Source organism: Dasypus novemcinctus, chromosome 21, assembly GCF_030445035.2.
Source record: "Dasypus novemcinctus isolate mDasNov1 chromosome 21, mDasNov1.1.hap2, whole genome shotgun sequence".
Classification (NCBI taxonomy): domain Eukaryota; kingdom Metazoa; phylum Chordata; class Mammalia; order Cingulata; family Dasypodidae; genus Dasypus; species Dasypus novemcinctus.
This window is the reverse complement of record NC_080693.1, coordinates 63009339-63147576: the sequence shown is the minus strand read 5'-3', so window position 1 is coordinate 63147576 and position 138238 is coordinate 63009339. Positions and strand designations below refer to the sequence as shown.

General features: G+C 50.1%; 6 protein-coding genes across 21 annotated transcripts in view; 3 read left to right on the top strand and 3 right to left on the bottom strand.

The window, feature by feature from the left end:
• HROB (homologous recombination factor with OB-fold) overlaps window positions 1-7633 on the bottom strand; it is a 24037-nt gene extending 16404 nt beyond the window's left edge. For 3 of the 4 annotated variants that reach the window (XM_004451577.3, XM_004451578.2, XM_023586872.3), the window contains exons 1-4: window positions 7385-7633; window positions 6548-6598; window positions 3026-4174; window positions 1780-1863 (exon numbers count right to left, since the gene is read on the bottom strand). In XM_004451577.3, the coding sequence (XP_004451634.1) occupies window positions 1780-1863; window positions 3026-4174; window positions 6548-6598; window positions 7385-7414 (1314 nt within the window). In that variant the 5' untranslated portion in view covers window positions 7415-7633. Of the gene's footprint in view, window positions 1-1779; window positions 1864-3025; window positions 4175-6547; window positions 6599-7292 lie in introns of all 4 variants that reach the window. The other variant, XM_071210703.1, reaches the window with a different exon arrangement.
• Window positions 7634-23110: 15477 nt separating this feature from the next.
• HDAC5 (histone deacetylase 5) lies at window positions 23111-58014 on the top strand. 11 transcript variants are annotated; one of them, XM_071210701.1, is made up of 28 exons: window positions 23638-23817; window positions 29168-29381; window positions 36557-36625; window positions 42134-42285; window positions 46978-47237; window positions 47331-47475; window positions 47578-47692; window positions 47961-48091; window positions 48229-48375; window positions 48474-48586; window positions 48929-49060; window positions 49258-49480; window positions 50424-50635; window positions 50887-51183; window positions 51904-52069; window positions 52842-52975; window positions 53318-53438; window positions 53879-53928; window positions 54039-54146; window positions 54536-54591; window positions 54735-54822; window positions 55799-55918; window positions 56152-56249; window positions 56420-56538; window positions 57031-57164; window positions 57453-57537; window positions 57642-57807; window positions 57893-58014. In XM_071210701.1, the coding sequence occupies exons 5-28, from the start codon at window positions 47007-47009 to the stop codon at window positions 57930-57932; spliced, it is 3231 nt and encodes a 1076-aa protein (XP_071066802.1). In that variant the 5' UTR covers window positions 23638-23817; window positions 29168-29381; window positions 36557-36625; window positions 42134-42285; window positions 46978-47006; the 3' UTR covers window positions 57933-58014. The 11 variants fall into 11 exon arrangements, with proteins under 11 accessions (XP_004451637.1, XP_004451638.1, XP_071066802.1 ...); XM_071210700.1 differs by having other exon boundaries at window positions 23658-23817; window positions 36554-36625; XM_071210699.1 differs by lacking the exon at window positions 42134-42285 and adding an exon at window positions 32938-33049 and having other exon boundaries at window positions 23680-23817.
• A 1918-nt stretch (window positions 58015-59932) lies between these two features.
• On the bottom strand, window positions 59933-64153 carry G6PC3 (glucose-6-phosphatase catalytic subunit 3). Its single transcript, XM_004451588.5, has 6 exons — window positions 63761-64153; window positions 61909-62015; window positions 61481-61571; window positions 61167-61285; window positions 60827-60968; window positions 59933-60596 (listed from the first exon to the last, which is right to left on the bottom strand). Exons 1-6 carry the CDS (start codon window positions 63976-63978, stop codon window positions 60233-60235), a joined length of 1041 nt encoding a protein of 346 aa, XP_004451645.1. The 5' UTR covers window positions 63979-64153; the 3' UTR covers window positions 59933-60232.
• A 2677-nt stretch (window positions 64154-66830) lies between these two features.
• Window positions 66831-89003, top strand: LSM12 (LSM12 homolog). The gene is made up of 5 exons (XM_004451590.4): window positions 66831-67051; window positions 68899-69032; window positions 84899-85008; window positions 86338-86464; window positions 87311-89003. Exons 1-5 carry the CDS (start codon window positions 66928-66930, stop codon window positions 87401-87403), a joined length of 588 nt encoding a protein of 195 aa, XP_004451647.1. The 5' UTR covers window positions 66831-66927; the 3' UTR covers window positions 87404-89003.
• Window positions 89004-97307: 8304 nt separating this feature from the next.
• Window positions 97308-102579, top strand: TMEM101 (transmembrane protein 101). Of its 2 annotated transcripts, XR_009182481.2 has the most exons (5): window positions 97308-97517; window positions 97842-98022; window positions 98927-99073; window positions 99834-101677; window positions 102195-102579. XR_009182481.2 is itself a non-coding variant. In XM_023586875.3 (4 exons), the coding sequence occupies exons 1-4, from the start codon at window positions 97381-97383 to the stop codon at window positions 100140-100142; spliced, it is 774 nt and encodes a 257-aa protein (XP_023442643.1). In that variant the 5' UTR covers window positions 97308-97380; the 3' UTR covers window positions 100143-102579. The 2 variants fall into 2 exon arrangements, 1 of the variants encoding a protein (XP_023442643.1); XM_023586875.3 differs by having other exon boundaries at window positions 99834-102579.
• Window positions 102569-107003, bottom strand: NAGS (N-acetylglutamate synthase). Of its 2 annotated transcripts, none has more exons than XM_058284343.2 (7): window positions 106455-107003; window positions 105701-105975; window positions 105377-105590; window positions 104873-105053; window positions 104201-104468; window positions 103921-104103; window positions 102569-103195 (listed from the first exon to the last, which is right to left on the bottom strand). In XM_058284343.2, exons 1-7 carry the CDS (start codon window positions 106875-106877, stop codon window positions 103042-103044), a joined length of 1698 nt encoding a protein of 565 aa, XP_058140326.1. In that variant the 5' UTR covers window positions 106878-107003; the 3' UTR covers window positions 102569-103041. The 2 variants fall into 2 exon arrangements, with proteins under 2 accessions (XP_058140326.1, XP_004451649.1); XM_004451592.5 differs by having other exon boundaries at window positions 104201-104372.
• Window positions 107004-138238: the final 31235 nt, after the last annotated feature.

Below are 138238 nucleotides of genomic sequence, written 5' to 3'. Positions count from 1 at the left end.
ACATGTAATTTGTGATAAGAAGTACATAAAGCTTGGGGGATTGAGGGGTATAGCAACATATTTTGTGTTTGTGTGTACTATTGAAGTTGGTACCAAAGTAAACGAGACTGCTGTTGATTTAGGATGTTAAATTTAAGCCCCATGGTAACTACAAAGAAACTAATGGAGAAGATATAAGCTCATAGAGACAGACATTAGAATACAGGCTTCCGGGGTGGGAGGCTTGCTAAATGACAAGTTTATGCCTAACAGGTATAGGGTTTCTGTTTGGGGAGATTGGGAGTTTCAGTAAGGGAAAGTGGTGGGGGTTCCGCAATAGCATGAATGTGATTAATCCCACTGAATGGTACGCTTGGGAGTGGCTGAGATAGCGAAGTTTATATTGTATATATGTTCCCACAATTAAAAAAAAAAAAGGAAATAGCAACTAAAGAGACATGACAACTAAATGCAATACACGATCTTGGATAGGCTCTAACAAGTAAGAAGAAAAGGCTCAAACAGACAAAATTGGGATATATGAAAAAAGTGGAATATAGACTATCAGCTTTATATCAATTTTAATTTTCTTGGACTTGATAACTGCACTTAAGGTGATTACATGAGTAAACATCCTTGTTCTTAGGAAATGTAATGATAGTATTAGGTGTTCAAGGAACATGATACATATAACCTGCATTCAGGTATTCAGAAAATGGGTTGATAGATAAATGAATGGATAGATACAATGACACAGCAAATATGGAAAACGTTAAAATTGATGGAACTAGATATCTGGGGAGGTAGGGGTATGTTAAGAGATCTTGGTAAGTAGTTGGTCTTACTTTTGTAACTGTCTTATAAATTTCAAAGTATTTCAAAATAAAAAGTTAGAACAAAACAAACAGGGAAGCAAATTTGGCTCAACTGATAAAGTGTCTACCTATCATATGGGAGGCCCAGAGTGCAAACCCAGGGCCTCCTGACCTGTGTGGTGAGCTGGCCCACCTGCAGTGCTGATGCGCACAAGGAGTGCCATGCCATGCAGGGGTGTCCCCACATAGGGGAGCCCCACATGCAAGGAGTGCACCCCCGCAAGGAGAGCCGCCCCACATGAAAAAAGTGAAGCCTGCCCAGGAGTGGCGCCGCACATACAGAGAGGTGAAGCAACAAAATGACATAACAAAAAGAGATACAGATTCCCGGTGCCGCTGACAAAAATGCAAGCAGGCACAGAAGAACACACAGAGAATGGACACAGAGAGCAGACAATGGGGGGGGGGGGGAGGAGGGGAGAGAAAGAAATAAAATAAAAAATAAAATCTTATAAAAAAAAAAAAAACCAGGGCTGAGTGGGCCGGCCAGAATCCCAGGGAAGGAGGCTGGGTCCCACCCACCAAAGGGAACCTGCTAGAAGTGGAGGCAAGATGAAGGAAGGCAGATCCTTCCCACTCAGTGCCCAGAAACCAGAGTGGCAGGGTCCCCAAGACAGAATTTCATAATACTTAAGTCACTCTCCTCCTCCATGGGAAGATGACGTTAGCTGGACCTTTATTTCTTAGGTGGGAAAGAAGGCTGGACCCATGGCATTGGTTAAGGCCTGGCCGGCATCAGGATCTAGACTTCATTTTTTGCCAGTGAACACTGCTGCCTCTCCCAACCACTTTCCCCAAGTGCCCTTTGGTATGTGACATCAGGGAACAGGCCTAGCAGCATCAACTCTGTCAACTCCTGAAGCATGCTGGGACGCCCCTCGCTCTCAAATGCCCAGGAAGTTCATGTTTGCAACAAGTTAGTTACCTCTGTCCGGAATTTAGCCAGAGCACCATGAGTCGGAGTCTGGGGAGTGGAAACCATGATCTCCTCCAGATTTTTCCCACTATGCTAAAAGGAGGGAGAGAAGAAGGCGAGAGCAAACTCAGCAGATGTTATTTACAAGTACAGCTTCTCGTCTGGGTTACATAATGCGTTCAGGAAACTATCAGGGACAATTAACACATATTACAGCTCTCCTAACGAAGTCTCAGGAGCCTCGTTGGCAGCTCAAAAAAAGACACTTTGGGGATCATTTTGGGAATGTGAGGAAGCAGAGCAGGTTCAGGAGCAAAACTCAGGGCTGCCTGAAGGGGGCAATGACCCAAACAGAAAGGATGGGCAAGGGGTGGTTCCCCCAAGTCTCTTCTCAGAGATCTTGCCTTTTCCTACAGGGAGATCCTGCCCAGGAAGAAAATCACGGTCTCCTTGGATTTCTCTTTAAATGCTAGGGAAGAGCAGGTCCAGACAGAAATTGTTCCAGACACCCTTAAAATGGGGAGAAAGGAGGTGTACCTATCACCATCAGACTAGACTCTCAGAGCCCAATTATCCAGAATACAATCCCCGGATGACTGATGGATCCTGTCCTTCGACCACTGCTCTAATCCAAACTCTCAGCAGGGCCTGTCTCCTTTTCAGCCCCAACTTCCCCATGCTGACCCCACCGGGAAGCCACAAGCAATGTTCCGACTTACTCTTATACCTCTGTGCCTTTGCATACACTCTTTCCTGTCTTCCCAGTGCTGGAATGTCTTCTACACACCTGTTACCCTCCTACTCATCCATCCAAATCCCACTCAGCAGGCCCCAGGTAATGGCATCCCCTCACACCGGGCACTTCAGGGATAATCGTTTGTTCGTCAGCTTCTTTCACCACACCATCAGCTCCTTAGGGCTTACCATTGAGAATGTCTGTATTCTCAGTTCCAAGCAAAATTCCCAACCCGCATAGATCCTTAGCAAATAGCAGTGAATGATCCTTCCTGCTCCCATGCCCAGCACACAGTAGGTATGCAATAGATGCATGAAAAGGCCTTAAGCTCTTCTCTCACATGTGGTTTCTCCAGCATTTACTTCCCCCTCTCCACTTCTTTTGAATTCTCCCCCAGCTCAACAAACCCTCCCTCTCTTCACTTCTTTTCTTCACTCCAGGAGTGAACTCTACTTCTTTCCCTCGCCTACCGCTGCCCTGGGCGTCTCTGGCTCCTGTCAGAGAGAAGATATCACTCACCTGGTGAGGCAGGACCCCTGCTGGGCCAGGGAAGCGGCGTGTTTTGGCCTGGGCAGAGGGGCGGGTGGGTTGCTGGGGTGGCCGGCTGGCAGCAGTGACCAGCTGCACCAGATGATTGGTGACTATGGGTGTCTGCAGAGCTGCTGGGGGAACGAGGGAGGAAGGGGGGCCCTTTGGGGTGCTGGCAGGTGACTCGACAGAAGCCACTGGAGCTCGGGGTTCTATCAGCCCCCGAGAAAACAATCCAGAGCTAGGCCTTGAGGGAGTAGAAGAGTGTGAGTAGAGAGCTTGTGGCCCAGGATGGTGAAGTTTGCTGCTTAAGCAGGCACCTGGAGATCGAAATGGCTGACTGGGGAAACGGTTTTGAGGGCTGCTTTCAATAGTTTGAGGTACTAGAAGAGGAGAGCCTCTGGGACAGACTTCCCAGTGGGATTCCTGAGTGAGACCTGCTGAAGCCGCTGAGATGGGAAGACCCAGGGCACCAAGTCTCAATGGGCGCTGTGGCGTCCTACAGTGGGCAAAAGGATGTCGAGGCTGGTCCTGGGCTGACCTGATATCTGTTACGTGGGAAGCAAGCATAGGCCCCTTTTGGCAAGATCCAATCAGCTCAGCTACTCGGGCCTTTTTAGCCAATAGTGGGTCCTCCCCCTGCCAGGTGGGCAGGACTCCTCTGGCCTCACTGCCAATCCCAAGGTCCCGTTCCATGCCAGGCCCCTCCAGTTCCATGCTTGCCAGGACCTTATCAAATTCATCTTGCTCAGCTCCCTCAAGGCCACCAAGCACCTGCTGTTGGCTCTCAAAGGTGAGCAGGGGGTGGGGGGCTGAGGACAGGGGTCTTGCTGGTTCTCTGAGCACCTCTGTCAGTGTCACTTCTCTCTGATTGCCAGTCCAGCTGCTGGAAGTCAGGGCAGGCCTTACAGGGGCTGTTCCCATGGAAAGGGGTCCCTGGATGGCCCTGGGCATGCTGGAGGTAGGAAGGCAGAGTCCCAGGGCTGGCAGGCCTGAAGCCTCTGAAGGAGAAGTACATCCGGAGGACTGCACCTGCACAGTCACTTGTGGCCTGGAAGAGATAGGTCTCAGGCACCCAGCATTCACAGGCAGTGAGCCGGCAAACTGGTTCTCTGCATCCTCCACAGCGGACAAGAAATCCTACAGAGAAACAGTAACAGTGGGTTTTGGTATCTAGAAATCAAGAAGCGCTCTGCCTTTCCTGGTTCAGGCCTGTGATATGTATGTGCACACAAGCAAGCGAGAAACCAGGGCACAAAGAATGATGGTGTGTTTCTCATCACCTTTGACCATGCCTATGAGCCCACCACCAGGCTTCTATCAGAAGCTTTCCCAGGCTAAGTCTTCAGGTAGCTTCTCCCTTTCTTTACTCTCTGGGGGGGCAGTTATGGAAGCAGAAGCAAATGTACCAGGGGACCAAGGAGTCAACTGAACCACCCAAGGTCACACACCCATTCCAGCTTTCTGATGTCCAGCTGGTCAGGCTGCCTGTCCTCAGCCCAGTCTTCACCCCCGACACCACCCCACACACAGCCTTTGGTAGCCAGAGAGGCCTTGGACCCAGCAAAATAGGCAGAAGTTAAATATAGCTTTCCAGGCAAGTTAAATTAAGTCTAGGTTCCAGTTGGGAAGCAAGGTGAGATTGACACCTTCAAGAGCAACAGACCTGTTCTGAGGGTGTTTTGAGTCAGAACTGCTGATTTAACTGACAGGAAGGTCCCCTCCACCCCCACCCCCTGCTACCACACTGGACTGTTGGGCCTAAGAAAAGGTTTTTTCCTGATTTGTATATTTTCAGGAGTTGCACTCTGACAGGGCCACCTTAGAATTAGCAGTAATGATAATTAAGTATTACAGCAGCAATAAAATCCTGATGCCCCTGGGGGTTCACAGATTCCCGTTCTCCCTAAGTGCTCACTCTCGGACCTGTCCTTTGCCTTGGGAAGGGGTAAAGGATTGATTTGCCATTTTCATGAATTGAGAACTTGAGCTCTCTGAGCCCTTCACTCAAATTCCTTTACTAGCTTAGCAGTCCTACCATCACCTGGGAAGACCCAAAAGGATCACTTCAACAGTCAGTTTTTCAGCCTGAAAGACAAAGACAAGGGTATGTCTCCCGGCCAAAACTGGCCATTTTGGATTATTTGTTGTAAAAACAAAAATCAAGTCCCCAAGTAATTAAAATAACTACCATGTGAACCCTCCCTGGATGCCAAGTACAATGTAATCATTTTACTTGAATTCTTTCAATTAATTCTCATGATGGCCCAATAAATAGGCACTATTATTACTCCCATTTTATAGATGACAGAAGCAAGGCTCTGAGAGGTGAAGTAAGTTCATGAACCAAGGCTTGAACCCATGGATGCCCTTGTCACTATGTCTGAGGGCCTCAAAGAATGAGACCAGTCAGAGATCGCATTTTTTTAAGGAAAAGGCCTAAGGAAAGTCTGTTCTTCCCTTTAAACCTTGGCTTTCTAAAGCCTCAAAGAAAGGCAGAGGTGGGGCTTGGGCTGCCAGAAGGAACCCCAGTGCAGTAACCACTATAACAGGCACACATTAGGCATCTGAATGAATTTTAAGTAGGATTTTTTATGCAAAGTGCTGGGAAACAAAAAGTCAATTTGAACTACTCATCCCTGGTAAAACAAAACAATTCTTTGACAATAAATGTAGATTAATAGTTTCCATATACATTAAACTGGAGGCAGGAGTCTTGTCCTGGCTGATTGTGCAGTATTCTTAGGCAGGTTAATTTACCTCTTTGGACTTTACTCATTTAAATCTTGCCTCCTTCTGAAAAGGATTTGAGGTAGCAATTCCAGGCTGCATGGCTATATCCATGATGGGAAGGGAGCTGTGGAGATTGCTAGTTCAGTGGTCTCTGCCTGCATATTAGAAACACCCATCTGTGCTCATGCCTGGGACTTCTGACTTAATTGGTGTGTGGTAGGATCTAGACGGAGCTGCCTGGAAGGTGGTGGCATGCTGGCTTTAGATCTGCTCTAACCCCTAGTCTACTGAGCAGACAGACAGAGGGAAAGGAATCACAGAAGCCACCCGTCCCCACACCCCTCACATTGCAGAAGAGAAAACTGTAGGCCAGAGAATGAAGTAATTTTCCCTGGCTCCCATGGCCAGTGGGTGACCCTAGGACACCTGCTGTCCAATAACTGTGCTGTCGCCTCAAGTGACTCTCCATAAACTTTTTTTCACCTCAGGTATGTCATCATGAGGATGGATTAAGTCACCTACATGACACAGCTTCCAGACAGAGGCCCTTATAATTTAAAGGTATGACAATAAGGCAACTCATTTCCAGTCTTCTGTTTGTTTCTAAGACAGTTAAATAGGTTGTTTACATGCCTCCTCGTTTCTCAGCTTCTTACAGATGAGAAAGCTATAGATGTCAACTAAAAGGGGACTGGGGCAAGCTGTTCCAAACTCCTCTGGGCCTGGGTGTTTACATCTTGAGACCTGCTCTGCCGTCTCTGATCACCAACACTTCCTTACCTCATCTTCAAACTCCTCTTCCACAGCAAACAGCTTCTGCAAACTGCATGCCTGAAAGGAAAACAAAGCAATTGAGGTTGGGAGAGAAATACCATTTGCAAGTACACTCTGTCCTCACTGTGCTTCTACCCACTTCTAAAAGCAGGTGTACTGTACTTTGTTTGTTTGCTAGTGCTGGGGGAGGGATAAGGGATGGGGAGAGAGAAGATAGGATTAATTTAAAGGCTTAGATGGTTTAGAATCCGTTCTTGTAAAATAATCCGCTCAGATTAATCCGCATTAATCCTGGAAGGGGGGAGGGAGCAAAGGGAAGGCAGCTAAGGGGAACGAGGGTTGTTCTTTTCACTCAGCCCTGTGTACATGGACCTAAGGATTTTGCAACACCTGAGAGGTTTGGCCTGAGAAACCTATCAATCATAAAAGAGAAACTACCATAAATCAAAGCATGCCCAGTACAGTGGACTTGTCTCTGAATGCCGAGCAAGTGGCTTCCTTCTACCTAACCTAAAAGCTAACTCTCGAGTCCCAGGAGAGGAAACTGCCCCAAGCCACCGTTCCTTCTTTCTGATCAGTTCCCTGAGGGACGAGGAAGGAGAGAAGGAAGGCAGCTAGAAGGAAACTGGAGCTGGCGAGGGTGGGGGGTGCCTTCCCAAGGTCTCCCGGCCTATACATGCCAAACTCCAGCTAAGGCCCAAGTCCCCCGACGCCACCCTAACTCTCGCCCAGACCCGGCCCTGCGGCTCACCCCGGCGGGGACGAGGGGCTAGAACCGCGGGAACAGTTCCCCAGCTTTGGGGCCAGGCGGCCCGGGATCCCCGGGCTCGGGCGCAGCATTACCATGGTGACGGCGGGTGGGCTGAGGCCCATGAGTCGGCGGAGCGGGCCCCAGCACGACGGGGTGCCGGGGCCTCGGACCCCGCCCGGCGGGAGGGTCAGGGTCTAGGTGACGGTGCCGTCGCACTGGAATGTGGGGCAGCGTCGCTGCGACCCCGAGCCTGGCAGAGCGAGGGTCTCCGCGAAGCCAGAGGTTGCGCCAGGCCGCATTCGAAGCCGCCGCCACTCTGGGGTCCCCGCCCTCTTAAAGGGGCAGACCTATTTCTTTTCGGCCGACAAAAGGCTCTGCACCCGCCCGCCTTCCGCCTTGACCTTAAAGGGGAAATGACTGAGCTCTCGATCGCCCTCTGGCGGTTCCTTGGGCTCAGGCGGTTCGTGCAACTCGTGTGCCCATGAGAACAGGTTGGGGAATCTTGGGTCCCTTAGGCCCATCTCAGCTCCACCCTCCACTCATGTTAAGCCTTGTGTTAAGTACTAGCGCGTGACTCTCGTTCACACCCGAACCCACTGGTTGGTTGTCTGTCCGTTCTTCTATCCATCCATCTATAAGTCCATCCATCCAACTATCCTTTCTATTTATTCTTGCAACATGTCTTGCTCAGATCTCAGACCTTCTCTGCCATTTTCTCTCTCAAGTAATACCGCCCCCCATCAGCTCCCTCGCAGCAAGCACTAGTCATAATTTGTAATTGTCATGGTTTATGTCTTTATTGCGTGACATCCTGGCTAGACCGTAAGTTCCATGAGGGCAGGAAATTTACGTGTTGTTCAACTTTGTATCCCCAGCACCAGCCCAGCTCAGTAAACAGATTTTGAATGAATGAATGACTATTACATATCCTAACTGTGCTTGACACTAAGTATAGAGAAATGAATAAGACTCCTTGTGTCCTCAAGGAGCTCACCAGCAAATCAGGGAGGCACAGGTCAAAAGAGAGTCTAGGAACGCTGTGCAGAGAGATGGGCAGCACCGTGAACTGGGAGGGCCAACTTTCTCTTCATTAAAACCTGCTGTGGTTAGTGAGCCTCAGTCCTGCCTCAGTTTCCCTTCTTGTTTCTTCACTAGCTAGCTAGTTTGAGTGGCAACTTGGGCTGCACAGTTTTGAGGCCTCCAAAGTCAGGACTCTGGTTTTTAATGATCTGATCTGAACCAGCCCTGGATCTTCAACTCGGGGGAGCCCCTTACCTCCATTGGAGCTGCACACATGGACCAGTTTACCTGTCATGTGTCAGAATGGAGGTCATCACAGAGTCAGGAGAGAGAACCCTGGACCCCCAACTCCCATTCAAGTTAGAGATTTCCTCAAGGCCTTCGTGTGTCCCAGCCAGGAACAAAACCCCAATCCTCCCATGGACAGGCCTCCTCTCCTCCGTGTGCAAGGAATCCCAGGTGCAGTTCTCTTTCCCCCCTCCCCCCACCGTGGATAGTCCTAGGGACCCGGGCACAGGGACCCCTGCAGATTTGGATTCTGTCAGCTCCAGCTGAAGGGACCTCACAGAGCCCAAAAGGCCAAGAGGAATAACAATTCCCAACCTCACTGTAGTTCACAGCTTCCAATTTTAACCATTAGCTCATTTCATCCTCACAAAGATTTTTATTAGTTTTGAGGAGGCCCAGATGGGGAAGGGACCCCCTCAGGGTCACAGAGTCACTTAGGGGTAAATCTCCTGACTGTGGAAATCATGCTTTCTCCTCCATCACACAGTTAGATGAGCTTGGCATCTGCTTCTCCCACTTGCTGCCCATGCTGAAGGGTCCCCCAGAATCAAATGTCTCCTCCTTCCTAGCACTGTCTTCTCAGGCAAAGGAAAAGCCTGGGTCCCCATGGTGATGGGTGAGGTCCTCTTCTTCCTCCTCTCAGAGGTGGGCTTAGCCTGCTTAACTCTTTTTTTTTAATCAAATCAACTTTATTGGTACATATTAGTAAAGTGTACAATCCATCCAAGGTGTACACTCAATGGTATTTGGCATAATCACATAGGTGCGTATTCATCTCTTCAGTCATTATTACAGCATTTTCATTATTTCAATAATAAAAAATAATAATAAACAAAAACCAGACAAATTCATCACCTCTCAATCTCTCTCTGCTTTCCCTGCTGTACATATGTGCTCTTTTTGGCCATTCTTGCATATTTATTTATTATTGCATATTTTATTGAGATATATTCACATACCATACAATTTATCCTAAGTGTATAATTGATGGGTCTTAGTATAATCACAATGCTGTGCCTTCATCACCAAGAAAGTTTTAGAACAATATCTTCACTCCAAAAAGAAAAACTCCACACCCCTTAGCAGTCACCTTGCAATCCCTCTACCCTTCCACAGCCCTACAGAACCACTGATGTAATTTTATCTTTATAAATTGCTTTATATTTACATATTAAATAAATGGAATCGTACAATATGTAGTACTTTGTCCCTGGTTTCTGCTTAACTCTTAAATAACCAGATTTGAAGATAGTGGAGACTCAAACCCAAAAGGCAGGGGTGGATTCAGAGAAAGGGAAAAGTGGGTTCTGGGGCTTGGGCAGGAGGGCCCACACCAGAGGATACAGACCTCTGTTGTCAAGTGGGATATTTAGGGGAGCAGGGGTAGTGAGGGGGTTTCCATAGCCCTTAGATTGATTTTAGCCCCATAATAATAACAGCCAATACTTCCTGAGCACTTTGTGGATGCCAGGCCCTGTTAGAGGCACTCTACATATGTTAACTCTCTTGATCATCATGGCAACCCGTGACTTAGGGGCTAGGATCACTTCTTGACAGGGGAGGAAAGAATCAATGTCTTGCCCAAGGTCACATCGCTGGTAGGTGGTGGAGCTGAGATTGTGCACCAGCTGTCTGGCTCCAGCACCCACAGGCTTACTCACTGTGCCTTTCTGCTTGGTAGAATTCCAGTGAACTGGGTCTTTAACCCAGGGCTTCAGGGAGTATAAATCCCTTGTAATTACGTGCGGAATGTCCTAAGCCTTTGCACACGGGCCTTGTTCTGAGAAAGGATTCCCAGCTTTCATCAGATCCTCATGGCTCAGAAGTCAGTTGCCTTTCTCTCTTCTCTCTCAGGGCCTGGCTCCACTCTCCTGCCGCCCTCGCCCATCCTGTCCAGACGCCTTGCACTGCTAGGTCAATCCTTACCATGCCCTGCCTGGACTACTGGAGCCTCTTGCACAACCTCTTTGGTCCAGGCTCTCCTCCCTCCTGTCCATTCCTTCTAATATGCAAACAGGATCCTATTTTTTCCATGGTAAAAATCCTTCAATCCCTCTCAGTCACTAGAGGATGACATAAAAAGTTCCCAGGGCCTACAGTCTCATCTCTGGGAACACCAAGCCTGCTCTACCCCACTCATTCTTCAAGCCCCAGCTCACATGCTGCCTCCTCCAAGAAGCCTTCCTTCACTGCCCCAGGCAGACCCAGCTCTTGTTCTCCATGATTTCTTGCATTTTGGGCCTACTTCTCTTATAGTGCATATCTACTGTTGGCCCTGTGTTATCTGTAGTTCTCCCTTACACCACCCTACTGGGCTCTGAACCCTTTCAGGGCAACTCTGGCTTTTTTTCATCTTTGGGGTCCAGCATCTGGCACAGGGCCTGGTCTATAGAAGACGTTTAGAAAGTGTTTGTTGAATGACAGAGTCATTTGTCAGAAGATAGCGTGAATGTGTCTGGGCCATGCCAGGCTCACTTCTACAAATACCTGCAGTAGCTGGGGGAGGAACCTCGCCTTCTTGGGTAAAAAGGAGAGCACATCACCTCACCTGGAATATAGTGTGTGTGTGTGAGTGTTACAGTGTTTGTGTTTGGAGTCAGCATGCCGTGGTAGACAGTGCATTGGCTTTCTAGTTAGACAAATCTTGGTTCATATCTGACTCTCCTGCTAATTGGCTGCGTGACCTTGAGTAAGTTACTTTACTTCTCTGAACCTTAGTTGCCTCATCAATGAAAACAGAATATATCTTCCTCGTAGGGTTGCTGTGAGAGTAAATGAATTAATGCATTATAATGGTTAACTCCATGCCTGGCACACTGGCAGAGGCTCAACAAATGTGGGTTCCCTTCCCCCGACTTGAGTTTGCAAACATGTGCTGGGATTTGTTATGGGAACCACATGGCTTGGATTTGTATCTATTTCAGAATATTTGCAAATGCCTTTTGCCCAATTGGTACTTTCATCCTATGAACGAATATTTATGAATTGGTGTGACTATGATTGTGTCCTGTGTTTTTATTTGGTATGGATGGTGGCATTTTGGATAGCAAGTGTGTACACACGCTGAGAGTCTCGGGTGACTGTGTGGGTGGGTGGGCGTTGAGTGTTGAATGTGTGTTGAGTGCTGCATGCAGGGGTGGGGTGAGCGGGGTCTGTGGTGGCGGGGGTGGGGCCCAACTGCTTGTGTGGCTTTGTGTGTGTGTACTTAAGCCTGTGGATTTTGAGTTAGTGTGTAGCCAGCAAATGTGTAGACCAGTGTCGTCCAATAAAACTTTCTGTGTTGTTGGAAACCGTCTATGTTTGTGCCACCCAACTGAGTAGCCTCTAGCCACATGCGGCTATTGAGCACTTGAGATGTGGCTGGAGCAACTGCGGACGGGAAGTTTTCCATTTTATTTAAACTTAATTAATTCAAATGCAAATAGCCACAGGTCCGCTATAGAGGCACTTGAAGCTTGCAGTCCACACACCAGGTGGCGTGAATCCCCCTCCCTCTTCCATCCATCACGTCCCGACCTCGGGACGTAAATAGACTCGCTCGAGGCCCGCGTGCGGGTGACTGCGTGTGTGTGCGCGTGTGAGACGTACTTAGGGGGCTGCTGCCGTCGCCCCCTTCCCCTCCCCAGGTCCCCAGCGGAGCAGTGAATCAGCCTGACAATGAGGTGAGTCATTCAGGAACGGCTCCGGGCCGGCCCAGCAGGCGGGAAGCAAACGTCAGCTCCCAGCCCCCCAGCCCCCGAAGTGGGATCGCTCGGCCCCCCGCGCTGCAGCTGTGGAAGAAACTGACAGCGGCGAATCCCGGCGCCGGCGCCCCCCTCCTCAGCCCCTCCCTCCCTCGCGTTTGCAATCCATTCATCCCCTAGCCCCTCTCTTCCCCTCGGTGCCCTGTGAGTCACACTCCGATTTCCCTGAGGACCGAGACTGCCAGCTCCTCAATTCTCTACGCCCCCAGTTCAACACCCTCCTTCCCAAGCCTATCCCAGGTGGTCCCCCTCCAGTCCTGGGGCTGGGGGTAGGGAGGCTGGATCCCTGGTGGGGTGCCACAGTCTAGCTTTTGGAAGCACGGCTGACCCACTTGGGGCTGCCAGGGGTGGGGCAGGGGCAAGGCAGGTTGCTTCTTGCTGGATCCCAGAGAGCTGCTATCCAGCTTCCCTGGAGAAGCCTGAGACAAACGCGGGGGCAGCAGGGAAGGAGTGACTGAGGGTGCGACCTGGAGAACCTGGAGCTGGAGGTGAGGCGTCATGGGGAGAGGGCAAAAGGATTCCTTTGTCTTCCAGGGAAGTCCCACAAAGATTGTCAATGCTGAAAATCTTAGGACCTGGTAACTTCTCCTTCCCCCGCCCCCCACTTTGGCATCAGTTAGCCTTCAGGCTTTTCCCTTGGACAACTGGGTCTGAGAGTGGTGTCCTTTACTGTATCAGAAAAAATAATCAAAGCCTTAAAAAAAGGTGTAGAGCCTTTGACAAGGTAGCTCCTTGTCTAAGAATTCAACTTGGGAAAATAACAATTGATGCATGCAAAGATCTAGCTGTATAAAAATGTGCATCACAGGACCACAGTTAGTGGTAACAGTCTGATGATGTTCTTTCATAATCTTCACGGAGAAGCCACACAACTTCTCTAATGAAAATATTTTTTAAGATGTGCACCACAGCATTTTTTAAAACAGCAAAACACTGGAAACAACCCAAATGTCCATCAAAAGGGGATTAAAATTTTTTTTCTAGGAGGTACCAGGGATTGAAGCAGGCACCCAACCACTGAACTACGCACACTTCCCTGGGGATCAAATTTTTAATAGGTGATTTGAATAATAATAATTTTAAAAACCTGTGGTAAAACAACACAATGGAATACTATGCAACCACTAAAAATGTGTGGAAGATCTGATACCATGTAAAGTTTTCACAACATATTACATCAAAAATTAAATTTTAAAATATTATGTACAATGTGATACTACATTTGTAAAAAACATGATTATAGAGAAAAGATTAGTATTTTCCAATTACTAACAATTGTTCTCACCAGATTATGGATTTAGGAGTGATTTAATTTTCTTCTTCGTGCTTTCTTTTGTTTTCCCCCCAGAATTTCTACAATAAGATCCCATGACTTTTTCTAGCAGAAAACAGTAATTAATTTTATTATGTGTTTTAAAAAACCATTTGTGGGGATGGTAACGGGGATTAATTGTAGATGGGCATTTTATTGCAATAATGAAAATTTTCCAAAACTGGTTTATAGTGAGTTTTCTAACTTGGCAAATTTACTAATAATCATTGGATTGTACACTAAAATGTGTAAATTTTAGTATGGAAATTATACCTTAACAAAGTTGTTTTAACAAACAAACAAACAATCCATTTGCTAGGCTTTGTGCCATCGAGGTCAGTCTGCCAAGCCCACATGCTTTTAGTCCTTAAACAAACCTAGGGTCTGAGGAAGGGTTTGCCAGATAAAATACAGGTCACCCAGTTAAATATGAATTTCAGATACACAGTGAATAAGTTTCTAATATGAGTATAAAAATAAGTAATATAGGAAAAAAGTCATGAGCTTAATATAAGTATAAAAAAGTATGGTTGTTTATCTGAAATTCAAATTGTATTTGCTAATCTGGCAACCATAGTCTGGGGTCCCAGCTCCTGCAGATCCCTGGAGCAGGGAAGCAGACTGGGGGTAGGCATCTGGGGTGGCACCCTTTATCCCCAAGGCAAGTCTATAAAGCCTGGGAGAGTGGGAAGGGGAAGGCCAGGTGCTGGAACTAGTAGGGGCCGAGCAGCAGACCATTTCCTGATGAAAGGTGATTGCAGAGCTCAGCGAGTGGGAGTGGCGAGTGGCGTTTCAGTGGGACTGAAGCAGACAGTGGCGTTTCCGGTTCTGCTTCGGCAGTGGTCCCGCTGAGGCCGGAGGTGGGGCTGGGCTTGCTCTTTGCCAGGCCCCTTGCTAGCCCTTCACACAGGCACTCTGTCATCCCCCAACAACCCAATGAGAGGATGTCATTTCACCTTCCCGAGCTCACCTGGCTGGGAAGTGGTGGAGCTGCAGTCCAGGTATAGCTTCTACCCACTCACTGGGGTCCTTTCCACAAAGGCAGTCTAGTCCGGTGGTTAAACTGACCAAGCTCTGGGCTCAGACAACCTGGGTTCACATCCCTGCGTCTTCACTTACTAGGTTTGTGGCTTTTGGAAAGTTTCTTAAGGTTTCTGAGCCTCAGGTGCTTAAAAGTCGGGGTAATAATAACAATAATAATAACACTTGTCTTGTAGAGTTGTTGGAAGGATTAAATAAGATGGTGCAGGTTGAGTCTGTTGTCTGCTGCTGGGCAGGATGTGTCCTCAGGCATGTGGCAGAGACTGCTGCTTGAGAATGATGGAATATGCCTTCCAGACTCTATGAATCAAGGACTTCCTGTCGGGGTGTCTTGGGTCCTCCAGGAGCTCCCAGGAGAAAGGGCACACAGCTGTCTCTGCTTGTTTGAGGGGAGGCACCCTCAATCCTGGGGAGACTGTCAACTGCTGCACCAAGAGAGCCTGAGTTCAGCCTCTTACTGACTGCTTAGCCTCTGTAGCACTTTGATACGGTTATGAATCCCAATAATAGATATCGGATTGTGTAATCTGTGTAATCTGGTCTATACCTGGGCATGATTCAGTTATGATTAGGGCTTTGATTGGGCCATATCATTAGGGTGTAGGTGGGGACTCACAGATACAAGGCATGACAAAGGATAGAGCTGAGGGGTTTTGATGTTGGAGTTTAGATGTTGGTGTTTGATGCTGAAACCTTAAGCTAGAGCCCTGGGAAGTAAGCTCACAGAGGAAAGAGAAGCAAGCCCCAAGAAGAGAGGAACTCTGAGCCCAGGAAGATGCAAGCCCTGGGAAGTGAGGAACCCTGAACCCAGAGAGAAGCAAGACCCTCACAGCCGTCGGCAGCCATCCCGCTCCAACACGTGAAAATAGACCTTGGTGAGGGAAGTAACTTATGCTTTATGGCCTGGTATCTGTAAGCTCCTACCCCAAATAAATACCCTTTATAAAAACCAACCAACTTCACTATTTTAGATCAGTACCCCTTTGGCTAATACAGCCTCCCTAAGCTTCCATCTCCTCTTCCGGAAGATGGAGTACATCATAGCCACCTTGTAGCATTGTAAGAATGATGGTATATGTGCCAGGTCCTTTCAAAAACAAGGAGCTGAAAAAATAAAGAAGGAGCTCAATAAATGTTTACCAAGAACAATTCTTCAACAAGTCAAATATGGAATTACCATGTAACTCAACAATTCCACTTCTAGGTATACATGTATAACCCAAAGAATTGAGAGCAGGGATTCAAACAGATACTTGCACACCAATGTTCATAGCAGCTTTATTCACAATAGCCAAAAAGTAGAAGCAACCCAAGTGTCCATTAATTGATGAGTAGATAAACAAAATGTGGTATAGACATACAATGGTATATTATTCAGCCATAAAAAGTAAGGAAGCTCTGATACATGAAACGACATGGATGAACCTTGAAAATATTATACTGAGTGAAATAACCCAGAAACAAAAGGACAAATATTGTATGATACCATTTTTTTTTTAAAGATTTATTTATTTCTCTCCCTTTCCCCCCACCCGCCCCAGTTGTCTATTCTGTGTGTCTATTTGCTGCGTGTTCTTCTTTGTCCACTTCTGTTGTTGTCAGTGGCATGGGAATTTGTGTTTCTTTTTGTGCGTCATCTTGCTGCATCAGCTCTCCTTGTGTGCGGCACCATTCCTGGGCAGGCTGCACATTTTTCACGCTGGGAAGCTCTCCTTATGGGGCGCACTTCTTGCGCGTGGGGCTCCCCTATGCAGGGGACACCCCTGCGTGGCAGGGCACTCCTTATGTGCATTAGCACTGCACATGGGCCAGCTCCACACGGGTCAAGGAGGCCCAGGGTTTGAACCGCGGACCTCCGAGATGGTAGATGGATGCCCTAACCACTGGGCCAAGTCTGCTTCCCTATATGATTCCATTTAGATGAAATATCTATAATTAGTAAATTTGTAGAGACAGAAAGTAAATTAGAGGTTAGGGGAGGGGAAGAGGGAATAGGGAGTTATTGTTTTTTGTTTTGTTTTGTTTGTTTGTTTTAGGTGGCTCCAGGAACCAATCCAGGGACCTTTTGAATGAGAGAGAGGCAATCATTCTCTCATGTTCACCTCACCTCCCTGGTCAGCTGCATCTCTCATTATTTCTCCTCTGTGTCTCTTTTTGTTGCATCATCTTGCTGTGCCAGCTCTCTGTGTGGGCCAGCACTCCTGTGTGGGGCAGCACTCCTGCACATACTCCATGCAGGCCAGCATTCAGCATGGGCCAGCTTACCACGTGGACCAGCTTGCCTTCAGGAGGCTCTGGGCATCAAACCCTGGACCTCCTATATGGTGGATGGGAGCCCAGTTGCTTGAACCACATCAGCTTCCCAGAGTTATTGTTGAAAGAGTACAGAGTTTGTTTGGGGTGATGAAAAATTTTGGCAATGGATGGTGGTGATGGTAGCACAACATTGTAAATGTAATTACTGCCACTGAATTGTACATGTAAAAATGGTTAAAATGGTAAATTTTATGTTATATATATGCTACCACAATGAAAAATATATAAAAATACCTTTATTTTACCCTGTCACTTGTGATGATAACTAAGTATAGAATCCTAGGTTAGAATTATTTTTTCCTCAGATTTTTAAAAACTACTTTTAAGTATTCAATTCAGTGATATTATGTCTTTAAGGTTCATCCGTGTTGTTGCATGTATCAGAGCTTCATTTCTTTTCATGGCTGAATTCTATTCCATCGTGTGGCTATACCACACTTCGTTTATACACTCATCAGTTGGTGGACACTTGGGTAGATTTTGGCTATTGTGAATAATGCTGCTATGAGCACTGGTGTACAGATACCTGTTCAAGTCCCTGTTTTCACTTATTCTGGGTATGTACATACACCTAGAAGTGGGATTGCCAGGCCAAAGGGCAATTCTATGTTTAACTTTCTCTGGAACCACCAAAACTGTTCCTAGTGGCTGCACCATGTTAAATTCCACTAATTACGTACAAGCATTCCTAGGTTTCTGCATCTTTGCCAACACTTGTTTTTGCCACAATAAAATTTAGAAGGAAGGGAGGGAGGGAGGAAGGAAGAAAGTGAAAGAAAGAAGGAAAGAAGGAAAGAAGAAAGAGAAAGGAAGGAAGGAAGAGAGAAAGGAGAGAGGGAGGGAGAGAGGGAGGAAGGAAGGAGGAAAGAGGAAAAAACAGTATGTTGTTAACCAGAGACTACTGACCAGAAGGAAGGTGCTTGGGCCAGTTTGTGTGCCGGTAGTGCATGCCCCTCCATGAAGCACGATAGTCCACTCTGTCTTGTTCCCTATTGTTTCATAGACCTCAGGACCAAGAGGACCAAGAGGGTCTTTCAGAATCACAGGGTCCACCCCTCCAATCCCCAGTGGGAATGGTTTGCCCGAGCTCCTACAGGCAGAGCTGCCCTGTGGCTCCCAGGCCCCTGTTTTCCCCACTGCACCCCATGGCCAACATGTGTGGCTGACCATATTTGTTTCCACAGGACAGCAAGCTCCCAGAGGGCAGTGCTTGCACCCTCTGTCCCCTCCCTAACATACATGCCCTCCCAGAGAAGACACTGGAGGTACCTACAGACCTATAGGACGTGACTGGCCATAGCTGTCACTGCACTGTTGTATTAACATGGCCTTGATCCTGAGCAGGCAGGCAGGAACTCCTGTACAGCCCAGGAAACCCTGGGCCTCAGGCCCAGGTCCTGGGAGGGAGGAGGGGGAGAACATAGGCTCCCTTTTAGGCCACCCCCCTCAGACCTTGCTGCTGAAGGAGTCAAAGGGCTAGGTGTGGATCACTCCAGAGCCATGGAGAGAGCCGGCCTGAGAAGCCTTGTGCTGGGGTCCCACCTATGTCCTTTGGCAAGTGACTGGTTGCTAAGAGAGGTTCTAGGTCGATGTGGGATCTGCAGACTAAAGGACTAGCAGCTCTTCTCTGCTCTCTTTCTCCCTCCTCCCATTCTATATATTATACATATACGTGACAAATATAATATATACATATATTATATATATATATACACATGCACATATATATAGTATAATCTTTGTTTATTTTTTGTGGTACCATGGCAAACGGTGGCAGCTGCGCCCAGAGTAGTCTTTATTTTTAAATAAATTCACAGCTCACCCCGAGAGTCATAATGCTGACTTTACCCAACCTTGGCCATTGCTGAGTGTAGAGACAGTGACCTACTCCTAAAACTCTAGGCCAGGAGGGCGGGAGAGGGGGAGACTGGGAGGGTACAGAGGGTGTCAAGGCCAAGTACGGTTCTCAGGTGAGGAATGACTGAGGCCCTTGCCTCCACACAGAGGCCTTCCTGTGTTGTGTTGTTTTATTTTAATTACAACTCAAGAATTGTTAGCTGGCAGAACTGGAAAAGTCCTCAGAAGTCATCCATCCAACAATGCCATTTTAAAGATGAGGAAACTGAGGACTGGAGGTTGCCTTGCCCAAGGCCCCTGTCTGGTGCTGTTTCCCGAAAACGTACACCATCAAGCATGACTTTGTGCAGGGTGCTGGTCTGAAACAGGTCTCCTTCTCCCCCAACCCCAGAGGAGAGGTCTCTGTGGGGAAGGGAGGAGGAAACTTTTCCCATGATCCTTCTCAACCTCACCTAGTTGGATCATCCAGAAATGGCTCCAACTAGAAGGAAGGAAATCCAGTCCAACCCTCTTATCCTAGAGATGGATCAACTGAGGCCCAGAGGGAGGGAGGGATTTGCCCAGGATCCCTCAGGGAGGCCTGGCCAGACGGATGTGTCCTGGGGGCAGCTTTCATTTCACTCTGCAGAACTCAAGCCCTCCAGGTCGCGGCCCTTGTTTCGTACCTCAGGGCACAGGGATGGTTTGCCCAGAAATAAATTCACTTCCATGCTCCTAATTTCCTCTGGCTCCTGAGCTCATTGTCAACAGCTCAAGGAATTAAAGCATCCTGAAGGAATGAAGGTCCAAGCTAAACTTTGAAACCAGGCACTATGCTGGATGCTGTCACAGCTGCAATCTCAACTAATTTGAGACTCAGAGTGTTGGAACTGAAAGTGACCTCAGAAAAGAGAAGTCCAAGTCCTGTTTCCCCCAGCGGTTCTTCCAACAGTGTCCCGGGATGAAGTTGTCCCAGGACCCAGATTTTCTGACCCCCTGATGTGTTTTCTTATTTTTGGGCAGTCCCCACAACACCTAGTATTGTGCTGGCCTCATAACATTTCAATATGCTCAGCAAATTCTTATTGAATGGAATACAAACAAGGTGTTCCTGTGTACAAGACACCCTGGGTAACAGATCAAAGCTTTAAAGATAATATTTTTGATAAATTGTTAAGACAATTGATAAATGTCTAATAAATGCTTATTGCTTGGGTTTATCAGCTCAGTTCTTCCTTGGTCTATATTATTTTCTCTCTGAGATTGGATTTAGGCAGAACTGGACTATTTCCACCCCAGACACTCTTTGGAGGCTGGTAGAACCACCTGAGTTGCTCAAACAAGGACCACACCTGTGAGCTAGACCACCCGGGCCACAGCCTCCCCAGAACCTCTGGAATCCTGCCCATGGATGTGAAAATTCCCAACCCAGGAGAAACACGGGCTGAGAGTTTGGAGGGGAAGACAAATCTGAACTGGGGTGCCCTGCCTCTTCCCTGGCAATGCTTAATCTTAGAGCACTCAGGTCCTGGGCGAGTGAAAGGGAATGTGAAGGAGGTGGACACTGGTGGTCAGTTCATCAGTGCCCACCAAGCAGGGAGGAAGGTTACTCCATCCCCTGTTCAGGTATTGGCCCGGACATTTCTGTCATTCCAGACAGGAGCAGCAACTCCCAGGGTCCCTAACAGTGTTGCTCCCCACTCCCCTTTCCCCTCCCCAGCCCTAATGCCTCCTTCTTAGAGTCCAGTGGTGCTGCCAACCCAGCAGGCTAGAGGTTAAATGCCTGGCTCTCCTCCAAGATTTATTTCCTTTTAACAAGAGGCTAAATTCACCACTGGTTCCCAGGGTCAGAAGTTCCCCAATCAGCTTCCAGATCCTATCTGCAGTCTCACTCTGCATTGGGGAAACTGAGGAAGTGGTTAACAAGACAGCCCCTCTACTCTTGTTTCCATGGTAATGACCTCAGCAGGGGTCTCTGCCTATTTTTAGGGCCCTAGAATGAAAGTTCTATTTTCTGTAAGGGCAGAATGGTCTCTATAGCCCCAGCACTCATATAGGTGCTCAAGAAGTGTGTGTAGAATGAATGCTGAATTTAGCCCTACTTCCCTGAGGGCTCATCAGGACTCTAGATGGTGAATTCTTGTAAACATCCAAGGCACTTGGCTGCTGAGGGATAGAGGTGATTACTGCAGAGACCTCCTGAGAAGAGGGCAACAGGGCTGGGCTTGGGACCTGGCCCCTCCAGGCACCTATTTCTTATGTTTGGGAGACAAACCTGAGTTTGAATCCTGGTTCTACTTCTATGAACTCTGTGTCTTAAAACAAGTCATTGAGCTCCTCTAACCTCCATTTCCCTCATCTGTGACATGGGAAGTGCCTCACCGAGGGGCTCCATACGCCGTCATCGACCATCATCGGTCATACTGGATGGGGAGATTCTTTCCCATGTTCCCAGATTCCTAGAGAGGGGATTCCAAAGTCTTCCAGGGTCCCCAAGCCTTTTCTGAGCAGCTGCTGTGTGTGAGGCGATGTGCTAAGTGCTGGAGAGGCCAAAGGAAATACGAACTTGTCTATTTTTTCAAATGGCTCATAACCTGTTTGGGGAGACAAAACATAAGCCTTTCAAAAGCAAAATCCCAACCCAACCCAACCCCCAAAGAGACATCACAAGGTTGCACAAGAGTAACAAATGGCTGGCAGCACCATTATGGGAAAGAGACAGGAGGGATCCCTGTTGCTTGAGCAATGTGGCCTGACTCCATGGGGGTGACCTTTCTGCTCAGAGATGGGTCCATGGTCCACTCAGAATGTTCTCACCTTGGTTTAATTTTATAACACTCATTCATTTTATTCAACACATATTCACTGAGTTTTTGTGGCAGGCACTGTGCTGAGTGCTAGGAAGGCAGCAGTAAACAAAAGAGATGTGTGGTTTCTGCATTCAAGAAGCTTATAGTTGAGGGGAAGAAACAGACACTGAACCTATAATGCCATAAATAGGTGCATATTTACAAATTGTGCTGAGGTCAAGAAGGGATATATAACAAAGGCACCTAAGCTTAATTAGAGGAGCAAGGAAGGCCTCTTTCCAGAAGTGATATTTGAGCTCTGACAGAATAGGAATTTGTAAGGTAAAGGAAAGGGGGCATTCCAGGCAGAAAGAACGGCTTGTGCAAAGGCCCTGAGGAACAAGGAACACAGAAGGATGTGAGCTGGCTGGAGTTCTGACCCCTAAGGGGAGAGAGGTGAGGTAGGCAGGGACCAGATCTTGTAGAACTTGTCGCCCACACCCCACCCCCACCCCCAAGTTTGAGGAGAGGACCAGCTGCAGCAGGGTCCCCTTCGACTTATTAGTAATGAAGATTTCTGGGCTGCTGCTTCTTGAAATACAAGCTTTGGGGGTGGGGTCCGGTGATCAGCATTTTTAACAAGCTCCTCAGGTGATTTCTTAAGTACTCCAAAGTTGGAAAATCACTTTTCTAGGCCAGTTAAGGAGTCCAGTCTTTATCCTAAGAGTGACTGAAAAAAAATGGGCAAGGTTTTAAGCCCTCACTTGATTAGACACATATTCTAAAAAGCTCACTCTGGCTCTGGGAGGAGGTCTGGATGGATGCAGGGAGGGAATCTGTTGTGGGCGGTGACTTTCTTAGGCCAGGGGGTGGGAATGGAGAGGGAACTGAGTGGGCAGACTCATGAGATGCTTTGTAGAATGGAAGTTTATCATTTATTACAGAAACATCTATGTCTTTTACTTTCTCTGATATGTAATGCATGATCATTGCAAATTTTCAGAAAAAAGAAGAAAGTCAAGATAAACATTTTGGTATACTGCCAGGCTTTAAAAAATATATACATACATACTCAGGCATATGAATGGAACAATTTCCTAATTCTTGTTTGAGTCCTGACTTTCAAGAAAACAAATCATGAGCATCTTTCAAGCTCAGTATAGACCTGTATTATTTTTAAGGCCTGGATGGCTTTCCACTGAATGGACAGTAACCTCGTTTATTTGCCAATCTCTTGCCGATGGGCATTTTTAGGTTATTTCCAACTTTTCGCGTCATTATAAACAATCTCTTTTTGCTTCTATGCTCATTTTTGAACAGCGTCCATTCCTTCAGCATACATTTTTGTTAGTGGAATTGCTGGGTCCTTGACAAACTGTCTAGGCTTAATCATAAATAACTCGTATCGTGTCCTACGGGGAGTTGTAGAGGAGGAGGATGGCACCAAAATCCGAGACCGGAAGTGTTTCCCGCGCCTGTTCTGCTACTTTGAAGGCCTATGGACTGTTAAAACCACACCCGGCCCTTCCCAGTGCGTTTCTTTCCTTGGCACGGACGCAGGGTCGGGTCAGAGCGGGCGGGTTCGAGACCTGTCCGACTCCCTCGGCGGCCCTCCCCGCCTAGGAACCCATCCCCAGGTCCCTTCCCCCACTGCGGGCAGGCGTGTCCGGGAGAAGCTCCGGCCGGCCGTGATTGCACCATCTCCAGTTTGAAAAGGAAGTCGAGGAAGCACGGGCAGGAAAGTTGTGCGTCTTAAAGGCCGAGCCCCGGCATCCAGCCCCCGGAGCCGGCCCCCTGCAGCTCCTTCCACTTGTACTCGCTGGGCTCGCAACCCTCCACGCCCACCCCCTCCCCAGCCCTCTGCTGGGCGCGGGCCCTTTAAGAAGCTGTCTCGGTGGCGCTGCCGGCCCCGCCCGGCGGGGAGGGCCGAGAAAGAGGGGAGGGGTTGGTGGCGGCAGAAACCCGGAGGGCGGGGGGGGGGGGGCGCTGGGTCTATTTTTAGCTCCGGGCCGGGTCACGTGACGGGAGTGACGTCTCCGAATGTTGTTGTTGGTGGCGGCGGCGAGCAGAGCCGGAGGAGCCGCCGCAAAGATGGAGGAGCCGTCGAGGAGGCGCTGCCGCTGCTGCCGCCGCCGCTGCTGCCGCCGCCGCCCGCGCACCCGGAGCTCGAGCCGCAGGGGGTGAGCGCGCGGGGCCGCCCCGGATTCCGGTCTCCCTCCTGCCTCCCGGGCGCGAGGCGGCGCCCCAGCCTCCCGCCGTCGCTGCCCGTGAGCTTTCCGCGCGCGAGCCGCGCTCCGCGCCCCCCTTCCTTCCTTCGGCGCCCGGGTGCCAGCCGGCGGCCCCTGGGAGCGTCGCGGGCCGGGAAGCGGGGCCTGGGCAGGGCGGCGCGCGCCGTCCCCGCCCCTCCCCTGCAGGGGCGCCTCCCCTGCAGGTAAGGGAGGGGCCTGCTTTCCCGGGACCCGCGCCCCTAAAAGGCTCGGGGACGAGTCGGGGCTGGCTGTCCCCACCCCGGCGGCACAGGCTGCGTGGCTGAACGCTTTGAGCCCTGCACCCGGATTCGGTGCAGACCCTCTTCGCTGGGCACCCCTTTCTTGGTAGTCTGAAGCCAGGGGCGCTGGCCGCCCCACTACGCTTCTAACCGCAGCTAAGAACGTATTTTTGATTTTCTGTCCTCGACTTCGGTGCATGAAGAGTGGGGACTGCGGAGCCCACCCTGCTTTCTCTTCTCCATATTCTCACCCCCCTCCCCCGTGAGGCATTCCAGCGTTAGTTCCCACCCTCTTCTCCGGTCTGACACCCTGTAGCCAAAGAGCGAGCGAGCGAGAGAGCGTTAAGGGGTGAAATGGAGCTCCCTCCCTTTCTTGTCTGGGGTGGCTGCCCCCCATCTTTCATCCTGGGTCTGTATCTCGTGGAGGCGGTGGGCACTTCCAGTGCCTTGTTAACTTGGGGGAGTCTGCTTTCCATCCCACCCTTCTCTGGGGCCCTGAAGAGGAGGAGAGCTGCCTGGGTGGGAAGTAATTAATCCTGGAGCCTGGGGACCCCGAAGAGAGGAGGTGGGGAGGGTCCCCATTGGGGGAGGAGGTGACCATCTCATACCCCGGGGTGGCCTTCTGAGATGAGGTATCCCTAAAGAGGAAGTGTGGCAACTGCAGTTCCTTTTGGGGGGGTGACGGGAGGGAGTGCTAAAGAGACCCTCCACTTTGACAGGAACCACTGTGCTCCTGGGACCTGGAATTAGCTCTGGAGGTTGGGGCTGGGAGGTGGTGGTGATGGGGTTCAGGGTCCGACTGGGAGTGGGGGGTTGGAGCCAGACCGTAGGAAAGCAAGTTCAGGGACCCTTGGCCAGACTGCCTTGGAGGGTTGCAGACGGGCTGCACCCTGCCCTGGGCCTCCTCTTACAGTTCAGAGGCTGTAGCCAGGCAGGGTCTTCTGTCTTCCAAGTTCTGGGTCCTGGAGCCCTGAGCCTGTGCTGGTTGAGGAGATGCTGGACTGGGCTGGGGATGGCAGGAGAGCTCTGCACCCATCTTCTCACCCACCTCTCCCTCCCTAAACTCAAGACTTGGGGAGAGCTCACTTGTTTTCTTGAACCATCTATTTGCCTACTGTCCCCTTGGACTTGGATCTGGGCTGTGTCTTGACAAAGCAGGTAAGGGTCTGAGTTAGAGGGATGCCCCCTCTCCCAGCATCGCCACTCCTCCAGGGGCCAGAGAGACAGGTACCAGGTGCAAGTTCCTGGGGGCAAGGATGGAGGAAGTGTTAGCTCTGTGCCTGCCACCCATTCTTCCCTACTATTTCCTCCTCCTTTGGCTGGTCTTGTAATTTAGGGGGCGGGGGAAGGCAGCAGTATCACATGCCCCACCCACCCTAAGTAGCTGCAGAGACAAAGGTTTGCTTTTCTTCCTTAGGGGTAGCATCTTAGCTGTGTGTGTTAGAAATGGGGCCTGGGAATGGGGGGGTGTCATTTGTGTTTCTGGATGCTGGGGGTGGGGGTGAGAAGGGTCGGCAAGAGGAGCTAGGGGGAGTGTAGTCAGTGCCAAAGTACCAGCTGCTCTTTAATAATTAATTCTTCCTACTCACACCCCTTTGAGGAGGGATGTCTAGAACACGGCATCAGGCTCAGCCAGCCTGCTAGAGGACGCACTCCTGTTGGTGGGGGGGGTGGGGTAGACAGCGAGGGGGGGCGGTTCTTGGCATTTTTGGAGCACTGTCGCTTGCTCATGAATGAAAACCTGATGCAGCCTGTGAGGGGGCCTATTGTAGCTGACTTTGGCTTAATTAAACTTTCTCTGCTTCTCTTTTCCCCCCACCCTGCCTCACCCCAGCCCTTTTCATCTGGATAGGGACCCTGCCTCGTAGTGCTGGGAGTGCTGGGAGGGGGTATCGTTCTGCTTGAGGTTTTAGGGCAAACAGGCCCAATCTTCCGCCCTCCGCCTCCTCCCTCCCCTCTCCCCCTCCCCCCCCCCCTTTTTTTCTAGAAATAGCAGCCTCCTCCATCTGGCTTGTGCAGATGCCTGGAGCTGCGTCTGAGCAGACAAACAGAAATGGGCCGATTGCAAAAATGAATTTGTCAGCCTGGTGCCTTTTTTCCTCCTCTGTTGCCCACCCTCCCCTATTGTGGGGCCTGTCCATCTAAGATAGCCACCCCGCATGACTCTCATCCTCCTAGGCTTCTGTTGGCTGTTTGGGCTAGGCAGAAGGTGAGAGAAGCTCTTGGGGGCTGGGGAAAGTGGTCTGCTGTGGTCAGGTGGGGTCAAGTTGAGAGGTCCTTAGTGCATTGGGAGGGGATGTCTGGGTTTGTAGCCTTTTGATGGAGCTGCTGGGGCAATCTCAGGCTCCCAGGACTTGGATCAGATTGCTCTTCTCCCAGGGCTGGTCCCTGGTCCCTGTGACCTGGATGGAGGGCCCTGGCCAGACGTGCTCAGGATGTGGGCCTCCCTCTAGCAGGGCCAGAGCTGGCCAGAAGGAGGCCGCATGGTGGTGCTGGCACCCAGGTCCCAGAAACCCTGCAGGAATTCAGAGGGACTAGATCTCTGCAGGGCCACACTGAACACGAGGTCTTTGGGGAATTATGTTGCTCCACGACTGCCTCGCTTGTCTGCCCTTCTCCCCCATCCTCTGCCACAGTCCTTAGTGCTCATGAGTGGGGTGTCTCCCTAGGGTTTCTGCTCCACCTCCCCCTGCTTAGCATGAAGTGGAGGGGAAGTGGTTTCTCTTGTTCTAACTTGACCTGCTGTCCTGGCTGGAAGTAGGAGGAGGACTCAGATCTGTGTGGAGAGTTGGCAGCAGGGGGCCAGGGCCCTGGGGTCTGCCTCCTTACTACAACGCCTTTGGTAGGTGGAAGCCCCACTTCTGCTGAGGGCTCACTGGTTTGACATCTGAGTATTGGGTCATCCAGGAGCCTCCTGGTCCTCAGCTGCCACCAAGTCCCTCATATAACAATAGTCAGTGTGTTTCTCTGGGAAAGGACGGGACACATATTTCGAGTTTTAACCATCAGGCTGCCCTTCTTGCCCTCCATGCCCTACCGCAGATGAGAATCTGTGCCTGTCTGGTCAGGTGAACTCTGCTTTATCCCCCAGGGAGGCCCTGGCCCGTGGCTCTCGGGGAGTTGACAGGCGCTCTCCAGGGGTTTGCAGGAGGACAAGGACCCACGGGTCCTGCTGAATCCTGCATGGTAGGAGAGAAGTGGAGGGTCACGGAGCCCTGAGCCCACTGTGGGTTCTGGGATCCCCTCCCTTCTTCTCCTTCCCAGTGGGTGAGGATCAGCATCTGTAATAGCCACAGATGGGGTGGGGGTAAGGGTGATGGGGGGCCTGATTGTGAGTTGGTTTTATATCCTTGAGGCTTATGCCCTTTCTGTGTGCCTTGCTGTGGAGGTGCCTTTCACTAAGGAGATGGGCTGGGCCATTTGGGTTGCTGGGAATCGTGGGAATTTCTGAACCTGTGTTCCCCAGCCCACGGGAAAGGGTGTGAGCAGGACGGGGCACCAGCCCTGGTGTGGGCACAGGCTGAGCTGCCTGTCCACGAGGGCCCTGCTAGGGCACCGACAGCCCCACCTGCAGCATTCCTGAGCTTGGCCCCAGCCCTGTGCTACCTCAGGTGTCCTTACAGGAAGCATTGTCTGCTGGGAGCAATCCCGCCCCTTTGGCCCTGCACCACCTCTCCCCAGACCATCTAGCTGCACCTTCCTCTAGCAGCAGAATCCCAGTTCCGGGGTCTTCCTAGCATGTGGTGTGTGTATGGGGTGGGGATGGGGGTGGTTCTTGTTTCTCTGCCTTGGGTGGCCTCTGGGCTCCAAATGAAGCCCACCCCTGGGAATCCTCGTTGAGAATTCAAAGCTTATTGAGAATTAATCCTGCTGGGAGACGCGGCTGTCTGGGGGCAGAGCTGGTTGCTTGTTTGAAGCTTGGGGAGCAGATTGGCTTAACCATCCAGCTTCTCTCAGCCTCATCTGATCACTTCTTCCTTCCTCGATTCCATTGAGTATTGGAAGGCCTGCCTTCATTTAGAAGAAAACGAATGAGATCATGTCTGCGGTGGATCGTGGGCGATTTAGGATGGGCCCAGGTGGACATGTGCATAGTGTCTAAGGCTTGAGGACTGGCTATGGGGCTGGAGGTGGGGATGAGGAGCTGGAGGAGTGGGGACAGGGTGGCAAACCCATAGTCCAGTTCTAGGCCTTTCTCCATTATTATATTGGACTGGGCAGGGCCATTGCTGGGTCTTCGGGTGCCTTTGTGCAGTCTGGGAAAAAAAGTGTCCCTTGTTCTGGGTGGACCCAGTCTGTGTCAGGCCCATGGCTTGGCAGGCAGAGCACGGGCTGGATTCCATGCCTCCCTGGGCCAGGCCTCCTTACTTGGGTCACAACCATATGATATGTACTACAGCCCTGGGCTTGGGCCCTGTATCCCCAAGTCCACGGGGTGCTGATCTGGGATGGCTGTCTGTGCCTTTCCAGATCCCTAGAAACAGCATGGATTATTGTAGAAGCGGGGTAGGTTACCCCCTTGCCCTGATCTGTTTTCAAATGGGGAGAGCAAGACAGAAGCATATACATGTTTCAGAGTTGGGGTGACGCAAGAATCAGAAAGTGGGGAGAAAATGACTCTCTCTCTGGGAGTCCCAGCTCAGACTGTTAGGGCTGAGATACCAGTTTCTCCCTTCCCTTCTGCTGTGGATCCCACTTTGGCCCTGTGTCCTGCCACAGCCGTGGCCTGAGTTCAGAACCCTCCCTGCGCTTTGCCCTTCTGTGCACGCCCAGCCCCACGTTGGGGCCTCTTAGGAGTCCACCAGCTCTCCCTACCTAGCAGTGGACATGCACCTGAAAAGGAGTTTGAGTGGGGCCAGGAGCCTCACCCCGAGGAAGAGCAGAGCCAGGGTCCTGGTGCAGTTCTGCTGACATCCTCTGTGCCCCTGGGCAGGTGGCCCTTCTTTTCCCTTCCCCTGGTCTAAACTGACGAGCTCCAAGGTCTCCTTCGATTCTCAGACTCCTGAGTTGGGGGCCTCTAACCCTGCTCCGTCTCTCCTCAGGGATGCCGTTCTGAGTGCCTGACTGCCTCGCCCCGAAGGATGGCCTCGGATGGGCACTAGAGGCACGGCGGCCCCGGGCTCCCGTCCCGTCGTCCGTCTGTCTGTTATCGTCTGTCTCTCTTGACATCACCGCAGCTCCACCCCCTCCCGTCCTAGCCCCCAACGCCAGCTTCCTGCGGGCCCAGAGCCGGCATGAACTCTCCCAACGAGTCGGGTAAGAGCTGGGAGGCTGGAGAAGAGCATCTGGGGTATATTTGGGTGTGATGGGCTCGTGGGTTTCTGGCTCTGGCCCGCTGACCTTCAGGGTCTCTGAGCTGTAAGGGAACCAAGGAGGGCAGAAGTGGAGAAGGGCTGCAAGAAAAGGAGAGGCAAAACTGAGGTTTCTGACCAGCAGATGGATCTGGGAATTGATGGGTACAGCCTAGCCTGGCCCTGGGACTCTGGGACTCTGCCCCCATGCCTACCCTCTCAACTCGGGACCCTTTAATTCTAGCTCTGCCCTGCTCTGTTTGTTGAGACAGATAGGCCTGAGGGGTGTGTGTGTCCCTGAATCTCTCTGGGCAGTCATGGATGATTTTGAAAGAATATGCTTACTATATTCTGAATACCCAGCTTCCTTTTTTGTGGTGGCGGCTTCTTTTCTTGGTGGAATGTTCCTCTGAGTTCTATATTTTTTTCTTAGTGGAGGTTTGCAGAGCCCTAGGCCTTAGCCTCTGTGTTGGGGGTGTGTGCGTGGTATTGGGTTGGGGTGGCATGTTTGTGGAGGGGTCTTGGCATTGTCTGAATCCAGGTAAACCACCTCTCTTCTTCTTGGGCCCAGGACATGATGGATTCCTGAGATTTCCTATTCCTCTCTATTCATAGGACCCTGCCCAGTATGACCAGAAATAGTCTATGGTGGGACTCCAAGCAGCTTTGTGTACGGATGGGTCTGGGTGTGTGCCCATGAGCATGTGTCCAAGTGACTGGAGCTGGACCCTCGGGAGTTTTCCAGGGGAGAGTCATGGGTCAGTGTGATTGGAGAAATAACTGCCCTCTCCTTGGCTGTCTCCTCTCCTTTTGCACAGTCTTAAAGGTTCACAGTTGGTCTTGCTCAACTTCAAATTCCCATGCCCTGTCATGGCCCTTACCCTTCTCTGAAGGGAAATTTTTCCTTCTTTCAGAGGTAGGAAAACCAGGGCCTAGAGATTAAAACCAACTTGCTGGATGGTAGAGAAAGAAGCAGCATCAGGGAGGCATGCAGGCCGCTGCCAACCCATTCTCCACCATCGGTTTGCTCTGCCTGATGCTGTCTGTTGCGGGAACCCAGCGCAAGTGATAGGCAGCAGCGGCTTTGACCCAGCAGATCCAGGGAAGCTGGAAGCTGGATGGATTGGTTTGATCAAGTCTGTGCCTTCTTTCTTTTCGCTCTCCAGCATGATGTAACACTAGGCCTGGGCCCTAGGCAGAGTAGAGCACTAGCTGGAGAGAAGGCTGGGCTCCTGAGACAGCACGTCAGCTTTGTAAAACGAGCCCTCTCTTGCAGGGTTCGTGGTCCCCCTCAGATTTTCTTGCCTCTGTCCTTGCTTTCCTTTGATCTATAGGGGCTGTGCCAGGTGTTCAGCATGGAAAGTTCCATGTGATTCTGGTGCTGAAAGGTGGGCTGTCGAAATCTAACTTCCTGTTTCCTCCTCTTGGGCTGGGTTGCACAAGGAAATGGAGAGGCCTGGTGGGTTCTCATCAGTTCCTTGCCCATCTCAATTGTACACTGCTTGTACCTAGCAGGATCAGTATGCCCTGTGGTAGTGCCAGCTGCTCCTCTCCTCTGAGCTATGCCAGAGGACCTCCTCCAGTCCCTGCTTCATCCTGGGGTGGGGTCTGACCCTTGGCCAAGGGGATGGAAGCTTAGTAGTCGGTGGCTTGGAAAGGGCATTTCCTAGCTTTGGGGTTTCCTTGCATTGTGGTGAAGGGCTGAAATAATCCACCCAGGATGGATGAGGCTATTGGGTTCCCTTTCCAGATGCTGGTGGTCTGAGTTCCCCTTGCAGCCATTTCTGCTGGGGCTGGCAGGAGTGTGGTGGTAGCTGGAGGTATCCACCAGCCCAGCAGGCAGGCAGCTTGGGAGCAGCCGAGGGGCCCTGGCCAGGGGTTCAGGCCTCCCTGGCTGGCTTTCCAGCTCCCCCCAGCAGGGGGAGATGCTGTCTACTCTGTGTTTGGGAGGGAGGGTGCCTGGGATTGGGAGCCTCAGTTCAGGACAGTTAAGAGGGGTTGGGACCAGGGCTTGGGGGCATCCTCCTGAGGCCCTTCCCACAGAGTTTCCCTGGCGTTCTGGGATTGCCTTTCCAAGTGGGGTTCCACTGCCCAGGACTGCCCAGGCAGCTAGCCTCTCCAGAGCTCTTCCTCTCCGAGAGGCCCAACATCTGCTACACCTGTAGCTCAGGGTGGCATCTGGGCTGGCGCTGTGGTTGCCTGGGGCCTGACAGAAGCCAAGAAACCATGTGCCTTAGGACTCCACGGAAGTAAAATGAAACCGTGAATTGTAGCTGGAGCACGTGGAAGTCTACTTCCTCTGTGCTCATCCCGCAGAGGTCTTTTGGAGCCCCAGAAAGGAAGGGTGTGGGGCCATAGAGCACGGGAGAGAGGCGGGGAATGATGGTAATGGGTTAGTCCCCAGGGCCTGGGTCCCCCAGCCCCTGCACACCTCCCACCCTCTCCCTGCACCCCTGAACTCTTAGTTCTCTTTCCCTAGAGCACAGAAAATGAGGGCTGGGTCAGAGGCAGGGAGTTTTCTGCTATTTCCTGCTGTTTACCCTCAATCTCTCTCCAAGTGCAGGAGCTTTTCTATTTGGCCAGTCCTCGCTGAGCATTACCAGCATCCAGAACTCTGGGCTTGGTCCTGGGGGGAACAGGTGAAAATGTAAGCTGGCCCTTTCCTGTCCTCATAGGAGGTAAATTAGTAAGGGACTGTTTCAGGTGAGGGGCAGCCAGGGGAGCTGAGCAGTTTACTTCTGGGTGCTGGGGAATAAGAGCTGATCTCCTTACCTCTGGGCTGGGTCGAATGCCAGCATTTGACCTTTCTTATCCCTTTTGCAGTTGTGGGGGGATGGGCAGAGGCCATAGACTTCCCCGAGGAGGCCATTCCCTGCTCTCTGGCAGCTCTTGAAGCACAAGGAGGCTGGAGGACCTAGGGCTTGCCTTCTGTTTCCAGAACTGAGGCTTTCTGCTTGTTCCCTGCGGTGGGGCCGAGGGACTAACAGAATCTGCCCCCTGCCTGGGCTCAGCCCAGCGGGTTGGGGGAATTCTCTGCGTCTCAGGGCCTTGGCTCACTCTGGTCATTTGGCTGAATTCTGTGCCCTCAGCCAGAGGTGAGGGTGAGCGTGAGGGCCTCCAGGTGAGCCCGTCTAGGCCGCGGGGCCTGGGAGGAGGCAGCTGGCTTCCTCATCCCCAGCGTGGGAGGAGACAGTCTTCATGACAACACCTGCCTGCCCAGCGCCTCCCAGCACCCTCCACACTTTCTCTCCTTCCCTTTCCCAGGAGGGAGGGCAGGCAGCTTGCCCCCTCCCTTCTGGGTGACCAGAGAAACTGGGGCATGGGTGTGGGGTGGAGCCAGGAACCTCGGCGTCCTGCCTCCCAGCCTCGGGCTGTGCCTCCCAGAGTCTGGGGAAGGCGCGCAGCCCGCCCTGAGGAGGAGAAAGTGGGTCAGCACTGGCGTGGGGCGGGGGTCTGGGAAGTGGGCTCCTGTTGTCCCTTCTCCACTTGAATGCCCTGGCATAACTCTTTACTCACCACAGATTGAGGTCTGCCCTCCACCCTCCTGCCCTGCACCATCATTCCAAAGAAATCGAAGGCTTAGAATGGGACTATGAGAGAAGGTCACTGTGAGTGGATATAGAAGATGCCAAAGTAGGTTTTGCATTTTTCCTGGACTTGGTTTCAAATGAGAGGTTCAGCCAGCACCTAGCATGGGGCCTGGCACTTGGCAGCTCTCAGATGATGCTGACGGGCCCTGGCACGACTGGGCTGGAAGGGCAGGAGAAAAATGGAGGGCAGGCAGGCATTCTGTGTCCAGAGCCCTGGGGCATCTGGCACCCCAGAGTCTGTCTGGGGTGCTTCTGGGCCAGCCCTTAGCTCTTTAGTACTTGCGGACAAAGCAGCTCTTGCTCTTCTTTCAGTCAGGGCCCCACCCCAGCCTTTTGGGCCCAGGAGATGAGAGCCTGGAAGAGTCCAAGAGTCAGCACTGGGCTCTTCCCCCTCCAGGTTCATAGGGTAGGAGGCCAGAGCCTAACCTCTGAGGGAGGGGACGGGGTCTTTGCGGTCTGGGGAGGACGGTGCTGACTCTGTGCCAGGCTCATGTACTCCATGCTTAGTGGGTACTCTGCAGGGTTTGCAGGATACTCTTGGGAGAGCTAGGTGGGGTGGGGTCGGGGTGGAGAAGAGAAAAGAGCCAAGAGGGAAAGTGCTAGAGCAGAAAGAGTTGAGGTTAGATGTTAGGAGGATCTTGTAGGTTCACCTGAATCTCAGGAGAAGACCCTTACCTCCACTCCAGGCCCCTCTTATTCCCCTGGAGGATTCTGGGAATTGCACTGAGAATTGTCTGACTGTGTCTGACACCTTCCTTTGTGTTTCACGCTGTTGCTGAGAGCTAGCCCTGAACCCCTGGCTCTGGTTACCTGTGGGTGCCTAGTCTCCTGGGTGCTCCTGTCTTCCCCAAGCAGGGAGCCCTCTTTCCTTAGGCTGCTGGCTGCTCCAGATTCTGAAGGCTCTGCTTTCATGTCATGGTAACTAATGGAGTCCCTTTCCAGAAGAGGGCTCCCCCACCTCACTCTCCTGTGCCTGAGGCAGGCACACAGGGCCAGGACAAGGCTAGCCAGCCCTTCTGGTTGCTGCTAGCGTGGGTAGGTGGAGTCCTGGGCTGGGAGGGGCTGCTGCCCCTGGCTTTCTGGGCTCCCTTGAGTCTGCTGCCCATCACCCTGCTGAGGGGACCTTGGCCTTCCCTGCCCTTCCTCCTGAGAGGACCTGCTTGACCAGGATGAGATTGAGGAAGGGCTAGGGCAGAGGGCAGGCAATGGGTTCCCCAGATGTACCCTGAGATGTCTGCCAACATCAAGCCCTGTGGGGAGCACTGCTCCATTGCCTTCTTTCTAGGGGCTGCCCTGGCTGAGAAACTGAGGCTCCAGACGGCTCTCCCCAGTCCTGCAACATCCACATTGCACCAGCCAGCCTAGGGCCTGGGAAAGCCTGCCTCTGTCACCTCCACTCTTGATGTACTCCCCCACCTATGGGCAGGAGGCCCCTTTCCTGGTGTGCAGAAGCCAGCTGGGAGATGGGCTGTGGGACCCACAGCCACCGTGTCCTTGGTTGGCCAGCTCCTCCTAGGCTCCCGACAGGAGAGTGAGGTCATCCAGTCCAGGGAGAGGACAGGTGTCCCTGGCTCCATGCCTGGAGTGGGGGGTAAGGAGGGGTAAAGAGGGGGCTCCAGAAATAGCAACTGTGACATCAGGAAGGGGGGAGGGGGCGCAGACCCAGGAATAACCAGGCTATTAAAAGGTTCCAGTGAGGTCAGGGGGCCAAGTGGGATTTCTGCACCAGTGGGAGTCACAATCTGAGGGGAGGGGGTGGCCAGCGGTGGGCAGGGAGGGCGGGTGGGTTCCAGTCCTCATGGGGCACCAGCCCTAGGTCCCAGCCGAGCCAAGAAGCAGGAGCAGCTCTGCTACACCTGAGACTGGTGACCTTTTGACTCTTCCTAGAGGGGCTCCAACCTCATCTGTTCTGTCTTGAGCATCAGGGGGTCACTGTGCCTGTCAAGGGAAACCCTGGGGCAGACATGTGTACTCCCTTGCACAGGAGGCAGTGGGTATGGTGACCAGAGCTCAGACTTGAGCCTCAGACTTCCTAGCCCTACCACGTAAGAAGCTGTGTGACCTAGGGTGACTGGCTTATTTCTCTGTGCCTCAGTTTCCTCATCTGTACCTGTCTCCTGAGATCATCACGCAGAATGAAAAATGAGATGGCATATATGATGCTCTTAGCATTGCACCTGGCATATTGCCAGGGAAGAGCTACCTGTGCTCTGAAGCTGGGCAGGTAGCATGTGGCCCCCTTCCTTGGGCTGGGACTGAGCCAAGGTTTGCCCGGGAAGACTCTCCCTGCCCCACCTGGAAGGAAGCAGTCTCAGGAAGTGACACCCCAGAATGGGTGGGAGGGACCTGCCTTTAGCTGCTTTGGGCAATGGGGAAGGTGGGGGGGAGTGTTCCAAACCATAAAAGGGGTAGCAGGAGGTTCATTGATGCTGTTGGGAGCCTGTTTTCCAGTCCCTTGTACAGTGTTTTTTGAAAAAAGAGTCTTATTAAGTTTTATGGAAAAAAAATGGTGCATGTGGTAATTTAGTGCTTTTACCCATTAAATTAAGTCTTCAGCTTAGGGGTGTCCCTGCTGGTTGAGGGGGGGGTGGGGAGGCTCCTCCCAGCTAGGGGTGGGGTGGGGAGGGGCAGAGGCTAAACTCCTATCTGACTGTTAGAAGGGTTCCAGGAAAGTGCATGGTTAGGCCAGGTGGCCCTGTCTGCAAACCTCTCCCAGACTCTTCCAGTTCCTTTACCTGCTCTGGGTGGCAAGAGGGAAAATAGAGGTTGAGTCTCACTTCTTGGTCTCCAGCACCTTGCCTGCCAAGAGTAGTAGCCGGCGCTGCTCCCAGACGTATGGGTACCCTGCGCTGTGCCCTTCTCCAGCCCAGTCTCTGGCCACCCAGCTCTGTGGCCTTGGCCCTGAGTGCAGGCCCTCCCCCGCTCCCATCCCCCTTGCCTGGCGCTTCCTCCTGGGGTGGAACGCGGCGCCTCCCCTCCATGGGGCCTCCGCCAGGCCCGGACTCCTGGCAGCCGGCCGGCGGCTCCCTGAGCATGCTCCACCTATTTATAGACAGGGCCCTCCCCCAACTGCTATTTCAGTCTCCTGCCAGCTGCCGGCGGCTCATTCGGGAAGGAGGAGCAGGGAGCCAGGCCCAGAGCTGTCACCCAGGGCTGGGAGGGAACACAGAGCCCGCCTGCCCACTGAGCTCCTCTTCCTGTCCCCTGGGTGTTCAGTGGTACCCCAGCTCCCAGGGTGCTGGGGAAAGGCAGGCGGTCCCTGCTCCTGTAGAGGAGAGCTGGGCCTGCAGCTCTGGGAGCCTCCTGGCTCCTCCCGCCCAGAAGCGCCCAGAAGCACCCAGGCCGGATGAGGCGCCTCCCCGCTGCGCGGGTCCCAGCAGCAGTGGCCTGAGGGAGCCCCTGAGCAGCAGGGGACTCGCCTGACCACCTTCCTGTTGGCCGGCTCCCGCCTCGGGCGGCCCCCTCCCTGGCATGCTGCTGGTGCCCAAGGCTCAGGGGCTCGTGGAGATGCTGCAGACCATCTATGAGACAGAATCCTGTTTCTCAGCAGATGGGATGTCAGGCCGGGAACCATCCTTGGAAATCCTGCCGCGGACTCTACACAGCATCCCTGTGGCAGGTAAGTATCTTGGTGTCCCCGCCTTCCCTCTGCTGGGCATCCCTGTCCTTGGGGCTGAGCGTCTGGCTCTGGGCCTTACCCAGAGGAGTTTCTGCTTAGATCTTTCTTGAGAGCTTTGTTGAAAATCTATTCGCTGTAGGGAGCCCTGCTCACAGAGGCGGTGTCAGTATGGGCTCGAGTGCCTGGCTTCCCTGCCTGATGCCTCTGCCTGCTCACAAGCCTGTCACCTGCACTCTGCTGCATCCCCTGCGAGCCCTTTGGCCTCCGGCAGGGTCGGCACCTGCTGGTGGGGGCTGTGGGTTACCAGAGGATCCTGGCCTAGTTGGCACCAGCCTCGGAGCAGAGGAAGTAGGTCGGTGACCTGCCTCCAGGCTGCCTGCTCCCCAGGTTTGGGCAGGAGAAAGCACCATAGCTGGGGTGTCCACAAGAATAAAGGGTGCCCCAGCCTCAGCATGGGGTTCGGGGAGGTGGGGGATCGAGTACAGTGATGCTTGTGAGTCCCCAGTCAGAGAAGTCCCCTGAGAATCAGACAAGCTTGGGGAGGAGGCTGGGTGCAGTTGGAGGGTTAGCAGTTGGGTGTTGGGGTCCTGGACTCCCCCTATAGCTCTTCTCTCTCTCGGTCTCAGTTTAAATCTCTCTCATAAGGGTGAAGGTGTGTTATTCTGGTTCAAGGGCTTGAGGATCCCCTACCTGCTGCCACCTTCTTTGCAGGAACTTTTTTGGCTCTTGGCTGGGAGTGGGGTCACCCAGAGCTGGGCCACTCCCTCTCTTATTCCCAGGAACCTGTTGGCAGCATCAGGCCTTCCTGGCACAGCCTCCTCACCAGGCCGGCACCACAAGATGCTTCCTCCAGGGAGGGGCCTACTGGACCCATGCCCACTTGGCCCTTGCTGGCAGTGGCTTGGTCCTTGGGTATGGGTATCTTTGTGTGTGGGGAACCTTTCCCTCTGGATACATGGGTAGGGTCCCAAGCCTTGAATTGGAAGGTGGGACCTGGGGGCCTCCGCACTATGGTTTGGCTCTGAGCTGTCCAAGGATAAGATTTAGCTGGGCTGCGATATATCAGATGATGATGGTTTTTGGAAGATGGGGACAACCCTTGGGACAAGCCTGCCATCTGCCTGGGCAGGGTTGCCTGTGCAGGCTCCTAGTGGAGGGTCCTAACCCTGGGGGGCTCCCGCATAGTCTTCTGGGGTGTAGGTACAATTCTGGAGGACAGCCCTGCAAGGTCGCCACACAGTCCCATGAGATGAGGGTTTAAACCTACAAGGCTGGTCCCGGCGCTGGTCTAGTTGAATCTACAGCTTTTGCTAAAAGTCCCGACTATTGACCCCTACCCAAAGCCTCTGGAAGGCAGAGTGATCTCTTGGAAAGCAGAGGGCTGGCTGTGCAGAACATCTTTTTGGGGCCAGCTCTCCCCCTCCTGACTGTCAGGTCCTTTGTCACCCAGCAGCACCCAGTTGTTGGCCCGAAGTCTCCTCGCCTTGTGTGCATACACATTTTCAAGTTAGACCCCCAGAAACCTTGCAAGCTGGGTCCCTGTCCATCCCTCCCCTAACCAAGGCTGCCGGCTCCTCCCCAGACCCTTGGCCAATCCTTTCTCCAGGTCCCATCTCTTCCTACCACACCGGCGGCCCTCCGAGAGGTGGCATGGTCCATCCTGGCAGGAGGGAGGCATGAGTCACCTCAGCCGCTCGGGGAGAGGGCTAAGGAATGTTCCCCCTGCGCAGCTCTGATGCTGTCTGTGTCTGTGACGCGGCTGGGGACAGATATAGGCCTGGAGCTCGGCTGCCTTGTTGTTTTTTCTTTGACTCTGGAATGTAAACAGATGTTTCAAATAGAAACGCTTTAACCTTTGGGTTAAAAAAAATCCACCCCAGACAAACATGGCCATGAGGGCCCGGCAGCCTGGTGTTTCCCTCCCCCCTCCCCCATATCTTGATCGTTCTCCAGACAGGATGCAGAAGCCTGTGGCTGAAAAAGCAGGTGTCCAGGGACACTTTTCTTGGGTCGTGTCTGTAGTGCTGGCCCAAGGGGTTGGGGAAAGGGCCTTTCCAGGGGGGCTGCTACCCACCCCCTCCAGCAGCGAGTCTTTGGAGCCCTGTTTGTGGGGCAGCCCTTGTTTTCTGGGCTGACTTGCTAGCTTCTCGCTCCCCAGCACCTCGCACAGTGCCTGGTTGGGGTGAATGGATGTTCCTGGTGCCCAGGGCTGATGGCAGCATTCCTGGGTTCAGGCCTGGGGCCTGGCCCTGCGGGTGAATAGACAGCTATGGGTGAGACACCCCAGTGGGTGAGGCAGAGCCTGAGCAGCCGAGGGGTGTGGGCCACCCTTGACTATTCCTGCCTGAGGAGGGGGACAGACCGCAGCTTCTGCTAGGCAGAGGTTCTCCTTGACAGATGACGTCTCTGCTTGAAGGATTGTATCTCTGCCTGGCTCCCCCCAGCAGCCCTGTGTACAGCAGACACCACTGTCCTTTAGGCCTGGTCCTGGCTTCAGGGGCCTGGGAGCTTGGGCTCCAGTGTGGGATTCCCAAGAACACAGAGCTGGGGAATCCCTGCTTCTCTTCTGGGAACCCCAGATTCCGCTCTGCTCTGAGCTGGGTGGAGCTGAGGCTTAGGCAGTGGGCAGGTTATCAGGGGAAGGAATGGAGGGAGGTCCCCTTTTCCCAGCGAGGGAGGGGCTGAGTCCTGCTTGTGCCAGGAAGGGATGCTTTGGATATTGGGAAGTGCCATGGGGTTTGGTTTAGGTATTGGGATTTTCCCTGAATATTCTTATTTGTGCTCTTCAGACCATTCAGAGCTTGGCTGCATGGGGCTGTGGGGAAGGTAGGAAGGGAAAGGCTCGGACAGGAAGGGAACTAACGCTAGTTAAGGTACTAAGTGATAAGGGTAGCAGGTGCTTTCCTCATCTTATCTAGTTTAGGAAGGTAGTAATAGGTATATTTTACAAATAGGAAGACTCAGAGAGCTTATGGCACTTGCCCAAAGTTACAGAATGAATAACATTTGGGATTTGAACTCAGGTGCATGTGGAGGACCCCTGCTAACCCACACAAAAACTCCTTTGTGTAAATTTGTAAAAGGTCCCCTCCTGGATGGATACATCCCATGCCAGGAGTGCATGGTTTGGCAATTGGGGCACAGGCTCAGTGTCAGCCCCAACTTGCTCCTTCGGTTGGGTGCCCTTGTGTGGTTATACAAGCTGCACAGCCTTATACAGCAGCCCTTCTGTGTGTCTTCAAAGTTTGTGCTCCCAGAGAATAGAGACCAGCCGGGCCTTGGGGGAGCTAGTTATTGAGGTTTCTGAGAGGAGGCTTTGTTTTCTATAAATACTTGGGACCACTTGTTCAGCTATCTCGCTCTCTGCAGGGATTTCTGCCCAAGGAGAGCAGGGGGCCAGGGACCAAAGTTGAATACCATCTCCCACACAGACAGCCTCCTCTGGCCCCCATCCCCTCTTTCCTCATCCCCTCTTCTTGTTTTTGAGGCCCTCAGCTGTCCCTTCTCTGCTGTGCAGCTGCCAGACAGGAAATCAGATTAACCGTGTCCGCACACACAGCTGTAACAGCTGTCAGGTTGGCAGCAGAAGGGCGTGCAGGCCACAGCCCGGGAGCCCTGTGGGCAGTGGTTGTCAAACCTTCATCACAATTGCCAAGGAACTGTGTTAAAATGCTGATTCCCAGGCCTTTCTCCCAAAGGTTCAGATTCTGGAGGTTGGCCCAGGGACCAGCATTTTTAACACATCTCAGGGGATTCTGATGTGGGTAGACTCAGACCACGCGTGAAATGTGAACCGTGTGGACGGGTCATGGGGCCTGGCAGCCTGCTGACAGGTATTGCCGGCGGCCCTGGAAGGTCCCAGTGGGCCTTGGGACTCCTGGGAGGAGGGCACTGTACTCCCTGCAGAGGGAGGGAAGCTTTGGCCTCAGTCAGAGGCCAGTCCAGCTCCCAACAGCCTGGCAGTCTGGAGGGAATGTCTTGAGATGCCGGGGAGCAGGTGTCCAAACCCCAGCTGGGGTGGGGGATTACGGTGAGAGGCCAGGTGGGCAAGGCCCCCTGCTGGACGTGCAGGGCCACGTTATGCTTGGGGAATGGAGGCAGATCTGCTCTGGGGTCCCTGCCGCCCTACTCCAGGTATGGAGCAAACAGTCTCAGCAACAGCTGTGGACTTGGAATGGTTAAAAGCACCTTTTAATTGCTTCTAGCTTTGTGCCCAAGTATTTCCTGGAAAGGGCTGGGCCTGGAGAAGAGAGTCTGCCTTTCCTTCAAACAGCATCCCAGACTGAAGACTTAAGTCTATCGTCACCAGCTAGAGATGATTTGTGCATGCCCTAAATTTAATCCCTTCTGGGTTCAGAGTCTGCTTTACGGTCCCTGGGGTGTCTTCCTCTTAGCCCCCTTCTCCCCTATGCTCTCTGGCTCTGCTGTTCTGAGGCCGAGCTGGTGCCCTTGTCTACATCCCAGGAGCCTATGGCTCCTTATCCCTTCTCTCATTCAATTCAGGAGCAGCTCTCAGGACTTCCCCTTCTGTTTCATAGTGGGAGGCAGAGAGGGAGCAGAAGACCCAGGGTTAACCCTGGCTCTGCCACCTCCTTTCCCGGCGACCTTGGCCAAATCTCTTCCCACTCAGGCCTCACTTTTCTCCTCTCAGCTGGGAGAGTAGAGTGGATGACTTGCAGGGTCCTTCCTTCACTGACATTCTGAACATCTCTGAAGTCAGATTTATGCTCTTTCTGTTTTGAGAGGAGGGGGGCTTAGGGTTTCCCCAGGCCTTTTCCCTGGAGGATGTGGAGCAGTACTGGCGAGAGAGGTCTTGCCTGCAGCAGGGCACAGTGCGTAGGAGAATTTCTGACTGCTTGGAGCCAGGAGCCCTAAAAGTAGGGGCCAAACTTATGCTCATCTCTGTGCTAAGGCAGGCTTTTGAGGGACAGGAGAGATCCCACTGCCGTGGGCTGAGCTGCCAAGGGACAGAGTGGCACTTCTCAGAGGTAACGGGCAGTGGGATAGCCAGGAAGTGCTGGTGTTGGGAGGAGGGCTGTTCCCAGAGCTAACTTCCTCTGCCCTGGGACCTGGCTGCTGACACCTCGGACTTGCGTTGTGTAGGGCCCACAGGAGGGCCTTCAAGTCGCACAGGACCCCAAGCAGCCTTAGGACCGTCGGAAACACAGCTCTGGCAGGAGGCTCAACCTGGCATCCTTGGATAGTGTCCAGACAGTCTGTGAACTTGGCCCCACGTAATTCTCAGTATTTCATTTTTTGCATTTTCGAAGTGTTATTCTGAGAAGCGGCCCATAGACGTCATTAGACTGCCAGAGAGGTCCAGGACACAAAAATGTTGAGTCCCTGCTACAGGGAGCCTTCAGTAATTCCAGAGATTAACACATGACTACTAGCCCTGACTAGCATCTCTCCCTCACCAGGCCCTGTGCCATGCTTCTCTGCATGTATTTTCTTTCTTGAGCCTAACAACTCTGGGAGATAGGTGCTATTGTTACTCCCATTTCCCAGATACCCGGATGGAGCACGGGGAGGTGCTCGGTGTATTGCCCTGGCCAGCGGCGGAGGCTGCCTTGAACTGTGCTGTTCTCAGAGCCCTTGCTCTTAACCATTACATGACGTGTGTTCGCTTACGTTAAATGAGGAGTCTCGAAAATTGCTAGGTGAGAGTCATACTCAGCTTGCACGTGTGGGAATGTCTGTCTAAATTGTGGCAGAACCTGTTGAGCCTAAATTGACCTCGCCCGTCCTGTAAGAGCCCAGAAATAGATCATGGGAAAATCCTTGGTGGGTGGGGCCATCCTCATCATCAGCGAGGCGTTTGCAATGCTGTTCCCCGCCTTCTTCCACCTCCCTACCCCACGGAGGGGAAGAGCCTTTTCCCAGTCTCCAGAGGGAAGGAACCAGGTAATTAGACATCTAAAGAAGCTGCTGACTCCCCAGCCTGGCGAGGGAGGACCTGAGGGCATGGGTGCTGGTGCAAGATGCTGCCCTCTGGGTGGGGTGCTAGCCCCTTGCTCCTCAGAGGAGCTGTAGTCCAGGCTGGCTTGCCCTGTGCAGCTGAGGCTGCCTCCCCAGAGCTGTGCTGACCCGTTTATGCTCAGAGGGAACCTACCTGCACTGGGAGTCAGGATGCCCAAGTTCAAATCCCTGCTGTGCTGCGGCTGAGCTTGAGACACCTTCCGCAGAGCAGCCTGTCTAGGCTTGGTTTCCTTATCTGTGTAACGACGGGCCTGAAGGAGAGGATCTGAAAGGTCTCTGTCGTCCCCATGCCCCTTTCTAGGACAGCTCTTCAGATCCAGGGGTCATCTGCAGGGGCCTCATTTTGGGCATTCCAAACAGCTTAATGCACCCTACTTTGTGCTCTGTGTACTCTGGGCCCCCTCCCTGGCCTTCCAGGGCTGGCGGCTCTTGGGAGCAAAAGGACCTGAGAGAGCCAGATGCCACATGCTCATGTCTGCCACACGGGTCCTTACTTCTTGCTACCCCCCTCCCTCCAGGGTTTCTCCAGGAGGAACTAAAGGTCCCATTTTCCCGCTGGCCAGTGATTCTGGGGTTGGTGGTGGCATCTCTGAGAGAGGTCTAGTGGAGGGGTAGGGCATGGATTTTCATGTGTTCAGAGTGGGAGTGCCTTGGCTTTTGGGCAGCAAGATCTGTTTTTCCTTTTGAGTTCTTGTCCCCAGAAGCACTGCTAAAACCTGTTCCTCATGTCCCAGAGCCCCTTGTCTGCTTGGAGACAGTGTCCCTTTTTGTGTAGATATCCTCTTTCTCTTCTAAGGCCCCAGAAGTTGCCCTTTCAATACCCATGTCGTCTTCCCCAGAGAGAACAGACTATCCCTTGTGCTCCGTGGAGGCTCCCTGAGCTGATGAGGCTCATGGAGAGGAGGGGGGCCCAGCTGGATGGGAAGGTGGTCTCACGCTGTACCTGTGAACTGGCCAGGTGGTCCTGTCTGAGCCAGAGCCTGGCTATGTGTGGGGCTGCTCCCACGGCTGGACCGTGTGGTCTGGGCCGGGGCTTCTTTATGGTGGCAGTGGCAGTTCAGAGGACAGGATGGTGCTGGCTCTTGTTCCTGGAGCCGCCACTCTCACCAGGAAGGTTGAGTCTCCGGAAGAAGAGTGTTGAGCAGAGGCAGGATAGGAGGAACCAAGGGCCTGCCTCTGGACCCCTCCTCCAAGGCCCCTAACCTCTGCTGGCGCCCTGGTCCGCCCTCTCTGTCAGAGTGAGGCATGAATGGGGAGGGGTGGGGCAGAGCCTAGGGCCTTGGCCCCCCACATTCTGCCTCGTGGCCTTTCAGCAGGGCTCTTGCCAACCAGAGCTTCCACCTAGTCCCCTTAGGGAGCAGTGCCCCCTCCTGCCCTCTTCCTTTTCCAGAGGTCCTCCAACCTCCCTTGGTCCACCAGGAGGCGGCCAAGAGTCTCCTGCCATGACACAACCACTTCCCCTTCCAGGTGCTTGGTTCTGATGGCAGCTGTGCCACCTCTGCTCATGCCAAGATGGCAGAGGCCACAGACACTTGAGGGGCTGCAAGGTCAGCCAGGCTTAGGTCCTGGGCCCAGCACACTGTATTCAGGGGCCCCACGCCCCCTCACCTTGCCCTTTCCCGGCCACAGCCCTGGCCATCTCGGGTGGAGCCGGGTTGCTACCTGGCCAATCCTTGGGAGCTGCATGCTGCCCAGGCTCCGTGGAGCCTGTGGATTAATATTCTCCAGCCGCCCACACTTCCTGCTTGCGTGGGAACAAGGCCGTGTGGTGGAGCCCGCCGGCCACCTCACCACCTGCATACCAATGGGGCCGCTGCTCCCAGCGGCAGCCTGGTGGGAGTCCGTGCCCTTTCCTCAGGGCTCCCGCAGGGGAAGCCAGCAGTGCTGGCAGCAGTTCAGCCTGAGGCCGGGTTATCTGCTGGGAGCCAGGACCGCTTGGACCCCTGCCTTTCTCTGGGCAGGCAGGCGGGCTGGCATCCGCCTCCTGCAGCCCCGGCACTGCTGGGAGCAGCGGGTTGAAGCCTGTCCACTCTTGGCTGAGTGATCAGTGTCCAGGGCCAAGCCAGCCCTGCCTAGGAACAGAGAACCCTCCAGCCAGTCTGGGGCCTTGCCCTACGCCTCAGGCCTGGGGAGACCTTCCTGCTTTGCACCCTGCCCTGGGACCTGCCATCTCCAGAAAGGCCTGCTGCAGTTTCCAGGGGCCCTTCCTCCTGGTGCTGGAGCAGGACATTGGGCGGGAGGGAAAGTGAGTGAGTGAATGTGTGTGTGTGTGTGTGTGTGTGTAACCCCACCCTTCTGGCCATATCGGGCCACTCCTGCAGATGTGGCTCTGGCCTCGTGGCCGCAGAGTCGTCAGTGCGGCTGGCGGGCAAACCACAGAGGAATGTGCCTAGCAGTGCTGGGGGAAGAGGAGGCTGGTGGGGACAGGGACATCCTGCTCAGCGTTTACCTCCCTTTCCCCCTCTCCCTCTACTCCACTGGGTCCCAGAGGCCTCAGAGAGGCATGAGGTGGCATGACTTTGGCCTTTGGGCCTTTTTGGTGACCTCTGTTTAGTACTGGGGTCCCTGGAGAGACCCAGGCCCCTAGACTGGATAGTGGGCGGGGGTCTCAGTCCTCAGTCCACCCTCCCCCTCCCCAACTCCCTCTCTATTCCAGAGTGGGGGGCCAGTGAGGGGCCCGGGCAGGGCTTTTTTACAGCCTGGCAGACACTGGCAGCCAGTAGGATGTTGGCATCCATCTTTCTCTAGGCCTGGCCTGGAGTGGGTCATCCCAGCTCCCCATGGCCTCCCTGGGCTGAAGCAAGGGAAGTGAGGACTTTCTTTGGAGAAAGAAGTAGAAAAGAAAGAAACAAGCTGGGGTCAGTCCTGCCTCTTTCATTTCCTCCTTCCCAGGCAGTGGATAGCCTGCCTTCCCCTTCCTGCTGGCGTCAGGAGGCTTTGTGGGGTGTGGGCTGGGCTTGGGGCTCTCTGCTGGCGTGGTATTTGCCCAGTTGCCCCGGCAACCACAGGGCAGTGGTGGGCAGTAACGTTCAGTGACAGAGGACAGGGTGTAGGCATCGAGAGGTCAAGACCCAGCCTTCTCATAAGCCCACTGGATCTTTTTCCACTCCCGGGCTCCTCGGCCCGTTGTCCCCACCGGGCCTGGACCCTGTCTGGGGACCTGGCAGGCCCTTCCACACCTCTCCCCTTCCCCGCAGGCTCTCCCGGCCCCGGCTCCAGCCCTCCCCTCTGCCCTCACCCTCTTCCCGTCTGATTCCCTTTCCTTTCCTGTCTCCTCCACCCACCGCCTCCCTCCCGCCAGCCCAGCCGGCCCCTTCGCTCGTTCCCCCTCCCCCCTTAGGCACAGCTGCTGTTTGGCTCACTCTATATATAGAGGCATTTTCAGGGTAATTACAATAAAACTGTTGAAAGGAGATAATCCAGCAAAGGAAGCGAGTCTGCCTCCCAGCCCCCCTCCTGTCCCTGGCTTGGTGCAGCCCTGCACCCCGTTTCCCTGAGGTCTTTTGCTTGCATCCCTCTTCCCACAGCCTCTCCTTCCCACTCAGTCTGCCCCAACTAGATATGGGGCAAAAGACAGAGGAGAAGGTAGGGGTGTCTGGAGGGTCTCCACAGGTCTCTGCTGGGTTTACTGAGGGCCCTGGCTGCCAGCTCATCAGTTCTAGCACCAACTTCTGTGCCTCAGTTTCTCTTCTGGTATAGGCTTTTTTGGGGGGTGGGGGAGTATGGTGTTGAGAGGTGGGGGAGGAGGACTAGGACAATGGTTAAAAGTATAGGATTTGAAAAAAATAAAAAATTAGAAAGGATTTGAATATACATCCTGGTTCTGTGATCCCCTGGCTGCTGTGTCTTTGTGAAGGTACTTAACACTTTCTAAACCTGTTTCCCTCTAAGTAAAGTGGTGTCACAATAGCACCTAAATCATAGGTAACTATGAAGTTTTTAAAATTATTTGAAAATTTTTAAAATTTTTTAAGGTACCAGGGCTGGGGATTGAACCTGGGACCTCTTATGTGGGAAGCCAGTGCTCAACCACTGAGCCACATAGGTTCCCAACTGTGAGGTTTAAATGAGTAATTCATGTAAAATGCTGGCACAGTGGCATTCGCTTTCAATAACAGTTACCACGTGTTGCGTACTCGCAAGGGCTCTGTGCTTCGTGCTTCTGCATATTCTCTTATTGAAGCTCACGGCTTCATCACTTAATTGAGGCGCAAAGCTGCCGCCCATGGAGTGGAGGGATTTGACTGGCCCCTCTCTCTCTCTTCGCTTGGGATCTTGTAGTCCTGCCTGGTAGCCCCAGGCTGAGGGCTGCCAGGGGCTCAAACAGCCCAGGACTGTGCCCACTGACCCTGTGGTGTCTCCTCTCCCCACAGTGGAGGTGAAGCCGGTGCTGCCAGGAGCCATGCCCAGCTCCATGGGGGGTGGGGGCGGAGGCAGCCCCAGCCCTGTGGAGTTGCGGGGGGCTCTGGCAGGCCCTGTGGACCCCGTGCTGCGGGAGCAGCAACTGCAGCAAGAGCTTCTGGCGCTCAAGCAGCAGCAGCAGCTGCAGAAGCAACTTCTGTTTGCTGAGTTCCAGAAACAGCACGACCACCTGACGCGGCAGCACGAGGTCCAGCTGCAGAAGCACCTCAAGGTGAGCAGGGGAGGTCCGGGGGGGTTATGCAGACCTCCAACCCCCACCCGGACCTGGCTCACCAACTGCCTCCCTCCCATTGCACCCCTGCAGCAGCAGCAGGAGATGCTGGCAGCCAAGAGGCAACAGGAGCTGGAGCAGCAGCGGCAGCGGGAACAGCAGCGGCAGGAGGAGCTAGAGAAGCAGCGACTGGAGCAGCAGCTGCTTATTCTGCGAAACAAGGAGAAGAGCAAAGAGAGTAAGGCCTGAGGCCTCCTGGGGCCAGCTGGGACTGCTGCCTGCCCTTCTGCCTTGAGGGCCTGGCCCTAAGCACCCAGGTCAGCTGTGCCCTGTCCTGCAGGTGCCATTGCCAGCACTGAGGTGAAGCTGAGGCTCCAGGAATTCCTCTTGTCAAAGTCAAAGGAGCCCACGCCGGGCGGCCTCAACCATTCCCTCCCGCAGCACCCCAAATGCTGGTAATGGGGCTGGGCAGACATGGGTGGGCAGAGGTGCTCAGGGGCTGCCTGGCTACAGGATGGCAAGGGGCTCCTGCCCTGTGGCCATATGTATGTGGCTGATCTCTCCTGGAAGATGAAACCCCACCCTGGTCTCTCCCCTTGTTTCCCTCCCTAGGATCCGTTTCCTATCCCTTCATATGTTCATAAATTTAGATCGGCAGGTGACTGGTCCAGCCAACTGGTAGATAACCTAGATCTGCTTCATCCTTCACCCTCCCTACTCCAGGGGAGCCCATCATGCTTCTTTGGACCAGAGTTCCCCTCCCCAGAGTGGCCCCCCTGGGACACCTCCCTCCTACAAACTGCCTTTGCTTGGACCCTATGACAGCCGCGATGACTTCCCCCTCCGCAAAACAGGTGATTAGCCTTCCTGGCCTCCGAGAATATGGCTCCTCTATGGTGGGGGTGGGAATTTGGAGAGGGCAGGGCTCCTGGGCTGCAGGCACCTGCCCGTGTGTGCAGGTGTGTCTGAACCACAGCTGCCTTCTCCTCAGCCTCGGAACCCAACTTGAAAGTACGTTCGAGGCTAAAGCAGAAGGTGGCTGAGCGGAGAAGCAGTCCCCTTCTGCGTCGCAAGGATGGGACCGTCATTAGCACCTTTAAGAAGAGAGCAGTTGAGATCACGGGCGCTGGGCCTGGGGGTAAGGGCTTTTCCCCTGTCCCTGTTGGGAGGGCCGGGGAGTGGGGAGCGGCTAAGAACAGACCCAGGTGACAGCTGCTTCTCCCTCTTCTCCGGCAGTGTCATCTGTGTGTAATAGTGCGCCAGGCTCCGGCCCCAGCTCTCCCAACAGCTCCCACAGCACCATCGCTGAGAACGGCTTTACTGGCTCGGTCCCCAACATCCCCACCGAGGTAAAGGCCCGGCCGAGGGCTGGGCGGGGCGGGGGACAAGGCTGCTTTCTTTCCCATGGAAGAATGCCGCTTCTGCCAGTCTGCCTTGCCAAGCGTGCCCAGCAGAGACCTCTCTGCCTGCATGGATAGGCTGCAGGGGCCTTGTCTGGACTTGTTTCCCTGCCCGGGAATTCGTCCTTCAGGTCCATGCAGGGCCCTGGTCTCTCAGTCACCCCCTGTGGAGGCTCAGGGTCAGGGGAGGAGGCACCATCCAGAGACCTTGGCCTTGGCCCCCCGTTGCCCTCCCTTGCTGGCTCCCCTTTGCTAGCTCTCTTATGCCTGTCTCTCCCGACTGCTCCCCAGATGCTTCCCCAGCACCGGGCCCTCCCTCTGGACAGCTCCCCCAACCAGTTCAGCCTCTACACGTCCCCCTCTCTGCCCAACATCTCCCTAGGGCTGCAGGCCACGGTCACTGTCACCAATTCGCACCTCACCGTAAGTACAAGGTGCAGCCCCATCCACCCTCTGGTGTTGAGGTCCTTGGTCCTGAGGGTCCTGGGTGCCCCCAGCTGGGGCTGCTGATGGAGAGCAAATGGTCCTACCCAGAGCTGGGGGTGGACAGTGGGTGGATGAGGGGTGCTGTCAAGACTGGGGCAGTATCAGCCCGTCCTTCACTTCCCCCCTCCCCCCAGGCCTCCCCAAAGCTGTCGACGCAGCAGGAGGCCGAGAGGCAGGCCCTCCAGTCCCTGCGGCAGGGAGGTGCGCTGACCGGCAAGTTCATGAGCACATCCTCCATCCCTGGCTGCCTGTTGGGTGTGGCACTGGAGGGCGACACCAGCCCCCACGGGCATGCCTCCCTCCTGCAGCACGTGCTGCTGCTGGAGCAGGCCCGGCAGCAGAGCACCCTCATCGCGGGTGAGTGGGTGGCAGCCATGCCTGGGGGAGTGGGCAACCTGGTCCCCTTTTTGGGGACCAAAGGCAGGACTGGCCATCATGGAGAAGCAATCAGGGATACTTTCCAGCCCTGTCACAGCTCCCCACAACAGCATCACTGTTTCTTCTGCCTCCTGCAAACATTTATTGAGCACCTACAGGGTGTTTGGCCTGGTTCTCAACAAAATTTGCTGCCATCAGGGAGCCCCATTCTAGAGCAGTTCTGTCCAGTAGAAATATAATGCAGGCCATGTAGGTCAGTAGAAATTTTCTAGTAGCCACATTTAAAAAATGTACCAATAAATAGGGAAAGTGAGTTTTAGGAGTCTCTATTTAATCCTATGTATCCAAAATACCATTTCGATGTATAATCAGTGTAAAGAGTTATCAGTGAGGTATTTTACTTTTTTTTCATACTAAGCCTTGAAAATCCTGTTTGTATTGCACAACTTAACAGCACATCCCAGTGCAGACTTGCCGCATTTCAAGTACTTAGTAGGCACATGTGGCTAGTAGCTGTGGGATTGGAGAGCAGAACTTCAGACACTTAGTTCTTGAATGCGTGTTGGCATCAGAAGGGGTCATGCCTCCCAGCTCGTTGGGATCCAGGGGCAGTCCACGATCAGGAGGTCTTGTTCCAGGTGGGGATAACTAGTCATTGCTCACCAGGAGGTCCTGAAACCATATGTGCAGTTGATTAAGCAAATTAAAGGGAAAGAATGGTAAATCCAGACAGGCTTGCTAGAGGTGGTGGCTCTGAGCTGGGTATGGGGAGGAGGAAGACTGGGGCTCAGATTTGGGGACAGGATGCCCCAGGCCTCATGATGGTTTTTCCTCAGTGTGTGTGGGTAGCTGTGTTCCAGGAGGGGGAGAGTCCCAGGGTAGGTTGGGGCGCCTGGTACCCTAACGGTGAAACCCCCCACAGTGCCACTCCACGGGCAGTCTCCGCTGGTGACGGGCGAGCGTGCAGCCACCAGCATGCGGACAGTGGGCAAACTCCCGAGGCACCGGCCCCTGAGCCGCACACAGTCCTCACCGCTGCCCCAGAGCCCCCAGGCCCTGCAGCAGCTGGTCATGCAGCAGCAGCACCAGCAGTTCCTGGAGAAGCAGAAGCAGCAGCAGCTGCAGCTGGGCAAGGTAAGCTGGGAGAGGGGCAGGACCCATGGGGGTGCCAAGCTGGCAGGAGGCTGGGGGCTTAAACCCAGGTTGTCTCCTGGACTGCATCTGCTCTGAAGTGCTGCCTGGACTTCCTCTAATCCACACAGAGGTGCCTTCTGGTCTGGCGGCAGCCCCGGGGTAGAGGGAAGAGAAGGATCTGCCATCCGGGGCCATGGGCTGCATGATGGATCCCCCTCCATCTTCTGTGGCTCCCTCTGCTGTGCTTACAGATCCTCACCAAGACTGGGGAGCTGCCACGGCAGCCCACCACCCACCCCGAGGAGACAGAGGAGGAGCTGACGGAGCAGCAGGAGGTGTTGCTGGGGGAGGGCGCCCTGCCTGTGCCACGGGAAGGCTCTACGGAGAGTGAGAGCACTCAGGAAGACCTGGAGGAGGAGGGCGAGGAGGAGGAGGAGGAGGAGGAAGAGGAGGACGAGGAGGATTGCATCCAGGTCAGGGACGTGGAGGAAGAGAGTGGTGCTGAGGAAGGGCCCGACTTGGAGGAGCCCAGTGCTGCTTACAAAAAGGTACCTGCCCCTCCTGGGCTAGTCCTCAGCCCCCGCCCCTCCACCTTCTGCCCCTCTTTCCACCCTTGCCTTCCCTCTCCCCAGGGTACACAGTTGCCAGGCTGCGCTGGGCCTGCTTTCTGAAGAGGGGAAGTGGGGGGAGAGGAGAGGGGGGAGGGAGGGAGAGGGAGGGAGCTGCTTGTGTCGGACCCAGAGCTGGCTGTGTCCCAGTCTGCCAGCACCCTCCCTGCTCATGCGCCTCTCTGCTTGTGCTAGCGCGTGCACGCTTTGTGTGCATGTATACACGTGGCCTGTGTATCTGCGTTTCTGCCTGCTGCTGTCGGGCCGCTTGTGCGTTGGCCCCCCTGCACGCATGTGCGTGTGTGTACACACACTCCCCCGCGGTTACTACAGTCTGCTTGCGCCCAACTCCATTCATTGCGGACATAGCCCTCAGGCCTGACTCATCCGGGCCCCCGCAGCGCTCCCGCCCCTTTCAGCCTCTTACCTCAATGCTACTCTGTGGTGTGACTCACCACGTCCCCCATCCCTCACCATCTTCTAAAGGCTGGAGTGTCTCCCGTGCCTGGAGGGAGAAAGTGGGAGGAGGTGGAGGAAGGAGGAGGCTTGGAATAGAGGGGCTGGCTCTGGGCCCCCTTTGGAGGCCCTCAGGGCACCTGCCCTCTCTGCCAGCTCCAGCCAAGCCTCACCCAGCCTCCCTCCCACACTCCCCCTTCCCAGGTGTTCTCAGATGCCCAGCAGCTGCAGCCGCTGCAGGTGTACCAGGCACCCCTCAGCCTGGCCACTGTGCCCCACCAGGCCCTGGGCCGCACCCAGTCCTCACCTGCTGCCCCTGGGGGCAGAAAGAGCCCCCCAGACCAGCCGACCAAGCACCTCTTCACCACAGGTGAGCTCCACCACCGCCTGTTTTGTCCTTCTGCCAGGAGCCCGGAGGCCTGTGCATGGCATCTGGCCCCGAGGGCAGCATGAAGAGGTACAACCCCTGCCCTGAAGGGCCTGCCAGGAGGGAGAGAGAACCTTCAGCCTCCATTCTCTCCCTGTGGCCACAGCAGCCAGGGCATCCTGCGGCAGCCTCTGTCCCAGCCAGGAGGATGGTGTGTGCCCTACCCACATCCCCCCCACCACTGAGGGGACCCCTGACTTGGCACCAGCAACCCCAAGCCCTAGAGCCCCGAATGCAGAGAGCCCACTGTTTCAGTTGGGTCCTGACCTTCTAGCTTCCCTCCTCTCTCCCTGTGAAGTCCAGACTGAGGATTCAGATGTGCCAAGGATGAGGAGTGGGGTGTGGGGGGAGAAGCGTGCAGATGGGGCCGAGACTGGTGGGAAAGGAGGACAGTGGTGGGCTGCAGCGTGTGTGCAGTGCTGTGGGTACAGCAGGCAGAGAGCAAAGCCGGTGGGGGTACCTGAGGCAGCCTTGTTGCAGCTCGAGGAGTGGGGGTGCGGGGAGGAGCTTTTGATAGGCTATAACGGAGGAAGGGAATTTTGGGAGCAAACACGGGGCAAAAGCCATAGAGATGGGGCAGGGGTGTGGGAGGGTGGCCTTGAGAAGATGTTTGGCCTGGGGGTGGGTGGGGAAGAGCTGGGTGAGCCCTGCTGGAGGTCCTGAGGATCGTGGCCCTGGGCCCGGCCAGGCCAACACGCCTACCTCTTTTCCCCAGGTGTGGTCTACGACACGTTCATGCTGAAGCACCAGTGCATGTGCGGAAACACCCACGTGCACCCCGAGCATGCCGGCCGCATCCAGAGCATCTGGTCCCGGCTGCAGGAGACGGGCCTGCTTAGCAAGTGTGAGGTGAGTGAGGCTCCCCTCCAGCCCCCAACTCAGATCCAGTGGAAGCCTCTCCCCAGGCTCTTGCTCAGCCTCTCTTCAACCACTGATCGGGCCTCATCCGCCAGCCACCCCCTGTTCACCCTTTGCAGCCTGTTTCCTCTCCATGGTCCCCAGCTGGGTGGAGGAGGATTCTGAAGAAGGCTTCAGGTGGGGCGGGGGGAGGCGGGCAGAGCAGACTTTCTCCAAAATCTTTGGTTCTCTTGGAGCCCCAAGCTGGTGGGGGTGGGGTGGGTATGAGCATCAGGGAGAGCTGGGCCTGCAGTGTGGCCCTGCTCACTGGCCCTCCTGCCCCCCCGCTGGCAGCGGATCCGGGGCCGCAAGGCTACGCTGGACGAGATCCAGACAGTGCACTCTGAGTACCACACCCTGCTCTATGGGACCAGTCCCCTCAACCGGCAGAAGCTGGACAGCAAGAAGCTTCTTGGTGAGCTGGCTGGGTGGTGGGTGGGGCTTGGGCCAGGGCACGGTGTGCCGTCAGGTAGACTGCTCCATCAGAGTAGATAGGTGGGTCCCCAGGAGCACAGGTCAGCCCCTTGGCAGAGTTGGCATGGCTGCTGTGTTGCACACCTCTGGGGGCATCACTCACAGAGAAAACGACCTGAACAGAGCATGCTCGTGGTATGCAGTGCAGAAGGGTGGAAAGTGGCAGGGTCAGTCTTGGTGCTGGAAGAGTCTTCTGTTCCCAGAAGTAGGATGCCCCTCTTCCCATGCCAGAACAGGGAACTGGCATGGGCTGCAGAGGCCTGCCTGTGCGTGGGTTTGGACCTTTTTCTGTGGCTGAGCTCACTGCGCTCTGCAGACCCCACTCTATAGCCCTGGCAGTTGAGGCAACCTGCAGAGTAGCTTTGTCCCTCTTCCCTGCAGGCCCCATCAGCCAGAAGATGTATGCCATGCTGCCTTGTGGGGGCATTGGGGTGAGTAGGGTGACTGCCAGTGGGGGTGGGCGGGCGACTCTCTCTGCCTTGGCCCCTCCTGCACCCCCACTGTGGCTGTTGGCCCACTCTGCTGTCTGGGGCCCCCGCAGGTGGACAGTGACACCGTGTGGAATGAGATGCACTCGTCCAGTGCCGTGCGCATGGCGGTGGGCTGCCTGGTGGAGCTGGCCTTCAAGGTGGCTGCAGGAGAGCTCAAGGTGAGTGTGTCCTGGTGGTCTGGGTGCCCTTTCGCTTCGTCCTGCGTCCTCAGGAGTAGAGGACTGCGGCAGCCTCAACCCTCAGGTGCCAGGGTGGGGAGGAAGCGATGGCTCTGGGAACAGCTGGGGGGTCGGGTAAGGAGGGACCGACCAACAGAGAGGCCCCGGCATCTGGTGCTCTTGGGGGTGTTTCGAGGGCAGAGCTGGCGCCTGCCCGCCCGTGAGGCCTGTGGTTGGCATTGGGCACTCCCGGTGCCGGGTTGAATGTAAGCTTTTCTGATCTGTGTTGTGTTCCCTGCTTGGCTTTGTTGTCTCTGTGTGGCCACGCCACCTTCCTCTCTGTCTCTCATCTCCGTCCCTGTCTGTCCCTCCTTCTGCCACCTCATTAGAATGGATTTGCTATCATCCGGCCTCCAGGACACCACGCTGAGGAATCGACGGCCATGTGAGTACCGCCCCATCCCTAAGCGAGACCCTCCGCCCTCACCCCTTCTCAGTCTCGGCCAAGGTGTTGCCCATAGCCTCTGCTCAGGGAACAGACACCTTGCCAAGGCTGACCTCGCCACCCTCTTCTCCCCACCCCCCCAGGGGATTCTGCTTCTTCAACTCTGTCGCCATCACAGCGAAACTCCTGCAGCAGAAGCTGAACGTGGGCAAGGTCCTCATCGTGGACTGGGTAGGCAGTGGGCTGGGCGGGGCGGGCGGAGGGACTGCTCCCAGGGCCAGCCTGCGGGAAGCCCCCTCCCCAACACTGCCGCCGAGCCAGGCTGCCCACCCGCCCCGGGCTCGGCGCTGGGCCTTGGGCTCTCATCCAGAGGACTTCCCTTCCATTCCTCCTGTTGGAGCATCCGCCCAGCCCTCGCGCTTCCCGGGAGGGCTCCCCCTCCCCATGAGGGACTCGAGGTGGTTTTTGCCCCTCTTCCGTCTTGATCCCTCCCTGAAGCTATAAGGGGATTGCATTCCATGAATGGTCGAGACAAGTACCGGCAGTGGCCACACTCAACAGGGGGTTGCAGGGCACCAGGGACCCGATCGGCACGACAGCTACTTTGTGTGGTGGGAATTACAGTGTCTTTCTAAAAATGAAGACTGACATGTTGGGTGACTTACCCAAGGTCTCTTAGCTTGGGATGCTGACACTGGGTTTCCGGTCAGGCCTTTAGACCCCAACACTTGTGTTCTGTTACCTGAGGCTTCATAAATCCTGCCTCTAATGACAGAGGGAAAGGCACCCAGCACTCCTGTGAGCTGGAAAGGAGCCAGGGGCTACCCTTAGCGAGGATGAAACCTCGAAGTCCAACTCTGGCTTACAAATTCCTGTAAATATTGGATTCTTCAAACTTACCTGTTTGTTTTAAACTCCTTACTAGTTAATTTGCCTTGAGGTGTCCCTCCAGATTGTTAAGTAGAATTGACTCTGCAGAGAACTAGGCTGCATTTCTCCCACAGTTTTGTCTGTCCCCAGCACGGGGCCAGTCTGTACCCACAAATCCTGGTTAGAGAAGTGTGGGGCGATGTCGTGAACGGAACTCGAAGGCCCTCTAGCTAGTGGTGGCCTGGGCCCCAGAGCTCACTGTGACGCGGAAGACAAGTGGGATTTTGACCTTGGATCAGAGCCTGGGCTGTTCTGACGCCTCCACGCCTGCCCCCAGGACATTCACCATGGCAATGGGACCCAGCAGGCCTTCTACAATGACCCCTCTGTGCTCTACATCTCCCTGCATCGCTATGACAACGGGAACTTCTTTCCAGGCAGCGGGGCTCCTGAAGAGGTACAGCTCTGGGCCCCTCGGGGAGGCAGCAGAGTAGGACCTGGCAGGGAGCCCCGGAAGCCTGTGCTGGGGCTGGTTCCAGGGGAGCCTGGGCTCCTAGCGGGAGGACCAGGGGCCCGACTGCCCCTCTGGGCAGAGCAGAGAGGTCAGTGGAGTGAGGACAGGAGGCAGCAGTGATGGAGGGGACAGTGTCCAGGCAGTGAGAATAATCCCCTCCCTCACTCTGGTGCCAGGTTGGCGGAGGGCCGGGCGTGGGGTACAATGTGAACGTGGCATGGACGGGAGGTGTGGACCCCCCCATCGGAGACGTGGAGTACCTGACGGCCTTCAGGTGGGGCTGAGAAGGGCCATGGAGGGGTGGGGACCCCTGCCCTGCAGTGGGAGGGGCAGAAGGCACTCGCTTTGCATGGGTGGAGGGGGCTTGTCTCTGGGAAGAGGACAGGGTGGGGGTGGAGTTTGGCCCAGCCATCTGTGGGGTCAGCTTGGGCCATCCCTTTGTAGGACAGTGGTGATGCCCATTGCCCACGAGTTCTCCCCTGACATGGTCCTAGTCTCTGCCGGGTTTGATGCTGTCGAGGGACACCTGTCTCCGCTGGGTGGCTACTCTGTCACCGCCAGATGTGAGCCTGCTGGGGGATTGAGGAGGGGTGAGGGGCAGGGACTGGGCTGATGGGTGGTATTGCGGAGGTTGGGGGGAGGAGAGCTGGGCAGTTCTAGGTCTCAGCTTATCCCAGTAGCTACCCCTACACTGCACCTGACAACCCTGGCTTTGGGGGACAAACAGGAGTGCAGTAGCAAAGGTGTCTCCTGCTGGAGCCTTAGCAATGGAGCTTGGTGATACCTGATGTTGTAGTGATGCTACTTATAAGGCAGCAATTTATTTTTTTGCCAATCTGTTGCATTTTGTCTGTAATGAAACGTTTATTTTGTTGGTATTGGATTTTATTACAGATACGTTTGGCTTTAAATCCATCATCCACCATCTTATTTTGTGCTACTTGTCCCATCTCATGTGGTGTTTTTGCTTTTTTCTCCCCCTCTCACCTTTCTTGCCTTCTTTGGATTGATTTTTTTTTTTTTTTTTACCACCCTTCCTCCAACCATCCCTAAAGGTTTCGGCCACTTAACCAGGCAGCTGATGACATTGGCAGGGGGCCGGGTGGTGCTGGCCCTGGAGGGAGGCCACGACTTGACCGCCATCTGTGATGCTTCTGAGGCCTGCGTCTCGGCTCTGCTCAGCGTGGAGGTGAGGGCTGCAGGGGGGCTGGGAGAGGTGGGAGAGCAGCCGGGGCGGGAGGGCGAGGGGCCAGCAAGGGATGTCCCCTTCCCTGGGCCACGTAACAGAGAGGGCACCTTAGGAAAGGTTCTCCTGGGGCCTACAGACTGCTGGTGGCCAGGGAAGGGTTTCTGAGCAGGGCCTACCTCCGAAAGGAAGGGCTTTGCCCCTGCCGAGAGCGATTCTGGATGGGGTGATTCGAGGAGCAGGTGTCCTTACCTGCTCCCCACCCTAAGCCTTCTCTTCTTCCTTCACCAGCTGCAGCCCTTGGACGAGGCAGTTTTGCAGCAAAAACCCAACATCAACGCAGTGGCCACACTAGAGAAAGTCATCGAGATCCAGAGTGCGTGGGGGAGGCTCAGACCTCAGCCTGCCCGGGGCACGGAGCTGGTGGGGGCCCCTCGGCTGGGGCTGCCCACCCCCCCTGACCCCGCCCCTCTTCCACAGGCAAACACTGGAGCTGCGTGCAGAGTTTTGCCGCTGGTCTGGGCTGCTCCTTGCGGGAGGCCCAGGCTGGAGAGACAGAGGAGGCCGAGACTGTGAGCGCCATGGCCTTGCTGTCGGTGGGGGCCGAGCAGGCCCAGGCTGCTGCGGGCCAAGAGCACAGCCCTAGGTAAGGCCCCCCCGCCCCAGCTCTCTGCCCTTGCCCACAGCTGGTGCCCCCCACTCAGTGCTCCTCCCTGTGCTTGTCCCCACAGGCCAGCAGAGGAGCCCATGGAGCAGGAGCCTGCCCTGTGACGCCCTGGCCCCCATCCTTCTGGGCTTCATCATTGTGATTTTGTTTATTTTTTCTATTAAAAACAAAAAGTCACACATTCAACCACGTGTGCCGTGTGGGTCTCTCAGCCTTGCCTCTCCTGCTCCTCCAGGCTGCTTCCGGCCCCCTCTCCTGTGGCACACATCTCAGCTCTGGACGTTTGTTTCTTCTGGAGGGGGCGGGGCACACTTTCCAGCCCCTCCCCTACCTTGTGTCCGGCACCTACTTTCCTGCATTCTGTCCTTTTCCCCCTTGGAGCCTGGGCCAGCTCAAGGTGGGCCAGGGGCTGCGATAGTACCCTCAGGTTCTGTGGTCTCCCCGAGTGAGGAGGGAGCAGTGAGTTCGGTGCCTTGGCTTCAGCCAGTTTGGGAGGGAAACGCCTTAATTTCACCTCCTCCCCTTTCCAGCCTCGGGAGGACCTGGAGAGCTCCTCATCGTGCAGTCCATCATGGAGGGGAGGTGGGCTCCCAGGCTGCGAGTCTCCCCCTTCCTCCCCTCTGCTGTCCTCGCCATCTTGGCCTAGATGCTCTTTCTCCTCCTGGCCCCTGACCTCAGCACCCAGGGGAGCTCCCAAGCTCTCGGTTGTGGGCAGGGCTCTCTTTCCTCACTCCTCTGGGCCTTTTCCTCCTTCCCCAGGGCTGGAGAGGGTGAGAATGTGTGGGAAGGGATGGGGCCAGACTCCCGGGCTCCTAGGGGCCAGGCCTGCTCCACACTGTACTCTGTTGGCTTCCTTGCCCCTCTGCTGGCACAGCCTGGGGAGGGGGAGAAGATGGTCCCTGCAGGGGGGCTCCAGGCTGGTGAGAACCCCCTTGTTGCTCAGGACCAGCTTTCCCACAGCCAGCCAGCATGTGCAAGTAGGTCAACGGCCCATCTCCTCCTTTCTTTGCCTTTTGCTTTGAAGCCTGGGCCTGGGCAAGGGTGGCGGTTCCAGAAGGGGTAGGGCCAGAACCCAGGAGCGCAGGAGTCTTGCCTTCAGCTGGAGCTTCCCTTCCTCCTGGGCTCCCTTCACTATCCACCAGCTCAGAGAAGCTAAGACCAGGAGGGCGCCGCCCTTTCTGTCCTAGGACATCTGCAGGACCCCTCTGTTTCCAGGGGTTGGGGGTATCTACAAAGCTCCCGGGAAATACTGTCCAGCCAGAAGGAAACCAAAGATGGGAAGTGGCTCCTGGGGGGCTGAGTCTTCCTCCCTTCTCCTCCCAAATACCACATAACTTTCTTTCCTCCCAAGTCTGTTTACATATTTATTAGCTTAGTGGGGGCCTAAGCATGGTTGAGGGAGCAGGGGAGGAGCAGGAGCCATACCACCTTGGGTTCCTTGAGTGCTTGTGTGTCTTACCTGTTGTCAGTGTGTTCTAGATCCTTCTGGGGGATGGGGTTGGGGCTAGGCCTAGTCTGCCAGGCCTCCCCATGCTGAGCCCCAGGCTCCATGCCCTTCACCCTCCCACTCCCTGTGGCTGGTCTGGTTCTTGTGTAAACCCACTCCTTGCTTTGTCTCCTTGGATATGGATTTCAGTTAAGTATTTTGTAACCCATTACATTGTGTGTCCTTGTGTAAATAAACTTGTTTCTGGCAATGCCTTCCTGGGCCCATGTCTCTGTTCTCTGGGCTCCCATGTGGAGTAGTTTCTCATCCCTCCTGGCCAAAAATACGTGTTCTTTTCTACAGCAGAAGCCAATTTAGGAAATTAGAGGCTGGGAGGGTAGGATGGGGTGGGGGATGTCCCTTAGATGAAAGACATGGTTCCACTGAGCATAGCCACAGCGTCTCATGGGTCCTCACGTGGCCTAGGCAGTGATGAGTGGGGAGGGGGGCCCAGGGCTGAGAGGCTGCAACTGAGCCTAGAGCTCTCCTTTTCCCTTTGACTCTGCTTCTCTGGAAACGGGGTTGGAGGGGGAGCAGACCAGGCAGCCTGGCAAAAGTCCCACGCAAGCACATGCAGGCAAGTTCAGTGGAGAGGCACACACAAGCAAGAAAGGCATCTGGAAGTGTTTAAGGACTTTATTGGGGCCCGTTTGAGACACCGTCACAGTAATGCAGGAACCTGCTGTCACCCCTGCTTTTTAGGGACTTGGAGGGAATGCAGGAGGAGGACCAGCTCCTCAGGGAGAGAAGGCCCTTTAGGGCTCAGACCAGGTGGTGGGAGAAGCAGGGGAACTTCAAGGTGACCAGGGCTTGCTGGGAGATGGACACCTAGGAGGGGTGGGGGCTGCCTCCTGGAGTGTGGAGGTCAAGGAGTGTTGGGGTTGTGTGAGGGAGGGCAGTGGAAGGAGGCACTTCATGTCAGGAGGAGTGGATGGGTGGTGCTTCCTGGGCACTGAACACGTGTACCACCCAGGGCACGAGGGCCAGGACCAGGCAAGGCCAGAGGGTGAACTTAAGGAAATTGAAGATATAGAAGAGGCTGATCTGAGGGGGGTGGCCCAACCAGTCCAGGGGGCCCAGAAGCCCCAAGGCCAGCACGAGGCAGGCTATCCTTTGGCCGATTCCCAGGTGTGCCCGCCGAACTTGGGCATAGCAGGGAGAGTGCAAGGCAATGCCCAGACCTAAGGCGGTCCCTGAGTCACGGCTCAAGGAGGCGAAGGGCCGGCTGTCCATGTGCAGCCACTCAGGCCGCTCACACCACTTGGAGGCGAGGCTGATGGACCTGTGGTGAGGAAGAATCCATACTAGGAGAGATCTTTCCCTGGAACCTTGAATGCCTTTGGCTCTTAGCCAAGGGGCCCACCTCCACGTTCTGCTGTGACCCCAGGAGGGTCTGTCTTTGTGAACAGGTGATGTATCATTTTTTCAGCTACAGTGAAGTAGGGACCCATCAGGTGAGATCCAGGTGAGAAGGGCGAGGGCCCAGCCCGTCTAGATTTGAGTGGGACTTACCAAGAAAGATCCAGGCCCAGCGTAAAGAGGGTCCAGTAGATGAGGCTGGTACCCAGCAAGAGAGCCAGTGCAGTCAAGCCGTAGAAGCTTAGCTCCTTCTCCAGGGGTACCCGGGGAGCCATTACCCAGCCCAGGACAGCACCTGGGGGAATGGATGACAGCAGCTTCAAGAAGTTTGAGGACAAGATCCCTGAGATGGGGCTTGAAGGAGACCAGAATGAGGACCAAGGGGGGCTTAGGGGTTGGCTCTAGAGAAGCCCAGGAAGATGGGAAGATCCTAGACTGGTCCTCCCCACACCAGGAGCACCCTCTCAGCCCAAGTGTCTCCCCAGTTGCTCACCAGCAATTAGGCCAGCCAACACCTGGTGGGGGAAATGTGCTAAGATGAAGACCCGTGACAGACCGATGGCCAGCAGGAAGGTGCAATAAGCCAGGCTAGGCATCACTCTAACCCAACGGCTGGAAAGAAGAGAGGTGAATGACTCGGGAGGTGTCCCTACACAGCTTGGCTTCCCTCAGCACCCAGGCACTTTGTGGTTTGACCAAATGCCCCAGGATCCCCAGAACTCCAGCTCCCAGGCTGCCCTCCTGTTAGGTCTTTGGGGTCAGGGTGCCATCATCCCTCTCCCATTGGTAGGCCAAACCAGGGTATACCTGCGAGTCCGAGTGGCCACTTGGGAGGAGATGGCTGTCATTACAGGCCAGAGGGCTGCTCCTGTGATCATGCAGTGTCCAGAAGGGCTGCCTGCCGGGAAAGCAGAAGCTGGCGGTGAGAGGGTGGGGGGTGGGGCTGTCTCTGGTGACACTGCAACACAGCTGCCTCCCCCTAGCTGAAAAGAAAACCTTCCCCCAGTACTAGTCCATAGCTCCCTCTGTCCCTCTGTGCCCCACACCTTTTTTTTTAACAACTGTGCTCAGGCTTCTGCCTTGGCCTGTGTCTCTTGGATCGACTCCTACAATTCAGTCCTCCTGAGGTTCCTTTATTGCCTGGGTCAGTACCTGAGAGGGTGGGCCTCTGATTGGGTTACCCTGGCTGGAAAGTACTCTAAAATGCTCATCCGAGAAGGTTTGAGGCTTCCCACCTGGACCAGTTTCACAAGAAGAGGGGAACTGGTGAACCTGGGCCGGGGCCTGGCTGTAATACCCCGATTCATGGATCCACCAGAAGGGTCTGTCTCCAAACAGGAGCCTGGAAGAGAACAGATGCCAGACATTATGTCTGACTCCTGGAGCATGGGGATGGGGTTGGGGGTGGGGGAACACCCGGGAGTACTCAGGAGGGTGGCCCAAGGGATAGAGTCAGAAAGGGGCGCAGAGTCAGTGCCATTACCCTGCCATGGTTTTCTTCCTGAGGACAGGAGAAAGCGCACTATTTTTTAAAAAGCTCAAAGGAGGCCAAAGAAGAGTGTGTTTGTGTGTAAATGCTCTGAGACACTTTGAGGACCCACTCTTACCCCTCCCACTACAAGGCCACCTCTTCTCTTCACATCTACAGAGAGCCCAAGACCTGGCCCTCTCCCTCCCTCACCTCCAGGCCCTCACTGACTTTCCTGCTTCTTGTTTTCCTTGGTGCCAATTCCCCTCTCCATTTCCCAAATTTCATCCTGAATTACACATACCTGAATTACTTGGGTGAGCATGTCATGTCTGAAAATGGCAGAGGGAAATAGACAGAGAAGGCTGAGAAAGAATAAGGAGAACAGAAAGTTCAAAATCTCCTGACCTAGCAGGTGCTTGATTGGGCCCTGGGAAAGCATACAATATAGAGCTGGGATGTAGCCAGAGACAGAAAAGGTGGGAGAGCAGAAAAATGATGGCAAGAAGCCGTGTGCACGGGAGGGAGGTATTGGAGGAACCTTGATTTTTCCCACCAAAAACTCACCCTGCTTCACACACCAGATGCTCAGTACATACTTAGAGAATGAATAGGGGCTTTGTTGTGGGGAGGGGCTATCTACTGAGGAGGGTTTGGACAGTCTGATGCTTGGGGGAACCAGATGAGTGGCAGCGGCTTAAACAGACTCTGAAGAAGAGAGCACAAAGCAATAGGCAATTAGGCAAGAAGGAAATTATTAGACAACAGTTTTTTCCGTTCAGAGTTAAGGATGAAGCCCTTGCAGAGAAGAGTAGAAGGGAAGGTAACTCTGTTTTTTGTCTTTTCAGAAAGCCATTCCAGTCCATTCAAGTGTCTCCTATGAGCCTCCCATCCCTTCCCCAGGCCCGCATTTGTAGCAAGCCCTCGAGTAAGGCCTATGCTGCTAGTTCTGCATGATCCAGGGACCACACCTTGATTTGTAAGGCTCTAGCCTTCTCTGTCTTTAGTAGCTAGTATGATACATGGCACAAAGCATGCTTCTTAAAAAAAAAAAAAAGCTATTACACTAATGAAAGAAGTTCTTGATATGGGAGGAGTGGGGGGTGTGGGGAATGGGGTATATGGGAACCTCTTGTATTTTTTAATGTAACATTTTGTGTGATCTATGTACCTTAAAAAAAATACAGAATTTTTTTTAAAAAGCTGTCAAATAAATGAACGAGTAGATGAATAAAAAAGTGAGTTGAAAGCAGGATTTTCTGCTACCTAAAAATCACCATAGATGCTTATTAAAGTACCGACTCCCAGCCCCTTCCCTATAGTTTCTAAATCAGTGGGTGTGAAATGGGGATGGGGTATTTGCATTTGTAACACAGGCGTTAGGTGATTTTCCTGATCAGGACAGGTGGATGGAATGGGTGGACCCTGAGGTCACAAAGATGCACAAAGATACTCAAAGGAGAAAAGTCAGGAGCCACCAGGTAGGGGTGGGGCTGTTAAAACCGTGGGTTCATTCTAAGGTCCAAGCCTTTGAGGCACTGGCTGAGAAAGGTCGGGGCTTGGCACAGGATTCTGGGCCGGGGTAGGGGACTAGTCGCCGGAGGGCTTCGCTGTCTCACCACTTGAAGACGAGGTTGAGCCACTCGGTGATGAGGCTGATCCAGAGAACCGCGATGCCCACGCGGCGAGAGGCGTAGTAGGCCGCGGGGAAGAAGAACAGGAAGAGGCTCTTGGGATCACCCAGAAAGGTGACCCAGAGCCATAGGTTCTCCAGCCAGGGCAGATGGTTCTGCAGCGCCTCAGCTACCGCGATGCCCGCGCCCAGCGTGGACTCCATGGCGACCCTGGGGCCGGCTGGGCCGGGGTTTGCTCAGGAGTGGAAGGAGAAGAGGCCGGGCGACAAAGAAGGTGCTGCTGACCGGTGGTTCTCTAAAGCCCACCCTTCTGAGCCCCAGGCCCCGCCCTTCCCACCAGCTGCCGGAGCCCAGGCCCCGCCCACTGTCCCCGCCCCCAGTAACCCCAGGCTGGCGCGAGTCCGGCCTCTACCGGGTACCATTTCCTCCTAAGCTCTTCTTTGGGCTTCCTCTCTACTGGGCAGCGCAGGGGACAAACTTTTCCAAGGCGTTTCCGCAGGGCCCCACGTGGCCGCTGTTGCCGGCACGTGGTCAGCGAGTGCTGAAGCAGCACCACTGCTGTTCCGGGTTAGGACGCCGACTAACTCGCGGCTTGGGCGGGGCGTTTGGCGTCCCTGCCCTGCGGCAGCGAAGGTGGATGTGTAATCCCTGGGGTCAGGATTCTTTCCAGATCGGATCTCTTCACCAGTATCGTTAGCCTTAAAAAAAAAAAAAAAAAAAATTCTTGTAGAGAGGACTACGGACACCCTGTCATCCAGCGAGCCAGGCATTCCGGTTGATCTTGAAGCGGGACCCTACGTTTGTATATAACCAGTCATTCCAAGCCTTCTTCACCCAGCCCAAGACTCTCCCGCACTAATTCATGGGCTATTGATTTGGAGGCTGATAGATAAGATTCTAGAAGATGAAGCTTCTTCCTTACTAAAAACTGCTAACTTTCACATACAGCCACGAAGTCACACATCCTCCCAGTTCTAGTCTTGTCTTGACCCCTCCTTCCATTATATACCTTCCGACATGAAAAACTGCTGGGCAGTTGAACCTTGAGAGAGCTGTAGTGTTGACATGGGGAGGGGAGGGAAGGCATACACACTTATAACAGGGTTTGGGATAATCCTCCAAAGAACACACAGAAAATAAAAATCTCAGCTATTCTAGGTATTGCCTCGAGGCAGAGGTGGGGTTGGGAGGAGACTTGAATTGACACCTTGGTTCCTTCTTAGACAACTTTGTTCTTGGATGATTTTCGAATGGGTGAATGAAAATGAGAATTTAAATCTGGTTTCAGCTCTCTCTCGTGTGCTCTCAGAGTCTCTAGACCCAGACTCCAGCTGTTTTCTCCCCTGCTTGGATCACCACGCAAGTAAAACCTCGGCATTGATAACCTATAATGGGAAATTGTAGCCTGTAAATCAGCCCTCTTTATCACTTTTCAGCTCCTTACTCTCTACCTGGGACCCCTGCTCTGTTATTTTCTCCCATTTCTCTTCCCTCCCTACCGGAATAAATTACTAGCAGCCTAACTCAGAAAAAAAAAATTTGGTTTCCTCTTGGAAAGATTAAATTTCACTAATTAAAAAGGTATGGGGAAGGGAGGCTTAGATTTGAATCTCATCACTTCCTTGGTAAATGTTTTTCCACTGCCCCCAGGAGAAAATCTAAATTTTTTTCAAAGTCTTTGAAAGTTTGCCTGGCTCTAGCCTCAACTTTAATCAGCTGTTGCCCACACACCCCTTCATAATATTTCTGAGCTACTTTTGGTTCCTTGAAATCACCAAACTCTCCTTTAAGGATTCTTGGCACATGCAGTTCCTTCTGCCTGCAATAGAACTCTCCTCTTTCCCTGCTCATCTTTCAGGACTCAGCTTAGATTTTTCATTTTTACCAGGAAGCCTTTTCTAATTGCACCTGGAAGTCATATATGAAACTCTATATCAAAATAACCATGTAAAATGTGGAGTGATCATTACCTATGACTTGCCATGGGGGCCAGAGAACAAGGATGAGAGACATGAAAGTTCTCTGAACACAAATGGGGCGTAATATTTTTATTTCTATTAGAATGATTTTACCAATATCTCTCTCACTGGGAGTTGATGCCTCTTGCAGGGCTAGGAAAAATGTTTGATCTTTGTTCAGGTTAACTAATGGCCCTCTAACTCCTTCTGGACTAGAGAAAATACACCTGTACAGCAACCTACATAACGGAAACTGAAGGTGGGAGTGCACCCCTAAGGTTCCTCTTGTTACTGTCACTGCTTCTCACTCCACAGTGCTTTGCCTGGCTTGCTGAGGAAGGAAGACAAGGGAGAGATGGGGAAGCATCTTGAGTTCCAAAGGCAATGGGCAATTATAGGGTAACATCTATTGAAGACTTTTACTATGTGCCAAGCATTTATACACGCTATTTCATTTAAACCTAACTACTTTATGAGGTAGGTATTATTATCAAGCATAGTATAGCAGTAAATAGCACTATCTTTGGAAACAGGCAGACTGAGTTCTGCCACTTGCTAGTTGTGTGACCTTGGACATGTTTAGTCTAAGACTTGCTTTCTTCATCTATAAAATGGCGATATTGATTCCTACCTCAAAGGGTTGTTGGATGTTCAATAAGTGATAATATAGATGCAAATGAACAGGTTCATATGGGTTTAGTAATTTGCTCAAGGTCACATAGCTAGTGTGTGGCAAACCTGGGATTCTGATTACGGTTTACCTAACTCATTTTTCTTTCCTCTACCACTTTTTGTAAATAGGTTTAATCATTTGGCAAGCGTTTTCATTAAGTCTCCTGGACATAGGATTCTTCCTATATAAGATGAGGATAGTACATGTAGTTCATTCATTAAACTCTTGTCATGTGCAAGGTGTGCACATAACCGAGAGTGCAGCTCCCTCCTCTTTCCGCTTTTCCTTCCACGCAGGTCTACAAGTACTTTACAAAGCGGGCGCCGCAGTACAAACCCTCTCCACACTCCCCTTTATTTCCTCTTCTACCTTGACTCCCGCCCCACCCAACGCCAGGCCACGCCCTAACGCGTAACGTCAGCACGCCCGTGCGTCGCGTCGCGTCGCGGCGCTCACTGGGGGCCCGGCTTTCGCCCACTGCTGCCGCCGCCGCCGCCGCCGGCCGCGGCTGCTTTCCCAAGATGGCGGCTCCTCCGGGCGAGTACTTCAGCGTCGGGAGCCAGGTGTCGTGCCGGACGTGCCAGGAGCAGCGGCTGCAGGGCGAGGTGGTAGCCTTCGACTACCAGTCCAAAATGCTGGCTTTAAGTATCCTTCCCTAAGCGGAGCCCGAGGCCGGGCCGGCGTGTACGTGCGGTGGTGGGGGGGTGGGGGACGACAGCGGCGGCTGGGGCCCTCTCCGGGCCCAGGGGCGACCGGCTACCACGGTGCCCCGGGCGCATGCGCACGGCCCTGAACGCCCCTCCCCCTCCCGCGGGCCCCTCGGTCTGCTTTGGGGACCCTGTCTCCCACCACATGTGGAAATTGGGTCCCGAGGGAGGGTCGGTGGGTGGAAGGGGGCTTGACACGCGGACGGCTTTTAGGGGGAACGCTGAGAGGGTATGCCATGTTCAGGGGAGGGGTGGGAGAGAGGGCTGGTGAATTGGAGCCCGGATGGAAGGGGGGCAGGTAAAATCACGTAGGGAGGGGTCGTGTAGAGTGAGGAACTGCTCGTAAGGCAAGGATATGGCCCTGAGTTTAGGAGGGTAGGCTACTCTTGGGATTTGGTCCTGAGGAAGGGGCGGTGGGGTAGTGACCAAATGGGTCTTGCCCATTTTGGGAGCGAGTAGGAGAGTTTTTATCTGAATTGGGGATAGGGCTCGGTTTGCTGGTGCATGTGTGTGTGTGGTGCCGCTGAGGTGGTTGGGGGTGGGGTTTGCTGACTTTTAGGTTTGTCGGTCATTTGGAAATTGCTCTTTTTGGAATGTGCGCATTGGAAACCTGATCCAGAAAGGGCTTGTCACGTTTCTCAGGAACTTATGTAGGGATGTGTGAGTTACAGGTGAAAAAGCAAGTTCTCATCTTCTCTTGCTTAGCCCAGCACATGGAGTCCTGACTTTTCCGTAGTAGTAGTAGCCTCCCCTTTTGAAAGTGGCGGTGTTAAACAAAGTGAGAAAAAGTGGCCTGCTTCTTTGGGGTGAAAATGAACTCTGAATTACTCCAGGAAACTCGGTCTTAGAAATAAAATACTTCCTGGTTGGAATAAATGTGTCATCCCTTCCCCTTTTATTTGAGCTACAGGCGGGTTTATTTGGATATTTGGGGAGGGGGGCGGTAATCTATTGTGGCATCTTTCAAAATGAAGTTGCCTACTGAGTCTGCTGCTTATGAGCAAGTATTTTAATTCAGTTAACCACTAGTTATAGATTTCTAGCTCAGAGAGATGTCCTCTGAGACTGATTACAGCAATTATTAGCAATAATTTTTTTTTCTTTTTTAAACAAGAAATCATACCTGGCCTTAAGACCTTTTACATTAGTGGTTTCATTGGCAAGGTCTTTGGAATGAGTAATTACTTCTTTTAATTGGCATACAGTAGGTACTTGGTAAATTTTTGGAGCATGAGTGAACAAATGAATGAATGATTGGATTAACTAGCTGGGTCATCTTGGATGAGTTTCCTTTCCAGTGCTATATAGATTCTCCTCTACAAAATGGGATACCTCAAATCTAAAAAAATGAAAAGAGTACTATATAGATGCAGCAAGTTTTATGTCACAAGCAGAAAATACTGGCTCTGCTGTTGTGTGAGTAAAGGTTCAAAACAAACATTATACGTAAGTCTTTACAACTGAATTGTACTTCTCTTCATAAAACAGGTTGAGAGAAGATGACAGAAACCCTTTGAGGCTTCTAATTTTTGGCCACATTTGGGTTTGTGAAGCTTGAAATCTTTTGGTTATGGGGGTGGGAGGAAAGTGACAGGCAGAGATTTCCTGAGAATTGTGATTCTTGTGAGGTTACCCGTCTTATATGTGACATACCTTTTTACATGAGCATTTTGGTCATGGGGTATCTTTCACACGAGATGTGTGAATCATGTTTTCCATGCTCCTTTTGGGATGCGTCTGTGCCTCTGCTTGCCCCTGTTTTCCTTAACTTCATTTTCTCACCAGAATGTCCCTCTTCCAGTGGAAAGCCTAACCATGCAGACATCTTGCTCATAAACTTACAGTATGTTTCAGAAGTGGAAATAATTAATGACCGAACAGAAACCCCTCCTCCCCTAGCTTCACTCAATGTTAGTAAGGTAAGGTCTGGAGGACAGGTCTACCTCACCAAAATGGTGGGGAAAATGAGTCTAATTGACTCCTTATGATATGTACATTTTTGTCTGTTTTCATTTCATTTTTTTTCATTACTTAACATTTCTTGTTCTTTTTTTTCCCCTATAATATCATTCGGTTTTTCTTTTTATTCCTGGATATCTTAAACAGATCTTAAGAAAATCTTCCTGTTTCAAATAGAGTTGAGAGCTTGCTTTTTCCTATGTGAAAGAGGGCTATTTTTTTTAAAATCTGGAGTCCATGCATAAACTTCTAGTGGAGGTGGGGGTGGGGATATTGCCTGTGAGCCTCTTAAAATATTGTGTATGTCTGTATGCACACATGAATATGTGTTTCCTGGGTGAGGATCTGGAGAATTTTAGATTCTCAGATTTGTGAACTACAAAAGTTTGAAAACCACTGCCATAGAGCTTCATTTGTGTCTTTATGGTTGAATTTTGAAGTTTAACAAATTTAGATATTTAGGGAATTTTTTTTTAAGTTTTATTTTGTTTATTTCTCTGTCCCCCCCTTGTTTGTACTTGCTGTCTCATTGTCTTCTTTTTAGGAGGCACTGGGAAGCAAACCCGGGGCATCCCATGTGGGAGGGATATACCCAATGGCTCGAGCCATTGCTGCTCCCCTGTGTTTAGGGTATTTTAATCTTGGATATACAAATTGTGATCTCTATGAACCTCTAAATCACTTTGACTCTTCAGTTAGATCACCCAAAGCTCATGTTGATCAATAATAATAATGTCCAAAGCCCTGTTGTATCCTGTACTGTCCTTTGTACTTGAAACACTCATCCTTCCAGACTGGAGCCTTGTCCATCAGGACTTCAATGACAACTCCTGTTTGTTGCTGTTTCATAGTTCTAATGACATAATTGTTTACTTGTTTAATGTCTGTCTGCACCGAATTTTGTTCCAGGAAGGATGGGAACCATACCTATTTTGTTCACCATTGAATACACAGTGCCTTGTACAGAGTAGTGCTTAATAAATATTTGTTGAATGAATAAGTTATGCCTTAGATTTTAGTAGCAGCTGTTGCCTCTCCTTAAATTTCTTGAATTAGTGTGGTAAGTTTTCCTCTTAAGAGGTGTTTTGTAATAATGTATATTCTCATGGCGTCTCTTTGGTATGTAGCATATTTGCTACAATTCAGCAAAGCAAGGAAACCCTCAGGAAGCTGAAACAATGAAGGATAACTGAGGCTGGTAGAATGGAGTTACCTCAGATCTGGAGCCCCCTTCTTGCCAGATTCCTTTAAAATGCCACACGTTCTTTAGTGATGGCTGAGGACAGATTCAGAAGAGTCTTAGATTTCATATTAAAGTCTCTTATTGCTTACAGGATGTCCCATTCTTAGAAACCTAGGTTTTTGAAGCCCTGGCTAGTCAGATATCTCCTACTAATAGGTGCTCTTTGGGTCTTGAATTAGCTCTAGATATTTTAAAAGATCTGAGTGAGATAGTTTGATTCCTAGTATGCTAAAAAGAAGATAAGCTCTAAATTATCCTTTGGTGTTTATAGGGTATAAGAAGTCTGTCACTCTATAACTGGACCTTTAGTGAGTAGTAGAGGAAAGATTATCTGAAAGCAGGTTGATTTTATCAAATTTAAAGGATAATCGGTTTCTGCTCTTGTGACCAGCTGGTGCCACCATTTCTTAGAGAGGGGCTGGAGTGGTGCCAGTGGGACTGTTAAATGAGAGCTGTTAAGAAGTTCTTGGTTATTTAGTTTGTGGATTATGTTTGCCTTTAGTTTTGCTTCCTGCTGGTCACATTTTAATTGTTTACTAGCATTATTATAAACTAGTGGTTTACCCACTCTTTCAAAAGAGCAGCAGGAAAGCAATAAATTGGGGAATACCAGAAATCTTTACTTTTCTTATTTTGTAGCCCGTTTGCCAGTTCTTAAAAAAGACTTGCTGGGAAGAGGAGGCAGAAACTAAAAACTAAAATTAGGTTGGAGGGTTATCTTTGGATTTCATTTATTCATTCTTCCATTTGCAGAGATGTTTATGAATAAGCTATATTAGTTTTCCCTTGAAACCAACCTTTTAGGATGCATTGCTATTCCTCCTTTGATTCATTTAGAATTACAGGGAGCCTGCTGGGCTATTACTGAAAACAATGAATCTGGACAGCCATATTTACATGTTGATTGAACAATACAAAAAATTCAACTCATTTAAAAGCATAGACTTGGGGTTTTCTGAAGAGGGAGGATCGTTTGAGCATGTGGGAGGGAACTAAAGTGTTCTGAGATCCCTGGGAGAATACCTGAAGTGTGTAGTTCTTCTGATGCTCACAGTCTGGGAGAGTGTTATCTCTGCACTGCTAGCCTCCAGGGGGATGATACCATCGCACGGCTCACCTCGCTGACACTGTAAGTGATCTGTTAAACTTGTTAATATAAACTGCATATTTATTTACCTTGACCCAGCAGGAAATAGAAAAGAGGAACTTTTAAAAGAAATTCTTAATTCTAACCCATTAGGGACGGTATGAACAGCAACTTCCTGAAGAAGAGCCTGTCTTGCTTTGACTGCCAGTTTCCTGCAGGCTAAAGTCATATCTATCCCCAGCATTGGGATAGAACATTGGGAAGGACAATGAGGTTGCAGAAGGAGGAAGTTTTATCTTCTTAGTAACATTGTACCCTGTTAAAGTATTCTGAAATTCTCGACTATAAAACCGAAGCAGTCAGATAAAAAGTACAAAAGCATATGAAAACCAACCATATGTGATGTTCAGATTATTCACTTTTGTGGATTATTCTTAGCTTACCCTGTCATAGAGGAAGACTTACTGCTTGAGGACGAGAACCCTAGGAACCTCATGGTAGGGTGAAGGTAGGGTGTTTCTTAACAAGTTACTTTTCTTTCTTTTTCTTTTTAGGAGGTCCCAGGTATTGAACCCAGGATCTGTACATGGGAAACAGGCACTTAACCACCAAGTTATATCCGCTCCCCAATGAGAGTTGGTTTTTTTCGTTTGTTTGGTTTTTAGGAGGTTTGGGAGATTGAACCTGGACCCCATCTATGGGAAGCAGGCACTCAACCACTTGAGCTACATAGCTCCCCTGTTGTTGTTGTTATTGATTTTGTTGTTTTTTAACTTAGAAAAGAGGTACCAGGGATTGAACCTGGGACCTTGAATGTAAAATGCAGGCATTCAGCCACTGAGCTACATCCGCTCCAACAAGTTTTATTTATTTTTTAACTTGACTCAGCATCCTCTTCTCTTAGGATGAAGATTGCTTGTGGGTTAGTAGTACTCTGAGGAGATGATTTGGGACATGTCAGCATTAATAAGACCTTTTTCATGTAGCATTTATCAAACACTTACTGAAAATCTAATTTGTGCAAGGTGCTAAGGTAAGCTTAGCTGGCGACCATACCTTTTATTTTTGTAGGGCCTTAGGGTTTACAAAGAAATGAGGACACACCTCACTCATTTCATCCTCACAACCACCCTGTGTGAAATTTAGGGGGTTGGGTCCCCCCACCTTTTTTTTTTTAAGTTTTTTTAATTTCTCCCCTCCCCCCCCATTGTCTGCTCTGTTGTGTCCGTTCTCTGTGTGTTCTGTGTCCGTTTGCATTCTTGGCAGCACCAGGAATCTGTGTGTCTCTTGCTTCATCAACTGTCCGTGTGGCAGCACCATTCCTGGGCGGGCTGCACTTTTTTCATGCAGGATGGCTCTCCTTGTGGGGCACAGTCCTTGTGTGGGGCTCCCCTACACAGGGGATACTCCTGCCATGGCACTCCTTGTGTGCAGCAGCACTGTGCGTGGGCCAGCTCACCACATGGGCCAGGAGGCTCCAAGTTTGAACCCTGGATCTCCTATTTGGTAGGTGGACGCTCTGTCAGTTGAGCAACATCCACTTCCCCTTTTTCTTTTTCTTTTAGTTTAACAGATGAGAAAACACGCTTATCAGTTTAAATGGCTTGTTCAAGGTTGCCTGGCTAGTAGTGTGAGAACTAATACTTGTTACCATCCTTGGAATTAGTCATCAGTAGATATTTAACCCTTAACAACAGTTCTTATGGTATGGGTATCATCACCGTCTTACAGATGAGTAAACTGAAGCTCAGAGTAAACGAGTCACTACTAGTTTAAGGTCCCACAACAAATAAAGTAACACACAGTGGGTTTTGAATTGAGGTTTGGTATTTTTATCCCAAGTTCCATGTTTTTTTTCTACCTTTATGTCTAAGGAGATTATAAAGTACTTTGGCAAAGTGAAATGGGAGTGGATGTGACTCAAGTGATTGAGTGCCTGTTCCCCACATGGTAGGTCCTGGGTTTGCTCCCAGGGTCTCCTAAAAACAAAAAAAGCAAAACAGCAAGCAAACAAATGAAACAACCAACTCAGGGGAGCTGATGTGGCTCAGTGGTTGAGTGTTGGCTTCCCACATATGAGGTCCTGGTTTCAATTCCTGGCCCTAGAACATCAAAGAAAAAAAAAAAAAAAGTGAAATGAGAACCCAGATGTCTATAGTACTAAATAATGTTTCTAAGTAAAGAGAAATACCTATGTTGGTACATTTGTTGTTACACTTGGGGGTAGTGTGGTCCAGTGGGAGGAACCTAGAAACGACCTAAGCATATCTGTCTTTGTTACTTCACCACTTAACCTTACTGAGCATCTATTTCCTCAACTGTAAAAAGGGTGGTAATGTTGGTACCTAGCTCATACCATTATTAGGAGGATTATGTGAAGGTAGCTGAAGTCAACAGATGTTCTGTTCTCTTGTGTTAGTTTTGTGTAGCCAACTGATGCTGCTTTTATTTTTAAAGATTTATTATTTTTTTCCCCACCCTGCTGTTTTTGCTATCTGTGTCCATTCGCTGTGTGATCTTCTGTACCTATTGCTCTTTTTGTCTTCTATCTTTCTCCTCTAGGATTTAGAGGGATTCGACCCTGGGGACCTCTGATGTGGAGAGAGGTTCCTTGTCAGTTGCACCACCTCAGTTCCTGGTCTCTGCCACGCTTTGACTCTGCCCTTTTACTTTTACTTTGACTCTACCCTTCTTCTCTTTTGTTGCATCATCATCTTGCTGCATGACTCACTTGCGTGGGCACTGGCTTACCACGTGGGCACTCATGCAGGCACTCGGCTCATCGTGTGGGCACTGGCTTGCCACACAGGCACACTTTCTCTTTTTCACCAGAGGTCCCCAGGATGGAAGCTGGGTCCTCGCATATGGTAGGCAAAGGCCTTATCACTTGAGCTACATTCCTTTCCCTCAACTGATGCTTCTTGAATTGTGGGATGGCTGGGATGAGGTGTGGGGGGTGTTAGTGTAACTGAGAGAAGGCAGCTGACTTTAACTCAGAGATCAGAACTTGCCAGCCCAAGACTGGGAAAAATCAAAATTGTATTGGATGCCATTAGTATGTGATACCTTATATGTAAATGATGTTTTAAGAGACTGCTTGTCAGTGACCAGAATTAACTTAAATTTCCAAGTTACTATTACCAGGAGGCATAGTAGAGGGAACACTTACCTGAGGACTGGAGTTAGCAGTCACATAACATAGGAGCCTGTGCTTTCTCTCTCCGAGACTCTTGTTAAAGGATTTGTTGACACACCCAAGGCCAGTGTTGTGTATTTGTTTAGATAAATACATAACACTGCATTGCTGAGTTGGAAAATACTTTCTGGAACAGATATTGGTAGGGTGGCACGGGTAGGGGGGTAGGCAGGAAAAGGACACAGCATGGAAAATTGAAATATACAAGTAATACAGAATTTAGGTGACCACCTCCCTTACCCAACAATTGACTGCTTAGTCAGCAGCTTTTATCCGTTTATCCATTACTAACAAGCAGTGAGTAATCAGATGGAACCAGGAAGAGATTCAAAGAGCTTATCATTTGCCTCTGGCAGTGGAGAACAAGGTGGCTACCTTTGAATAAAAATGATATTTAGGGAGCGGGTGTAGCTCACTGGTTTGAGTGCCTGCCTCCCATGTAGGAGGTTCTGAGTTCAGTCCCTGGTACCTCCTTAAAAAAAAAAAAAAGGTATTTAGAGATTGATCTGAGGGTGAGGCCTCTAAGGTGGAAGAGTCACAATATTTTATTTTTAAGAGAAACTTAGATGCTTCCCTTTGTTTATGATGCCATGTTAAGGGAAGAATTGGCTTTTCTTTTTCTTTTAGGGATCCTAAAGTTGCTCCCTTTTTATTTGGGATGGTTTTGCTCTAGATGTCAACAAAGCTGAGTCTTTTCTCAGTTTTTCACTCAAAGGCATCTTTTGAGAGGGGTCTTCCTTAATCATTCTACTAAAAAGGGTCCCCTTCCCCAGATACTCTGTATCCCTTAGCCTACTTTAGTTTTCTTTAGCGTAGTTATCCTTACTTGACCTTATTTGTTGTACGTTTCCTACCTGCATTGCATTGTTCTATGTACTTCATTAAAGAAGGGAATTTCTCTGCTTCTCTGTTGCCCCCCCACTTCACTTGTATAATGAGTTTTTGTTGTTTGTCTTTTTTTTTTCACTTCCTCTCCCTCACCTCTACCCCCACCTCTAATCTGAAGAATATATTCCCTCTGATTTGTGAATATTGCTATTTCTTGTCTTCTCTTATAAGTGCTGTCATACAAATTTTGTCCTTGCTTACTTCACTGAGCATGTTTTCACAGTTCTTTCATGTTGCAACATGTCTCATAACTTTATTCTTTCTCATGACCGAATAATATTCCATTGTGTGTATGTTTGTTTATCCATTTATTTGTTGATGAACACTTGGGTTGTTTCTGTCTTTTAGCCATTGTGAATTATGCTACTAAAAACATTGGTGTTGTAAGTATCTGTTTGGGACCCTGTTTTCACTTTCTTTTGGTATATGCCTAGAAGTGGACTTCCTGGATTATATAGTAAATTTGTATTTAACTCCTCTGTTGCTTTTCACAGTAGCTGCACCATTTTGCATTCCCACCAACAGTGCACTAGAGTTCCAGTTTCTCTGCATCCTCTCTAACACTTGTTATTTTCTATTTTTTAATAGCCATCCTTGTGGCTTTGAAGTGATAAGTCATTTTGGTTTTGATGTGCATTTCCCTAATGGCTAATGATGTTGAGGTTCTTTTCATGTGTTTTTGGCCATTTATTTATCTTCTTTGGAGAAATATCTACTTAAGTCCTTTACCCATTTTCTGACTTTTTTTTTTTGTTTTGAGCTAAAATTCACCATAACCTTACGAAGTTGTAGTTATTTGAAGATGAATCCCGAAGTGTGAGTAAATTCCTGGGGTAGTTTATAGCAACTGCATTGTCCATGGACCTAGTGTGTTAGCAAGGCACTTGGCATACTAGTTGATACGTCTTGACTTCAAAGTGTTGAGGTATGGTCATAGGTGGCCTGGCCACTGTCTGTTTAGGTGTGTATATTTGAGTAGAAGGTAGAAGGTGTTCGTATTGTGTGTAACCATGGGAAGGGAAATAAACAGTTGCCTAGGGCAAGCAAAAGTTCGTTAGATAAATGTAATTTTTCTGGCTCCTAGAGGATATAACCTACTGGGCTCACTTGGTTAGAATATGTTGTCAAAGACTCGTTTCCAGATTAAAGTCCACCAGTAGGTTTTGCACCTGGCTCTTAGCAGACAGTTTCCTCACAGATGTGTTGTGAAGATGCAGGTGTGGGGTAGGGGTGGAAGAGAGATTACTGCTGAGTGGCAGGGGGCATACTGGGTAGAGAGTGGTGGTGGATGAGATCAAGGAGGTAGTGACTGGCATTTTAAAAATCACTGGTCTTTTGAAGTAGGTCAGATTTAGTGGCATTTAAACTTTGGAGTCACCTGACAGAGCCATGATGGGGGCAGTACAGCGCCCCTGGTTTTAGGACTGGGGCTCTTGTCTCACTTCAGGCTATAGTGCATATTGGCCAGCTGACTCAGTGGGGCTGTCTTTAGGCCAAGGATTTGATTCCCAAGGGAGCCTTGTTAGCATCATGGAGGTGTGCAGGGAATCTTACCACTTGAAAAGACAAGATGCTGAGTGACTGTCTGGCACAGTTGAGCCGTGGCTGTGTCGTGGCAGCCATCTCCACACCCTGTAGACAATTCAAAATAAGGACCTTATTTGGTGGATTAGTGATACCATCTTCTCTAGTGTTAAGAAAGGGCATTCTAACTGTTGTAATTTTCCTGGCAGAGAACAGTCTTGGGAACTAAAGCTAGTATACTTGAATTTTGAGTCTAGCTTAGGTAAATACCAGAAACTGCCCTGGAGAATGAAGCAAATTGGATCTGGACTGGAAAATTAAAGAATCTACACATTATGTTAAAAGTTAACAACATGGTATGGTAGAATGCTGGAAGTTTGAAGGACTGGGTTCTTTTTACTGCTAGCAACTAGCAACTGCTAATGAATTATGTGACTCTGTTGGTCACTTGATCTCTGGGAACTGTTCTTGGATTGGTTCTGTGAACTCTAATAATCATCAAGGTTTCTTTTCCTTTTATTCACCTTAATCAGGAAATTAAGATACTACTCTTGCCCAAGAATCTCAGTTTTGTTGAGCGTATTGAACAGCCGTAGCATTTAACTTAGTGATAACAGTATGGCAAGATCAGTGTTAATGGGGGGTCTGAGCCTAGGAAACAGCAGCGTAGCATCTCTTTCACTCTCACTGAATAAAGTCAACTCTTTTATTTGACAGGTGGAGCTCCCTGCTGTTTTGGCAGATAAAATTAAAGGCATTTTCCAACATATTATTCCACCCATGTTTTGGAAGACATTCTCTTTAGGACTTTAAGGTCTTGCTAGCATCTCTAACAGAAACCACTGGGAGAGAGCACTGAACTTATTGGCTATAGGAAAGGTTGGATTATTATTTGATTTCTCTGACATGACCTTCAAGCCACCTTGTCTGTGCTAAAAATAATAGTAGTAGCTAAATTTGTATAGTGCTTTAATAGCTCACCTAGTGCTTTTCATCTATGTTTTCTCCCTTAATCCTGACAGCCACGCTGTGAGACTGCACCTTTGAGCATATCTCTCAGAGTTAGGATGTTGAGGTCAAATTTCAGCTTGTATCCCAGCCAGTTACTCGCTGGCAGGTCACATGGTCGATTGCAGAGAGCAGTACTGTGTTTCAGGGTTTCAGGACTTGGAAGTTAGTCGATTGGTGCCCAGGAAGTTTAGTTACCTGCTGTATCTATGAATAGTGGGTTTTAACAAAAATTTATAAGCAGTTTTATTGAGATATATTCACATACCATATGAACTCTAAAGTGTAAAATCAATGGATTTTAGTATAATCACAATGTTGTGCATTTACCACAAAAAAATTTGGAATTTTTTATGAATAGTGTGTTGTGACATAATTACAAATAACAAAAACTATTGACTGCTGACATACAGTTTTTGCTTTATACTAGGTGAAAATAAAACTGCTTGTAATGTGTGTTGATTTTGATTTGAATGTGGTTCTGATTTCATGGTAGCAACATGGTAGTATTTACGTGTAGATACTCAGAGATTGAGGTGATCATAAGACCACCCTGGATTTGTAAGGTGTTTTTTTCATCACAGATCAAAGCACTGGTGTATTCATATTATTTTAACATTCTTGGGAAGTAAATAGAGGATAGATAATTTTTTTTCATAAATAGAGAAATTGAGACCCACAGAAGTTAAGAAATCTCTTCAGGATCTCACAGGTTTGGGCTGAGACAAAACAGATTTCCTCATCCTTCATCCTCTTAACCATTGGGCTGCATAGAGAATCTGGTTGTGGATTTAATAATTGCTAAACCATCTTTGACTCATCTATTTGACATTTGTGGGTATATTGTCCAGGGATGGGAGAATTTTCTTTCTAAAGAACAAAAGCCTATCTTGTTCATACTAAGATCATTTCTATAGCTCAACATACACACACACCTGTGATTCAGATGAAAACATAAGCTAATTGCCTTTTTCTGACTCCAGTCTCACAGGTAAAGAGCCTTGCTTGACAATCTTCTTTAGACTTGGTATATGAGAAAATTATGTCTGCTAAGCATCCCTCTGAATTACCTTTAAATTAATAAAGGATATTCTTGAGGTTTAGCGTGGGACCTATGGCCACTTTTTGGAAAAGAAATGAGGTAGACAATTGTGTTCTGTACTGGGGACATTGGTAGAAATTACAGAAATGCTATGAAAGAAGGTAGCATCTGAGTCTTAAAATAGTTTCCCTTTTTAATAATCTTATTTTATTTTGCATTCATATTTGTTACTAAATTTTTAACAGTAATTTAGACTTAGTTGCCTTAGGTGGAACTATCTAAGCGTGGTGCTGTGGTTAAGAAGACCACAGGAGGGAAGTGGAAGGAAGCGGATTTGGCACAATGGATAGAGTGTCCACCTACCACATGGGAGGTCCAGGGTTCAAACCCAGGGCCTCCTGACCAGTGTGATGAGCTGGCCCATGTGCAGTGCTGATGCACACAAGGAGTGTCGTGCCACGCAGGGGTGTCCCCCACGTAGGGTAGCCCCATGCGTAAGGAGTGTGCCCCGTAAGGAGAGCTGCCCAGCACGAAAAAAGTGTAGCCTGCCCAGGAAGGGCACTGCACACATGGAGAGCTGATGCAGCAAGGTGACACAACAAAAAGAGACACAGATTCCTGGTGCCGCTGACAAGAATACAAGCAGACACAGAAAAATACACATTGAATGGACATAGAGAGCAGACGAATGGGGGAGGGGGGGCGGAAGGGGAGAGAAATAAATAAAAAATAAATCTTTAAAAAAGAAAAAAAGAATTGGATGTGGCTCAAGTGATTGGGCTCCTGTCTATCATGTGGGAGGTCCAGGGTTTGATTCCTGGGGCCTCCCAGTGAAGGCAGTTTGGCCTGTGTGGTGAACTGGCCCACGTGGAGTGTTGGCCTGTGCAGGAATGCTGTCCTGAGTGGAGAGCTGGCACAGCAAGGTGATGCAATAAAAAGAGACACAGAGGAGAGACAGTAAGAGACTCAGCAGATAGGGAACTGAGGTGGTGCAAGAGATTGAGCACCTCTCTCCCACTCTGGAAGGTCCCAGGATTGGTTCCCTGTAAAGAGAAAGCAAGCCGACATAGAAAGCCGACGGGGGGGGGGGGGGATAAATAAATAAATCTTAAAAAAAAGAGGCCACAAGCTCTGGAGTCAGACTGACTCATTTCAAATCTGTACTCTTATCACCTGTGGCTTGCTAAACATGGGCAGGTTTCATAACAGGTGTGCCTTAATTTCTCCATCTATCAAATGGGAATAACTTTAGTCCCTGTTTTATAGGGTTGTTGTGAGGATGAAATGTTTAATGCATGTAAATTGTGTAACTTGCTGCCTGTCATAGAATAACTTCTCGCTCAGCAAAAGTTAGCTCTCAGGCTTGTGTGTTCACTGCGAGACCTCTGTGCTATACCTTACCTCTATTATTTGGATTTGTTGTTTTCATTCATCTTTATGTATACAGGACACACCTTCAAGTGGGTTATTGTATTTTTTTCTGAGTTTCCTACTATGTGTGGTAGTAAAAAATATTATATTAGAAAATTTTATGCAAGAGCTTTCAGCTAGGGAACTGGGAGCCTTGGGGATATTGGTCTTTAAAAGAAGAAAAAAAAATTTTTTTAAGGGACTGGGGCCAGGGATTGAACCTGGGACCTCTTATATGGGAAGCTGGCATTCAGCCACTGAGCCACATTGGCTTCCCCGATTTTCTTTTTTTGTTTTGTTTTGTTTTTGTTTTTTTGTTAGCTTGGTTTTTTTTGTCTGTTTATTTTTAGGAGGCACTGGGGACTGAACCCAGGACTTCCCATTTGGGAAGCAGGCGCTCAGTCACTTGAGCCACATCTGCTTCCCTGGAAGAAGTATTTTTGAGAGCCTTTTTGTTGTTGCTAGCTAAGAATGAGCTTTCCAAGAGCCTGCCCCAGAATTGAAACGGCAGGAGCAAGCATGGGCCCTTAGGATGGCAGTTGTTCTTAGGTTTACTGTCAGCAGTTTCAGGGCAGCAGCTGCAAAGCTTCCTAACGCCTCTCTGAGGGCAGCTGGTTGGAAGACCTGAATCCACAGAGAGGACAAACTGAGAGTGGCTCATTGGAGTCAGTAGGTCACACCCAGCAGGCTCCTCTCTGGCCTTTCTGCTTCCCTTGTATCAGCTGTCATGTCCTGTTAAATACTTGCAGTAGGAATCCCTCTGGATTCCCCACAGCATCTGTGCTTTCCTGATCTAGCTGTGTGGAAACAAGATGGCCCAGCTGGTGACTGAATAGCAAAATGAAGTGCATACTGTTTAGGTTTTTTTTGTTATGGCTGTTTCCTCTTCCCCTCCATATCATGGAGTATAGGAAGGGAGAGGTGTTTAAGTCACTCACCAAGGGTTACCCAGAGCAGCATGTCTAGAAGCCTTTTAATATTCAAGAGCTTTGGTAGTAAATTCTTACATGTTTCTCCTTCGCCCACATCAAGGGACTGTATATAAAACGGCCACAGGAGGTGGCACTGGTTAGTAGATAAGGAGTGACTCTTTTTTTACAGGGAATCCTGCAAAATGAAAGTAGAGGCAGGTAAGCTGTAAGCTGTCTTGTGTAGTCGTTTCAGTTTAGCCTCATGCATATTGGTAACACATATTTATTGGTTTGTGCTTCTCCAAATGGTGTGGTCTCAAAGTTGGTGCCTTTTATTCTTTGAGATGCTAACCAGTGAGTGCTTTAGTATTGATTTGGTGGAGAGGCTGACAGGTAGCAGGTTGGTATTGAAAATGGGGATAGAAAGGGTGATAGTAATTGAATTTAGGAAGTTGCAATCCTCATGACCCTCCCAAGCCTAAAAGGCACACCCTGTATCTTCTTTACTGAAGATAGCTTTTATTGGTTCTCTCCAGTACTTTGATAGTAACCATAAACTTAATAACTTAGAATAATAGGATCATTTATGAGTATACATTCATTTACAAAAATGTAGAAAAATTTAGATTTGTACAACAGCTAAGTTGAAATAGAGCAATATCACTTGCTTTACAAAAGAAGGCTTATTATATTATTAGTGTACAAAGATCAAAGTTCTGTAACATGAATTTTCAGGGACAGACCAAAAAAGCAAAGTAATCCCCCTCCTCCTCTTCTAGTTTTAAGGAGAGGAAACACTTTTAGGTTCTTTTTATGAGGTCATGAAAAGACCTCAAGGTTATGTCTAATTGGTGCGGTCTTCTGTGGAAGAAATTTGCCCCACTTGTACACTTCCTTGTGAAAATAGATCCCTATAGAAGATTTATGTGCCATGAAAATATAGTCTGTAAAATCACAGATGAGGTTTCAGGGTCTGTGGTGAGTCCACATCCCTAAATCATAATTGCAGGTACAAGGAGGGAGTTGAGGATATTGGTGGTGAATTGAAATACAGTCAGCTTCATTCATTTCTTCTTACTGTTACATGGCTCCCCCTTACATCACTTAGCATTTAGATCTGTTCGCGCCAGAATTGAAATGGAGAATCATCTAGTCCATTCTCCTTTGCTTTAAGAATCTTTAGAGGAGATTGTACAATTGGGGGGGGGGCGGAGTATATTTTTGAAGTAAATATTCTATAACCCATCATTGTTATTCATGCTGACCAAATTAATCACTTTTGGCTGAGATTTATATCCATTCTCTTCTGCCTCTGGTAAAAATTCACAAGTGGCTCCTCTCTCAGCACCTCCCCCCCTTAAATTGTCAGTCAAGTTTCATTCTTAAGCAGTCTGCAAAGACACCTGGTTTCCCTGAACCAGCTCTTCTCTTTTATTGAACAGGATGATATGTTTTTAACTTAGTATATAGATGACAAGGGTATTTTACTCGTTGAGCACTAAGATTATCTCATCAACACAAGCTTTATAGAAGCAGCTTTGTCTGATCCAACATTGGAGATGGTTTTGATGTTCAGCGATAAATATTTTTCAAAGGGATTGAGACTTCAAAGTGAGACTCTCCTGCCCTGCTCATGGGGTAAACATCTGTTGACCACTTTTCGCTAGCTGCTTCCCAGGGTCTCTGGGAGCTTGGTTAATCCAAGGAAGTGCTGCTCCTCTCCAGTTTTTTCCTTTCCTTTCTTGGAGACTTCAGATTCTGAGGGATTGTATGGGAAGTGAGACTCAAGGAAACTCCTCTTTGTAACCAGGGTTTTCTTGGTAACTAAGTTTTGTTTCTGCTGAAACCACCAGCAGTTCTCTTTCTATAGAAATTGTGTGTTTTCAAGAGTTGAAACTTTCTTGCTACAGTTGGAATTGCCAAGGCTCTGTGGAGTGCTGTTAACCCTGAGCATTTATTTCTCTGGAAAGTTGTAGTCTGGTGGGGACAAATAGCAGGACCAGGCTTGAAAGATTATTTACTTACTGCTGATGCATCTCTCTTTCTCCAAGTCTGGGAACCCTGTGAAAAAAGAGCTGTGGCTTCAAATCACTGCAGAGTTTGATCTTCCCTCTTTTACCTTGAGAGGTTGAAATGACAGCATCTATGAGCTCAGTTCTGTGCTCACACCCGCTCCCCTCCGCTCATTTGGAGTAGCAGTCTTTGAAACTCAGCAGCTGGGATGAGACTACCTAGTACCCATAACTATAACCCAGTTAAAGACTTCCTCTTTTTTTCATAGTCAAATCTAAGCCTTAATAAAGTGTGTTATTTTACCAACAAAGAATTAGATACTTTGCTTGCTATTTCCCCTGTAGAACTATATTTGGTTTATAGTAAAAGTGTAGTAGGAATTATAAATATTTAATGATTCCAAACATTTTTAGAACATGCTGGAGGTACAATCCCTCTTAGTATTTAAAGAGTTAATGTTGGCAACACATGTGTTCACACATGTATGTTTGTGTGTGTTTAATGTACTGCAGTGTATCAATACAGTCAGCTGTTTATGTTAATGGAGGAAGGTAGGGTCTGAAAGTCTCTAAATCTTTTGTTTGACTTTGAATGCATTATCTGTCTTTTGTTTTTACTGTCTTGTCCAGCAGATTTGTTTTGTCTTACATGCAAATAAATTTGTACTTCTATAGTCTGTAACAACCAGTAGTATGTGCTAGAGACCAGAAATGTGTTGGGGTGAGTGATAGGAATCTGTTGGGAGGGATTTACTAGAGCTTTTTTTCTTTTAGTCAGTTTGTAATTGTTCCACCAGAGGGCAGTCAAGGAATGGACATGAGTTATAAAAGACTATTTCTTTTTTTTGAAGGGCAGGACAGGGTTGCCTTCAGTTCAGGTGAAGGTGGACAGTATCCATGGTTAGATTTATTTGAGTTTTGGCTCCTCATGTGAGCACAGATATTGGTGCTGGAAAGATAGAGACTTTATAGCCTCAAATTCTTGTCTATGAAGATGTGAAATTCATTCATTTCTAGACTTGGGGCTTTAGCTTTAGCACAGTAGCTGGTAAGAACTCTTTAATTTTTTCCTTTAAACAGAAGTGTGTGCATTACCTTTATCTCTGACCATCTCATCTAAACTAGCCCCCCATTCACACTCTATCACATTCCCCTGCTTTTTCTGCCTGGTACTTACCAAGTTATCTTGTTTATGTTTTTGTTTACTTGTTTATAGTCTGTCTTCCCCTCTGCCTTTCATTTCCTCCTTTCAGTGCTATTTATCTTGCCTGGCACAATGAATGTCTGGCACATGATAGGCACTCAGTAATATTGGAAGGAAGAAATGTTTGCCAGAATTAGTAGATAACTGCTGTTGCCTCACCCCACCCTCATTTTTGTCCTCTAGGTAAAATGAACCCACCAAACCAGTCTTTTCTGGCTTCCTTTTGTCAGCTTAGGTCCTCACTATTGGGAAGAATGAAGGCAAATGGTTTTCTGAATCTCTTTCTTCTCCTCCACCCTAGCTTGCCAGCAAAGCACGGACAGAGAAGGAGGAGAAGCTGAGCCAGGCCTATGCAATCAGTGCTGGTGTCTCCCTAGAGGGCCAGCAGCTCTTCCAGACCATTCATAAGACGTGAGTTGGGGGTGGGGTACACAGGGTTCCCTTGCTCTGGGGGTGGTGCTGCCTGGTTGTGCTGTCTGATAGACTTAAAATTTGCCATTTTAAATATACTACTTATTTGTGAAACTTAATTTTGGATTAGATTATCCTTAAAGTTCCCTCTAAACCTACTATTTCATAATTTAGAACTAGCCATTTCTTTTTATTATTTTGTTATTGTCCCTTTCTTCAAAAGCTGATGTCATCATTTATGCCTTATTAATATGTATCAATAAAATTGATTTGTTGCAAAAATAAATATAAGGTATTCCATGTTCATGGGTTGGAAGTATAAATATCATTAAAATGTCAGTTTTACTCAAAAAAAAGCTGATGTTGTTTTATTAAGGGAAAGTTAAAGCTACTTACTCTTCCCAGCTATACATTGGGGTGAATATAGGGAGATATGGAGTGTAGAAGGCCACCTTCTTACCACCTTCTAAAAGACATTTTGTTACAACAGAAGTCATTTTGACTCTTTATTGGCTTCTCTAGCTGCTGAAAAACTGAAACATTTGACACTCCCCACCCCCACCTCCCCTTGCTGCCTTCTGTTACCCTATTTAACCACCTGGGTCTGGTGCGCAGATGGCAGCTGGCATCAGAGCTGTTTGAGGCCATGGTGTGAGTGTCTGAACATTTACAGGTATGTAGAGGAACTCTATTAGTAGCATCAGCTGCTCTGGATTTCCCCATGTGTGAATGGGAATGGGTTTTCCCAATCTGGCAAGTGCCCAACTGTCTGATAATTGAGAGGGGCTGGTTTGTGGAGCAGCTTACACTTCCAGCATTAGGGGGCAGAGTACAGCTCATGATAAGATAGTTTGTTCTCCTGTCTTTCTAAAGGTGCCATTTCCTCCCACCCTGAGGATTGGTAAACTATGGCCAGTGGGTCAAATCTGGCTTGCTCCTATTTTCATACGTAAGATTTTATTGGAATAAAGCACTTTTGCTTATGTATTGTCTTTGGCTGCCTTTGTATAACAGCTGCAGAGTTAAGTAGTTGGGGCAGAGATAGTATGGCTCACAAAGCCTAAATATTTACTATCTGACACGTTATAGAAAAAATTAGCTGATCTCTGCTCTGGGCTGCTAAGTTGAGTCTAATAGCCTGAACCTAGTGGTTTATTTGTGACTCAAATTGGTTAAGAGTGCTATGGTTCTCCAACCCATAGACATCTACTTGTTGACTCAGTGGTGAGCTGGGAACTGGGGGTAGCTTTCAAAGTTATTTATTCATCAGGGAGCAGGTGTGGGATGTCCACAAGAGGTAATATTTCACCTGTTCTCTTCTCCTTCCAGCATTAAAGACTGTAAATGGCAAGAAAAAAACATTGTAGTCATGGAAGAAGTTGTTATTGCACCCCCATATCAAGTGGAAAACTGTAAAGGCAAAGAAGGGAGTGCACTGAGCCATGTACGCAAAATAGTAAGTAAAGGAGCCATGAGATTTTAGAGAGAGGGTGAATCCTTGGCTTTCACCACTCCAGCGTCAGAACAGAACAAGATTCTCCAATCCCTGCCTCCTGTGACATAGCTGGCCTGCTAGCATTACTGCCCATCCTCCATGCCTCTCACCTCTTGGAGCTCTGCACCTATGGCTTAGATACTCCTGTGGGGATGGGACCACTGGCCGTTGTGGAATAAAGCAAGCGGTCAGCCCATGTCCTCTGCAGCATGGCCTCTTGGAATTAGACCATTGCAAGGTATTGGACCTGCGTAATTCCTGTCATTCCAGGTTGGGTTCTTCTCAGCTGCAAGGGCCTTTTAGGAAGGGAAAATTGGTATAAATCGATTGTTATTGGCATCTCTGTGACCATGTGTATATCACCTGATTCTCTAAACTGAGTTACAGCATTCGTAAATAAAAACTAACCCAAATACTCCTGCTCTTTTATTCTCTGAGGAACATCGAGAGACCAATATCGTGGATGTCAGAGTGTGATAAGACGGTTCCCTACCAGCTTTTCATTCTGCACTTCTGTGAAGAGGAGAGAGGGAGTTTGGGTCATAATAATCTCCCCTTATTTTATTTTATATTTTAGCTTATGGATTCAACTTCCTCTTGTTAATCTTAGCTGAAGCTGCTAAAAATGTGGCTGAAACCAGAGCGCCCTGCCTGTCTTGTGTTGGAAATGCCCAATAGACAAGCAAGGACATAGGTGCCAGAGTAGTTCAGGGCTGGATGGCAGGATAGGGCTGTTGAAGCCGGAGGGACTGTTTGGAAGACCTTGTTTGCCTGTCCTTTTCTGACTGCCTGTCCGGTCTCTTTCAGGTTGAAAAACATTTTAGAGACGTGGAAAGCCAAAAGATACTGCAGCGTTCACAAGCCCAGCAACCACAGAAGGAAGCTGCCCTGTCATCCTGAGTCCATATACACAGAGGACTCTTCCAGCATCCAGCCAAGGAGGCGACGATGGCTTCAGCGGAGGCAGGCCGGGGGAGGGAAGGGATCCTATAATTCCTGTTGGCTCTTGTTAACAAAGGGTCAGCATTTCCAAATCTTAGACTTGAACAAACAAAACAACAAAAAAGAACAAGAGAATAATTTAAAAGTTGAATCATTACTTGACTAACAGACTTTGGTCCACCCATATCCTTTTCACAGCCCCCCTCTGGAGCAGTCACCTTGTTAATTTTATTTTTGAAAATTCTCTTCCTCTCCTGCTCTGCCCTTTTCACCTCTGACTTACCTTTTCTTCTCTGTTCCCTGCCATTCTGTTTTTATAAGTGGATACACTTGCCTTCTGAGTGATAGAAAGAAACTTTTACATCTTTTCTTCTAAAATAAAAGTAACAAGCTGACTGTGATACTTAAGTTGAGACCAAAGCAGCAGACAGAGGTCTCAATTTAAAATTTTCTTTTTTTTTTTCCTTTTACTTCCTTTTTTTTTTTTTTTTTTTTTGCACAGGGCATGGCTTGAATTAGTTTTATTTTTCTTAACTTTAAATATATATATGAAAATATATATTAAAATGTTCTCTAAGTATTTTCTGCTTCTTGCAGGCCTCTTTTTACTAGATCATGGCCATTTTTCCCACCTCATCTCTTCAACAATATAAATATATTGCCCTCCCCACTATCCATAGTCAGGCACCTAACTTGACTTAGTTCACGGCAAAAATCTCCTGCAGCACTTTGTAGAGCCAGTGTGTGCAGTTGGCATTTGGGGTTTGAGGGTTCCTGATGGCTTTTAGTCTTTAACTGTGTGTGTACCAGTCTCACATTTGGCTAAAACCTCAGGATTCTCCCTCTGCCTTTTATCTTCATGGTACTAGAAGAATCTCCTCACCACTCTGTCTTTGGTGGGAGAGTCATCTGTCCTTTCTCCTGTGCCCTCTACAGGAAGAACTGTTTCACATGAAACATCTCAGCTCCTCCTCCTCAAGGGACGACTCCAGAAACCTGGAGTTCACCCACCTGATCTCTCTTTATATTGAGCCACTAGCCCAGGAAAAAGCTGGGGGGACCTATTGTGTCTCTTCAGCCAGCCTCCTGCTCCTGTGTGTGTGTATATGTGTGTGTATGTGTGTGTCCCCCCTTCCCTTAAATTTTACAAGCTTATGACAGTTTGTATGTGCTCTCAGCCAATGGGCAGAAAACCTGGAGTTTCTGGACTTTAGCCCACCCGTTTCTTTGGTTTTAACTAACCTGCTGAGAGGTAAAACTGGCACCCATCTCCCTTGTGCAGAGGTCATGTGGGGCAGTGTGTGCCACCATCTGAATATCAAGGAGTGAGTGGTATGTGGTTGATGCTCATGTGACTGGCTAGAGCTCTGGGCATGGGGGAGGTTAAGTACTATTTTTTTGGCCATGATCACTTTCCCTTTCCTTTTTTTTTTAATTAAATAAATGGATCAAAATTAAATAATTCAAGCCCTGCCTTCAAAATGAATTTTTTTTTTTTTTTTTTTTTTTTTAGTATTGTTTAGCAAAAACAATAAAACCCAAATTTTTTTAACCATCATTCATGTCTTGGGTTTGTGCGTACTTTATAGATTCAACGGTGGGATCCAAGGGTATGTGTGTTTGGTTTGGCCTTTCCCTCTTGGCTTTAGATTCTCTGCTTCCTACTCTTTACCCTCTCTTATTTCACCTCAGAATTCATCCAGAAATACAGTGCAAAGTATATAATTGTAAGGGATTCAGGGCTCAGAGTTCTGTATAAGAGGTCTGTATAAGGGGAAGAAGAGGGTGTGTACATGGATAAGACCATTTGTTACAGCACTATAATTAGAGGCATAAATGACAGAAGAGCTCAGAAGTACACTTCCACATCTACCTTCCACTGATCTGAACTTGATTCAAAGTACAGAGCCTCTGATTAAGTCTGCATGGAAATGTAGATTTTTGGAGATGGTATAAGAGGGAGAAGAGGAGAGAGCTTGCAAGATCTAGAAAACCTGAGAGATGAGTTTAAAAGAGTGAAGGGAATTTTTAGTTAGTGAGAAATAGCACACTGGGAGGAAACCCTTGTGTTGATGTGTCCCACATCATCAGTGTCCCTCCCCATTAGTGTGTAGGTCTGGACGAGGTAAAATTGGTTCTAGCTGATTCTGGCTGGAAGCACTTTTGACTGTTTAGTTTTAGTTTCTGAAGTGGTATGGGGGAACTTGAAGGTGTTCAAGAGGTGGAGTTAATATGGTTAGAAAAGCAGGCAGTGAAGAATAGCAGAAAGAACAAGAACTTTGGTGACCATAGATGGGTTCAAATTCTCACACTTCCATTTCCTCACTTTGTGACTATGGGTAAGTCATTTTACCTTTCTGAGCCTTAGTGTCCCCAACAGTAAAAATAAAAATAATACTCATCTCCTTGGATTGATTTGAAGGGTCAAATAAGATATTTTTAATACCTGGCATTTAGAAGATGCTTCATAAATGGTAATATAAATATTAACTTGGTCCTGGGATGGTTAAATCTGGAGATGAGTTTGGATTTTAAAAGCCTTTGATTAGATGAAATTTTAAGTGAGACTAATGTGTAAAACATTAAGTCTGGTTCAGGCAGGGGTAGGGGTTTCAGAGTGGCACCCTTTATTCTCTCAACAGATATCACCCTTTCCCTTTTTCTGGCATTCCTAAGGAATGTCTTTGGTCATAGTTTGAAAACACTTATATTATAGACAAGGAGAGTGAGTGAGTGAGTGAGTGAGTGAGTGAATAACAAGGAAAGTGAGGCCAAGTGACTTGTCCAGAGCAGCACATCTACCTCTGGTGGTGGCAGAGCTGGACCAAGAGCCTAGGACTTACCTACTTGTGGGCTCCTAATGCTGCTTTTGTGCCTTTCCAGACTCATGGCATGTGTATTAATCAGTTTTACTTGTCAGATTTAGGATGGAACACACAGGATGCTGTGGTGAGAGTTGTGGCAGAAATTGTACTGCTTGACCAAAAAAGAACATTGAACTGTTTTAAGTGTGGTACAGAAGGCTTGCATGTATGACAGAACATGTACAGATCATTTTGCAGTGTTTTCCTTGACTTGGGGTGTTTTCCCTTCTCCCCAGATACACACACGTGCGCGCGCACACACCACCACCACACCCTAGCACTTGCTTTCCCCACACTGCTGTGCACACATGGCTTTGGGCTATTTGGAGCATCCAGTCAGTGTGGTATAAACAGTTCTACCAAGGTGGGTTCATATTGAGTCTGGGCTGCATGAGTCTGAGCAGCTTATTTCTGATTTCTTTGGTGCTTTGAAATTCTGAAAACTGCTCAAGCACTTAAAATATCACTAATTCAGGAGTTCCAGCCTGGAAACCACAAATTCAGGGTATATGTCTCTTGACATTCTTGAAGGTAAGAAAGTGTGTCAAAATCTGTTTTCCCATAAGACATCGTGGTAAAGGAAGGAATAGAGGGATTTCAGTCATACACAGAGTTAGTCAAATCCACTGTCTTGCCTTATAATGGAGTATACAGCACAGAGGGTATTGTGAAAATGTGTAATACTGGAGGCTGAACTGCATAGGATAAGTGGCGGGACAGTGAAGGGGGTAAGAGTTTTGGGAGCCAGAGATGGCCATCTGGGTTGGAGGATGGTTGTACCATCACTGGTGCTAGAGAATTTCCCTTTAAGAAACTTGAAATCATTAGCACATACTGCTTAAATTTCAGGGGCATAATGTAACAATCGGATAAACACAGCATGCAGTACCTTACCAGTGAAGAAGGGCTGCCATCCACTGGGAAAGACATTACTGGTTAATAAAGTTTAAAAAAATGCATGTTCTTTTAGGTGTTCTCTAAGGGGTTTATAAATCTTACATGTCTCATTACAGAAAAATAAAAGACGAACATTTTCCCATTTCTACCTCCCAAAACATTTTAAGTATCTTTAAAACCTTTAAGATCTTTTACTATACAAATCATATTTTCTAGATTCTAAGACACTTCTCCCTGCCCCTTGGATTTATGAAAATGCTATACACTTTACAATTAAAGTTAAATTTGCCAACTAATTCCCTCATCCCTGGCTCAAAAAGTTATTAGACTTACTCTTTTTTTTTTTTTTTTCAAGATTTATTTTTTATCTCTCTCCCCTTCCCCTCCCTTGTCTGCTCTCTTGTGTCCTTTTGCTGTGTGGCGTTCTGTGTCCGCTTGTGTTCTCGGCAGCACTGGGAATCTGTGTCTCTGTTGCATCATCTTGGATCAGCTCTGTGTGTGTGTGGCACCGCTCCTGGGTAGGCTGTGCTTTTTGCACGAGGTAGCTCTCCTTGCAGGGCATACCCCTTGCACTTGGGGCTCCCCTACGCGGGATACACCCCTGTGTGGCGTGGCACTCCTTGTGTGTAGCAGCACTGCGCGTGGGCCAGCTCACCTGAACATAGGCCAGGATGCCCTGGGTTTGAACCCTGGATCTCCTATATGGTAGGCAGATGCTCTTTATCAGTTGAGCGACATCTGCTTCCCTCATTAGATTTATTGATGGTATACTGTACAATTTGTTGGCTTCTTAAAATTGATGTAGATAAAAGGTGTATGACTAGGTGATCTTTTTTTTTTTTTTTTAAGATTTACTTTATTTATCCCTGCCCTCTCATTGTTTGCAGTTGCTGTCTGCTCACAGTGTCCATTTACTATGTGCTCTCTGTGTCTGCTCGTCTTCTGTTTAGGAGGCACCGGGAACTGAATCCGGGACCTCACATGTGAAAGAGAGGCGCTTAATCACCTGAGCCACCTCAGCTACATGGTTTGTTGTGTCTCTTATTGTCTTTCCTCTTTGAATCTCTCTTGTTGCATCATCTTGCTGTGTCAGCTTGCCATGCCTCCCCACTGTGCCAGCTCACCTTCTCCTGGAGGCACTGGGAACCAAACCCAGAACCTCCCATGTGGTAGGCAGAAACCCAATCACTTGAGCCACATCTACTTCCCATAGGTGATCTCTTAGATTGCTTCCTCAACCTCAGCAGTCAGTCTGTTTTCTTATCCTACAGTGCCCTGCTTCAAAGCTACTTGTGAAGCCATCTTGAAAATTAAAATGAAAAAGATCTATTTTTTTTTTTTTAAGATTGATTTATTTCTCACCCCTTCCCCCCTCCCGCCCCAGTTTTCTGTTCTGTGTGTCTATTTGCTGCGTATTCTTCTTTGTCCGCTTCTGTTGTCAGCGGCACGGGAATCTGTGTTTCTTTTTGTTGTGTCATCTTGTTGTGTCAGCTCTCCGAGTGGGTGGCGCCATTCCTGGACAGGCTGCACTTTCTTTCGCGCTGGGCGGCTCTCCTTAAGGGGCACACTACTTGCGCGTGGGGCTCCCCTATGCGGAGGACACCCCTGTGTGGCAGGGCACTCCTTGAGTGCATCAGCACTGCGTGTGGGCCAGCTCCACGTGGGTCAAGGAGGCCCGGGGTTTGAAGCGCGGACCTCCCATGTGGTAGACGGATGCCCTAACTACTGGGCCAAGTCCGCTTCCCAAAAAAGATCTATTTAATAGTTTGTTTATAAGACTTGTGTTATGGCATATATGGCTTGATTGTAGTTATTTGTTTAGGTTTATCCTTAGTCCTCTTAACGGGGAGTTTTGAGGATCCTTCAAAGCAAGGATGACTTTTTAATCAAAAATTTTTTACCATTTAGAAAAAATAAATTTTATTGATACATATTAATAAAGCAGTCGTCCAAGGTGCATAATTAATGGTATTTGGTATAATCACATAGTTATGCATTCATCATTTTGACTTATTTTTAAATTATTTTTTATTCTTTAGCCCCTAGCTATTGAGATAAGACTGAAGGTAGTGATGACTATGTGATGTAAAGTTAGGTAGCAATAGTGGAAACAGAAGGACTGTTGTGAGGCTGTTCCAAAAGTCTAAGGCAAGAGAGGTTAATGAGAAAGAAATGATTTCAGAACTGGTGGGACTGGCTGGGAGGGCAAGATGGTGAGGGAAAGGGAGGAGCTAAGAATGACTTCTTCCGGTGGTGGGGCCTTTTATTGAGATGGCGAATAGTTGGGGAGGAAGTTCTGATTTGCCTCTTTAAGTTTGTCTTGCCCATGAAACACTGAAGAGTAGATGGCAAGTGGGCAGCTGGAGTTCAGAGGAGAGGACTAGGCTGGAGATAGACTTTTAAAAGAGTCATTTCTTATTATGAACTCTTAAGGTGGGGGGCTTTGGCCTCAGTGGATCGGACTGACATAGAAGGGAACACTTGCACTCTTATAAGGAAGGAGGAAGACGATATAGTTGTAGGTGAATCTTTAGATTTGGCAAGAAGAAGAGGGTGAAGGAGTTACTGTCTAATGATTTAGTAACCTACGAGGGGAGTGTGCTAAGACTATTGAGTGTCTCTTAGAGGAGTGTTCTCGTGCATTTAGCAGGGAACCCAGCACTCATTGTATGATTTAGTGCAGACACAGAAAAGGTGGGTAGATGGGGAAAACCAGGGTTGGAGATTGACCAGGTCAATACTAGGGAGGGGAAGAGGAATGGAGCTGAGATTTGGAAGGGAGTGATCATAATAGACTCTTCATTCCTACAGATTAATGGTGTCATCAAATACAATTCAGTTCTTGGTCAGGTTAGCATTTTCAGAAAGTGCCTTGCTGTCACCTCCCTGTTCTGGATACAGGAAGAGTAGGCAGCTGTGTAACTCCAGAACTCAGTGTGTGTGTGGACAGTGCCAATTCAAGGTGCTTCCAGTGCCAAGAGGGGCCAGATGTGGTATTGGAAACTTGGACCAGATTTCCTAGCATTTAGAAATGCCAGTGATCTTAGTGTTCATACAGTGTAGTATAGCCTCCCAACCAGTTTAAATAACCCCTCTATAGCATCCTTGACAGACTGCCTTTGCTTGAACCTGTTCATTAATGAGGAATTCTTTACTTTGGGAAGAAACGTAGTACGTGCACCGTGCTTTTTTGTCCTCCAAGCAGCAGCTTACTGAGGCTTGGACTCAGGTCTGCATGCTAATCCTTGCTCTTTAGGATTTTTCCTTTTCCTGTAAGTACTTGGATGAGGGGCACAGGCATTGCTAAACAGGCAGATGTGACTGGGAGGCTGAACATGATCACTGAAGGGCTGCAGCTTAGGCAGAAATCATGCCATCAACTCAGATCAACATTGTGATTAGCAAAAACTGCCCACATTTATTCAAAGGAAGAGCTGTTTTGCTCAGTTCTCCAGTTTGTCTAATATCGATTTAAAAATCCTAAATATAGAAGTTTACATTTATCATTATTAGGTGTAATATTTTTAGCTAATTACTCCAACCTTCTAAGGGATATATCTAATATACAAGTTATCCCAATGTAGTGTTATTTCTAATTTTGATAAACTGCCTTCTGTTTCCATCTTATTCAAAGGGATATCATGAGAGACTTTAATGAAAATCCAGATGTTTGTCTATCTTAGCCCTATCAACCTACCAAAAATGGAAATAAAGTTCTTAAGATATAACTTACTTTTAGGGAAACCATGTGAGCACTTAGTGATGCTCTTGTTTTAGGTAACTGCTTGGACAAAACGTTCACTAAGCCCTTTTTCAATTTCATTAGCTGTTACACATATTTGTCTACGTAAAATATTGAAATTTTTGTGAGGTTCTGGCAACCTTCTGTTCGTAATATTTTCTCAAAGGTAATTGACAGTGAGGCCTCAAGGTTTCCCTGAATAATTTGCTTGAGCCAGATCACTTGAATTCAGAGGGGTTTGAAATCAACCAAAGGCTTAGACTTGTGCCCTAGGTTTGTGGTAGCTCAGCTGATCTTCCCATTTAGGGGTGTGATGGTTTGAAGCTGTATGTACCCCAGAAGGAATTGTCTTAAATTGAATCCATTCATGTGGCAAATAGTACAATAAGATCTTTCAGTTAAGGTCCCGTAATTCACTCAGGATGGGTCTTAATCTTACCTGGAGTCCATTATAAACTGAATGAATAGAGAGAAAGCCAGGAAAACAAGCTGAAAGCAACGAAACCCAATAGGGAATGAAGAGGCCAGCAGATGGTGCCATGTGTCTTACCATGTGGCAGAGGGGTCAAGGATCAGCAGCAGCCAATTTTCGGGAAAAAAGCATTGCCTTGAATGATGCCTTGATTTGAACATTTTCTCAGCTTCAAAATTGTAAGCTAATAAATTCCCATTGTTAAGCCAACCTATTTCATGGTATCTACTTTCAGCTGCCTAGGAAACTAAAACAGGGTCATCTCTATTGTTCACCCATTTGCTCTATCTAGCAGACCTTGACTTCCTAAAGGAGTGTTTGGCTGCACAGGGACAGGGGCCCAGTCTTTGGGGGCACTTTGCTTAGAGGTTAAGAGCATGACTTTGGATTCAGACAGACCTGAGTTCGTCAGATTTCAGCCCTGCTACTTGATTAACAGTATGAATTGGCCACTTAGCTAGCCTTGTCAGGCCTTGGTTTCCTTATCTGTAAAATGAGGATAAAAGTCCCTGTGTGTTCCCACTACCCAACATGTGAGGTAGGCCAAATGACCTTTAAGCCAGGGTTTCTCTCATTGCCGTTACTTGGTTATCTCCCTACCCTCAACATACACTTACACAATACCATTCCCTAGTTCTTTGTGTGGACACATCCCTCTCATGTTCTTCCTACTATGCCCAGACTATATGCTAGTGACTTTGTTAAACAATGAGATATTATAAAATAATGTTCTGTTGTTTAGCTTTCCAATGGCTGATAGGGAATTTATAATTCACAGTGTCAGACATGCTGTTTAGATAATGAGCTTCCTTGCCCCTCCCCAGGGAACTGGAAACAGACCTCCCTCATTAAATGGCCTATTTGGGGTACTTGCAGGATCTTTACTTCACTAGAAGATTAATTCTATGTTGGGGAGGTGGGGTGGACACGTCATGGTAGCAACCCTAGAGCACCAGTAATGTTTGCCTATTTCTTTGGCAAATATTTACTGAGCACCTACTATGATCAAGGCATGTTCATTTATTTATCTTCACATTTTTCCTGAGTGCCTCCTGTGTAAAAGGTCCTGAAGATGTAATAGCAAACAGTAACCAGACAGAATCCTTCCCCTCATGGAGCTCATAGTCTGACAGGGAAAGATGGTTATTGCTCAAACAATCACAATATATAATTGTCACTGTATTAAGTGTATGAAAGGAAGGGTACCTGATGTTATGAGAACATACACGGTAGCTAAGCATGAACTGAAGGGGGCCAGAGTGCAAGTATGATGGAGACCAGTTGGACCTCCAACTTAAACGGACAAAAGAATATGGTAGTTTGGGCTAAAGTGGGAGCGTTGGAGCTGGAGAAAATGAACTGATTTGTGATATTCCATATGTCCATATCCTAGACCAAATTTCTCTACAAGTGACATTTTAGGAGAGTCCCTTACTTGGGGTTTAAACAGAAACAGGGATTTCCTCCAGTGTGTGTGTGTGTGTACCATTCACTGCACCCTTACAATGTCACATTTAAACCTCACAACAACCTTGTGAGGTGAGTGTCATTACCCCATTTCACAGATGAGTCTTCGAAAGTTTAGGCGAAATGCACAAAGTCATAGAGTTGGAATTAGGATTGGAGCCCAAGTCTGGCTGCAGGCCTGACTTGTTCACTTCAATACATCAAGCTACGGTCCAGGGCTTCTGATAGCCTGAATCCACTGTTCCTTTCTCTAGTTTGGTTTTCAATTTTGCAGCTACAAGAAGGGGGGCCTTAGGTCCTCCTCCCGCTTGGGAGAAGGCTGAACGCCGCAGCTAAAGCACCTTCTTTGGTTGGGAACTAGAGAGCGAAAGTGGTGTTCCCCGACGGAGAGAGAAGCGGGAGACCCGGAAGTGGCGTGTCCAATCTCCGCGCCGGCCTCTTTGCGGGGGTTGGGGGCGGGTGGTGAGGCTACAGCGGACTGCCCTTTTCCAAGATGGCGCTGAAGATGGGTTCGCGAAGGTGGACGCTGCAGCTTATCATGCAGTTGGGTTCCGTGCTGCTTACACGCTGCCCCTTCTGGGGCTGCTTCAGCCAGCTCATGCTGTACGCCGAGAGGGCCGAGGCGCGCCGGTGAGCGGGCCCATGCAACCTCCGAATGCGATGGGGGGGCGGTACAGTTCGTCTGGGAATTGGGTACCGTGGGTGGGAAAGAAGTTGGGTCCCAGAAGTTGGGATCCCTGGACTGAGAAATTGGGAATCGGACGTATTGGGAGGGGTCTGGTCCGGAGCGAGGTGGGCATTGACCAAGGTGCAAGGTCCTGGTCGCAGGGGTGGGGACTCGGGGGGATGCATTCCGGTTTCGGGGAGCAGTGGAGTTGTGGGGCCTAAAGGCATTTCCAAGCCCCGTTCCCCCTTTCATTCTGTCCTCGTCACTTACCTCCTCCCGGCTCGCAGGAAGCCCGACATTCCAGTGCCCTACCTGTACTTTGACATGGGGGCGGCCGTGCTGTGCGCTAGCTTCATGTCCTTTGGGGTGAAGCGGCGGTGGTTCGCTCTGGGGGCTGCGCTCCAGCTGGCTGTTAGCACCTATGCCGCCTACATCGGAGGCTACGTCCACTACGGGGACTGGCTTAAGGTGAGCGCCTCCACCTTAGGAGCAGCTTGGCAAGACAGGAGCGGGGTGGGGGGGGTGGGGGGCGGTGCCCCGGGCAGTTGGTGGGGAGTGCATGATGTTAGCTAGGTGTACAGTCTGAAGGCTGGAAGGGCAGAACCCTCAGTTTGTAGAGATTATTACAGTGCACTGGGAATGGAAGGACCTTAGAGAGCCCACAAGCTTCCCTTTAGGAGTGTGGAAGCTCAGGCCCAGAGATGGAAAGGGGACTTTCTCAAAATCACACCATAAGTTAGCATCATAGGTGGGACCTTAACCCAGGTCACGAGGTTTTCAGAGCCTTTTATTACTATTTGTTTAGCAATCCCAGACACATAGAGTGAAAGGGACCCTGGAGAGTACCTGGTCCAGCCATCAGATTTTATGAAATGTAATTAATCTTAGGCGGCATTTAAACCTGTAAGCACCAGCACCTGTGCCAGGTACTGCAGACTTAGAGCTAAGCCTGGACAAAAGAACTGTCCTCAGGGAACAAACTCTCAGTCCAGTAGGGAAGGCAGGTGTTTGAGCAGCTAGCTACAGGACAGTGCAATTAATGGGGCTTTTCATGGAATAGACTATTCTAGAGAGAAAAGAACGTTGGGATTAGTCTGGAAGACCTGGGGTGGGCTGGGGAGCAACATGTGGTGTCCAGGTTCTGCCACTTTCTATAGAACTTTGGGCAATTATCTGAACCCCTGTGGGCTTCAGTTTCCACTTCTGCAAAAAGAATGATCTGTCCCTGCCATACCTGCCCACATGCTTGGAGATGGTAAGACAGTTCATCAGATGGCAAGGGCTGTGTAGATGGGCAGTTCTGCCCTTTGAGACAGCCAGGGGAACCGTGGTGGTTGCGTTTTCTGACTGGGGTCCCCTCTCCCTGGCCTAGGTCCGTATGTACTCGCGCACAGTTGCCATCATCGGCGGCTTTCTCGTGCTGGCCAGCGGTGCTGGGGAGCTGTACCGCCAGAAACCCCGCAGCCGCTCTCTGCAGTCCACCGGCCAGGTGTTCCTGGGCATCTACCTCATCTGTGTGGTAGGTTGGGGACTGATGACTAGAGGCGCCTGGCTGGGAGTGAAATGTGAACTCAGGAGATGGGCAGAGCAAGGCCTTGCATGCGGTCCCTGATGGCCTGGTCCCCAGGAACTGCTCAGCCTTCTGGGCTCGGGGACCTCCAAGTGCCTGATGCCTGGCTGGTTGTCCCTTCACCCAACATTACTGCTGCCAGGACAGGAAGAGGCTGGACTGACCGTTCAGTCTCTACCCCGTGAGCCAGAACAAGATAGGCTAATTGTCTCATGACTCCGTCCCCCAGAGAACTGGGCGAGGGGACAAAGGAGATGTTTGAAGGGGTGCAGACCCCAAATGGGATTCCACCATCAGAGCTGACGGGGGTGGCCTGGGGTAACTAGTTGTGGTCCTTCCTGGTGCTAAGGGAGGCCAGGGTGGATAAGGACATGGATAGGCCCCAGGCCACTTGCCCCATCTTAGCTATAGCACCATATCCTATGTACAGAGCTCAGTGTGGGCTCCCGTGGAATATTCAGAGGCTGGAAACACACCTTTGCTCTTCATAGTCCCCAGGGTCAGGAAGACATAGGCCCTGACCTCATGGAGCTCCCTGGTTTGAGGGGGAGACACAAGCCCTATTGTCAGAGCTCCCCAAGTCTGAGAGGGAAGTCAGAAAGCCACCTTGAAAGGACTGGCTGGCAGGGGCTGTCTCAGGGGTGGCTTCCCCAGATGGGCGGCTCAGCCTCTGGAGAGTCTTAAATTTAAGAGAGTGGTATGTCTTTAGGCCTACTCGCTGCAGCACAGCAAGGAGGACCGGCTGGCGTATCTGAACCACCTCCCTGGTGGGGAGCTGATGATCCAGCTGTTCTTCGTGCTGTATGGCATCCTGGCCCTGGCCTTCCTGTCAGGCTACTACGTGACCTTGGCTGCTCAGATCCTGGCGGTGCTGCTGCCCCCGGTCATGCTGCTCATTGACGGCAATGTTGCCTACTGGCACCACACACGGCGCGTCGAGTTCTGGAACCAGATGAAGCTCCTTGGAGAGAGCGTGGGCATCTTCGGGGCTGCCATCATCCTGGCCACTGACGGCTGAGCTGCACGGCGAGATGCCGAGACGGGTGTAGGGAACCACGGAGGGCTGCCTTGCCTTCTTCCTTGCTGGCTCAGTCACTGTTTATTTATGCTTTTTGGTCTGTTTGATACTTTGATTTTTTTTTTTTTTAATTTTAATTTTTTGCTTTGGTAGGAGATAGGTTTGTTCCCCAAGTTCCTGGGCTTGGCTCCTGGGAGGGTGGGAGCCCTGATACTGATGCCTTACAGGTTTGTTCCTATTCATTTGAAGAAGAGCTGAGGGCCAGCTGCTCCCTGGGCCTCTTGTCCCTGAGAAGGGAGTAAGGCAGGTCTGAAATGGAGGCAGTGGTCAGTGGAGACAGATGAAGGAAGACAGAACTGGATGTGAAAAATTCCTTTTTGAACTAGTGGATTCAGCCTGGCCCCGCAGTGGTTTTTGGAGACTGAGAATGAATGTGTGTGTTGACGTATGTCTGTCAGGCCTGGGAGGAGCAAAGGGACTGGGCACCACAGTAGTCATGTGAGTTCTCAGGGCATGCCAGGGGCAAAGACAGTGCCAGCTCTCTATTGCCCACTTTGAGGGCAGAGCAGGCCCCAGGCTGCTCTGGGGTGTGCAGGGGAGGGGAGGGCAGTAGCCAGCTTCCTGCCTCCTGCTGTCTGTTTCCATCTGTGTGGTTGGCCTGGTGGGGGTGGAGTGCCTTCCCAAACTCCAGACCTCAGAGTCCTCCAAAAATAAACATTTTATATAGACATTTGGCTTTGCTTCTCTGTTCTCCCTGTTCTCCCCAACGGGCACATTACCATTGGCTGGGATTGATCCTGAGCTTCTTGAAAGACCACGTCTACTTAAACCCCACATCGGTCCTCCCATAACCTTTTCCCTGTTCTGGGAGTTTCCGCATCTCTGGCTCTCTTTTCAAGAATCTCATAATCCTTCCTGTAGTATATACTTTTTTTTTTTTGGATTTATTTTTATTTATTTCTCTCTCTCCCCTTCCCTCCTGCCCCAGTTGTCTGCTCTCTGTGTCCATTTGCTGTGTGTTCTTCTGTGTCTGCTTGTATTCTTGTCAGTGGCACCAGTAATCTGTGCCTCTTTTTGTTGCTTCATCTTGCTGTGTCAGCTCTCCGTGTGTGCGGTGGCACTCCTGGGCAGGCTGCGCTTTTTTCACAGAGGGCGGCTCTCCTTGCGGGGTGCGCTCCTTGCACATGGGGCACCCCTATGCAGGGGACACCCCTGCGTGGCACAGCATTCCTTGCGCGCGGCAGCGCTGCGCATTTGCCAGCTCACCACACGAGTCAGGAGGCCCTGGGTGTGAACCAAGGACCTCCCATGTGGTAGGCAGACACTGTATCCGTTGAGCCAAATCCGCTTCCCTAGTATATACTTTAAATATCTAGCCGTAGTCCCTCTTGATGTAGCTTGTCTTTTTTTCTCCCCATTTGGTGCCAGCTCTTCTTGAAGAAATCTTCAGCTGAGGGCAACTAGAGGGAAAGACATTAAATGTCTTCTTTGAGGCCAAGTATTATCCCCATTACAGAAATGGCGGCTCAGAGAAGGTAAGCAGCTTACCTAAAGCTACGGAGCAAATTGGTGCCTAGATTCCAGGTCAGGTCTGTCTAATGCCCTGATGTGTGCCCGATAAACATGTGGGGCTCAAAAAATGTCAAATGAAACCCCTGGGCTTTGGACTCCTGCCGCTCGGAAGCGTTCTCGGCCCGCAGGGACTGAGACGCAACCTCCAGTGGGGCCTAGGGGGAAAAATTCAAATCTAGGTTTTTTCAACCAAAGCCATCTTGTCATGGTTCGCCTCTAGACTCAGGGAGGTTAAAAAATAAGCCACATCTTTCTGGGATTGGCTCTGAGCCCAGCCTGGAAGGGAGCTGTGAGTGGGAGCACCCATGGGGAAAGGGAGCTGGGCTGCTATTGGCCTGGTCTGTGGACTGGAGAATGTTTCCTAACTTAGGGGTAGGGAGGGACATGGCCACAGTGTTCATCCTTGTGGTATTTGGTGTCTGTCACATTTTTGCATCCTTTAATGACACTTTTGTCCATGTCACTGATCTCTCTGGCAAGGAAACCATCTGCCATGTGACTGGTGGGATGAAGGTGAAGGCTGACCGAGATGAGTCCTCGCCTTATGCTGCCATGTTGGCTGCCCAAGATGTGGCCCAAAGGTGCAAGGAGCTGGGTGTCACTGCCTTACACATCAAACTCAAACAGGAGGAAATAGGACCAAGACCCGAAGACCTAGGGCCCGTCAGCCCTTAGAGCCCTTGCATGTTCAGGAATGAAGATCGGATGGATTGAGGATGTCACCGCCATCCCCTCAGACAGCACCTGCAGGAAGGGTGGTTGCCGTGGTTGTCATCTGTGAACAGGACTCCACAATAATTTTCTGTTAATAAATGACCTTCACATAAAAATAAATAAATAAAGTGAAAGCTAACTCTCAGACAAATATTTGTGTTTTAATAAAAGCCTTTTGAAAATCTGCAAAACCCAAAGGAATTAAAACCAGTGGTGGATTATCAGGCAGGTGGGGGTGAAATATGGGACAAAAGGGCCTCAAAACACAGCCCTGAGGCCACAGAAACTGGCCCAGTCTTATGGTTAGCCCTCAGTAGAGAACTTGAGGCAATTTCCCAACAACCCCCCAGTCCCTAGGCTGAAAATTGAAGGTCATCTGGTTGGGTTGGGGCCCTGGAGCAAGTGGGGATCTTGGGCAGGTTCCCCTCCTTTTGGTAGGCTTGTCCCTTCGGCGCCCCCTTCTGGACAGAGTCGAATCAGGGCTGCTTCCTCTTCTGCAGATTACTTCGCCAACAAGCCGGGTCCTGCCGGAGGCTGCCTGGGGCCACCCCCAGCAGGTATGGCTTTCCATCCACCCCAGCTGTCCCAGGGCCTACAGGGCCCGCAGTGAGGGTCAGCTGCCTGGGTCAGAAGCTGGCTTGCAGAAGGAGTCTGGCAGCCCCTTGGCATGGTTGACCAGTTCATAGGAGTCCCGGATATCAGCCAGGCCGAACCAGAAGAAGATCCACTGCTTGTTGGAGAAGCTGCCGTCACAGTGCTTGAAGTACCTGGGGCGGGGGTGGGGAGGGGTGTGTGGGGGGGAGCAAGAGGAGTGGGGTGGCTTTTAAGACATGGCCAGTGCTCATGCACTGGTTCTTTTTTCCAAGAGCATTTATTGAAGACCTACTACATGCTAGACACCCTTCTCGGATCTGCTATCTGTATCTGACTGTGCCTGCCTGAGCTTAGTACTGTTAAGCTCATTTCACAGAAGAGCAGCTAAGGCTCAGAGACGTTAGGGTCACGCAGCTAGGAAGGTACAATGAGGATGTCCCTTGCTCTTCCCACACTGCCTTGGCCTTACCACGATGGGGAGGGGTCTTATTGGTCTCTTGATGTCTACAGAGTAGGGGAGTAGGGATGAGGGGGAAATTGCTGAAGGAAGGAGAGAAAGGGCAGTTCTGCTGGCGGTCGAGGGCTTGGCAACTGGGTCTGGAATAGAGGCTGAAGTGATCAGGACCTCTTGGGGCCCTGCGCGAGGCGCTGTGTGGGGGCTGCCACTGGCGTCAAGGAATGCACTGAAGCAGGGTGCAGCGGGGCTCCCTGTGCTTGGCTGCAAAGGACGCTCAACTCCGTGTGTGGTCTGTCCCCCGGGGAATGTCAGCCTTGCTGGTCCTTTCCTTCCCTGCGGAAGGGAGGCCAGACGAAGAAGGGGGAGCCCGCCCTTCCAGGCTGGTGGGCCCCTGGCGTCGGGCAAGGCTAGAGAGGAGAGGGAGGGAGGGGCGGGACCTACCAGGGGTTGATGGGGTTGGTAACACGCGAGCGCCAGAAAAGCGTCTGCAAGTCCCGCCGCAGGCACTCCCACAGCATCTGGCCCGAGCCCTGGCCCTGGCGGCTGGAGCTCACCACGAACTTGTCCAGGTACGGGGTGCCCCCCAGCACCGGCTCCGTGGTCAGAATGGCAGCCGCGTTGTACCTGGAGCAGCGGGGGAGAAGCAGGCTGGAACCTCGCCTTGGCCCGGGGCTGCCGGGCTCTGTCCCTCGGTCCCTGCTCCCCGGGCTCTCAGGCTCACCCCTCAGAGACGTAGATGGAGTGCAGCCGCGGGCGCAGCGAGGCCAGGTAGTCCTCCCGGAGCGTCTTGCCGAAGCTGGCATTGACCAGGGCCACCAGGCGTCCCTGCTCCAGGCTGTCCAGGCTCCGCACTCTAAGCATGCGCTCGGCGTTCTTGAACAGAGTCCCGGACCCTGGCGATGGCACGGAAACGGAGGGGTTGGTTAAGGCCGGCACCACCCACCCCTGGGTCTTTGCAGCCAGGTGGCGGATTCCAGGAAGGGCAGGCGCTGTTGGAATATTTACCCATTTTTGAGGTTCTGCACAATGAAATGGTCTGGCTCATCTGCATAGATTTATATATGATTTTCACACTAGGAGATGATCTTCTCTGCCAGTCTGTCCCCCAGGTCCCGCCCATCGCCCGTAGTCCCACCCACTTCCCCTCCCCCGGTCCCGCCCACCTGGCCCAGTCCAGCCCCTCCCACTTGGTTCCGCCCACCCGGCCGTTCCTAGTTCCAGTCAAGCTTCCTCCAAGTCGCGTCCTTCTCCTGGCCCACCTCCCCCAGGTTTTGGCCAGGGCAAGAAGGCATCGCTGTGGTACCCCCCGATGGCTCCCGCTTCTCCAGCCCCCCAGCCCCCCAGGCCGGGCCGGAGCTCCCTGCGGGGACCCAGGCCCCGCCGCCGCTCGCACCCTTGTTGCTGAAGAGCTCGGTGAGCAGCGTGCCGGCGGCCGTGATGACCGCCGAGGAGCGGTGGGGCAGGCGGCTGAGCACGTCCACGATGAGCCGCATCTGCTGCCGTTCTTTGGTGCTCACCCACTCGGCGTTGCTCACCAGGTCCAGGTCGGCGGGCAGGTTCACGTTACTCAGGACCTGCATCCGCCGAGAGGGGTGAACCTCCCGCCCCCAGCCCGCCGCCCACCGCTCCCCTGACGCCCAGATGCGCCCCTGCGCCACGGTCCCCTCCTCACCGACCTCTCTACCCCTCTACCGCGGCTCAGTCCCCGCCCAGGGAGGGCTCAGGTCTGGGCCCAGGCCCTGTCTGACACTCCATTAAGCCTCTCGGCCCCAACCGGCTTGAGAAGGTCTCGGGCTCGACCAGAGAGGCGCGTAGGGGACGCAGGAGAAGGGAGGGCTCGGCTCGGCCGCGCGGCGAGGGGGCGCGGGGAGAGGGGCACGGAAGGAGGGAGGCCTACCTTGTGGCTGGTGTCGCGCAGGCCGCCTGTGGCGTTGAGGAAGATGATTTTGGTGGGCTGCAGCGCCTTGGCCAGCGCCGCCGTCACCTCCAGCGAGTCGAGGAGCACCGAGCGGCGCGCGGCCGTCTCCCCGATGGGGCACAGAATGGGGATGCTGCCAGACTCCAGGCACCACTGCAGTAAGTCCGTCTCCACCGAGACCACGCCGCCGTAGCTGTGGGCCACAGGGGGTGCTCGAGAGGCTCCCCACTGGCTGGCCGCGGCAGGGCAGCGCCGGCCGAGGGGCGCTCTAAGGCCACCGGGGCGGGCAGGGCCGGCACTAACCTGGCATGGGGGGCTGGCTCGGCGGCGCCCAGCACTGACCCGCCGCCAAAGAAGGGCACGGCTGTGGCGGCGTTGTGCCGCAGCGCGTCCGCCAGCACTTTGCAGCTCTGGGCGAGCTGGGCCTTGGCCTCCCAGAAGGAGAGACAGCCCGAAGGCGCCGTGGGCGCAGGGAGCCCCAGGACCACCAGCGGCTTCATGTCCATGCGCTGCAGGAAGGCCAAGGCGAAGGCCAGGCTGGACACGGCCTGCCGGCACTTGAGCACCTCCTCGTCCACCTGCGGAGGAGGCGCGCTCAGGGGCTGTGCTGTGCTACTTCCCACCAAGGCGCTGGCCCCTACAGCTCCACACTGCCCTCAGGGACGTCTGTGCACCCCACCCCGCCAGGAGCTGTCAGCCCCCACTTCTGGCCACCGGTGTCCACCAGCTCTGCCCTTTGACCCCTTGAGTTCGGCCACCTCCTTATCTCACACCAGTGTTCCTCCCTCCATTCCTCCCCGAGACCTTGGACTCTGGGACACATTGGGGGAGGGGTGCTGCAGGCGGCTCCTACCCAGATTTCCCACTAGCCCTCTGAACCCCCAACCCCTGGCGGGTTGGGGTCCCTGGGCTCCTCTGGCGGGCTGGGCACTCGTGGCGCTGTGCCGCGCCCCTTCCTGGTTCCAGGATCCTCAGCCGGTCCTGCCGTGCCTGGCGACATGTGGCCACACCACCCCCATCCCTTCGCTGTGACACAGCCAACGCCGGGCTCACTCACCTCAATGACGGCGAAGGGCTTGTCCGCGGAACAGTGGTGGGTCTGGAACTGCGTGAGCCAGTGGCGCGCCTCGCCCGCGCTGGCCCCGCACTGGTTCAGGAAGGCCTGGATGTCTCGCTGCACCAGCGAGCGACTGGCCGGGGTTTCGAGGGACTCGGGGAGCGAGGAGGGCGTGCGGGACCGTGTCCACGACGGCTCCTTGGGGGCGGAAGGCTGGGTGCTGTCCTCTGCGCCTTCGGCCTCCTCCAGGGGGGCCTGAGCGGGCGCCTGGGCCGTGCTGAGCCGGCGCCCCGGGCTGGCGCCCCCCGCTGCCCGTCTCCGCGCGCTGCTACTCAGCCTCCGGGCATCCCGAGGGCCTCGAGGGCGCAGCTTCCCGCCCGCAGCGGCGGCCCGCAGGGCCCCGGCCACCCGCGCGGTCGCCATGGCCTCCCCACCCCCACCCCCACAGGTGACCGTCTGTCGGGAGCGCCCGGCTCGGGGGACCTCTCAACCTGCGGTGGGGTGGGGCTGGTCCGGGCCGGGGTGGGGCCCGGACTGGGGACCCCGAGTCGCCTCTGGGCGCTTTTGAAGAGGGTCAGGCCCGGGGGCAGGGGGCGGGACGCCCAGGATCCCCGCCCCTGGGCAGGAAGGTACTGGCTGGCCGGGGTCAAGAGACCGAGATGAAGGGCGGAGGCGCAGCTTTAATCTGTTGCCGAGGCCGGTTCCAGGAAGGGCTGGCAGGCCCGGGGAGGTTTTGGGGATCTGCAGGGTCTTGGAGCTGGTAGATAGATTAAAGGGGGGTCTGTTAGGGCACTAAGGGACAGCAGTTGACAGCTACCGCAAGACTCAGGGAGGGGACTGATTGGCATGGGGAGAGGGACGGCAAGGAAAGATGGGGGGAGAGAGGCAGGAGTGGCTGCCCTGCCTGGGGACAGGGGCAGGTCAGGTCTGAGCGCAGTCGATGAAGAGGTTACCAGCGTTTCCAATCTCTGGCCCTTGGGCACCTACCACCTTGAAGAATTTCATCATATCCTTCCATCACCCCTTATTAGTAGACAAGTGTTTCTTTAAAGTTTTGAAACATATTGTTATCTGTATCAGGACTTTAACTACAAGGCTTAGTAGCACTTGCCATAAACAGGAGAAAGCCTTAAGAATAAAATGAGAGCAAAACAATGTATTAAATTCCAGCAAGATATTATTTTTTCTCTATTTTTAAAAAAGAGATATCTATTTTTATAATTGATTATATTAAATCTAACCTGGCCTTGCACTCTCGTTTAAAATTTATAATTTTTTTTTCAATCTCTTTTTCTATTTATTTTACAATTTTGCAATGAAGGACTTTTCAACAACTAAAAAAAAGCCATGGATTATACATTTCGTATAGACCATATGGTATGTGAATATATCTCAATAAAATTGCTTCATAAACAAATAAATAATTGTGCAAGAATAGCCAGAAATAGCAGTAATGTACAGCAGGGGGAAAAAGAGAGACTGACAGGGAGGAATTTCCTTGTTTGCTTGCTTGTCTGCTTTTTGCTTATTATTATTGAAATAATGAAAATTCTTTAATGATGATTAAAGTGATGAATGCACAACAATGTGATTATACCAAATAGCACTGATTGTTCACTTTGGATACTTTATATGCTTTATTAATTGTATCAATAAAATTGATTTGTTTAAAAAAAAAATTTCCAGCAAGACAGTGTTGCTTGCTCTCTTGGTAACACAGATGGTTTGCGAGTGTCAGGCCTTAAAGATACGCCCCCGAGGCTTTCTTCTTGGAAGCATAGTAGCTGACACACGAGAACTGCACACACTGAGCTAAGCACTTCTCCAGCACTAACTCATTTAATCCTCACAGTGACTCCAGGATAAGTATTATTAACCCCATTTTACCAAGGAGGAAATTGAGGCACAGAGATGTGTGAGGGCCAAGGTCACTCAGTAAACAAGTAGTGGAGCTGGGACTCGAACCTAGGCAATTTAGCTCCAGAGTCCCTGTTCTTAAGCATGATTTGTAAAGGACTTGAAAGACTAGCAGACTTTCCCGGGATGTGGGTCGATGCTCCTCAGCACTGTGACCTGTGCCGCCTCCAGCCACCTCGTGCCCCTCAGGTGTGCGCAATCCCTGCTCTGGGACTCTGATCTAGTCAAGCCCTCTGTGGTTAGAGAGGAGGAGACCTCCACTGTAGAGGGGAGGTGACTTGGCCAAAGTCATACAGTCCATCAGTATCACAGCCAGAGACCCCAGGCACCCTAAGAACCCACCCCTTGTGCACCTTGTGCTGGGAGTCAGGACTCCTGGGGTCCCGCCCAGGGGTCAGGGCTTCTCTTCTGAGTATCCCAGAGGATGCTGGGTGAGTGCACGGCCCCCTTCCTGGGATCTCCTCCTCCCGCATGGGCACAGGTGCACACATGCACACATGGTTCCAGGCAGAGGCCCCACGGAGCAGGGAGGTGTGCCCCTCTCCCTGACCTCTGCCCACTCTTCCATTTTCTTAGGTCCAAGGCCTAAGAAGCGCTTTGGAGGGGATGCTGGCCCTTTCCCAGTGGGGCTGCCTCCAGCGCCTGCTTTCTTTTTCCTCTTTACGGTACCCTCTCCCAGCCATGCTCCCCAGAATGCACCAGAGGAGAGGGGCTGGCTCTCCTACCCCCAGCTCCTCCCCGCCCTCAGAGTCCCCAGCCTCAAATGGGGCTCCCCCTCAGGGCTTCCATTCAAGCTCTTCATCGAGCGACCCCCTCCAGGTTTCCTCCTCCTCGCTCCTGCCCTCCTGGGCTGCCCTGGGTCTCTGCCCCTGAGAGGCCAGCCAGGCCTCTCTCCACGCCTTCCCCTTCCCAGGCCTTTCCCCAGCCGAGGCTGAGTCCTGCCTCCTGCCAAGTTGGGGTCTCTGCGAGGGCAAGGATTGCCTCTCCCCTCACACTGGAGTGCCCTTAGGATAAGTCTGGCGTCTCCCTCCTCAGACTAGGGCCCACCAACTCAGTAGGGACAACTGCATCAGCCCCAGTCCCCCTGGGCCAGTGGCAACGCTGCCCGGGAGGCTGCTTCCAACTCCCCTGGGCTTCAGCCAGAGGGCCGTGTCCCCAGACAGCCAATGGGGCCCCGGGATACCCCAAGTGGATGATTAACTCCTGGTCTCGTGACCCTGGGGCCACTGTGTCCCCAGCGCCTCTTCCTAGGGGCAGGCCGGCTCTGGTAGGAGCTAGCCCTGCTTTCTGGAGGGAAGGACAGCGAGGGCAGGGCAACACCCCTCCCTGACCCCGCCCTTCTGAACCTGAGGCTCGTGAGTACCCAAGGCCACTGCTCCTCTGAGGTCCCAGCACAGCTTCGTTTCCTCCGCCCCAGCTTGCTGTCGTCTAGTTTTGTTTTCTAGGGCAGGGCCTGTGGTCAATGCGCCCAGAATCGGAGTCCCGGCTTCTCACCAGGCCTTGGATCGTGGAGATTCTGGGAGGAGAGACACCCCTCCACCTCCCCCAGACGCCTCCCCCACAGGGGCCTCAGCCCTGAGCACAGCCCCTGGCTTGAGGGGCCTTCCCTCCCACCAGGGCTCTCCTTGGCTCCAACTCTGTACGGTGGGCATGGAGGTGACAGGACCCTGGGATGGCACCTGCCAGTCCCCCATCACAGGCACAGAGAGCCACAGAGGACACAGGGACCCATCGCTTCCACGGAGATTTACACAGAGGCACAGTGGCAAGGCACACAGGTACGCAGAGAGACCACACTGTCAGAGAGGCACAGGCACACATGCAGATAGACACCCAGTGTTGACTCACAGGTGTGCAGGGACACCGGCCCCCTCACACACAGGTAAGCACGCTCACACACAGGAGCTCTTGCTGAAACATGTTACACATAGGAACACACGCACGTACATGGAATGACGCCAAGAACACGTGGAAAAACACCCACCCATAGACGTAGAGACCCAAAGGCATGCAAATACATGGACTTGTGTACACACATGTGCACTCTTATACACACACACATACATGTAGAGTTGGAAGCAGGCATACACACCTGAGACCATACAGAGTGACACCCGTCTACACTCATTCACACAAACCCTGATACAAGCATACACTTATCTAGGGCATTAGAATATATACCAAGACCCACCCAGAGAGGAACAGACCTCTCCTGAGAGTGCCCTCTGAGCTTTTCCATAGGCACCTGCACAGGTACACTCAGGTGTAGCTAAATGCAGAGGCAGGACAGTCCTCGTGCTTTGTCTCACTTGCAAAAGCCCTGGTGAAGTCAGCCCTCCACTCGTTTCCTACCTGCACCATGCAGCTGGACATGTGACAGCCGAGAGAGAAGCAACCCTGCTGCCTGCTCTCACTTTGACTTGACAACCGCAGAACCCAAGCCCTTCACGCTGCTGGCCTGGCTCCATTCATCTCTCCGGGACACTGATTTCTCCCCCTCTCTTCTCTCCTCCCCCTCGGGGCACCCCATCCTCACCAGCGGCAGCATCCTGCTTCATTCACAGCCGCCCTGGCATCTTCACCCACCGCCGCGTCCTCCTGGCGACTGTAGCTGAACCACCCATGCCCCATCTAAAGCCCACCCCTCCCCCGGTCCACGGGACCCCCCCCTCCGCTCTCCTCTAAGGCATTGCTCCAGCAATTCTTCCCTCGGCAGCTCCGGCCTCAAAACTGCCCTCTTCAGTGAATCATTCCCATTAGCAAATAAAGTTATTTCTCCATTGTCGCAAAACTGTCCCTTGATCCCATCCTCCTCAGTCTCCTACTCCACTCCCAGGTCAACTAACCACTGCCCATTTATTTGTTCCTTTTGCTTCAAAACAAAACAAAACAAAACAAAACAAAACAAAACAAACTTCTGGAAATAGTTGAACCCACTTGCCGCCTCCAGGATCCTCTCCCGTTCCTTTTTCTGGACCCTCTGCCCGGCTGTCCTCATCCTCCTGGGCTCCCTCCTCCGTGGTGCACGGCAGCACCTGGCTCCCAGGACAGCCCGGGTTCTCTCCTTCCTGGCTGGCCGCTCATTCCCGGCTCCTTTTTTGTTCTTCCGCTTTTCCCTGATCTTATTGTCGGGGAATCTCAGGGCTCAGGGGAAGTCCTCGCCTCTCTTTTCTCTCTCCCTGGATCCTGTCTAGGTTTATGGCTTGAGTATCACCTCTAAGCTGATGATTCCCACCTTTTAAAAGAATTTTCAGCCCAGAACTTGGTTCTGAAATCCAGATTCATGTCTCTCACTGCCTACTTGACCTCTTGGCTCCACAGTAGACCAACAGGTGTTTCACATCCAATGGCTCTAAAACGGATCTCCACTTCCCAATTCAGCTTCCCCCTCTCGGTGGCAAATCACTCTTTCCTGTTTGTTCAGGCCCCAAAGTTTATAGTTATCCTGATTCCTCCCCCCTTTTTTTTTCACAGCAAATCCTGTTGACTTTATCTGTAAAATATATCCCATTGCTTTTTACCTCCAGGCTGTCAACTTTCTTTGCCCAAAAAGCCTCCTAAATGGTCTCCCTGCTTCCACCTTCACCCCTTGTTATGAATTATGTCCCCCAAAATATGTTGAAATCCTAATCCCCGGTATCTCAGAACGTGATCTTATTTGGAAGTGGAGCCATTACAGATGGAATTAGGCAACTTAAAATGGGGTCCTCCTGGGTCCAGGGTTCTATCCCAGGGCCTCCTGACCTGCGTGGAGCTGGCCCATGCACAGTGCTGATGCGTACAAGGAGTGCTGTGCCATGCAGGGGTGTCCCCCGTGTAGGGGAGCCCCATGCTCAAGGAGTGTGCCCTGTAAGGAGAGCCGCCCTGCGTGAAAAAAGCACAGCCTGCCCAGGAGTGGCGCCGCACACACGGAGAGCTGACACAACAAGATGAGGCGACTAAAAGAGACACAGACCCTGGGTGCTACTGACAAGAATAGAAGCAGATACAGAAGAACACACAGCGAATGGAAACAGAGAGCAGACAACTGCGGAGGGGAGGGGAGAGAAATAAATAAATAGTAATCTTAAAAAAAAAACAGAAAAAAAAAACAAAAAACGAGGTCCTCCTGGAGTGTGGTGGGCCCTTAGTCCACTATGATGGGGTCCTCATGTGACACAGAGAGAAGATGGCCGTGCAAAGATAGAGCAGGACGGTGCACCTGCGAGCCCAAGAACGCCCGGATCCAGGAGAGTGGCCTGGAGTGGAGCAGCGCCCCCCACAGGCCGACAGTGGGAGCACGGCCCGGCCACGCACCTTGGAACCTCTGGCCCAGAACTGTGAGACAATAAATTTTTGTTGTTTTCAGCTACCCAGCTTGTGGTGGTCCTTTGTCACAGCCCTAGGAAACCCCAGGACCCCTTCTAGAGTCTGTTCTCAAAACAGCAGCCTCAGGGATGTTTTGTTTGTTTGTTTGTTTTTGTTTTGTGTGTGGGGGGGTTTTTTTAACGGTACCAGGGCTGGAGATTGAACCCAGGACCTCATATGTGGGAAGCCGGGACTCAACCACTGAGCCACATTGGCTCCCCTGAGTTCTTGTTTGTTTGCTTGTGTTTTTTTATTTTTAAATTTTTGTTTTTTAGGAGGCACCGGGAACCAAACCTGGGACCTCCTATGTGGGAAGCAGGTGCTCAACAGCTTGCGCCACCTCTGCATTGAAAGGGACGTCTGGTCACAAAGGAGCAAAGGAGTGCATTTTGTCTCACTTGGAGTAAAAGCCAAAGTCCTGCGGTGGCCAGTTACCCCTCTGCCCTCATCTGCTGCCTCAGCCACCGCCGCCGGCCAGCTCCCTCCCCGCGGTCCTCAAACACGTCAGGCCCCGTTGCTCTTGCCTTGAGCTAGATCTTCTGCCTGGAAACCATTCTTCCCTCAGCCCCATGGAAACCTTCTTCAAGATTTGTTCATTGTCACCTCCCAATGAGACCTTCATGATCACATTATTTAAAAGAGAAACACCCCTCACCCCCAGCGTTCCTGCTCCCCCTTACCTTGTTCTTTCTTGGTCTTTCCCATAGCACTTACCACCTTTTAATGTGTATAATGTATATGTATGTAACACATATACATTATTTAATGTATGTGTTGTTCCAGTTTCTTTTGCTGCACAAAATTTACCCCCAACCCCAGCGGCTTCGGTCACCGTTTTCTTATGCTCATGGGAGCAGCTGGTCAGGAACTCAGGCGGGGCTTCCCTGGGCCGTTCTGGTTCGGTTTCTCACGTGGTTTTAGTAAGATGGCGGCCGGGGGCTGCAGAGCGGGGGCTGGTCAGGCGCCTGCCTCTCCTCGTGGGGTCTCGTGGTCCCTCCTGTGGGCTCTCTGGGTGGGCTGATTCGGGCTTCCCCACAGCACGGCAGCCTCAGGGCAGGCGGGCTCCTTACACGGCCGCCGGAGGCTCCAGGCACCCTGGTCCAGGGAACAAGGTCTCGCACAGTCCAGTATGGTAGTCCTGCAGCATCACTTTTGCCACATCCAGTTGCTTACAAATAAGTTATACGCCCACCTAGATTCAAGGGGAGGGGACATAGGCCCCATTTCTTTTTTTTTTTTTTAAATTATTTATTTATTTAATCCTGGTTGTCTGTTCTTGGTGTCCATTTGCTGCGTCTTGTTTCTTTGTCCGCTTCTGTTGTCGTCAGGGGCACCGGAAGTGTGGGCGGCGCCATTCCTGGGCAGGCTGCTCTTTCTTTTCACGCTGGGCAGCTTTCCTCACGGGCGCACTCCTTGCGCGTGGGGCTCCCCCACGCGGGGGACACCCTTGCGTGGCACGGCACTCCTTGCGCGCATCAGCGCTGCGCATGGCCAGCTCCACACGGGTCAAGGAGGCCCGGGGTTTGAACCGCGGACCTCCCATATGGTAGACGGACGCCCTAACCACTGGGCCAAGTCCGTTTCCCTAGGCCCCATTTCTTGATGGGAGGTGTGTCGAGGTCATCTTGCAGAAAGCATGTGGGGTGGGAGGTAGTGTTACAGCCATCTGTAGAAAATGAAATTGATCATAATTGTGGATAGTCCGACGTCCCTCTCCCCCTGGTTCCCACTAGCAGGGATCCATGATCTTTCTCTGTTATGTTCATTGCTCTGCCCCAAACTTCTAGAATACTGTCTGACACATAGAAGGTTCTCAATAAATATTTATTGAATGAGTTAATGAAGAGGGGACAGAGAGACGTAGATTTGGCAGAAAGAGTGTTCTGGCTCTGTGTTTCATGGGGTCTGTGGAATCTGTGTTCCTAGGAATGACCCTGGGACTGTCCAGATCAGCCCCAAGGCTACCCTCTCCATCTGTGAGGAGGCAGAGCCCAGAGGAAACTGCCGTGGAGGTGCACTGGATGGTGTGGGCAAGTGGGCCTTCTTAGCCAACTACAGAAAATTTTTGAGCACAAACTACCAGGTACTCTGAGGATGTAGTCCCATTTTTCCCAGCCAGAAGTCATGATCTCACCCTGCCACTTCTGAGCTGAAAAGGTTTGTTTTTCAGAACTTTTGTAACTTCTCTGAGCCTCAGTTTATTACTTGTAAAATGTGGGCAAGAGAGTCGGTCTCATTGCACTGTAATGAAGATGCAAAGTTCATCATGAGACTTAACAGAAGATGGTGGATTAGAAAGACATGGGACTCTCTCCTCTCCCAGAAAAATAGCTCAAGGACAGGCAGAAATGGCCTGGGAAAAAAAATGTTTTAGAGTTTAGGACACCAGGGGAACACTGGACACTGCCCAGAAGAGAGAGGGGCACAGAAAAAGAATCTTGATGGAAATACTCTGAGTGGAAGCTGCAGCAGCAGCTGCCGGCATCTCTCCTCCAGCCTACGAGCAGACAGTTGTGAATTCTTTGGCCTCAGTCCCGTGGCTACAGACAAAGGGGGCTTCAAGGATCTACCTCCCCAGGAAAGTGGTGAGGGAGGGACATAACCTAAGGCTGATTCAGTTTTGGCCCACAGATTTGGTCTGCTGTGTCCCAAGAGCACTTCCAGGCCAGGAGGTGAAGCCGGCTAGTAAGACAGGGAATCAATAGGTGGATCTAGAACCTGGCAAGAAGTCCATGTGGACGTCGATACCCACAAGACGGCTGCTGGAAGACACCCCCCCCAAGATTCTGCCATTCAGAACAAGATTTCCTCTGGAAACCAGGAGGTATTCCCCCAAGGACTTCATCATTGGGCCCTCATGGAGGATTGATGGGGGGGGGCAATCAATCAAAACAATCAAACAGCTAGAATTCCTCCCCTGCCATTAGCAAAGGGGTGGAATAATTAATGATTTAAAGCAAGCATCAAGCTCTTTTACCCTCTTGCCTTTGCCCTGTCCGGGTGCCTGTCCTAGTGCCGGTCTGTGTGCCTGTTCCTGCCCTTTGCACGCCGCTCTCACCATTTTTCTCTCCCATGACGGCCATGCAAGTAAAACCTGGGTGTTTATCATCTATAATGGGAAATGTAGTCTGTAAATCAGCCCGCTTTATCACTTTCCAGCCCCTTCCTCTCTACCTGGGACCCACGATCTCTTTTCTCCCATTTCTTTTCCCTCCCTACCGTAATAATTTACTGGCTTAACTCACCCAACGTGCTCTTGAAATTCATTTCTGCAGCACAGTCAGAACCTAGACAAAATCCAGCAACAGTGGGGCTGCACCATTGCTTGCCCTGGCACCCAGCACTGGGACGAAAGAGATCCCACCCTCTCAATCACCCTCCCTATTGATGGGACTGGTTGTTGAGGATACAGGGGGGAAGTGGAATTATTTCTTACCCAGGAAAAGGCTGCGGCAAAGGCTGGAGAAGAGCATCTGAGAAAGTTCGAATGGCCAGGCTCTGAATAGCCTCCAGGCAGGATGCTCATCACTGTTGACCCAGTCTGTGCTGTAACATTTGACCGGCTTTGAAAGGAGAGGCCTGCCAAAGAGCACCATCTGCTGGTCGAACAAGGAAGTGCATGTGACGAAATTGAGAGCAAATAAGTGAGAGGCTTTTCTCTAGCCTTTGCAGCCTCCCTTCCCAAGGCCCTGGGAAGTGGGTCTACAGCCTGTTACTGGGTCCAGGACCCAGATATGAGCAACTAGCAGGGCAATCCTAAAACCTCAAACAGGTTGAACCAAGAACCAAAGAACAGCAAGAACACAGCCTCCACCATTAAATCCCTACAAAAGAGAGAAAAATTAAGCATCAGAGTAAACCCTCCATCATAATCAGATGCCAAGATATCAGCAAAAAATTACAGGCCATAGGGAAGCAGACTTGGCTCAATGGATAGGGCGTCCCCCTACTACGTGGGAGGCTCGAGGTTCAAACCCCGGTCCTCCTTGACCCAAGTGGAGCTGGCCCATGTGCCATGTTGATGTGCGCAAGGAGTGCCCTGCCACGCAGGGTGTCCCCGCGTAGGGGAGCCCCATGCGCAAGGAGCGTGCCCCGTAAGGAGAACTGCCCAGAGCGAAAGAAAGTTCAGCCTGCCCAAGAATGACACCGCACACACGGAGAGCTGACACAGCAAGATGACACAACAAAAAAGAGACACAGATTCCTGGTGCCACTGGTGAGGATAGAAACGATCACAGAAGAATACTCAGCAAATGGACACAGATTGTAGACAACTGGGTGGGGAGAGGGAAAGGGGAGAGAAATAAATAAAAAATAAATCTTAAAAAATAAAAATTAAAAAAATTTTAAGAAAATGGAAGAAATGGTCCAAGCAAAGGAATGTATGAAAACTCCAGATGAGACATAGGATTTGAGACAACAAATCAATGAGAGTCACACAAACTTCCAAAATCATATTAATGAGTTGAACGACATTGTGGGTCAAGAGATAAAGGACATCAAGAAGACACTGAGTGGGAAACGGACTTTGGCCCAGTGGTTAGGGCGTCTGTCTACCATATGGGAGGTCCGCGGTTCAAATCCCGGGCCTCCTTGACCCGTGTGGAGCTGGCCATGCGCAGCGCTGATGCGTGCAAGGAGTGCCGTGCCACGCAAGGGTGTCCCACGCGTGGGGGAGCCCCACGCGCAAGGAATGTGCCCGTGAGGAAAGCCGCCCAGCGTGAAAAGAAAGAGCAGCCTGCCCAGGAATGGCGCCGCCCACACTTCCCGAGCCGCTGATGACAACAGAAGCGGACAAAGAAACAAGACACAGCAAATAAACACCAAGAACAGACAACCAGGGGAGGGGGGGAAATTAAATAAATAAATAAATCTTTTAAAAAAAAAAGAAGACACTGAGTGAGCACAAGGAAAATTTGAAAACCTGAATAGAAAAATAACAGAGTTTATGGGAATGAAAGACACGATAGGTGGGATAAAAAATACATTAAAGGCATGCAACAGCAGACTCAACATGATAGAAAAAAAGTGATACAGAAGACAGAACAGCTGGAATTGAAGAGAGAAGAACAGAAAGAGAAAAGAATGGAAAAAATTGAGTAGGGGCTCAGGGATTTGAGTGACAACACAAAGTGCAACAACATACGTGTCATGGGAGTTCCAGAAGGAGAAGAGAAGGGAAAGGGGCAGAAAAAGTATTTGAGGAAATAATGGTTGAGAATTTCCCAACTCTCACAAAAGAAATGAACTTGCACGTCCAAGAATCCCCCTGTATCCAAATCAGAATAAATCCAAATAGACCTACTCCAAGACACATATCAAAGACAAAGAGAAAATTCTGAGAGCAACAAGGGAGAAGCAAACCTTCACATACAAAGGATGCCCAGTAAGACTTACTGTGGATTTCTCATCAGAAACCATGAAGGCAAGAAGACAGTGGTATGATACAATTAGGATACTGAAAGAAAAATTGCGAGCCAAGAATTCTTTATCAGGCAAAATTGTACTTCAAATATGAAGATGAGTTAAAAATATTCACAAATAAAAAGAAACTGAGAGAGTTTGTAAAAAAGAATTAGACTTTGGCAGAAAGTATTAAAGGGAGCCTTATACCCCAAAAGGGAAAGACAGGAGGAGAGAGGCTTGGAGGAAAGTGTAGAAGGCAAGAATAGTAGAAAGGATAATCAAAAGAGTAAAAAGACAAAAATAGGATATGACATATGAAAACCAAAGAATAAAATGATGGAAGTAAATAATGCATTTACAATAATATCATTGAATGTGAGTGGATTAAACTCTCCAATCAAAAGATACAGGCTGACAGAATGGATACAAGAACATAAGCCATCCATATGCTGCCTACAAGAGACTCACCTTAGACCCGGGGATACAAACTGGCTGATTCAGCTTTGTATCCCCTTTTGCTGGAAAAAGAGACTCCACATAAACAGAAACCAAAAAAGAGCAGGGGTAGCTATACTAATATCAGACAAAACAGACTTTAAATGAAAAAAAGTTATGAGATACAGAAGGCCATTATATATTAATAAAACAGACAATCCACCAGTAAGAAATAACAGTCATAAAAATCTATGCACCTAACAAGGGTGCCCCAAAATACATGAGGCAAACACTGGTAAAACTAAAGGGAGAAATAGACATCTCTACAATAATAGTTGGAAACTTCAACACACCACTCACATCATTAGATAGAACAAGTATACAGAAGATGAACAAGGAAACAGAGATATTGAACAATATGATAAATGAGCTAGACCTAACAGACATATACAGGACATTGCATCCCAAATCAGTGGGTTATACATTCTTCTTCAGTGCTCATGGATCTTTCTCCAGGATAGACCACGTGTTAGGTCACAAGGCAGGTCTCAATAAATATAAAATGATTTGGCAAGCGGACTTGGCCCAGTGGTTAGGGCGTCCGTCTACTACATGGGAGGTCCGCGGTTCAAACCCCGGGCCTCCTTGACCCATGTGTAGCTGGCCATGCGCAGTACTGATGCGCGCAAGGAGTGCCCAGCCACGCAGGGGTGTCCCCCACGTAGGGGAGCCCCACGCACAAGGAGTGTGCCCTGTAAGGAGAGCTGCCCAGCGCGAAAGAAAGTGCAGCCTGCCTAAGAATGACGCTGCCCACACGGAGAGCTGACATAACAAGATGACGCAACAAAGAGAAAACAACACAGATTCCTGTGCCGCTGACAACAACAGAAGCAGACAAAGAAGAAGATGCGGCAAACAGATACAGAGAACAGACAACTGGGGCGGGGGAAGGGGAGAGAAATAAATAAATAAATCTTAAAAAAATATATATATAAAATGATTGAAATTATACAAAGCATCTTTTCAGATCATAATGGAATGAAACTGGAAATAATCATAGATGAGAAAGGGGAAAATTCATGGATGTGTGGAGGGTAAACAACACACTCCTAAATAATCAATGGATCAAAGAAGAAACTGGAAGTGGAATTAGTAAATATACTGAGACAAATGAAAACGAGAACACGACATCAAAACTTATGGGATACAGTGAAGGCAATGCTGAGAGGGAAATTCATAGCCCTAAACTCTTACATTAAAAAAAGAAAGGCTACAATCAAAGATCTAACTGATCAATGGGAGAAACTAGAAGAAGAACAGCAAACTGTAACTGGATTTTGTCTAGGTTCTTGACTATGCTGCAGAAATGAATTTCAAGAGCACATTGCGGGGGAGCAGATTTGGCTCCACGGATAAAGCATCTGCCTATCATATGGTAGGTCCAGGGTTCAAACCCAGGGTCTTCCGACCCGTGTTATGACCTGGCCCATGTGCAGTGCTGATGCGTGCAAGGAGTGCCGTGCCACACAGGGGTGTCCCCCATGTAGGGTAGCCCCACACTCAAGGAGTGTGCCCATAAGGAGAGCTGCCCAGTGCGAAAAAAGCGCAGCCTGCCCAGGAGTGGCATCGCACACATGGAGAGCTGACACAGCAAGATGATGCAACAAAAAGAGACACAGATTTCCTGTGCCACTGATGGACACAGAAAACAGACAGTGGGGGTGGGGGAAGGGGACAGGAAAAAAAAAAAGAACACATTGGGTTAGTTAGGCCAGTAATTTCTTAAGAAATGGTGAGAAGAGAGATGGGAGAAAATAACAGATCATGGGTCCTAGGTAGAGAGGAAGGGGCTGAAGAGTAATAAAGCGGGCTGATTTACAGACTACAATTTCTCATTATAGATTATAAATGCCCAGGTTTTACTTGTGTGGCCATCATGGCAGGGGAAAAATGGCGAGAGCAGGGCGCAGAGGACAGGAACAGGCACGCAGACCAGCTCCAGACAAGGCGAAGGCAAGAGAGAGCAAGAAGTCTTCACACTTGCTTTTTTTTTTACCTTTTTAAATTTAAATTTAAATTTTTATTGAAGTATGTCATTCATACATGAATACACATAAACAATAAGTGTATAGTAAAGATTACAAACTTACAAGATAAACATACATTACATCACACAGGGGTCTCATACATCACCCCTCCACCAACTCTTTGCATAGGGGTGAAACATATGTTACAAACTATGCAAGAGCATCATCAAAATATTACTGCCAACTATATTACTTATCTTCTATTTGATGTACTTTTCCCCCAACCCATACTGTTTTTAAAAAATATGTATTTTTGTTACAGATATTGTGAACTTGCAAAACAATCATACAGATGTGTAGATTTCCCATACAACTCCACGCCCTGGTGGAACATTTGTTACAGATCATGAGATCATATCATCAGACTGTTACCACCAATCATGGTCTATAGCATACATTTGGCACACTTTTCCATACACCTCCATTATTAACACAGTACAGCTTGGCATTGATGCAAGAATATTATAGTATTGCTGTTAACCACAGTCTATAGGTCACACCAATTGTAGTTTTCCCATGTTTCCCCATATTCCCATCACCCTGCAAGAGTGATGTACATCTGCTCTAGCTCACAGAAGGACTCTCTTTCATTTGTACCCTTAACCACAAATCTCAACCGCCTCTGGTTCACTGTATTATTCAGTCCCAAGAATATTCTTTAGCTTTCTTTCTATTGACATTTACTTCCCCAGACTATCTTTTTCAGTCACAATTCCATTTATCAACCAGTTGCTACTCTCTATAATGTGTTACTATCAACTCTATCCATCTCCACACTTTTACCATCAAGTTAATTAAAACTTCTACGTACATTAAGCATCCATAGTTCTTTCCAACCTTCCTCTTATCTTCTTATAACCTATACTCCAGGTTTTAATCCCATGTGTTTATTATTTGTATTTAGTTTATATTAATGAGACCAGGCAATACTTGTCTTTTTGTGTCTGGCTTACTTTGCTTAGTATAATGTCTTCAAGACTCATCCATGTTATCACATATGTCCCAATTTCAGTTCTTCTTATTGCAGCATAATATTTCATTGTACGTATATACCACATTTTGTTTATCCATTCATTGGTGGATGGACATTTGGGTTGTTTCCATCTTTTCGCAATTGTGAACAATGCCACTATGAACATTGGTCTGCCGATGTCTGTCTGTGTCATAGTTTTTAGTTCCCCTGAATATATTCCTAGTAGAGGAATTGCTGGATCATATGGCAGTTCTATATTTAGCTTCCTGCGGAACCGCCAAACTGTCTTCCGAGGCTGCATCTTTTACACTCCCACCAACAGTGAAGGAGTGTTCCTATATCTCCACATCCTCTCCAGCACTTATTGTTGTGTTTTTTAAATAATGGCCATTCTATGTGTGTTAGATGATATCTCATTGTTGTTTTAATTCACATTTCCCTAATAGCTAGTGATAAGGAACATTTTTTCATGTGCTTTTTGGTCATTTATATTTCCTCTTTGGAGAAATGTCTATTTAAATCTTTTGCCCATTTTTAAATTCGATTGCTTGCTCTTTTACTGTTGAGTTGTATGATCTCTTTACATAGAATGAAAATCCAACCCTTATCAGATAAGTGGTTTCCAAAAATTTTCTCCCATTGACTGGGCTGCCTTAATCATAGAAATGTTCAAGTTTGAGGAAGTCCCATTTGTACATGTTTTCTCTTGTTGCTTGTGCTTTTGGTGTAAGGTTTAAGAATCTACCACCTGGGAAACGGACTTTGGCCCAGTGGTTAGGGCGTCCGTCTACCATATGGGAGGTCCGCGGTTCAAACCCCGGGCCTCCTTGACCCGTGTGGAGCTGGCCATGCGCAGTGCTGATGCGTGCAAGGAGTGCCGGGCCACGCAAGGGTGTCCCCTGCATGGGGGAGCCCCACGCGCAAGGAGTGCGCCAGTGAGGAAAGCCGCCCAGCGTGAAAAGAAAGAGCAGCCTGCCGCCCAGCGTGAAAAGAAAGAGCAGCCTGCCCAGGAATGGCGCCGCCCACACTTCCCCTGCCGCTGACGACAACAGAAGCGGACAAAGAAACAAGATGCAGCAAATAGACACCAAGAACAGACAACGGGGGGGGGGGGGGTGTTAAATAAATAAATAAATCTTTTAAAAAAAAAAAAAAGAATCTACCACCTACCACCAGGTCTTGAAGCTGTTTCTCTACATTTTCTTCTAGGAACTTTATGGTTGTAGATTTTATATTTAGGTCTTTGATCCATTTTGAGTTAATTTTTGTATAAGGTGTGAGGTAGGGGTCTTCTTTCTTTCTTTTGGTTATGGATATCCAGTTCTCCCAACACCATTTGTTGAATAAACTGTTCTACCCCAACTAGGAGGGCTTGACAGGCTTGTCAAAAATCACTTGGCCATAGATGTGAGAGTCTGTTTCTGAACCATCAATTTGGTTCCATTGGTCTATGTGTCTGTCTTTATGCCAGTACCATGCTGTTACCATTGTAGCTAGGTAATATGATTTAAAGTCTGGAAGTGAGAGTCCTCCAACTTCACTTTTCCTTTTTAAGATGTTTCTGGCTATTGGGGGCCTCTTACCCCTCCAGATAAATTTGATAATTGTGTTTCCCATTTGCTTTAAAAATGCTGGTGGGATTTTTATTGGGATTGCATCAAATCTGTATATCAATTTGGGTAGAATTGACATCTTAATATTTAGTCTTCCAATTCACGAGCATGGAATGTTCTTCCAATTATTTAGGTCTCTTTTGATTTCTTTTAGCAATGTATTATAGTTTTCTGAATACAAGTGCTTTGCATCCTTGGTTAAGTTTATTCCTGAATATCTGATTCTTTTAGTTGCTATTGTAAATAGCAACACTGTCTTCACAGCATACCATAGGTTCTGATATGTTGTATTCTCATTGTCATTCATCTCGAGATACTGATTTCTCTTGAAATTTCTTCTTTGACCCACTGATTAAGAGTGTGTTGTTTAATCTCCATATATATGTGAATTTTCCCTTTACTTGCTGCTTGTTGATTTCCAGTTTTACTCCATTATGATGAGAGAAAGTGCTTTGTATAATTTCACTTTTGTTGAATTTATTGAGATCTGCTTTGTGTCCCAACATATGGTCTATCCTGGAGAAAGATCCATGAGCACTTGAAAAGAATGTATATCCTGCTATTTTGGGGTGCAATGTTCTGTATTTGTCTGTTAGGTTTAGTCCATTTATCATATTATTCAAGCTCTCTGTTTCTTTATTGATCTTCTGCATATATGTTCTGTCCAATGCTGAGAGTGGTGTATTGAAGTCTCCAACTATTATTGTAGAGATGTCTATTTCTCCCTTCAGTTTTGCCAGTGTTTGCCTCATGTATCTTGGGGCATCCTGGTTAGGTGCATGTATATTTATGACTATTTTTTCCTGGTGAATTATCCCTTTTATTAATAAGTAATGTCCTTCCTTGTCTCTAATAACAGTTTTGCTTTTAAAGTCTGTATCATTTGATATAAGTATAGCTATCCCAGCTTTTTTTTTTTTTTTTGGTTACTACATGCGTGGAATATCTTTTTCTAACCTTTCACTTTCAATTTATTGGTATCCTTGTGTCTAAGATGAGTCTCTTGAAGACAACATAGAGATGGCTTATATTTTCTTATCCATTCTGCCAGTCTGTGTCTTTTGTTTGGGGAGTTTAATCCATTAACATTCAATGTTATTACTGTAAAGGCAGTTCTTACTTCATCCATTTCGATCTTTGCATTTTGTCTGTCATTTTATATTTGACACTTTTAGTTACTCTTACTGATACAGTTGTCATTTTCTAGACTCTCTTCCAGGCCACTCTCTCCTGTCTTTTCTTTTTAGGTTGTGACACTTCCTTTAGTATTTCTTGCAAAGCTGGTCTTTTTGTTATAAACTTTCTCATTTTGTGTTTATCTGTAAATATTCTAATCTCACCATCGTTTTTAAAAGATAATCTTGCTGGCTATAAAATCCTTGGCTGGCAGTTTTTCTCCTACAGTGTCTTAAATATATCATACCACTGGCTCCATGCCTCCATGGTGTCTGATGAGAAATCGGCACTTAATCTTATTGGGTATCCCTTATATGTTATGCATTACTTTTCTCTTGCTGTTCTCAGAATTCTCTCTTTGTCTCTGGCATTTGACATTCTGATTTGTATGTGTCTTGGAGCTGGTCTATTTGGATTTATTCAGATGCGAGTACGTTGTGCTTCTTAGATATGGATATCTATGTCCTTCAATAGGGTTGGGAAATTTTCCACCATTGTTTCTCAAATATTCTTTCTGCCCCTTTTTCCTTCTCTTCTCATTCTGGGACACCCATGACACATATGTTTGCATGCCTCTTGCTGTCATTTAGTTCCCTGAGACCCTGTTCAATTTTTTCCATTCTTTTCTTCATCCATTCTTTTGTTTGTTCACTTTCAGAGGCCATGTCTTTGAGTTTACCCATCCTTTCTTCCGCTTCCTCAAATCTGCTGTTATATGCCTCCAGGGTATTTTTAATTTCGTTTATCGCATCTTTCATTCCCATAAGTCCTGCTATTTTTCTATGTATGCTTTCAAATTCATCTTTGTGCTCATCCAATGTCTTCTTAATATCCTTAATCTCTTTAGCCATCTCATTGAATTTATTAAGGAGATTTGTTTGAACATCTAAGATTAGTTGTCTCAACTCCTTTATGTCATCTGCAGAGGTGGAGATGGGCTCAAAGGCACTCAACAAATCTGTGTGGGCTTACAACTCCTGCCATTGCCTGGAGAGGCTGAGGATACCCAGCTCCTCTCCTATTCTCTTGGGGTGTGGGGATGCAACCCCAGGTATTCAGCCTCTGCCAGCAGAGAGCACCTGCAGTTGTCTGGAGAGCCTGATGCAGGTTCCTCCAGCTGCCTCTGTGCTGGAGGTGGGGCTGGAGCCTAGGCTAGGGCTTCAGTCTGATCTTGGTGGTAAGAAGCCAGTCCCCAACTTGACTGGATTTCAGTCAGCCAACCCTTAGGCTCCCCCTCACGGCAGGGGCAGAGTCACAATGGCAGTTACCGGACTTTCCTGCTTGGACACGCTCAGTCCCCAACTGTCTCCAGGATTATACTTGAGCCAGCCGAGTCCACTCATCAGTAGCTGAGGTCAGTGGACATCCACCGTTTATGGGAAATGGAGCTTCCAACTCCAGCCTCAGAACAGCTCCTGATGCAGCTTGCTCCCCTAGAGTAGGATGGGCACCACCTCTGCGGCATGGCTTGCAGCTTCCCAGAGAGGTGGTGCAGGTCCCCCGGCTTCTCCCCTGCCGGAAGTGGGACTGGGGTTTAGGCTACACCTGCAATCCAACCTGGGTGGAGAGAAGCCGGTCCTTGCAAGCACTGATTTTCAGCCAGCACCGCCTCCTCTCCTGCCCGGGGCCGAGTCGAATGGCGGCCACTGGCTTCCCTCTGACCTGGACTGGCTCAAAGTTTAGTTGTTCCCAGGATTCCACCTCAGCCTGCTGAATCCACTAATCAGTACCTGAAGTTAGTGCCACACCGTGTTTTCCTCCCGTTTTATTGGGGGAGATGGAACTTCAACTCCAACCACGGAACAGCTTCCGAGGCGGCTTGCCCGGCCCGGGCACCAACCTCCGGGCGTGGAGGGCTCTACTCACGATTCCTCTGTGCAGATGGGCAGTCTCCTCCTTCCACACTGGCAAGGATGTTGCAGGATACTCCTCTGGTCTCCTGGGTTCTCCAAAAGGTGCTTTAGATAGCTCTGGGTGACCACCAACTGCCCTGTTTCACCAGCTGACTCCAGGAGCTCCTTACTCTGACCCGAGCTTGCTTTTGAACCATTAATTATTCCGCCCCCCGTTGTTGATGGCATGGGAAGAGTCCCAGCTGCTTGCTGCCCCAACTGATTACCCACCAATCAATTCCCAATAAGGAGGGCCCAATAATAAGGCCCTGGAGAATATCCTTGGCTTTTCCTGGCTTCTGGAGGAAATCTTCTTCTGAGTGGCAGAATCTTGTGAGGGCAGTCCAGCAGCCATCCTGAGGATACTGAGTTCACGTGGACTCTTTGCCAGGTTCCAGATCCGTCTACTGATTTCCTATCTAGCCTGTTTCAAAACCGTTTCCAAAGCAAGCAGAAGGAAAGAAATAATAAAGATTAGAGCAGAAATAAATGAAATTGAGAACAACAACGACAACAAAAAGGAAAAAAATAAAACAAAACCAAAAGCTGGTTCTTTGAGAAAATCAATAAAATTGACAAACTCTTAGCTAGACTAACAAAGAAAAAAAAAAAAGAGACGATAAATACAATCAGAAATGAAAGAGGGAAGGTATGGCTGACCCCAAAGAAAGAAAAAGGATCATAAGAGAATGTTATGAAAAACTATATGCCAACAAACTAGACAACCTAGATGAAATGGACAAATTCCTAGAAATAGAAAAAAATTTACCAGGGACATGCAGTTGGCAAAATCCAGACTGTGGGAAACTACAGGACAAACAACCTGTTTTATCCAACAAAAAAATTACAAGGAAAAGGGGCAGGGGAGAGGGAAGGTTGAACTTACAGATTAAAAGACATATTTTAAAAGTCTCTTAATTCTTATTTGGATTCAGATTCAAACAAACCTTTAAAAATATCATATATACTGAAATATATGGAATACATGATAAGATGCTTTGGGTTTACTTTAAAATAACCCTAGAGGAAACCAGATTGGTCATGAATTAGGAGTTGATGCTTGTTGAACCTGTGATGACTAACGTGAGGCTCATTATACTATCTCTCGACTTTTACATATGCTTGCACATTTTCAAAATAAAAAGCAAAAAAGATCCAGTGAATTCCCATATATGCAGGTGTCTAGACCGACACCATATAAACACTCAGTAAATGCTAGCTTGCTTCTTCCAGGCATAATTTTCCTCCAAGGCACAAATATGTGAAATACTAAATAATCCCCAAATAGAAAGCTCAAGAGGAAGCCTTCTTCAGTTTCAAGTGTCCCAGCAGGGGGCCCCTTGCTCTCAGCCTGCCTTTCTCTGACCACTGCAATAGTTGCTGCCCTGGGGGCCTGTTTGTTACAAGGAAGAGATTATCAGCCCTGTAAGAGACATTGCAGACAGGTTAGCATCTGAGAGACACCTTCTGTTTGAGATGATTAGAAAATATAACAAAAAACAGAGATAGTGTGTAGAGAAAGACTTTATTTTATAGCTCTTTGATAGAAAGGGTCTTCCCTCAGTTTTTTTTTTTTAAAGATTTTATTTTATTTTATTTATTACACACGCACACCCTCTCCCTGCCTGTGCTCACTGTCTGCTCTCTGTGTCCATTTGCTGTGTGTTCTTCTGTGTCTATGGTGCGGGCCAGCTTGCCTTCACCAGGAGGCCCTGGGAATCGAACCTGGGGCCTCCCATGTGGTAGATGGAGCCCAATTGTTTGAGCCACATCCACTTCCCCCCCTCCCTCAGTTTAGGATATGTTTGTGGGGGAAGAAATCTCTGTGGTTGGGAGTACCCAGGAAAGGCTGCTATCTTGAAGGGAATCGTAACAATCTCTTCCTCAGGCAATATGGCTTGTTTTAATTTATTTAATCTTCACAGTAAGGCCATGGGGTAGGCGTTACCATTCTACTAAGCTCCTAGGAGGCTGGCTTTAGACATCGGAGGTTAAGGTGCTTTGGGCGCGTAGGTGGAGCTTCTTAGCAGACAAGTGGAGAAGGAGCCTGGAGCGCAGGAGGAGGTCAGGGCCAGGGAGATCCTGGCGAGGTGATGGTTGAAGCCCCTGAGGGTGGGCACAAGTGAGCCCCCAGAGGGGAGACTGGGGGGACATTGAGGGGTAGGAGGCCCACCAGGAGTTGCCCTAAATTCACGAGGGGGCATGTTTCGGGAAGGAAGGGGCAGCCCACAGAGCAGATGCCTCAGGGACTGAGAAAAGGCCATTAGCTTCACTCATCTGTGACTTGGGGGCTTTGGTGGGGCGGTGGGGCGGCAGGGAGGGGAAGCCGGGTGACAGAGGACAGGGAGGGGTCAGAGATAAGGCATGAGCGCGGAACTCCTGGAGGAATTATGGCAGGAGAAGGAAGCGGGGCCTCGTTGCTCAAAGCATCCCCTGGGAGCTGGTTAGGAAGGTGGAATTTGGTGTCATCCTAGGCCTACTAAATTAGGACATGCATTTTAAAGAGTTCCCAGAGGATTCCTATGTGCGTTTAAGTCTGAGAAGTAGTGGAGCATGACGTGAGCTGGTCTCTGGAGGTCAAGAGCAGGGCCTTCTTTACGGAATAACCTGAGTGAGTGAGAGGCAGAGCAGGCTGGGAGGGACAGCGAGGCTGCTGGGGCGGGGCCGCTGACTGAGGGAGCAAGATCGCCGCCAAGTGTTGCAGTGAATGTTTTGGCTGTGTGGGGTCGGGGTGCTGTGTGGGACTCATGGATAAGGCAGTGTTGGGGATGGATGGCACTTTGGGGTCCATGGCTCAAATATTTTTTTTTAGAAGATTTTATTTTATTTTTTAAAAGATTTGTTTATTATTATTTTTAATTATTTCTCTCCCCTTCCCCTCCAGTTGTCTGCTCTCTCTGTGTCCACTTGTATTCTTGTCAGTAGCACCTGGAATACGTGTCTTGTTTTGTTGTGTTATCTGCTGCCTCAGCTCTCCGTGTGTGCAGCGCCACTCCTGGGCAGACTGTGCTTTTTTGCCTCCTGGCAGACTGTGCTTTTTTCCCTCCCAGCAGCTCTCCTTAGGGGGCGCACTCCTTGCTCTGGGACTCCCCTACGCGGGGAACACCAGCAGCTCTCCTTAGGGGGCGCACTCCTTGCTCTGGGACTCCCCTACGCGGGGGACACCCCTGCGTGGCAGGGCACTCCTTGCGCGCATCAGCACTGTGCGTGGGCCAGCTCCACACCGGTCAAGGAGGCCCGGGGCTTGAACCCTGGACCGCCCATGTGGTAGGCAGACGCCCTATCCCGTTGGGCCAAATCCGCTTCCCCTCAAATCTTCTTGAGGGGCTCCGTCTTCAGGTTGCCCTGGTGCGGGAGCGTGTAGAGGCGTTGCAAGCCCGTGCGTGAGGGTGCTGGCGTGCGTGGGTGAGGGGTGGTGGAGTTGTGCGTGTCTGCCGTTGGAGAGGTGTGTGTTTGGAATGTTGTCTCTTCCACGGGTCGGTGTGGGTGGCAAAGACCCGTGGTAAAGATAAAGCCCTATGAGGTCTGCGTGTGTACGAATTAGATTAAACCCTAGGAAGTGGCTGTTTTTGTATGGACATTTCATATGGTTCAAACTAGTGTGTTTTTCTTTAAGGGGAGGTTTGTGTGTGAGCATCGGTGAGTGGAGCATCGGTGCTCAGGACACTGTCCCAAGATTGACTAGTAGCCCCTGGCCTCCGGGGACTCGGCGCAGGCCTGGATCCCACCCCACCCCTTCTGTCCTCAGCGGGTAGAGGCGGCGGCGACTTCGCGCCTTAGGTTGTAATTACAGCTTTGGTCACCAGAGGGCGATGCCGGCCCGGCCACGGCCGAGCGGGGGTCGGGTGGTTCCCACGCTGGTCGCCACCCGCAGGGTCCGAGCCGCGCGGGGCGAGTTAGGATTCCTGGTCCCCTGTGCCGAGCCTCACCGCCCCTCACCTTGGATTCCAGCCAACGCTGTCGCAGGGCTCTTGCACCCACCGGCGCTCAGCTCCCAGGCAGGGCCTTTGACCCAAGTCTCCTCCGGAAGAACCCAACCTGGGGTGGGGGCGGGGGAGCGTGGGTGAAGCCTAAGGGGGCGGTCAGTGACAAAGGCGTTGACAGGAGTGGACGGTTTTATTTGAGGACTTGGTGGGCAGCTGTCCCCTCAGGCTCTGAGCCACAGAGGAGGGGGCCCAGGTACCACGAATCAGGACGCGTTAATGGAGGCCCACCGTGTGCAGGCAGGACATGGGCGCGGGGACACCGATAGAGGGCGCTGTCCTTGCTAGACCTGGGATCAGAACACGCGGGGTCGAGTCCCAGCCAATCCAGCCTCACTTCCCCGCCTCGGCCCGACCTAGAGCAGAACTCCCGCCGGTGAAAGCCGCTTCTGTCCCTACCTTCCAGGGAAGCTGCGGCTCAGCAGGACCTGGTCTCAGCAGGGTTCTTGGAAGATAAATTAGGAGATAGGAATGGATCGCAGGGGGAGAAATTAGCCCAGGGGAGTGGAGAAGGGGCAGGTGCATACAATTAGCATAAACTTACTTTTTAGAAAACAGTTTTTCCACTGTAAAGTAATTTAGGAAAATTACTGAAAATGTTGAAAATTGGATAAACAAAACCTATCTAGTCTACAAATATGCCACTGTTTGCATTTGGTCTATTTTCTTCCAAAGTCTTTATCTATCTATCTATCTACCTATCTATCTATCTGATTGCATCATTGTGTAAATATAATTAATTTCTCTGATTTTTCACCTATCTGGATGTCATAAGTAATTTTCATGTTACTTAACTGTGCTTTTTAGTGACTGCCTAAGATTTCAACAAGGGTAAAATTCTCTCCTTTATTTGCTCAACATCCTATTAAAAACCATTTATTTACATCTAATTCACATATGATTATAAACAATGCTGTAATTGGCACCTTTGTGCATAAAGCTTCCCCTCATATTGTTGAATGATTTCTTAAAGATGAATGTTCAGAAGAGGGAATAGTGGACTATGGGTTTGAGGAGAGGTAGAGGGTGGGGAGAGGAAGCAAAAGAAAAGCAAATAGAAGAAAAGAAATACCCACAGACCCATCACTCAGGAATGACTTCATTCTGCCTGTCTTTTTTCTTTTTTTTTCTAGACTTATTACCCTTATTTTTGACCTAGTTGAGATCTTATTGCAGGTAACCATTTTATCTTGCTTTTTCTACTTAACATTAAATCCTAGATAGTTTCCCATCCCATAAACTTTATAATCATCTTTTTGGTGACAACATAATCTTACACTGTAAGACTGTTTTATAATTTAATATTGATTATGCTGTTAGACAATTTTTATGTTTCTAGTGTTTTTTTTACTATCAAAAATAAACTATGGTACACACTTTTGTTCATATACTTCTGAGTTGAGTTTATTTCGTAAAGTGCCCTGAAGCTGAATTTCTGGGAAAAGTGCACGAATATTTTTAATGTGCTTGTGTTTTGGAAGTTATTTTTCAAAGGGTTGTACAATGTACACTAACAAGTCCTGAATGAGGGGATGTGTCTATTTCTCTGCCTTCTTGCCAGAAGTGAGTTTTATCTTTTTTTTAGATTTGAAATTCTTCCAAGTAGGATTTTTGATTTCTAATGATGCCAACTATTTGTTAGGATTGCCTTTTAGTTGTTTTTTTTTTTTTTTTTTTTCCATTTTAGAGTTGTCTATTCATGTCCATTATCTTTTGGGGATCCTAATGTTTTACTTAGAGATTTTTATGTTAATTTTACATATAAATGTAAATCCTCTGCCATAGCTGCCATATAGATTTTTCTTAATTTGTTACCCCCTTCATTTAAAAAATAGTTACTGATAGCCAAAAAAAAGAGGACCCCCATCGCGCACCTTATACAAAAATTAACTCAAAATGGATCAAAGACCTAATTATAAAATCTACAGCCATAAAGCTCCTAGAAGAAAATGGAGGGTAATAGCTTCAAGACCTGGTGGTAGGTGGTAGATTCTTAAACCTTACACCGAAAGCGAGAGCAATGAAAGAAAACATGGATAAATGGGACCTCCTCAAACGTAAACACTTCTGTGATTCAAGGGACTTCAGTCCACTCAATGCGAGAAAATATTTGGAAACCATTATATCTGACAAGGGTTTGATTTCCATTCTATATAAAGAGATCATACAACTCAACAATAAAAGCGAGGAAGTGGATGTGGCTCAGGCGATGGGCCTCTTTCTACCATATGGGAGGCCCCGGGCTCCATTCCTGAGGCCTCCTGGTAAAGGCAAGCTGGCCCTTGCTGCCGGAGAGCTGATGGCAGACAGTGACTGCAAACACGGGGCCGGGGGAGAATAAATAAATGAAGTAAAAATATATAAATCTTTAAAAAAAAAAACAGTAAAAGAGCAAGTGGTCCAATTTGAAAAAGGGCAAAAGACTTAAATAGACATTTCTCCAAAGGGGAAATACAAATGGCCAAAAAGCACATGAAAAAATGTTCATTATCCCTAGCTATTAGGGAAATGCAAATCAAAACAATGAAATGTCATCTCATGCTGCACAGAATGGCCATTATTAAAAAAAAATAAGTACTGGAGAGGATGTGGAGAAATAGGAACACTCCTTCACTGTTAGTGGGATTATAAAAAGGTGCAGTCTCTGTGGAAGAGAGTTTGGCAGTTCCTCAGAAAGCAAAATATAGAACTGCCATATGATCCAGCAATTCCTCTACCAGGGATTTATCCAGAAGAACTGAAAACTGTGACGCGAACAGACGTTTGCACACCGGTGTTCATAGCAACTTTATTCACAGTTGCCGAAAGATGGAAAGAACCCAAGTGTCCACCAACCAATGAATGGCTAAACAAAATGTGGCATATACGTAAGATGGCATACTATGCTGCTGTAAGAAGAAATGAAATTAGGACACATATGATACCATGGGTGGACCTTGAACACATTATGTTAAGTGAAATAAGCCAGACACAAAAAGATAAATATTGCATGGCCTCACTAATGTGAATGAAATATGGAGAGTAAATGCAAGGGGTTAAAATCTAGAATAAAGGCTATTAGGAGGCAAGAGGAGGGCTGAGAAGGAGTTCTGATGCTTAATGCATGTGAAAGTTTTAATTAGCTGTAAAACTGTGGAAATGGAGAAAGTTGATGGTAGCACACTGTAGTGAATAGAACCAACGCAGCTGGTGTATAAATGGGCTTGTGAGTAGGGTGTGTGGGGAGTAGGGCATATGGAAATCTATATTTTTTTAATGTAATATTTGTGTATCTTTTAAAAATAAATAAAAAAATATATTTTTGAAAAATGGGATTGTGACTGAAAAGGGTAGTCTAGGGATGTGAATGTCAATTGAAAGAAAGCTAGAGAATCATCTAGGGACTGAATAGCACAGTGAACCCAGAGGTGGGTGAGGATTGTGGTTAATTGTACAAATACAAGAATGTCTTTATATGAACTAGAACAAATGTACATCACTATTACAGAGTGGTAAAAATGTGAAGCACAGGAAAAATACAATTAATGTCACCTATGGACTATAGTTTACAGCAATAATGTAATATTCTTGCATCAATGCCAAAGATGTTAATAATAGGGGGTGTGGGGAAAACATACCAAATGTACACTATAGACCGTAGCTTGTGGTAATAGTCTAATGATATTATCTAATCATCTGTAACAAATGTTCCACGACAATGGAGCGTGTTGGTGGAGGGGTGTTGTATGGGAATTCCACACATGTTCATGATTGTTTTGTAAGATCACAGCCTCTATAATGAAACTATATTTTAAAAACAGTGAGTTCTATTCTGTGTGTGCTGGGAATGGAGATGATAAAAGCAGTAAGATCTCACAGGCTGGACCATCACGACCCAGTGTCTCTGTGCTTTGATAGAGGCTGAAGCAGCCAGGGTGCCACGGTGCACGGAGGGCGACCAGCAGCCCAGAGCAGGTGATGTGAGGGGCGGGGGTGGTCAGGGAAGGTTCCCTGGGGAGCCGAATCCAAGGATGAATTAGGAGTTAGCCTGGCTAAGGGGAGCAGGCTGATTTGTAATTCCCGTTACGCTTTTATGACACATGGACGTTTAGCGCTCAGATGGGCGAGGCTGTTGACTTTTCTCTGTGCAATTTCTTCCGGTGCTTTTAAGCTCATAGAGATCTTTTCTCAAGAGGTCTGACAACAACAGAAGCGGACAAAGAAGATACGCACAGCAAAATGGACACAGAGAGCAGACAACGTCGGGGGCGGGGGCTGAGGGGGGAGGGGAAGTGGAAGGGGAGAAAAATAAATTTTAAAAATCTTAAAAAAAAAAAAAGAGGTCTGATAGTCCTTTTTCTTCCTGTTTTTCTATGGTTCAATTCAGCTTTACATTTAACTCTTTAATCTACCTGGGAATTTTTCTGATGGGTGGTGGGAGGATTAGAAATCCTGGTGGAAAGGTGACGAGGCAGAACTGGGAGGGTGGGCGGCTGCCGGGACCCGGGGCCACTTCATTCTGCAGGCCTGCTGCCTCAGGTGGTAAGTTCAGGGGGCTCAGTGTTCACCCTCTGTCCTCCTGGTGGCTGCTTTAGGTGAGGGGGGTAGGTGTGGGCCACAATCCCGGGTGATGAAGATGATAATTTAGTAAGACCACGTTGGCCTTGAAGCATGAGGCATAGAGAGAAGACTGCTGTGAGGACTTCCAAACAGAGACGGAACAGGACGGGATGGAGGCAGAAGCGCTGTCTCTTCTTGCTGCTCCTGCTAGAGTCATGGCTTTATTACTAGCCTGGCTTCTGCTTTCCCCCTCCTTATAAATAAATTTGTCTATATTTGCTTACTTGGGGCTGTGATTCCTGCTAGAGTGTAAGCCTCCGGAGGGCAGGCGCCGTGTCTGGGTTGCTCCCTGTTGTATTTCCAGTTCCTGGAGCAGGAACTGGTGCAGAGGAGGAGCTCCGTGAATACTGGTTGAATGAACGAAGAGAAGAGAGGGCCTCTTTGTGCTGGCCCTGCAGGTGCGGGCACGTGGGAAGGCAGGGCAGCTGCGGTGCTGAGCCGCCTGCCCGTGGGGAAGTAAGGCTCCACGCCCCCCAGACCCGGCAGCCTGGGGCCTGAAGGAACAGGCTGGCAGAGGCAGACCAGACTCAGGAAGCAGCTGCTCCTGCTGAGGTTTTGTCTCAGGGGCCGGGAGACATTCATTACAAGCAGGAGGAGAAGTAATTAAGCCAGAGAGGGAGGGGGGCGGGGGGAGGCCTGATTTCTCCGAGAGCTCCGTGTGGAGTTAATCAGGGCAAGGCAAGGAGAGGGGAGGGAGCAGGGCCACAGGCACCCTGGTCTGGGCTGACCTCAGAGGAGGGGTGACCTCAGGGAACCAAGGAATGTGCTGGCCTCTGGCTTCATGAGGCAGCCTGAAGCAGAGGCAAGCTCTCGGGCTGGGGCCACACTGGCCTGAACTTGAGTCATGGCTTTGCCATTTACTTGCTGTGGGACCTTGGGAAGGTTGCTTAACCTCTCTGAGCCTCGGGTTCCTTCTCAGTAAAATGGAACTAGCGACACCAGCCTTTTAAAATTGTTATGGGGATTAAATGTAAAGTGCTTAATAGTGTACACAGCACGCAACAGACACGCAAAAAATAGTTTGTGGTGGGTGAGCCTGGGAATCACCAGTGAGCAGATGGATGGGTGGAAGGGCAGGAACCCGCAGCTCCTGGGACAGTGGCCTGGAGCAGACATAACAGTCTCGGGACTAGTGTAATGGACCCCTCCTCTGTGTTTTTTCCTCCATTTTCTGTGGTTCTTACAATGACCCTGCAGGGATGTTATTATTACTCCCATTCTATAGATGAGGAAACTGAGGCTCACACAGGCCAAGTGGCTTGCTGAAAGTCAGGGGGTTGTAGCTCTGGGATTCTAGTCCAGGACTGTCTAGTGTCACAGCCCTCAACCTTCCTTTCATTTTGGCTGCAAGAGTCCAGGAACTCGGGGTACACAGGGCACGGGGAACCCTGAGACCCAGTCCTGAGGTGGAGCAAGGGGCACCTGCCGTCTGCCTCTGACAGCCCCAACGCCACCCCTCCTAGACATACACAGGTGCACAGGGTTGCAGGGGGAAAGACCAGGTCATACTTCTCTCTCTACGGGCAGGGGGTGTCCTGCCCCTCCCCCCCCCAGCGAGTCCTGGGTCCTGGCTTCCCCCGACCCCCCAGGCACCAGGCCTGGCCTCTGCCGCCTCCAGGTGCAGATCACACCCCCTCAGGGCCCTCATCCTGGCCAGGGCCCCAGGAGGTGGGCCCAGGAGGCTGGGCCTTGGCACCGAGGCAGGGCGGAGGTGGGAGAAGCTGTAGCCCTGAGGCCTTCGACCGGATGGGGAGAGCCAGGGCCCGAGCCGCAGGCAGGACGCAGCCCTGGCTTGCAGAGGGAGGGCAGGAGGGAGGGGGAGGGCAGCGGCCCGAGAGGGGCTGAGACCACCTTGGCAAGTGTGGAGGTCTCCGAGGGCGGCTTTCAGGAAGTCAAGCGTCCCACGGAGGAGCAAGTGGGGTCCCCTAGCCCTGAGCAAACTTCAAGATCGTGGGGCCTCTCAGCTCGGGATAGAGAGCCGATGAGACAGAGGAGACGATGCTTTATGAATTATACTTTCTAGTTCTCTTTTCGTGCTTTTTATTGTGGTAACATCTGTGGAACATAAAATCGGCCACTTTAACAATTTTTAAGTGTACAATTCAGTGACACTAGTTACATGCCTATATTGTGCTGTGCTCACCTCCATTACCCAACTTTTTCATCACCCCTAATAGAAACTCTCTGCCTGTTAAATAATAACTCCCCATTGCCCCTCCCTCTAGCTCCTGGTAACTTCTCATTCACTTTCTGTCTCTATGAATTTGCTTAAAAGATGTAATTTTGTAGCATAGAGGCGTGCATTCTGGATGAGACTTTTTCGGGGAGGGTTCTAATTTCTTTTGCTTATTTTTATTCTTTTCAATTAAAACTTTTTAATTAAAAAAAGTAATGTACATTGTAAACAGAATTAAAAAAAAACAAAGAAAAATATAAAGGAAAAAAATCACATGTAATCCCATCCAAAGAGACAACCATTCTTAACATTTTTATTTTATTTTATTTTTTAATATTTTTAAATTTATTTCTCTCCCCTTCCCTGCCCCCCCCGTTGTCTGCTCTGTGTCCATTTGCTGTGTGTTCTTCTGTGTCTGCTTGCATTCTTGTCAGCGGCACCCAGAATCTGGGTCTCGTTTTGTTGTGTCATCTTGCTGTGTCAGCTCTCTGTGTGTGCGGCGCCATTCCTGGGCAGGCTGCATTTTTTTCGCGCTGGGCGGCTCTCCTTACAGGGCGCACTCCTTGCACGTGGGGGTACCCTACGTGGGGGACACCCCTGAGTGGCACAGCACTCCTTGTGCGCATCAGCACTGCGCATGGGCCAGCTCCACACGGGTCAAGGAGGCCCGGGGTTTGAACCGCGGACCTCCCATGTGGTAGACGACGGACGCCCTAACCACTGCGCCAAGTCCACTTCCCCCTTAACATTTTTATGAATAGAGTAAACCTACAGTAGTAGTTTCTATGTATAGATATATTTTTTACAAAATTGGATTATGTCCTATGTTTTGTACTCTGCTTCCCCCATGTAACCATATATCATAAATATTTCCATACTAGCTAACATTTGTCTAAAATATGACTTTTGAAATTTATTTATTGTCCACCCCCACCCCTTGTTGTTTGCACTTGCTGCATCCACTCATTATGTGCTTGTTTTCTTTTTGGAAGCACCAGGAACCTGGGACCTCCCAGGTAGGAAGGAGGTACCAAATCACTTGAGCCACCTCTGCTCCAGGCTTTGTTGCGTCTCTCATTGTGTCTCTTTGTTGCATCAGCTTGCTGCACCAGCCTGTCAGGCCAGCTTGCTGTCTTGCTTGTCTTTAGGAGACACTGGGAACCGAACCCGAAACTTCCCA

Bases quoted from the DNA above. Each gene is read 5' to 3' on its own strand.
- TMEM101 (XM_023586875.3), top strand. From the start codon at position 97,381: ATGGCGCTGAAGATGGGTTCGCGAAGGTGGACGCTGCAGCTTATCATG. The intron at 97,518-97,841 runs GTGAGCGGGCCC...CCCGGCTCGCAG, and splicing joins GAGAGGGCCGAGGCGCGCCG to GAAGCCCGACATTCCAGTGC. The intron at 98,023-98,926 runs GTGAGCGCCTCC...TCCCTGGCCTAG, and splicing joins ACTACGGGGACTGGCTTAAG to GTCCGTATGTACTCGCGCAC.
- LSM12 (XM_004451590.4), top strand. From the start codon at position 66,928: ATGGCGGCTCCTCCGGGCGAGTACTTCAGCGTCGGGAGCCAGGTGTCG. The intron at 67,052-68,898 runs GTATCCTTCCCT...TTTTCTCACCAG, and splicing joins GTCCAAAATGCTGGCTTTAA to AATGTCCCTCTTCCAGTGGA. The intron at 85,009-86,337 runs GTGAGTTGGGGG...TTCTCCTTCCAG, and splicing joins TTCCAGACCATTCATAAGAC to CATTAAAGACTGTAAATGGC.
- G6PC3 (XM_004451588.5), bottom strand. From the start codon at position 63,978: ATGGAGTCCACGCTGGGCGCGGGCATCGCGGTAGCTGAGGCGCTGCAG. The intron at 61,286-61,480 runs GTATACCCTGGT...TCTTCTTTCCAG, and splicing joins GTGGCCACTCGGACTCGCAG to CCGTTGGGTTAGAGTGATGC. The intron at 60,969-61,166 runs GTGAGCAACTGG...CCATTCCCCCAG, and splicing joins GTTGGCTGGCCTAATTGCTG to GTGCTGTCCTGGGCTGGGTA.
- NAGS (XM_058284343.2), bottom strand. From the start codon at position 106,877: ATGGCGACCGCGCGGGTGGCCGGGGCCCTGCGGGCCGCCGCTGCGGGC. The intron at 105,976-106,454 runs GTGAGTGAGCCC...CCTCCTCCGCAG, and splicing joins AGCCCTTCGCCGTCATTGAG to GTGGACGAGGAGGTGCTCAA. The intron at 104,104-104,200 runs GTGAGCCTGAGA...CCGCTGCTCCAG, and splicing joins TCCATCTACGTCTCTGAGGG to GTACAACGCGGCTGCCATTC.
- HDAC5 (XM_071210697.1), top strand. From the start codon at position 36,478: ATGCTGCTGGTGCCCAAGGCTCAGGGGCTCGTGGAGATGCTGCAGACC. The intron at 36,626-46,977 runs GTAAGTATCTTG...CTCTCCCCACAG, and splicing joins ACACAGCATCCCTGTGGCAG to TGGAGGTGAAGCCGGTGCTG. The intron at 49,481-50,423 runs GTGAGTGGGTGG...AACCCCCCACAG, and splicing joins GCAGAGCACCCTCATCGCGG to TGCCACTCCACGGGCAGTCT.